This window comes from Cervus elaphus, chromosome X, assembly GCF_910594005.1.
Source record: "Cervus elaphus chromosome X, mCerEla1.1, whole genome shotgun sequence".
Classification (NCBI taxonomy): domain Eukaryota; kingdom Metazoa; phylum Chordata; class Mammalia; order Artiodactyla; family Cervidae; genus Cervus; species Cervus elaphus.
The window spans coordinates 69,610,621-69,754,799 of NC_057848.1; positions in this window are offsets into that span (position 1 = coordinate 69,610,621).

The following is a 144,179-nucleotide window of genomic DNA, read 5'->3' on the forward strand; positions in this document are numbered from 1 at the left end:
TAATGCAGTGTCTATGGCTATACTGTTTTGTGGTAGTAATTACCGACTTGAAATATGGTTGCTGCAGTGTCAACAATATGTACCAAAAGCATTTATTTAATAAAAGCAAAAATAAACAAGTGGGACCTAATTAAACTTAAAAGCTTTTGTACAATGAAGGAAACTATAAGTAAGGTGAAAAGACAGCCTTCAGAATGGGAGAAAGTAATAGCAAATGAAGCAACTGACAAAGAATTAATCTCAAAAACATACAAGCCACTCCTGCAGCTCAATTCCAGAAAAAATAAGCGTCCCAATCAAAAAATGGGCCAAAGAACTAAACAGACATTTCTCCAAAGAAGACATACAGATGGCTAACAAACGCATGAAAAGATGCTCAACATCCCTCATTATCAGAGAAATGCAAATGAAAACCACAATGAGGTACTATCTCACGCCAGTCAGAATGGCTGCTATCCAAAAGTCTACAAACAATAAATGCTGGAGCAGGTGCAGAGAAAAAGGAACCCTTTTATGCTGTTGGTGGGAATGCAAACTAGTACAGCCACTATGGAGAACAGTGTGGAGATTCCTTAAAAAACTGGAAATAGAACTGCCATACGGCCCAGCAATCCCACTGCTGGGCGTACACACTGAGGAAACCAGAATTGAAGGAGACACGTGTATCCCAAAATTCACCACAGCACTGTTTACAACAGCCAGGACAAGAAGCAACCTAGATGTCCATTGGCAGACAAATGGACAATGGAATATTACTCAGCTATTAAAAAGAATGCATTTGAATCAGTTCTAATGAAGTGGCTGAAACTGGAGCCTATGATACAGAGTGAAGTAAGTCAGAAAGTAAAACACCAATACAGTATATTAACCCATATATGTGGAGTTTAGAAAGATGGTAACGATGACCCTATATGCGAGACAGCAAAAGAGACACAGATATAAAGAACAGACTGTTGGACTCTGTCAGAGAAGGCAAGGGTGGGGTGATTTGAGAGAATAGCATTGAAACATATATATTATCATATGTGAAATAGATCACCAGTCCAGGTTTGATGCATGAGGCAGGGTGCTCAAGGCTGGTGCACTGGAATGACCCTGAGGGATGGGATAGGGAAGGAGGTGGGAGGGAGGGTCAGGATGGTTAACACATGTACACCCATGACTGATTCATGTGAATGTATGGCAAAAACCACCACAATATTGTAATGTAATTAGCCTCCAATTAAAATTAAAAAAATAAAAATAAAACATGCTGCACCCTTTGACCCAATAATTCCATCTCTAGGGATCAATCTTAAGGAAGTAATCAGACACAGAATAACTAGATAGGTAATTAGTACATAAAATACATATTAATAATAGTGAAAGATTAGAAAAGCAGAAGTATTCAATAACAGAATAATTATAATATGTTCATTTAGTGACGTGATGAAATACATATGATACAAAGTTAAGTGAAAAAGCAAGAAATAAAAGTGCATATGCATTAGTATCCCAAATATGTAAAGGGTATGTACACACACATACACAGAAATAAAAGACTAAATGGAAATGCACAGGCATATTAATTGTGTCCTCTAGGTTTAAAAATTATCAATTATTTTTTGTCATTTTGTACATGTATTTGCAAAGTTTTAAGAATAAGCATATCTTTGTTTTAATTAAAAATTAAATTGTATTTTTGAAAAAAGTCTTGTGTTCCAGTTTATTCAAACTGACACAAATCACAACTAGCCATTATAGTAAGGAAATTTCTAACTAGCAACGAAACACTTAATGAGAAGCCATATGTTTTCTTGGGGAATATTTTGAAAAGTGAAAGTGTTAGTTGCTCAGTTGTGTCTGACTCTTTGCGACCCCATGGACTGTAGCCTGCCAAGCTCCTCTGTCCATGGAATTCTCCAGGCAAGAATACTGGAGTTGGTTGCCATTTCCTTCTCCAGGGGATCTTCCTGCTCCAGGGATTGAACCCAGATCTTCTGCATTGCAGGCAGATTCTTTACCATTTGAATCATCAAGGGAATATCTTGATTGTGTTTAAATGACCAACCAAAAGTAGCTTAGGATATTCAGTGGGGTCAGCTTTCATCATGAAAGTCAAGCTGTACTAACTAACCTTTTACTAAAGTAATGCTCAAAATTCTCCAAGCCAGGCTTCAGCAATATGTGAACCGTGAACTTCCAGATGTTCAAGCTGGTTTTAGAAAAGGCAGAGGAACCAGAGATCAAATTGTCAACATCCACTGGATCATCGAAAAAGCAAGAGAGTTCCAGAAAAACATCTATTTCTGCTTTATTGACTGTGCCAAGGCCTTGGACTCCGTGGATCACAATAAACTGTGGAAAATTCTGAAAGAGATGGGAATACCAGACCACCTGACCTGCCTCTTGAGAAACCTGTATGCAGGTCAGGAAGCAACAGTTAGAACTGGACATGGAACAACCGACTGGTTCCCAATAGGAAAAGGAGTACGTCAAGGCTGTATATTGTCACCCTGCTTATTTAACTTATATGCAGAGTACATCATGAGAAACGCTGGTCTGGAAGAAGCACAAGCTGGAATTAAGATTGCTGGGAGAAATATCAATAACCTCAGATATGCAGATGACACCACCCTTATGGCAGAAAGTGAAGAGGAACTAAAAAGCCTCTTGATGAAAGTGAAAGAGGAGAGTGAAAAAGTTGGCTTAAAGCTTAACATTCAGAAAACTAAGATCATGGCATCTGGTCCCATCACTTCATGGGAAATAGATGGGGAGACAATGGAAACAGTGGATGACTTTAATTTTGGGGGCTCTCAAATCACTGCAGATGGTGATCGCAGCCATGAAATTAAAAGACGCTTACTCCTTGGAAGGAAAGTTATGACCAACCTAGACAGCATATTAAAAAGCAGAGACATTATTTTGCCAACAAAGGTCTGTCTGGTCAAGGTTATGGTTTTTCCAGTGGTCATGTATGGATATGAGAGTTGGACTGTGAAGAAAGCTGAGTGCTGAAAAATTGACGCTTTTTAACTATGGTGTTGGAGAAGACTCTTGAGAGTCCCTTGGACTGCAAGGAGATCCAACCAGTTCATGGTAAAGGAGATCAGTCCTGGGTGTTCATTGGAAGGACTAATGCTGAAGCTGAAACTCCAGTACTTTGGCCACCTCATGCTAACAGATGACTCATTGGAAAAGACCCTGATGCTGGGACAGATTGGGGGCAGGAGGAGAAGCGGACGACAGAGGATGAGATGGTTGGATGGCATCACCGACTCGACGGACATGGGTTTGAGTAAACTCTGGGAGTTGGTGATGGACAGGGAGGCCTGACGTGCTGCGATTCATGGGGTCGCAAAGAGTCGGACACGACTGAGTGACTGAACTGACTGACTGAGGTATTGTTTGCCTGCTACTTGTTGGGTTAGGAACTTAACAAGCAAAGGAGACCAGGCCCAGAGAGCAGATGACTAACAGGTGCAACAGGAATGAATTTTAATATCTTCCCACCCTATTATTCAACATAAAGTGTTTTAAATGCCCACATGGTATTTAGCTGTAGAAATAACTAGCCTCACTTTCCACTCTGATTCATAATTAGTTAACTAAACATTTCAATTCATAACTGCTAGAGCTCTGCATCTCACTAGCTACTATTTGAAACAATATCTGTAATAACTGTTTGCAGTCAAAAGCATCTTCATTTTAACATTCAAAACTGAGCATCATGCAACACTAATTTTGCACTTGTAAATAGAAAAAAGCCACTCTACAAACTCAGGGTGGATTCACTGATATAACATTACAAGCCTTGAGGAATCTTTCTTACCTGGAATTTTGCCCTGATACTGTTTGTGAAAACAAGCATTAGAGAGGCCAAGTATAGGAAATATATGATTTCCTACTCTCACCTTATGCAAGAAAAAGTAAATTGTATACCGAAAAGAGAACTGGGCTGGCAATCATTCTCTGAGCTGCAGTTTCCTCATCTCTTCAGTTCTGACAATCCATGATTGCACTTCCATTAGAAGGCACTCTTGAAAATTAGAATCATATTGCCCTGAATTTCTTTCTGTCAATAAACCACTGAGGTGATATATACTACCTAACCATACTCATAAATAATATTGCTTTTAATGAAATTATGTCTTCTTTGAAATAGTTTATACTATCTGCCCCTCTTGTTACTTCCCTAATTAGTCCAAAAAACCTACTACATAATTAACCTTTACAAATCTGACTGTACCTCTCTTCAGATTCTCTTGCCCTCTCAAACCATCTTGAAATAGCCAGTTTACTGAAAATACTCTGTGTATATATGTATGTGTGTGTATATATATATATATATGTATATATGACACGATACTGGGTAGTGAATGCAGTCATCATATAATTCCAGGTCAGGTGTAACCCAACACAGAGCCTTCCTCTCAGATTTGATCAGATTTCCCTTTATGAAATTAGTATTCTCTGTGTACTAAAAAAATTAACTTATGAATTTAATTAGGGAAATTATTAGTCACTCAACATAAACCAAAGTTATGCTGGTAAAAATCTGATATTCAAATTTCATATTCTCATTCCCATTTAAAACACTTACATTTGCTTTTCAACAAAATTGTCTCAAACCAGGAGTTTGCTTTTCAATGCACAAAACAGTGACCAAGTATAACCTAACCATGTAAAAAATATTAGCCCTGTTTTGCACACATGAATTTACCACTGGCTCATATCTTAATAGTTGGATTTTACCAGACTGCCACAATTTTTTTAATTAATTAATTTATTTATTTTACTTTACAACATTGTATTGGTTTTGCCATACATTGACTTGAATCCACCATGGGTGTACATGTGTTCCCCATCCTGAACCCCCCTCCCACCTCCCTCCCCATCCCATCCCTCTGGGTCATCCCAGCGCACCAGCCCTGAGCACCCTGCCTCATGCATCGAACCTGGACTGGCGATTCATTTCACATATGACAATTTACATGTTTCAATGCCATTCTCCCGTATCATTCTGCCCTCGCCCTCTCCCACAGAGTCCAAAAGACTGTTCAATACATCTGTGTCTCTCTTGCTTTCTCGCATGCAGGGTTATTGTTACCATCTTTCTAAATTCCATATGTATGCGTTAGTATACTGTATTGGTTTTTTCTTTCTGGCTTACTTCACTCTGTATAATAGGCTCCAGTTTCATCCACATCATTAGAACTGATTCAAATGTATTATTTTTAATAGCTGAGTAATACTCCATTGTGTATATGTACCACAGCGTTCTTATCCATTCATCTGCTGATGGACATCTAGGTTGTTTCCATGTCCTGGCTATTGTAAATAGTGTAAACAGCGCTGCGATGAACACTGGGGTACACATGTCTCTTTCAGTTCTGGTTTCCTCAGTGTGCATGCCCAGCAGCAGGATTGCTGGGTCATATGGCAGTTCTATTTCCAGTTTTTTAAGGAATCTCCACACTGCTCTCCATAGTGGCTGTACTAGTTTGCATTCCCACCAACAGTGTAAGAGGGTTCCCTTTTCTCCACACCCTCTCCAGCATTTATTGCTTGTAGACTTTTGGATAGCAGCCATTCTGACTGGCATGTAATGGTACCTCATTGTGGTTTTGATTTGCATTTCTCTGATAATGCCACTATTTTTAACCATTAGTCTTTTAAATAGTTCTAAAGTACATTTTTCAAAAGTGTCATGTCTATATAATTCATTTCCTACAAATATTGTCTCAGTAAAAATTGTCTTTCCTAGCAGAAGAAATTCAAAATATCATGTGAACTACACACAACTACATGACTCAACTTATTTTAAAACAGACATCATAGTATAGTGACATGCATACCAGGTTTATTATCCGATAGGCTGGGGTTCTCAGGCCAGCTCCACTACATACAATTTGTCTGTCCTAACTCAGTCTGGGTTCCCCTGTCTTCCAAATAAGGGTAATAGAACCTATCTGGAGGTAGTAACAAAGAGCAAAGGATTGCTAACATTAAATGGATATTTAGGACTTTTCCTTTACAACAGGCAAAATAAATAATTGAGCCATCTCTACCACTGAGGATAAGAAAAATGTAAAAATATTAAGAACATCTTTTTAAAGCACTGAAAAACTAATAATATAGTGAGAAATGGCCAGCAGCCAAAATCACGGGGACAAATAGAACCTGGAGAAGAATGCAAAGCCATCTTAGCTCTAAGGGTATATACCTATCTCTTAGCTTTAAGGGTATATGCTGCGCTGTGTGAAAGTCACTCAGTCGTGTCCAACTCTTTGCGACCCCATGGACTATACAGTCCATGGAATTCTCTAGGCCAGAATACTGGAGTAGGTAGCCTTTCCCTTCTCCAAGGGATCTTCCCAACCGAGGGGTCAAACCCAGGTCTCCCACATTGCAGGGCAGATTCGTTACCAACTGAGTCACCAGGGAAGCCCAAGAATACTAGAGTGGGTAGCCTATCCCTGCTCCAGTGGATCTTTCCAACCCAGGAATTGAACTGGGGTTTCCTGCATTAGAGGCAGATTCTTTACCAACTGAGCCATCAGAGGTGGCTGATTTGATGGACACTGGAGTGGGTTACCACTACTGAATACTGCAGTGAGTTACCATTTCCTTCTCCAGGGGATCTTCCCAACCCAGGGATAGAACATGGGTCTCCTGCACTGAAGGCAGGCTCTTTACTGCCTGAGCCACCAGGGAAGCCCTCTAAGGGTATATACCTATCTCTTAGCTCTAAGAGTATATACCTCTCTAGGAGGAAAAACTGAGGAATTCAGCTGCACTTTTGGTGATTTTGCAAGCCTAGAGAAACCAAAATCAAAACCCAGGGGCTCCCAAAATCAGAAACTCTGATAAATCATTCCTTTAAGGCTAAAACCCCAAAAGACTTCACTTCCAAAATTAAAGTGAAACAAAAACAAACAATCTTTAACATTGAATTGCAACCCAGTTTTGCAACATCTGGGATGCCCACGGAAACTCAACTTCAAGAATAGAAATAGAATGCATTTTTGAAACCAGTTGAGGGGGAAAAATGGAATGAGATGATCAGTCCAGTTGAAGTCAAGAAAAACTTTCAAAGCTATGGTTTTTCCAGTAGTCATGAATGGATCTGAGAGTTGGACTATAAAGAAAGTTGAGCACTGAAGAATTGATGCTGTTGAGCTGTGGTGTTGGACAGACTCTTGAGAGTCCCTTGGACTGCAAGGAGATCCAAACCAGTCAATCCTAAAGGAAATGAGTCTTGAATATTCATTGGAAGGACTGATGCTGAAGCTGAACCCTAAACTCCAATACTTTGGCCACCTGATGCAAAGAACTGACTCATTGGAAAAGACGCTGATGCCGGGAAAGACTGAAGGCAGGAGGAGAAGGGGATGACAGAGGATGAGATGGTTGGATGGCATCACCGACTCGACGGACATGAGTTTGAGCAGGCTCCAGGAGTTGGTGATGGACAGGGAAGCCTGGTGTGCTGGAGTCCATGGGGCCACAGAGTTGGACACGACTGAGTGACTGAACTGAACTGAAATCAAGAAAGAAAGAAAAATACAAAATACAGAACAGGCAAGACAACAAGATCAAAATAAAACAATGGTAGTTACCATCAGTAAAAATGGACAAACTGCTCCAGTTACAAGAAGGGTGATTATAAGACCGGATTTTTAAAAAATATCAGCACAGGCTATTTACAAGAAACAAATATAAATCATAATGATCTAAAAGTTGGAAATACAAGGATAGAGAAATATATTAAACACTAACAAAAGAAAGCTGGTATAGCTTTATTAATATCAGAAAAATTTTTCTTTAATGCAAAATCATTAGAGATAAAGAGGATCACTACTCAATGATACAAGGTTTAAATAATCAGTAAGCATAAACAGTTCTAAATTTGTATAGAACTACTAACATAAACTAAAAATTTGTTGTTGTTTAGTCACTAAGTTGTGTCTGACTCTTTTCCGACCCCATGGACTATATAGCCGACCTGGCTCCTCTGTCCACAGGCTTTCCCAGGCATGAATACTGGAGTGGGTTGCCATTTCCTTCTCCAGGGGATCTTCCCAACTCAGGGACTGAACCTTTGTCTCCTATATTGGCAGACAGATTCTTTACCACTGAGCCACCAGGGAAGCACCAAAACTAAAAATACATAAACCAAAATTGAATATAAGGAAAACTAGACAGATGTACCATCATACCAGAATATTTTAATGTATAACTGTGTTATTGACAGAATGATCCTCAACAATACATGGAAAAATATTAACAACCTCATAAACGAAACTGAACTAGTAAAAATATTTAATTATTGTATAAAACAATTGGAAAATATATTTTCCAGTAAAATTGAAAATACATTCACTTCAAGACCATATAGAATCTTTATCAAAAATACTATATACCATGGACCATAAAGTAAGTGTCAGTAGATTTTAGAGCAATGAAACCTTATAGAGTATGTTCTCTGACCATAGGACAATTAAGTGAGAAATTAAAGCAACAGAAAAATCCCTGAGTATTAAGAAATACTCTTCTAAATAATCCATAGTCAAAGGATAAGAAATGATAATTTTTTAATTTTTTGAACTAAGCTGTAATAAAAATACTACATATCAAAACTAATGATATACAGCTAAATCAGAACTTAAAGAGAATTATATAGCCTTGATAGCATGTGTTAGAAAAAGGATAATTTTTTTTAAATGAGGCTTAAATTAAGAGTAAAATAAATTCCCCCAAGACAATAGAGGTGATGATATAAGAAAAGAGAAAACAGAAATAAAGAAGATCAAAAACAAAAAAAAATTGGTTATTTATAAAACAATCAAAATGTATAGTCTTATGGTGAGAATGATTACAAGATAAAACATTAAATCTAAGAAATGAAAAGGGGACATGACTACAAATAGGACATGAGAAACAAGACTTTATTAAGAATAACTCTTCCAATAAGTCTGAAAATGTAAACAAAAAATGGGGAAGCTCCTAAAAAAATTTCAACTTATCAAAATGGCTTCAAGAAGAAACAGAACATATGAACATCTGTGTAACTATTACATGTGCACACACACACACATACATACACACACACAGTGATACAGATGAACTTCACTGTCAGTTTTCAAGTTCTGTCACTCATTGGGAGAAGAAAACTTTCAGTCTTTAACAAATATTCCAGAATATGTAAAAAGAGAGTACACCTCCAACTCATTTTATGAAGTTAACATAACTTGAATACCTAAACTTGAAAAGATGACGTTAAAAAGGAAAATTATAAGCCAGTCTCACTAATGGGTATAGATATAAAGTCCTAAACAAAATAGCAGCAAACCAAATCCAAAAATAAATTAAGAGGATTATCCATTTTGCTCGAGTCAGATTTATTTCAGGAATTCAAGGTCTAAATATTTATATACATGGAAGGAGTACATGAACAGAAGGGTCTCTCAGGGCATATAGGTACTGGCAATATTCTTATTTATTTGATTGTTAGTTACACATGTATTTGATTTACAAATATTTATAAATATTCAAATTTTTATATACTTATGTTACTGGTTGTAAGTTTTATATTTCATAAAAAGATTTTTAAAATAACCAAACTATATTGATAGTCAATTATTTCTATAGCATTTTCTAGCAAAAGTAGATAGGATGGTAAATCATCCTTAGTTTCACCTATAACAGGCATTTGCATTAAGTAGGTATTGAAAGTATCATTGTTCTAAACCACTAATGCTATAGAAAGCTATTTTCAATAATTTTTCAATGAAAAACTTTATTCCTATTCAAGTTCAAGTCACCTGTGTTTTCACCGGGATTTCCTTCCCGGAGTAAGAATGTGAGTTTGTAATCTAGCTCTACCTCCTAGCTTTGGGATCACTGGCTGGACAAGTTACTTAGCCTCTTTGAACTTGTTTCCCCTTCCTTCTGCAGGTAATAATTGTTTTCTGATGCTGGAGAAGATTAAATCAGATACCTCATGCAGAGTGCTAGCATGCAGTAAACACTTAATACTTGGTAATTACAATTGTTGTTTTTATTATTATATAATTATAATACTCTTATTCTGCAGTCAATTTAGGTAAGAGCAGTCAGCGGGTCCTGCTTTGCATTCTAGCGTCCACTACTTCACAGTTGGTGAACTTAAACGAGTTCTTAAACCTCTCAGAGTCTCAATTTCATCACATGTAAAATGAGGATTAGTATACCTCTTTGGGGCTTCCCAGGTGGGGCTAGTGGTAAAGAACCCATCTGCCTAATGCAGGAGATATAAGGGATGTGGGTTCAATCTGTGGGTCAGGAAGGTCCCCTGGAGTTGGCATAGCAACTCACTCCAGTATTCTTGCCTGGAGAATCCCATGGACAGAAGAGCCTGGCGGGCTACAGTCCACAGCATTGCAATTAGTCGGACACTACTGAAGCAACTTGGCACACACACACATACCTCTTTAGTTGTAGGACTCAAATGACGAAAAAGTACAGCAAATCTCAGTTGTCTGAAACATACCCCAAGGCACAGTTCTATCACTGCTAAGGAGGCCCCCGTGGGGCCACACAGAAGCTCAGAGAGCAAGTTATCATCTCAGACTTCCTAAATGGTTTCCCATTGAACCCTTGTTCCTTGAGCATTCTCAAGATGTCACAGCTACAGCTGTTCATCTATTTCTCATCAAATATCATGTCACTATTCCCCAGTCCAAGCTTTCATTTTGTTGATGGATGTTAGTATGCTAATAGAAATTATAGAAAATTGTACACATTCTGAAAATTAATCTAATTATAATCTGTGAACAGTCATCTGTCACTTGACTCAGACTCTGATATTAATTCTATGACCTTGATAAGTTATTAGCTATGTGACATTCAGCAAGTTACCTTTCTGGCCCTGTTTCCACATCTGTGAAAGAGAGGTAGCGATAATGAAAATTTATTGAGGTCTACTAATACCAGGCACTGAAGTGGGTGCTTAACATATATTAGCACTTTTAATACACATACATCATAAAAGGTTAGTAGTAGTATTGCTGTTGTTTCCATTTTACATATGAGAAAATTGAAACTCAGAGAGGTTAATTGCCTAAGGTTATGTTGTAGAAACATCAAGATTCAAGTCCAGGTCTCTCTATTGCCAAAACCCAATCTACTACACCTCATTGCTTCTCAATTAATGGAATATCTTCCATGTGATAGGCAATCTACATTCATCATCCTTATAAACTTGAAGATCAAAGGAGCTATTCCTTATAAAATGCCTGGCACAGGGCCTAACACAGACACACACAAAAAAGTAAAAAGCCTATAGCCTTCCAACTTTCTTCTAGTGCTTTCAAAAAACAAAACAAACAAACAAGACACTATTCTTTTGACTGAATAATAGGAGCTGTTTTTCCCACATATCTAACATTAGGTGCTATACAGCAATATATGTAGTGATATTGTTACAAAAATATCTTGGAATGTGAGTAGAAACACATTTTCCATGGAAAAGGATTCAAATGAACTCATTTTTTATTTATTTTTTTCATTTATTTTTATTAGTTGGAGGCTAATTACTTTACAATATTGTAGTGGTTTTTGCCATACATTGACATGAATCAGCCATGGATTTACATGTATTCCCCATCCCGATCCCCCCTCCCACCTCCCTCCCCATCCCATCCCTCTGGGTCTTCCCAGTGCACCAGCCCTGAGCACTTGTCTCATGCATCCAACCTGGGCTGGTGATCTGTTTCACCCTTGATATTATACTTGTTTCAATGTTATTCTCTCAGAACATCCCACCCTCTCCTTCTCCCACAGAGTCCAAAAGTCTATTCTGTACATGTGTCTCTTTTTCTGTTTTGCATATAAGGTTATCGTTACCATCTTTTTAAATTCCATATATATTCCATATAGTTTACTGTATTGGTGTTTTTCTTTCTGGCTTACTTCACTCTGTATAATGGGCTCCAGTTTCATCCACCTCATTAGAACTGATTCAAATGCATTCTTTTTAATGGCTGAGTAATATTCCATTGTGTATATGTACCACAACTTCCTTATCCATTCGTCTGCTGCTGGGCATCTAGGTTGCTTCCATGTCCTGGCTATTATAAACAGTGCTGCGATGAACATTGGGGTGCACGTGTCTCTTTCCGATCTGGTTTCCTCAGTGTGTATGCCCAGAAGTGGGATTGCTGGGTCATATAGCAGTTCTATTTCCAGTTTTTTAAGGAATCTCCACACTGTTCTCCATAGTGGCTGTACTAGTTTGCATTCCTACCAACAGTGTAAGAGGGTTCCCTTTTCTCCACACCCTCTCCAGCATTTATTGCTTGTAGACTTTCGGATAGTCGCCATCCTGACTGGCGTGCAATGGTACCTCATTGAGGTTTTGAATTGCATTTCTCTGATAATGTGTGATGTTGAGCATCTTTTCATGTGTTTTTTTTAGCCATCTGTATGTCTTCTTTGGAGAAATGTCTGTTTAGTTCTTTGGCCCATTTTTTGATTGGGTCAGTTATTTTTCTGGAATTGAGGTGCAGGAGTTGCTTGTATATTTTTGAGATTATTCCTTTGTTGGTTGCTTCGTTTGCTATTATTTTCTCCCATTCTGAAGGCTGTCTTTTCACCTTGCGTATAGTTTCCTTTGTTGTGCAAAAGTTTTTAAATTTAATTAGGTCCCATTTGTTTATTTTTGCTTTTATTTCCAATATTCTTGGAGGTGGGTCATAGAGGAGCCTGCTGTGATTTATGTCGGATAGTGTTTTGCCTATGTTCTCCTCTAGGAGTTTTACAGTTTCTGGTCTTACATTTAGATCTTTAATCCATCAAATGGACTCATTTTTTAAGCTGAGCAAAAAATGATACTCAGTGTTTTTATGTCATAGCAAAATTTAATGAACTCATAAGGACAGTCATTGTGGGTGCTTCAGAGGATCCCTGAAATTGTATGCAGAGTGTGTATGTTTGATCACCAACTCTTTTCTGGAAATAGGATCCTTAACTTTCATATCTGTACATCTTAGGATCCCAAATGCTTCAGCAAAACCATCATAAAATATCTTCAGTGTTTCTGAAGCCTAGGTATTTTCAAGTGCCTGCTCTTCACCCATTGATGATGAAGTGATCCCTGCCCTAGGGTCAACCATGTGATGCTGGACACTGGAAACATGAAATCTAGAGCATTTTATCAGTCACTTTACTTACAGCCCAGGAGAGGAGGATATTGCCTGCCAGGCAGGACCACACAAGGTTTGTACTTGTCAACACAAGGAATGTGCAATGGTTGTGGAAAGCAGGATTTGCAGCATCAAAAGGGTAGGTTGCCCTTGGTCACCATGGGAGGATGCAATTGGCTTGTTTGAATGATTCCACAGGTTGGCAGGGAACTGAAACCCATACTGAGGAATAAGCAGTAATTGAATTTAGTCCCTGTGATAAGGAAGGTTTTAACTTATTCACAGGAGCAGACTGGACAGGGGAACTTGCAGTTAGGCCAGTCAAGGCCCTCCTGATTTTATCAGATATCATGTCCAACTCTTTGTGACCCCATGTGTTGTAGCCTGCCAAGCTCCTCTGTCCATGGGATTCTCCAGGCAAGAATACTGGAGTGGGTTGCCGAATGCTTCTCAGAGGGATCTTCTCGACCCAGGGATCGAACCCCCATCTCTTACATCTTCTGCATTGGCAGGTGGGTCCTTTCACCACTAGCACCACCTTGGAAGTCCCATCAGATGTCAAGGCAAAACAAAAACTTGATCCTTAATTTTAAGTCTTAAACCACAACAGGGTGGCTCAGTGGTAAAGAATCCGCCTGCCAATGCAGGAAACAGGGGTTCAATTCCTGGGTCAGGAAGATTCCCTGGAGAAGGAAATGGCAACCCACTCCAGTATTTTTTCCTGGGAAATCCCATGGCCAGAAGAGCCTGGCGGGCTACAGTCCATGGGGTTGCAAAGAGTCGGACACTGTATCTGAGAAAATAGCCCATGGGATCACAAAGAGTCAGACATGACTTAGCGAATAAACAACCACCACAACAGGTTGATATGATTTATAAAAAGTCTTAAAAATACACATCATCTTTTACCTTGTAGCTCCTCCTTTAAAAGTTTATTCTCATGGAAATAATCATAATTGCGCAAAACAAGATTGTTTCTAAGAGAAAAAATTTAGAAATAATGTAAACATCTTTCAAAGGGAAATCAATAGATATTACCTCAGACCTGCTGGAATGGTTATCATCAAGAAATCAAGAGATCACAAGCATTGGCAAGGATGTGGAGAAAAGGGAACCCTTGTGCACTGTTAGTGGGGATGTAAATAGATGCAATAACTATATAGAAAACAGTATGGAGGGCTCCTTAAAAATCTAAAAATAGAACTACCATCTGGTCCAGCTATGCTACTTCTGGCTATATCCAAAGGAAATGAAAACAGCATGCTGAAAACTTATCTACACTCTCACATTTATTGCAGCATTATTCACTATAGCCAAGACATGAAAACAGCCTGTGTCCATCAACAGATAAATGAATAAAGAGGATGGCACATGCACAGACACACATCCAAATGGAATATGTATCATTCAGGCATGGAAGAACAAATCCTGTCATGTGCAACAACACAGATCAACCTTGAGGGCATTAATTATGCTAGTGAGGTAAGTCAAACAGAGAAAAGTACTGTATGATCTCACTTGAGGTTGGGAAAACTGGGGAGATGTTGGTCAAAGGGTACAAATTTGCAGTTAGCAAACGAACATGTTCTAGAGATCTAATGCACAGCACAGTCAACAATACTGCATTATACAGTTCAAAGTTGCTGAAGGAGTAAATCTTAAATGCTCACACCACAAAAATGAAATGTTAATTATATGAGATGACAGAAGTGTTAGCTAACACTACAGTTATATATTTATTGTAACATATTAGTGTGTCAAATGAACACATTGTACACCTTGAAAGTGAAAGTGTTAATCGCTCAGTCATGTAAGGCTCCTTGAACACCTTAAACTTGCACAATGTTATAGGTCAACTAGATCTCAACAACAAAAATGAATTCTGAACTGGTCATCAACTGTTGAATTGGGCCTGTGAGATATAAGCTATGCTGAGCTTAATAGAAGTCTACAGGCCTACCATTACAGTTCATTTTCATCTAACAACTTCTATTCTGGCTCTACTTGTCACCTATTATGTATTTCAGCAATGCTCCTTCTGCCAGAGAGATGCAAAATCACTGGCTTTAAAGATGAACAAAGGGGCCATGAGTCAAAGAATCTAAGTGGCCTCTAGAAGCTGGAAAAGGCAAGGAAATGAACTCTTTCCCAGAGCCTCCAGAAAAAAATACAGCAGTCTGGACACCTGAAATTTAGCCCAGTGAGACCCATTTCAGATTTTTAACTTACAGAACTATACTATAAATGTGTCTGTTTAAGATGCTAAGTTTGTGGTAATTCGTTACAGCAGCAGTAGAAAACTAAAACAGTGAAGAATTCTATCACTTTCCCAACACTCTCCCTCCTCCAACCCCCCTTTCCCTGCCTCAATGATTCATAACCTCATTTAAATGTTGGTAACTTAGGGAGGCAGATAAGGGGATGGCAAACGTCACAGCTTCTGTTTTAATAGATTTCCTCTGTGAAGATGCAAGGACTAAGAAAACATATTTTTAATCTTTTGCTCACTTAAAATTAACTAGAAAAATATTGTGACAGATGGTGTCCTTCATGCTGCCTTAGCATTTTGGCATGTTCCATTTAATACATCTCTTATGTTCCCAAGTCAGAGAAGAAAATCCAGTTACTGCAAGGGCATTCTAGTGTTTTTGACAACTTCACTTTGGTACATTTTAGCTGAAATGCAAGTAAATATAGTGACCAGTTACAGGTGAGAACCAGGAGAGCTAGAAGGTGATGTACTTTCAGCAAATAGAATAGACAATTCATGTCGAAGGCTGTGAACCATTGCTGAAAAGAGGGAGGTAAGAAGAGGGTAGCAGTGCATATATTTGAGTTCCCAGGCTTCAGCAGACTCATTTCCCCAGAGCATATCCCACAAACTGTAACAAGTATGTGAATTCTGCAGCAGGTTAACATTCCTAGGACACGTCAAACAATCAATTATGTCACTGCAGTTGTCTTTTCCAATGTCTGGCTTTGTAGTGACCCGCTTTGGAAGCAGGACAGGAGATTATCACTTGCTTGTTAAAAAATTCAAAAGACATTTAAGAAATCCTTCTACAAGAACTACAAAACAGTTTTCTGCTTTGATCTGAATTGGCGAGTCATTATTGAGATCTGTTTGGTCAAAATGTACAACCCAAGAATGTCGGAGCTACTAGAGAGCTTACAGATCATTTGTCCAAACTCTCTCTTCTCCCTGGGTGAGGAAATTGAGAGGAATCTTGCCAAAGATCACTCAGCTAGAAAAAAGGTAGAACTGGGACTTGAGCCGGGACCTATCAATTGCTGACTTTTCTCTCCCTGTTTAGGAAAAATATAATCATCCTTTTAAAGTTCCCTAAGAAAAAAAAAATAATAAAGTTCCCTAAGAAGGGAGAAAGCTTTCCTTAATCTCTCCATCTAATGCAACTATAGGATTTTTATTTTTTATATTATATTCTATAAACAAATTTTACATAATTGTAACTGCAATGTACAGGGGAATTCAGGAAAATGTTTGTGTCAAAATGCACATTCAAAAATCAATAGCTTACCCATAAAAATATACAAAAAAATGAAATCAGAAAAAATCATTCAAAGGAAATATGGGTGAATAGCTATGTCATATTGGAAGGAAAGGCTTCTTTCTAAGCATGACAGCAAGTGTAAAAAATCATGAAGGAGAATAGCATTAGATTTTACTATATAAACATATAATTTACTTATTTAAGGGTAAGTACAAAAATAAAGCTAGTTCAATAAATATAAAAACACAAAACTAAGATTACAAATGATAACTGTATCAGCCTGATATATAGTATATTTTATTTTGAATTTTAAGGAATCAGAAAAGCCTTAATTCACAAGGGTAAGTACTAGTGACATAAATTAACAACTTTTTGTTGTTGTTTTACAGCCTTCTTTGCCAATCTAGGATATTTTTTTATTAAACTGACCCAAAAGCTAGACTAAAGAGTGGTAGACAAGTTTTTGAAGATGACTCATTGGTAATACCCAATAATAACTCATTATTTCCAATTGCTTATAGTTTACTTTGAAGGAAGTCAATGAATAGGTCTTCAGTCTACATTTTCATTGTTAAGAGAAAACAGAAAAGAGTTTTTTCAATAACCTTAGACTTTCAAAAACGTCATTAAATTTCACATTCCTCAGTGGTTGTCTTTATCAAGTAGTTCGTCAAAGTTTAAAAATAACTGAATATATTTGGATTTTTGCATATTGAATAAAAATTGCCATCACTTTCAACACTGACACTTCATTTGCAGTTATAAACACAGTAATTCTTCAATCCTACCTTGCTAAATTGAAGTTGTTCTGCTCATTTAGAAGTTTCACAAAAAAATACAGGCTGGAACAACCATTTCATATTTGACAGATTCAGCTAATGGAGTTACTTGTCAGAGGGGCAGAGTTTGGGTTTTCCTGCTTGGGGTTTTTATTTGTTTGCACCTAATATGAAATATTCATATCTTTGACTCAATACGGTCAACAAACTTCAGTGTGAAAATAAACTCTGGAACCCACCTATTAGAAGTAACTGACAGTCCATGGAGGCCATCAGAAGGACTTTGGCTTTTAGTCTCAATGACAATGGGAACTGTTGGAAATTTCTGAGCAGAGGAGTTATTTGATTTAAATTAACCAGGAATGTTCTATTGTGTTGATAATAGGGAAAGGGAATGAAGGGGAGAAACAGGTAGATACATCAAAGATCAGTTTCATTAATTTAGGTGAGAGAGGACAGTGACTTTGACTATGGCTTTAACAAAAGGGGTGATGAGAAGTGGGTGAAGCCTAGAGACAATTTAAATTACAGTCAACAGAATTTGTTTATGGACTGGATGTGGAATGGGAGCATGAGGAGTCAAGTATGGAGTCTCCATCAATACAGATGGAAAAGACTATGGAAGGAGGAAGTTTGAGAAGGGGTTATGAGGCTTTCTGCCTGGCAGGTTAAATTGGAGATGTCTGAGTAGGGAAGCCAACTTAAGTGTTTGGGAGAGATCCAGGCTGGAGATAGAAATTTGGAAGTTATGATTGTTATAGATGGTACTTAATGTTATGAAACTGGATAGACTCACTAAGGGAATTTAGATAGGTAAGAGAAGGTGACCAAGAACTGAACCCTAGGGCACTCAACATTAATAGACCAGTCAACAAAATTCTTTAAAGCAATTATCCTTCAATTAAAAAGTAAACAAATTTTTAAAAAGGAGACCAGTCAGGAGCCAGCAAAGTATGCTGAGAAAGAGCAACCAGTGAAGCTAGCAGAATCTTGGTGACCCAGAAGGCAAAACAAGAAAATATCCCATGTGTGTCCAACCATGTCCGATACTGCAGCTAAGACAAACATGAGAATTGAACGTTTGACCATGGTTTTCACAACACTGGTGATCTTGACAGGAGCAATTTCAATGACGGTAACAGTTGGAGTGAAGTGAAGTGAAAGTGAAGTCGCTCAGTCGTGTCCAACTCTTTGAGACCCCATAGACTGTAGCCTACTAGGCTCCTCTGTCCAAGGGATTTTCCAGGCAAGAATGCTGGAGTGGGTTGCCATTTCCTTCTCCAAGCAGTCAGAGTACAAGGGATTTAAAAGAAAATGTGAAGAGAGGAATTAGAAATAATATAGAAAACTGCTCTGAGGAGTTTCTCTCGAAATGGTGGCAAGGAAATGTCCTGGTCGCTGAAGGGTGAGATGGAGTCAGAAAAGGCATCTTTCCCATCTACTCTGAGGGAATGTTCTCTAAGTGGTGCTTGACACCAGAGGTCAGAAAACTGCCTGTATAGAGCTTCCCAAGTAGTGCAGTGGTAAAGGATCTGCCTGCGATGCAGGAGACACAGAAGATGGGGGTTCGATTCCTCCTGAGTCAGGAAGAGCCCCTGGAGAAGGAAATGGCAACCCACCCCAGTATTCTTGCCAAGAGAATCCCATGGACAGAGGAGCCTGGTGGCCTACAGCCCATAGGGTCACAAAGACCCTCGGACACGACCAAGCTAGTAAGCATGACATAGAGCCAGAGAAAAACTATTTTCAGCTGGGTCAGCCATATTCTCTGTGTCATGACTGCTCAGCCCGGCAATGCACATAGAAGTGAAGGCACATGCCTGTGTACAAATAAAACTTTTTTTGAGAAATCAGCTAGCAGGCCATATTTGGCCCATGAGCTACATCTTGCTGTCCCCTTCTTCCACAATCTAGCTCCAGCAATTGTTTATAGTGACCAATTTGCAAATATGTATTAAATGACTACCACACAGCAGGCACTTTTCTAATTATTATGAATATGGTGGTGAATAAGAAAGAGGCTCTGCTTCCAAGAACTTCCACCCACCCTAGGTCCAAGGGTCCAGGGTCAGGCGTCAGCCCTCACCTTCTAAGCCCCCTCCTTAATCCTCCAGTTCCCTGCTCCCAGGGCACAGCCAAACTGAGGCATGTGGGCCCATTCAGAGGCTACTTTTACCTCTGCCAGGCTCCTTTCCCTTTCATGTTCCCCTTTCCTAAAAGAAGCAATTTCCAATCTTCACAAAGCAGCAACTCTGATGTGACAATGCTGCAACATCCTCTGCATTTTTAAGGAAATTATGAAAATGTGGCATTTGTCTGCCTCTTCCAGCTTCAAAGATCCCCCTCACGTGGTATGGGCACTGGCATCTGTCACTGTACAAATGTGACAGTCCAGCTCATCGTCTCTTCTGGCTGACCTGCCAGAGCACCTCATTTATCTCCCATGGCAGCAGGTGCGGCTGTCGATGAAATCTGGGTGCTTTGTGTACTCTGGGAGCAGTCTTCCTGAAATGTCTCTGTGAGGTCACTCCACATGGGCAGGAGTAAAAAGGTGAGGTTCCTTCCAGAATCAGTTTAAACTGGACAGTGCAGGTTGCAGGACCAGTTGCCACTGGTCCCTCATCCCATCTTCCATAATCTGTGAGTTCCCAGTTATGTGCCCTGAGAGCAAACGAAGCTATGGATGCAAAAGCTCTCTGAAAACAGCTGAGTTCCTTATAAGGTCAAGGTCAGAATCGAGAATATAGCTACACATTTTTTAGAGAAAATTATTCTAATCTACAAACAACAACAAAAGAGCAGGTTGTCACACAATGGAGAGAAATGTGAAGTTGGATCTCAGCTCTGATCACTGTGTGAGCATGGGCAAATTCCTTGGACCTTGATTCTCCAATTCTTCACTTGTCAAAATGGGGACAGAATTGCCTCCACTAAATAAGGTAACCTTTGCCAATTGCCAGGCCCCTATAAAGACAATCAGGAGATGTTCGTAGTATCTGACAAACAGCCAAGGAGAGTCTGGTGTATCAGCTGGCTCATGTGACAGCCACCTGCTGAAACAAGTCACTACTCCAGCTGCTGGTTCCAGAACCATGCCAGCATTGCTCCAGTTCTCACCTCACACGCTCCTGTCTCCCCTTTACCTCAGTTCCAAGTTCAAGTTTCATGTGAGTACATCTGATTGGCCAAGTTGGCTGACAGTTGAGAGTCTGCCTACAGTGTGGGAGACCCAGGTTCAATCCCTGGGTTGGGAAGATCCCCTGGAAAAGGAAATGGTAACCCACTCCAGTATTCTTGCCTGGAGATCCCATGGATGGAGGAGCCTGGCAGGCTACAGTCCATGGGGTAGCAGAGAGTCAGACATGACTGAGCAACTTCACTTTCTTTCTTTCAAATCACATCCAGAAGCTGAGCCACAGGACAGGATCCAGCCTCTGCAGTACAGGAAAACATATGCCAAGGAGGCTGGAATGACTGAGAAATGAGCCAGTCCACAATTCCTGCACATTCTATGAGGTAAGCTAAATTTTGGCCCTCATGGCATTTGCCCTTGTGTCATGCCTGTGAATATGTCAGTTATATTACAAGGCCAAAAGGACTTTTCAGATGACCTCAAGGTGGAGACATTGTCCTAGATTGTTTAGGTGGGCCCAAGGTAATGCTTAAAAGCAGAAGAGGAAGTAGAAAGATATGACAGAGAGATTTAAAGTATAAGAAGAGCTCGAGTCATCCCCATTGTCACTGACTGGAAGATGGAGGAGACCAGGCAGAAAGAGTAAGAAGGAACCGACTTCTTGCCAACAACGTGGATGAGCTTCAAAGCTGTTTCTCCCTACCCAAGAGTCTCAACTAAGAGCTCAGGCCAGTCACCAAATTGATTTTGCCCTGTGATACCCAGAACAGAAGGCCTAGATGGGACTACCTAGGCTTCTGAACCTATAGAATTGTGAATAGTGAATGGATGTTGCTTTAAGCTGCAAACTTTGCTGTAATTTGTTATGGCAATAATAGAAAACTGATACATTTTCCATTCCATTACCAAGTTTGACCTCTTAGTATCACCTTCTGCTTCTCTTTCTTCATCACCTTCACATGATAAATTCACCATTAAGTTATTTTAATGCTCCCAGAGAATGGGTCTCACATTCATCCTTTCCTATAGCCATTCCTATTGCCCTGAGTCAAAAACTTTGCTTGGGGTATCAGCACAGCCTCTTAACTGCTTATCCTCTACCTGACCCTCCTGATACTTGTCAAACTGCTCCACATCCACCCATAGTAAAAAAAAAAAAAAAAAAGTATTGATGTTGCACATTTCTGAATTATTTCTATATTTACAACAAAAACTTCTTTCTTTTTTAATGAAAAGAAATAAGATAACATCACCATTAGGAAAAAATCAAAACAAAACAAAAATGTGTCCATTTATTCACTCAGCAAACATTTACTGTGTCTATTAAGTGATAGGCACTAGAAAAACCATGAGAGAGACTGGCAAGATCTTCCTTAAATCTGTTTCCTCTAATCCTAGGCACACAGACTGCATTTGGCATCTTCCCTTGTAGTTCAGTGTGGCTATGTGACTGCATTCCAGACAGTGGAATGTGAGCAGAAGAGCCATGTGTCACTTCCAGGCTGGCCCTCGATATCTATCTTTACTCAAGCTAATTTCCTTGCTCTTTCTCCTTTGGCCACGTTGATAGAGAAGAGCACAGAAATGCTGAAGGCATGTGTTAAAGATCATGGGATAACAAGAAACAACAAACGTGAGTTCTTAAATCAACATTTGGAGTGAAGTCACCCCTCAACCAGAACTACAAATTTGGGTTGTGTGTGAGCAAAAAATAAACTTCTTGTTAACTTCTTGTACATGAACAGACAGAACAGGTCCTTTTCTAATCTCATGCATTTGTGCATATTGTTCTAGTCCCCTAGAAATTTATTCCTTACCTTTCTATCCTGGATGATTCCTACTAATCATTCAAAATCTGGTTCCAACATTACCTCTTAACTGGTATCTTTCTTTTACTTTCCCAAGTAGTTAACTTGGTCTGATTGTACCCATCTTTCTAGTAGCTCATGCATGTTGCACTATATGCCATAATGTGTTATATAATATAGTGGTCATCTCAGAACTATGTTTTCTTCCTCAATGAATATCAGTTCCTGGTATATATATATTAGGTGATCAATAAATCCTTGTTAACTGAATTTACTGTAAGTCCTTATGTATGATGTGTGCCATTAATCACCATGTTTCATATAACCAACTCCTTCCTATTCCATATAGTATATTAGATGCATTAACAGCATATCTAGTACCGTGACACTGTGTGCATGCTTAGTTGCTAAGTCGTATCCCACTTGTTGTGACCCCATGGACTACAGTCAGTCAGGTTCCTCTGTCCATGGAATTTTCCAGGCAAGAAAACTGGAGTGGGTTGCCATTTCTTTCTCCAAGGGATCTTCCAAACCCTGGGATTGAACCCACGTGTCTTGCATCTCCTGCATTGCAGGTGGATGCTTTACCACTTCCCACTGTGACTCTACATCTCTCCAAGTGTGCAACCTAATTTAATCTCTACATATCAGTTCAACCTTACCCCTGACTCTGGGACAAATCCTGGTCCAGGCATAAAGGTCTAAGAGTGCCTGTTCATTCAGCTGCTGGTTCCACTGTGACCTTGATGCTCCAACCTCTCATCATCTAGATTCTTTGCCTCATAACAATGTCTCCCAAAGACTAGGCATTCTGACTTTACCCTGAACCTCAGTAGATAAAATGTATGCCTTATACCCCAGTCCTCTTGTAATTAAGTGTCTGATATTTGCCATAGCTCTATAAAAAATTGTTTCAAATTGGACTTCCACCAATTTCCTGCCACATTTTTTCCTTGTATAGATAACCCATGTACAGACTTCCATTTGAGCCCTACCAAAGAATACTAGTGCTCCATCTGTCTTTTCCCACTTGGAAAGATCTTCCATAATTAAGATCTGTTTTCCAGATGTCTGTAGGTACAGGCAAGTCATATATAAATGAGGCAGGTACATTATGCGACAATAGGAATTGGTGGGAATTTATTCAATCATGCCATTGCTTGACTGTTCATTGGATCCAAGCAGGTTGCCTGTTACAGTGAATGAATAATTAGTGATTTATAAGATTCTTCAAGATAGTCTGCACTTGAATAGTATTAATATTTTTAATAGTACAATATTTTTCTATTTGATTTTCATATGAATTGGTTACTATTTGTATTATGATACTCCCCATTAGCAGACTTTCAAAAGTAAGATAGTCAGCCCATATCCACACAGACACAAAGGGACAACTGTTCTGAACTGTTCTGTACCATTTTATATAAGGGACTTGAGCATCCATGGATTTTGGTATCTGTAGGGGTCCTGGAACAAATTCCCCATAGATACCAAGGGAAAACTGTAATTCTTTTCTGGTGTGTTTTTTATAAAAGCTAGTAATGCCCAATAAATATCTAATGAAGAAATAAATGACAAAATAACTGAATTTGTTGGATGGAGCAGATGTGGCAAGGTTTTGATTTCCAAAAGAAATCTTTTGGCCTCTTAGGGGCCTCTAGGCAATATGAAGAACAATCATTGATTACAAAGTATTTGTATTTCTTATCCTCAAATGCATTTTAAACACAAACACACACACACACACTCCTCAGGCACAAGAGGTGTGAATACATGAATGAGTAGTTCTTAACCATTGATGGTTTTTTTTTCACTGGAAGATTTTGTGTGTTAGCACTAGCTGGGAACCCATCAGTATGAAGTTATGCAATATTAAGCCAGGAGGCCTGGAAAGTTAAGTCATGGGATTAATAAATATGAATAGAATACTACTTTCCTAGCCTGACCTTTGTCCTGGTCAAAAATAGACTAGGAGAAGTACTGATAATGGAGACAGAAACAGAGAGACCAATAAAATGAAGAGGAGGGAGATTAGAAAAATCTTTATGAAACCCAAGAAAGAAAAGAGAAAATCAGTTGTGTAGGGCTTTGGATCCTGAGGACAAAGTCAAAGCTATCAAAAAAGATTTCATGCCCAAATGATATCTTAAAAGCAATGATGGGTTTTAAAGTCCCTTTGTAAATATTTAATATAAAGTTGCCATGATTATGATGATTACCTGAATAAACACCATAGGATCACAGATTTTAAGAACTAGTAAGCTTCTTAGAGATTACATAAAATTGAAACCCTTACCACCCCCACCTCTGCCAGCACTCCAAAAAACCTTCACCTGATGCTACTGTTTTCTCTTTTCCCTGGGATGTAACACCTTCTAATATAATATAAATATTCATTATGTTTATTATTTGTTGTTTACCTTCCCACTTGTGATGAGAATGGACATCCCATGAGAACAGAGATCTTGGCCTGTTTTTGTCCCCCAAGATGGCCCATGCACCCACAACAGTATCTGACACAGAGAAGCTACTAAATAAATATTTGTTGAGTAAATCAACTAACAGCCTCCCCCCATCTACAGCTAAGGAAACCAAGTTTCCAACAACCTCATTGCCTTTCTTGAAGTCACAGAACTTGTCAGCAACAGAAGTATGGCTAGAGGCCAAGTCTACTTTGCTTTGACACTTTGGTTCTAAATAAAGGGCGAAAATCAGTGTAAGTGACCCCCATGTTTCCCCTTCTTATTCCCCTCCCAGACTAATTTTACCATTGACAGGTGATAGAACTCAAAGGCTGCTTTCCTCCTCAGCAGCCCCTATACATCATGAAGCCTTAGATAGTACTACCATGCATCAAATAAGAAAAATGCATTTATATGGTGCAAACTGGAAAGCCTCCTAAATGACATTTTCAGAAAAATGTACTCTTTCCCTTTGAAGTACCCCAAGTAGCGTGTCATTATGCAAGCTGCCTTATCCAGTTACAGTCAGTCCCTGTCTCCTGGGTCTGGTAGCAAAGCAACTTGATGGCCGGGAAACTTTCTAAATATATTTGTTTGCTTTGCTGAGCTGCACTCAGATCCCCTAAAGAATCTGCGGCTTTATTTCAAGGTGAAGAACAAAGGAGTTTGTTTGACATTTTTGCTACTGATTTGTAGAAAAGTATCCCGTAAACCACAGAGCTGGGAACATCCCCTAATCCAATTGTCAACAGGGATAATATCACAAATTCTCTTTGGTAAACCAATTTCCTGACTTTTCCTAGTATAATTAGCTCTGGGTCTTCTATCGGGGTTGAGCTTTCTAATTGTAGCAATTCTAAATACATCAAAATGCACTCACACCTGGGGTTTATTGCCCTACCTGAGTTGCTTTTGCATCTGTTATACAGATATCAAGCCACATATTTCCTGCACACATTAGGCAAAAAGGAAGTGATATTTTTAGAATAGAGGCAATAGAAATAATTCAGCTCTGATTTCTCCTTTGCATCTGAGTTAGCAGTGTAATCTCTGGGCACAAGAAGTAATCACATCTTCCAAAATCCTGCTATTAGTGTGTGTTTGGGAAGGGTGGTTTGGGGAATTGGGGAAGGAGAAAGAACACACAAGAGAAGCTCTAAGAAATGACAGAGTGTGGCACAGGCAAAACCCTTTCTGATGGCCTCAACCCAGAAGCTCGTTCCAGAATATATGTGACATTGGCATGTGTTTTTAATGCTACCAGGTGACAGAAAACACCCACCCTTGAAACCACACTGGCTATGTGCCTGCCAGTGAGTAAAGGGAGAACAAATGCTATTCCAATATGTGAACACCATCTTAGGGAAATTAGATTTTAATTATGCCAGATTCCCTTTGAAAATGGGAGAGAAAGGACTTTCCCCCATGCTGATGTGCCTGAGCTAGTGGGCTAGGCCTGACCACAGACAATCTGACACAACAGCTTCATGAATGGCCTAAGAAAGCCCCATCTGCAGCCTTGGCAATGCAAGCTTTCACCTTCCCTCAGAATTCTCAGGCCCTATTCATCCTCCTAACCAAAATAGTCCAGACCTGACAATCATCACCCACCTGTGTATGGTGCTTAACAGCTGACAAGCTCATGCATACACAATTAGTTCAGTGCAATTCAGTTCAGTCACTCACTCGTGTCCGACTCTTTGCGACCCCATGGACTGCAGCATGCCAGGTTTCCCTGTCCAGCACCAACTCTGAAAGCTTGCTCAAACTCATGTCTATCAAGACGGGGATGCCATCCAATCATCTCATCCTCTGCCCTCCCCTTCTCCTCCTGCCTTCAATCTTTCCTAGCATCAGGGTCTTTTCCAATGAGTCAGTTCTTCACATCAGGTGGCCAAAGTATTGGAGTTTCAGCTACAGCATCAGTCCTTCCAATGAGTATTCAGGACTGATTTCCTTTAGGGTTGACTGGTTTGATCTCCCTGCAGTCCAAGGAACTCTTAAGAGTCTTCTCCAACACCACAATTCAAAAGTGAACTAACACCATTAGTTCACTTGATCCATAAAAATCATCTTCAAAATACTCCAAATCTGATCACATCCACTCCTGCTACGTGGTCCAGGTCACCATGATCTCCCCCTTTAATTATTGTAAGAGCATCCTAATGAGTTTCCAAACATCTGCCCCTGCCCCTTAGATTGTGTCACTCTTCTACTCAAAACCATCCTATGGCTTCCCATTTCACTGTGACCCACAAAGCCTATGTGATCATCCTCATTCACACCCCAGTACTCCTTGACTTCATCTCCAATTCCTGTCCATCTCATGCCCTTCACTCCAATGATCTGCTGTCTTTTGATCATGCAAGATATGTTCCTCCTTTTAAACCTCTGTTCTATTGTTTGTGGTATAAATGATTGATTCTATTCCTGGGTGAGAAATCCTACAACTTCCTCCTCAACTTCAATGATTCACTAGACAGAATCACAATTCAAGAGCAGGTTATGGCTAAGATTTATCATGGAAGATACAGAGCAAAAGCAGCAGGAAAAATATATGCATTAACAGAGTCCAGAGGGGTCCAGCATAGACTTCTGATGTCCTTCCTCATCCAAGGCCACAGAATGGGTTTTTTCCTCTGGCAGAAAACTGCAAGGACAAGTGTGGACTGTCTCTGCCAAAGGAAACCTATTTGAGTCTCAGGATCTGAGGCTTTCGTAGGAGGTTGGCCATGTAGGCACATCTCGCTAGCAATCAGTCATGGCAACTGAAACTTAGGGCCAAAACAATGCAACCAGGTGTACATCATCAATCTTATTGTTTGTGCAAGCAATCCTGACAAGCTATTACGGAATGGTCTATTTCTCCCAGGTGTACACAACAAAATAATCAATCCATCAGTGATATAAAAACATTCTGAGAGCTATGTTCCCAGGGGTTGGGCAAGAGTAAATCCAAGACTCTTAGAGATATTCAAGGAGTGAGCAACCAGACCTGCTGTGTTAATGCTTCCTTCACACTCTAATCTTGCCATGCTTCCCTGTACTGAAATATATTTCCCTGCCCCTGATAAGCTTAAATACCATAATTAAGTTTAGAGAGAAGAAAGTATTTCAAGAATTATGAGAATAACTATTGGCCACATAACATGAACAAAAAGTAAATGTTTGTGCTTGTCAGAGACTGATATATTAGGGCTGCTTGTTGCTGCAGCAGAAACTGACTAATACATCACTCCTTCTGTACGGAATGTTCTTTCTCCAGATATGCCTTGGCTTATTCCCTCATCTTCTTCATCTTTATTCAAATCTCATATTCTCCATAAGGCCTAAGACTGATCACATTGTTTAATATTATAATCAGCACCCAACCCACTCTTGCAAATTTCTGATTGCTTTTCACCTGTTCTATTTTTCCCTTAGCACTTATCTCCTAGTATACCATATAATTTACCCAATCATTATGTCTCCTCTCCCCACCACCTTCTTCCTGCCACTCCCACCCTCACTAAGCTCCAAAAAGGCAGGAGTATTTGTATGCTTTGTTCATTAATTTATTCAAAGAACCAAGAATAGTGCCTAGGACATAGTAGGTGCTCAATAAATACTTAATATTTATTGAACAAGGTAGGTAGAGCATGTCAGGGATTATTATCTTCATTTTTTTCTTCTAATTTTACTGAAAAATAGTTGACATAGAGGACTGGATAGGTTCAAGTTATACAGCATACTAATCTGACTTACATACATCATGAAACGGTGACTATAATAAGTTTACTGAACATCCATCATCTCATATAGACACACAATTAAATACAAAACAAAATGTTTGCTTGTAACAGGAACATTCTCTTAACAATTTTCATATATAACATACAGCTATCTTAACTATCTGTATCTTGTTGTACATTACATCCCTAGTACTTATTTATCTTATAACTGGAAGTGTGTATCTATTAACTGCCATCATCCAACTTCTCCTCTCCCTACCCCACCTCTTGTAACCACAAATCTGATCTCTTTTTCTATGAGTTTGTTTTTGAAGTATAATTGACCTACAATTCTATGTTAGTTGCTAGTATGCAACATAATGATGCAGTACTCCCATACATTTCAAAACAATCATCACAGTAAGTCTAGTTACCATCTGTCATCACACAAAGATATTCCATAGTTATTGACTATATTCCCCACACTGTACATTTCATACCCATGACATTTATTTAGCAACTGGAAGTTTGTACCTCTTAATCTCCCTCACCTATTTCTCTCCTTCTCCACTCTCTCCCCTCTGGCAACCAGCTGTTAGTTCTCTGTTTCTATGACTCTCTCTGTTTAGTTATGTTTGATCATTTATTTTGTTTATTAGGTTCCACATATAAATGAAATCATACAGTATTTGTCTTTCTCTATCTGATTTATTTCCCTTAGCATAATACCTTCTAGATTCATTCATGTTGTCACAAATGACATCATTTCATCCTTGTTTATGGCTGTGTAGTAGTCCATCGTGTATATGTCTGTGTGTGTTTATAACATCATCTTTATCTATTTATCCCCAATTTTAAGATAAGTTAATTGAGACATGGAGAAGTCAAATAACTCAAGCAAGTCATTTATTAAGTGTATAGAGCTGAGGCTAAAATTATCCAGTAAAATAAATAAACTGTGACAACAAAAAGGACAAATTCAAAGTAACATATTAAATTGGATATAATTTTAACATCTAAGGAAATTATATGGTTCTATAATTATGAAAGATAGCAAGATTCTATCAAGTTCAAAAATCTTTAAATGAAAAAGACATTTATATCTTAGTAATACCTTCAGTTTAGAGATCTTTAGAGCTAGAAGGAAAATACATGTAATGATAATAATGTTAATACTTATAGAACATATACTATGAGCCAGGGACTATTCAAAGAATTTTAGATATATTAGAACATTTAATCCTCATGACAAACCTATAATATAATTTCTGGTATTATCTGTATTTTACAGATTAGGAAACTGAGGCACCAAGACATGAAGATCCTTGTCCAAGATTACACAGCTAATAAGTAGTAGAACCAGAATGTGAAGCTAGGTAATCTGATGCCAGCATCCATGCTTAGGTACTAAGCACTATAACAAGTCTTAAGAAGCACAGAAGTGTAAGTGATCAATTTTGGTGGGCAGTGATGAATTTCTTTGAAAAACCAAAAATGAGGTAATGTGATTTAGGAGACCTAGTCCCTTTTAAGTATACTCATTTGAGGCCTAAATGAACTAAGAATGATAGCAAGGGTGGTCCAAAGACCTGCAGCTCCAGTTCTCATACCTGGCTAACACCTCTGCTTGTCAGTAACCATAGGAATTTGGAAGCATCACTATTTTCTTCAGTGAGTACAGATCTTTTAAATGTGAGAAGATTTAGAATGAAGAAAATAAAGGTTTGGGAGAATCAAATTATGTAATATTTTTGTACCTATTTGGTATGTATGTACTTGCTATTTTTAAGAGAATTTAGCCTTGTAAATTCAATATACAATGTGGAATTGAATAACTGATTATACTTATGATTTTAATTGAAATTTCACTGCATTCTTTAATAACATTGGAACATTCTAAGGGAACTTTTGGTTCACAATATATATAAATTCAACTTATTATGAATTATTTAATACTCGAGAGGTTTTGTTTATCAGACTATTAAAAGATTTAAGAAAGGAAAATGGATATGATATACTAAACATATAAATGCAGTTTAAAAATATCTGAAGGTGTTTAATTAACTAAGTTGGCAAATGGTACTATACATTATTTTAAAGTCTTATGAAGGACTATTAAAATCTATTAGATTTATAAAGAAAATAAGATTTGTATGCAGAACTCAAAAATGAGGAAATAATTAGCTTTGGAAATTTATAACTTTAATCAATTAAATATCAATATTTAAAACCCAAGTGAAAATCTATGAATAGTTTGCCTCAAGAAGACCAAAACTCCCTTCCAAACACCTAAGCTCTCTGAACTGGGTCCAATGTCCTCAAGCCATCACCAGGTTCTCAAAAATCACACATCACAGCTGTACAGTTTTATGAGATAGGGAAGGAAAACTTTCTTTTCTCCCCAAGCTATTTCCTTACAAAATTAAAATGGATGAAATTTCCCCCACCAGGAAAACTGATTGTAACTAGTCTGTTCTTCAATACCAGGCCAGACTGAGCAGATTTATCCTATGAAATAAGTTGGCATTTTTAGGACAATCTCTGAGATGTTTCTAGCAACTTCTATGAAATGCAAGAAGCTTCAAGGCTAAGGAAGATATATTTATGTTTCTCTCTGCATCCTTTGCTGACCCCATCTACGTTGCCAATACATTATCTTCATGATTTAGCTAAATGAAACATTTGCAAATGGTATAATAGATCCCATTTTTGTGGTGCATTTTCCTCTAGGTCTGAAGTTATTCAAACAGTGTTCCTTGGCTATGGTAATTTGTATCTTCAACAATCAGCACTTTGGACCTCAGGGGTACTGATTTGTTTGAATCTTTGGATTGTTTTTAATGCCACAACCCCAGGAGGGTGGTTTGTGGCAGAGAAACCTACTTCCATTAAAACTAGGTGTCAATTCACTAAAATAATTTTCTTTTAGGCTGCCATTGAAGGAAAAGTTTTTCTAAGTCTTTCCTAATTGAATCATATATCTGAAGAACAACCTTCTGAAGGCCATGAAGGATGCTCCCGAAGTAAAGGATATGCCATCCTTCAACCATGAATCTTATAAATCAGCATATACCAGGATATCTAATGTATAATGGATGTGGAAATTCAGAAAGGTATAACTATGTTGCACACATCATAAGATAAATTTATTGTGAATCTGTACATGAGGGCACAGAATTTGATATATAATAGAATTTGTAACTCAATTTGAAGCCAAAAGTATATGTTTGGTGTGAGATGAAATTCAACAACTAAAGAAAACTGAAAGATGGGGCACTGAAAGACCCAGTCCTGAAACTCTGTCTTTAACTCCTCTTAGATAAGTCATTTACCTCTTTGAGTTTCAGATTCTCCATCTAGAAAAAGGATGCATGTGTGCTAAGTCGCTTTAGTCGTGTCCAATGCTGTGTGACCCTATGGACTGTAGCCTACCAGGCTCCTCTGTCCATGGGATTCTCCAAGCAAGAATACTGGAGTGCGTTGCCATGCCCTTCTCCAAGGGATCTTCCCAACCAGGGATCAAACTCGTTTCTCTTACGTCTCCTGCATTGGCAGGCAGGTTCTTTACTACTAGTACCACCGTGGAAGCCAGAAAAAGGGTGCAGGGTTCTCTAATCTGCCTACCTCCCAAGGCCACATTCTCTCTGCACTTTATACATAAATTATGGCTTTCCCTTCTATGTAAAATATTGTGCAGTGTTGATGGAGTTGTTCATATAAAGCCAAAGCAGGCTAACTGGCCAAATGCATGATATACACATCATTAATGTTTCCAGTGATAGTGTTTGAGTCTGTCAAGAACTTATTGGCCCTAACCTAACTTCCTTCAGTGATTCTGTTGTCCAGGGGCATTAAGTCCATTGTGATGGATTAAATCTTCCACTGACTAATCTGGTATTAGATCACAGAATGACAACAGGATGAAAAATAGTAGATTATGTACAGGATTCCATTATCACTTTTCTAGACAATGGAAATGAAACTTCTCAGTTTTCAGTTCTATTCTTACCTCACCTGTCTTCTTTAAACTATCTTTCTGAACTGCTCTGGATAGGAGAGAAAGGTATCAATAATATTCAGATATGATATAGCCCACAATTTTGCAGGACTCAAAAAGATTTGCTAGCACACAAAAACTAATTACATAGGGTTTATAAAAATGTCTCAGTCTTCATTAAAGACACTACTATTATTATTTCCCCTGTTACTTTCTAATTGCACACTTTAGTATTGTTGACAAATTCAGAAACTTCAGACTCAATTATGGAGAATGCTTATTGACTGCAATTCTGTCCTTATTAACTGTTCCTATTATAAAGAATTAACAAAACTATCAGGTTCTCCCTCTAATTCATGAGGAATGGTTCTAGATGAATTAGAATTTGAACTATTGGATTATTGTCCTCTTGGAAATACATTCTCTTAAAATGATTTTCAAGTCATAAACTGGCATTCTTCCCGTATTCTGAATTACAACCAATGTAATTCTTTTACTTTTGTATCTGACTTCTAGCACTGTGATTGAATTGAAGGTTGGTTATGACTTGTATATATTGTCAGACAGTCTGTTGGGCCAAAAAGTAGAGAATCAATAAAAATTGGTTTACATTGTATGTCCTTAAATTTTTGTTTCCACATGTGTGAAATATCACTGTGAAATGATTGAAAGGGACAAAGGAATAGTAAGAGGAGTAATGCAGAAGTCTTAATGGACTATGTGCTGGAGCAGGAAACAAGGTCACAACTCCTGAGACTTGCACTTGTTTTCACATCTCACCTTTACCATGAACTTCCACTTGGACATCCTAACCTTGGTTCCTTCTTCTATTCATTGAGAAGTTCATATTACAAAGGCCCCTCTAGTTCTGTAAGTTTGTGGTTATATACATTTTCATAAAAGCAATGGTGATATTGCTACAAGAAAGTGTTCTTTGTCCTTTGTATTCCAAGTTTCTAGTTTGTAGCTTCTCTCTAGAACAGATCTATGTCTTGCAGTCAATATTTCTTTAAAAATTTATCAATTTCTCCCAAGGTCACCAAAGGATCTCTATCAAACATTCTGGAAGAGTGAGTTCAGTTTAATAATAATCAAAAATCAGAACCACATTAGACTAAAGCCCCCATTAGGGCATCCAGTTTTTCCTCTTGTACCTTTAAACTAAGATCATGGCATCTGGTCCCATCACTTCATGGCAAATAGATGGGGAAACAGTGGAAACAGTGGCTAACTTTATTTTTCTCTCCAAAATCACTGCAGATGGTGATTGCAGCCATGAAATTAAAAGACACTTACTCCTTGGAAGAAAAGTTATGACCAACATAGATAGTGTATTAAAAAGCAGAGACATTACTTTGTCAACAAAGGTCTGTCTAGTCAAGGCTATGGTTTTTCCAGTAGTCATGTATGGATGTGAGAATTAGACTATAAAGAAAGCTGAGCACAGAAGATTTGATGCTTTTGAACTGTGGTGTTGGAGAAGACTCTTGAGAGTCCCTTGGTCTGCAAGGAGATCCAACCAGTCCATCCTAAAGGAGATCAGTCCTGGGTATTCATTGGTAGGACTGATGTTGAAGATGAAGCTCCAATACTTTGGCCACCTGATGCGAAAAGCTGACTCATTTGAAAAGACCCTGATGCTGAGAAAGATTGAGGGCAGGAGGAGAAGGGGACGACAGAGGATGAGATGGCTAGATGGCATCACCGACTCAATGGACATGAGTTTGGGTAAACTCCGGGAGTTGGAGATGGACAGGGAGGCCTGGCGTGTTGCGGTTCATGGGGTTGCAAAGTCGGACACGACTGAGCGACTGAACTGAACTGAATGCTGGCATATATAAATCATACCAATAGTTCTTATAGAAGAGAGAGAATTTCTCTTTCTCACCTCACACAACATAGAAAATGGAGAGTTATTAAGTTCCCTCATACACATACATACACACTCACATCTCTTGCTCTAATTACCCAGATATTTAGAGAGACAATGTGAGCAGAACAGATCCAGTTATGTTAAACGTGCTGTCACAGACCAGAAAAATGTTGGAGAGGAGATTCAAATACTTAGGTGAGAAGAGGACTAAACTGCAAAGTCTCAGACAGAAGTGAACAGCACAGTGGATGAAGAACCAGAAATCTAGTTCAAGTCCTAGGTCTGCCTCTTACTTAGTATGCGAAGCTCTTCACCACACTGAGTCTGAGTTTAAAAAGAAGCTGGTAATTCTGTCACATTCACAGAATCATTCTCACAGACTGAATGAAATAAATGTCTGTGAGAGCACTATGGACTGTCAAAGTGTCACACAGTATGAATCCAACCCTGAAAATCTAAGAGCCTATGAAAAGTCCTATGTTTCTCAACGACAGAATAGCTAGACTTTCCTCCCCTTAACACTGAGCAGTGTGGCTCATTGTAGAAGACCTCAATTCTATGTCCCAAATCATTCCTCACTATGTTTCCTTAGATGTCCTAAATCTGAAACCAGAAGCCTGGCAACACTTCCATTCCACTTCTCCCTTAACCACTAAGAGAAATCCAGAACCAAACCAGAAACCCAGCTAGAAGAAATAGAATAGCTAAAGTGAATTCTAAGCCATCACTTTAAAGGCATGTGAATCAAATCTATGAAATCATAAGTTTAAGTGAGCAACCTTTTTAGATGTGCCCAGAGTCTGCTGAAACAGACTTGATTTTTAAAGTTAGATCAGCAGAAGCACAGGGAAGGCTGACGTAAGTGTCCTTCTAAGAGGGAGGCCAAGGGAGTTTCAAATAACAGAAGAGAAAGTAGGAGATGTGACTATGCAAGTGAGAGGTTCAAGTGATACGAGAAAGGGACCAAGAATGCAGACACCTCCTAGAATGTGAAAAAGGCAAGGAAATAGATTTATCTCTACAGCTTACAGAGCCTTGCCAACACTGTGCTTTTAGCCCAGTGAAACCCATGTTAGACTTCTGACCTCCAGAACCGTTAAAATACTCCCATGTGGTTTTAAGCCTGGAAGTTTATGGTAATTTGTTATAACTGCAGTAGGAAACCAGCAATTCAGTCTGACTACATCCTTTTCACTCTTGAGTCCTGAACGCTGGCTTTTCATTACTGATTCCTTTGCCCACAATCTTCCCAAAGCCCTGGAGCAAAGAAGGCCAACTGCAATACACACACACTTCTGCCCAGCTAGATCTGCTTACTACTGAGGCTACTCAGTTGTCTTTGGAAATACCAGAGGTTGGGAACTGGAAACAAAGACACCTTTTATCTTTCTGACACTGTGAGAATAATTTCACTCAAAATATTTGAAATACACCCTAGTAAATTGTTTTAACAGGTATAAATAACTGCAAGAACTGAAATTCAATATATTCTATTCTGTTGGTTTTATGAAGGGTGCTGTCTGCCTTGAGTTCACATGTGAGAGCAGCTGACTCATGGAACATTTCTTAGTAATAATCATGATGCCATCTTACAGCTATTACACAGTTTAAATGTGTACAGCAATCTACAGTTTATAAAGATATTTCTTCATCCTCACTATATCCTAGCTGGAGGGAAACATCATTACTCCTATTTTATAGACAAGGAAACAGAGGCTCAAAGTTTCCCAATATCTCAAATCCTAAGGAAGTCACAGAGCATGGACTCCAAACCTGGTCTTCTAACTACATCATGCATGAGAATCACAATCCAAAAAGACAAGTGGGCTGTTCCCAGTGTTTCTACTGGCAGAATTAATAAAAACAACCTTGCTTCTTTATCAAAGTTATAACATTTTATCAATAAACACACACTTTCCTCTTTGTTGTCTTCACAACTCAGAATTACTTCATTTGAGAGGCACTGTGATGTCCTTGAGACCTGACCATGCCTCTTTTCTTCTGAACAATCATAAGACATCCAAAAGGTAACTTTGTGCGTAGGTTTCAGTTTTCTAAAAGGACTGTAATGTGTGGATAATCAATCCCACTTTCAGATGAAGAAATAACTCAAGAGGTTACTTCCCTAAGTCCACACAGCTAGTAACAAGAATATATAAGACATAAAAGCAGATCTTTTGAATTTATGTATGCATTCACTGAACAAATGGTTATTAAGTGTCTTTATCAAGGCTAGGTCCTGAAAATACAAAGATTAAAAGGACAAAGATGAAAAGCTCCTGGTAGAGCTTATAGTCTGATGAAAAGAGACATAGAGGTACACAGGTAATTATAATGGTGTGTGATAAGTGACATGGGCAAGGTGCTACCTGGGAGGTTTCTCAGAAATGACATATAAATTGAGGTATGAAGAATAAGTAGGAATTTTCCAGGCAAAGTGGGAGGGGGTAGGGAGAGTCTTCCTGACAGATGTATGTACCTTGCATGCAAAGCCTCAACATGCTGCACTATGCATAGCCATGTCTCTGAGCACTGTACCTTCTGGCCTTGTAACTTACACAAGTGTTCCTAGCCACAGTTTACTATGGCAACCAAGCTATTCCCATGAGCCCATGACTTTCAAAAATGGCTAAATTTGTATAGCATACAGATCAGTTCGCTGACTCTAAAGGTTATGTACTGTATTCCTTAAATATTGTTGTTTTGGGAAGAGGGATGCTAGCTGACTTTCACATTTTAAAGAGACACTACATTTAAAAACCACCACCAAGTATTATTTTTGACATCAAGGCAGACCATGAGAGTTCATACCAACAGAAAGCAGCTCCTGACATGCTCAACAGGAAAGGCAATTGAGACCGCTATTCAAGACCACCTGAGCTATTTGATACCAAACAAGATATAATTTATAAAGGTATCTGGACAAGTTAAAAGATAGAACTCAATAATTTCCATTTTTCACATGAAGAACACATTTCTCTGCTTTAGACACTTTCCCATCAGGTCCAAGACAAAGAATAAATCAATGAAAATACTTTTTTGAAAGGTTTAATGTATCATTCTAGTAGAGGCCTTTCACTGTGATAAGATTATCCTATTTTCAGATGGTACACACGCCCCCAAATTTCTGCACTATATCTCTGAATTACAGAAGTATTTTTACTTCCTATGTAACTGACTTTATTGGAAAACAGCAAATTTTACATTCCACAGTAACAACAACCAAAAAATGCCCACCAGAATTATAGCCAAGCAGCAATGATGTGTTCACTTACTTATTCAATCTAATTTCTTGAAAATGAAATGAATTTTTGATTAAAATATCCTTTTCCATCAATGAACCCTTTAACAGGCTATATTTGACTTTAGAACACATGTGATCTGAATTGAATATTGAACATCTGTTTAATCTTAGATCAACTGCGAAGTCTTCAAAGCCACTCTTCTGTGTCTCCTTTTCTGAATACAAAGTAAAATGATCTTTTCTAGATCTTTTCTTCCCTGTATCTTTCCTGGGTTTATGTGTACAGGCTGACAGTACAATCCCACATTTACCAAGTGCCAGGACAATCCTCTGGGCTTCACAGGTGGTGCTAGTAGTAAAGAACCCATCTGCCAATGCAGGAGATGTGGGTTGGATCCCTGGGTCAGAAGACTCCCTGGAGAAGTGAATGGCAACAGACTCTAGTATTCTTGCCCGGAGAATTCCACGGACAGAGGAGCTTGGTGGGCTACAGTTCATGGGCTGCAGAGTGGGACACAACTGAGTGACTAACACTAACTTTCTACAACTCAAGTTGATTTCTACTTTGAAACTTCCTTTTCCCCAGTTAGTAGAAATTTAATCTCAGTCAGTTCATGGATCCATCTCATTTTTCCCCCTGTCATATCTAAAATTTGTAGGGACTTCTATTTCCCTTCTGCCATAGTGGGGAATCCTGCTAGATTTACAAATATGATCCCCTAAACATTCTGTTTGTTCCAGGAATCTTCTATTCCTGTAAGAATCAGCCTTTTGGAAACCAGAGCCAGGGAGCTTCCTTTGTTAGTGTAATCCACCAACCATGTAAAATCCTTCCCCTGGGGCAGCTGATTCATTCATTCACCAAATATTTACTAAGGTTCCACTATATTCCAAGCACCATTCCAGCAGTGAACAAAACAGAAGGAAAAAAAAAATCCCTGCTCTTTCAAGGACAGACAGAAACTATGCATGTGACACTAAGTAAACGGCAGTTTTTCAGTTGCAGATAGGTGACAATCAAGCAGAGGATGGAGTAGGAAAGAATGGTTTGATTTTGGACTTTTAGATGAGCTGGAAGTCTTTGCTCTCAAAAGGACATTACAATAGGAATCTTAAGGAAGTGAAGGGGTATGCCTATGTAAATGACTGGTGGAAGTGTGTTCCAGGCTCAGCAAGCAGCAAAGTCAAGCTCCTATGACAGGAATAACAAGAAGGAGAAGAGTAAATGATGTCAGGAACGTAGCAGAGGGCCAGATGGGGGCAGCCAGCAACACAGAGCGGGAGCCAGATAGGAAATGATGAATATTCTCGTGGCCACCATTTTTGAAAAAAGGAAAAAAATGGGTGAAACTAATTTTAATAATCTATTTTATTTGATCTACTATATTCAAAATATTTCAACATATAAGCAATATAAAATTATGGAAGAGCTTTTTATAGTAAAACTTTAAAATCCATGGTGTATTTCATACTTAAGGCACAACTGAACTTGGACCAGCCGTATTTCAAGTGCCTAATAGCTACATATGGCTTGCAACTACCATATTGGACAGCGTACTTCTAGTCACTAGAATGAGGGAAAGGGCAACAAGGAGAACTACCAGGAAAATATCAATTAATATATCATTGACATCATCCTGTCATACACACTACTTTCTATTTCCTATAATGACATTCCTTTATAACACTAGTTTAGGGGAACAGAAGTACTATTGATATGTTAGAGGGAGTATTTCCTTAAAGCCTTTCCTTTTCTGATTACAAAAGCCACTGTTGTTGTTTAGTCGCTAAGTCATGTCCGACTCTGTGACCCCATGGACTGTAGCCCACCAGGCTCCTCTGTCCATGGGATTTCCCAGGCAAGAATACTGGAGTGGGTTGCCATTCCCTTGTCTAGGAGATCTTCCCTACCTAAGGATTGAATCAGCATCTCCTGTACTGGCAGGCAGATTCTTTACTGCTGAGCCACCTGGGAAGCACCATAAAAGTCATGCATACCACTAAAAATTCAATACAGAAGTGAACAGTGGAAAGTGAATATTCCTCAAACTAGGTGAGGGTTACAGATCGAATGAGGGTCAGGTAACCTATGGCACATATTATGTGCTCCAGCTGTTTGACATGTTGATGTGCTGCTTTAGTGTGACTATTCCAATTCACTTTTTCTAAAGTAAAATTTGAGAGTGCCCAGGATCTATGAACAGCCTTTGGGATTGTATAAACTGCCATTATCAAGAGATATCTACCTATATAACTTCAAACTGGTATGGCAGAGTATTACCTAGAGATTGAGGCTGTATTTGTTTCTTCCCTATTGAACGTCTAATACACTCAGCACAGTTCAGGCAATAGATGCTTAGGGTAGCCATGCTGAGAGACAGGAGGTACATAGGATGCTCGGGGTATTTTACCTTGGAGCCATATTGCCCAGAGAGCACCCTGGATCTGAAACTGACAATCAAATGCCAGTATAATCCCATCTTTTTCCTTTATGTGTGTATGTGACAGTCACTCAGTCATGTCCGACTCTTTGCAACCCCATAGACTATAGCCCACCAAGCTCCTTTGTCCATGAAATTCTCCAGGCTAGAGCACTGGAGTAGGTAGCTGTTCCCTTCTTCAGGGGACCTTCCCAATCCAGGGACAGAACCCACGTCTCCTGCATTGCAGGCAGATTCTTTACCATCTGAGCCACCAGGGAAACCCAAGAATACTGGGGTGAGTAGTTTATCCCTTCTCCAGATCTTCCTGACCCAGGAATCAAACCGGGGTTTCCTGCATTGCAGGCAGATGTAACCTTCTTCTATTAATAGCTCCTCAAAACTTCCACAGCCATTCTTCCACACTCAATCTTAGTTTCACTAGAATTTCAATTTCACAGGACAGGGATCTTTATTTGTTTTATTCTCTGTTGTAACCCCAAAGCTTAGGGCAGTGCCTCAAACGTAGCTGGTGCTGAAAAAAAATATATTGAGTGAATGCATGAGGCAGGTAGCATTAGACTTGAATTCCATCATTTTCCCACTTCCAAACCTGCAAACCTCTGCACACTGCATCCTTTTCTTTTCATCAATGTTTCATATTTATCTTCAAAAAGACAGCTCTTGGCTTCATCAATATTCTCAATTGTTTTTTTTTAATCTCTATTTTATTTATCTCCTGTCTGAATTTTATTATTTCCTTTCTTTTGCTGACTTTGGGCTTTGTTTGTTCTTTTTCTAATTCCTTTAGGTGGTGAGTTAGGCTGTTTCCTGAGATTTTTCCTGTTTCTGGAGGAAGGCCTAGAGCTATAAAAATTCCCTCTTAGAACTGTTTTTGCTGCATCTCGTAGATTTTGGAGTGTTGGGTTTTCACTTTCAATTATCTTAAGGTATTTTCTGATTTCCTCTTTGATTTCTTCATTGACTTACTTGTTTTTCTAGTAGCATCTTGTTTAGTCCTTTTCATATTTTTCTTCCTATAGTTGATTTCTACTTTCATACCATTGTGGTTGGAAAAAATGCTTGCTATAATTTCTATCCTCTTAAATTTGTTGAGACTTTTTAAATCAGTGGCTTTTTATTATCAATGTTTTGAATTCTTTACTGATAAACTGTTTAGTTCTTTTCCATTATTTTTTTTCAGGGATTTTCTCTTGCTCTTTCAATTGAGAGTAGTTCCTCTGCTTTTTCATCTCGCTTAATTTGCTCTGCCTTTATGAATTCAGGGTAAATATTATCTTTTGTGCTCTTGGAGAGGGTGTTCTTATGTGGCCGTGTCCCTATGCAGACTGCCTGTGCCCATTTTCTTTCACAGAATGGCTGGTTTGACATGGATGCCAGTCACATTTCTCCCCATGGTATGCTGCAGCTCTCACCTTGGCGGGGGGGGGGGGGGGGGGGCTGGAGAAGGAGAAGCTGGAGTGGGCACAGTGGGTGAGGTGGGATGTCCTCTCTGCTCAGTGGCTGTCACCACCCTATCGGGACAGGGTCTGATCCCAAGTTGCTGGAGGGGGAAGAATTGGACTCCAGCTGGCTCTATTGCGTTTAAGTGTCTGTTTCTCCCTCTCCATGCCCTGGGACTTTTGCCCAGAGGAAGGGAGTGCTGAAGCAAGCAGACCCTTATGCAGACAGAGGTCCAGAGCGCTCCCTGGGTAGGCTCCTGCATCTCAGCTCAGATGCAGCCTTGGTGGTGAGCCCCCTTTGTCTCTCAGGGCTTATCACTGCTGCCGCCTCCACTTCCCGCACCATCATGGAACCACTAGCAGGGATGATGGAGACCTGTATGGACTCTTGGCTTGTGTTGTGAGATTAGCTGTGGTGGAGAGGCCACCATCAGGGATCTGAGGGGGCTTGTGGGGCACTGCCTGTGTATGTGCCAACAATGGATACCCAGCCTGGGCTCCTGTTAGTCACAGCGTTTTTCCACCCAGCCAAGGGGGGCTTGTCCCCTCCATGCAGAACCATGGGACTGGGGGGCCCGGGTGCTGACCTGACCGGCTCACTCCCCAGAGTGGGCATTTACCTGTGTTACCTCCCTCTGCCTTTGAGTCACCTACCAGGGGCACTGATCCCAAGTGATGGCTTTTCTACCTTCCTACTCAATGACATGCATCTTTCTTACAGCCTCGGTTGTTCAGGACTCCTTCTTCCAGTCTCAAGTTAATTTTCAGTGAGAAGTATTTCATACGGAGATATATTTTTTATGTGCTCTCATGGGGAAGTGAGCTCTGTGTCTTCTTACATTACTCCACCATCTTGATAACAACCCCCTCACTCTTAGTGTTCATCTGTGTTGCTTCTACTCCCTTAATGCATATTCTGCAACTAAATAGTAGCATACTCTGACCTTGATATTTGTAAACTGGAGTTAATAATAGCAACCAAATTTGTGAGAAATTGCTGACAGAATTCATGCAAAACAATTACACAATATGGGTACATACAAGTGCTCAATAAAGATTTGTAATTTTGACTATTAGTAATGGTAATAGATATATCATTGGAACCTTTCTTACAGTATGAAATGCATCTAGATGATACATGTCACTAACCTAACACCTAGCACTTAGTAAGTGCTCAAAAGATATCACTAATATTATTTTATTATTATATTATTCTCTCAACAGATGCATGAAGTAGGTAGGGGTAGGTAATGCCATCTTAGAGAAGTGGAACCTGAGACTTAAAAAGGTAAAGTGACTTGCCAAAGGTCATACAGGTAGTAGGTGATAGAGCCTGGATATATGCCCAGATCTTAAGACTTCTGGGTCAATGCCATTATGATTACTGAGTGTGTGACTGTGTCATAGGTTATATCAGGCCAGCTTTTTTTTTTGTAAATAGTTTTGTTGGAACATAGCTATTCCCATTTGTTTACATTTTGGCTACAACAGCACTGCTGAGTAATTGTGACAGAGACCCTATGGCTCAGAAAGTCTGAAATAGTTACCATCTGGCTCTTTACAGAGATAGGGTAGACCTTTGGCATAGTCCAAAGGCTATTTAATGATATGAGGACTAATATTCTATTGGAAGTATTGATGCCAAAGCTGAAACTCCAATACTTGGGCCACCTGATACAAAGAACTGACTCATTGGAAAAGCCCCTGATGCTAGGAAAGATTGAAGGCAGGAGGAGAAGGGGGGCAACAGAGGATGAGATGGTTGGATGGCATCACCGACTTGATGGACATGAGTTTGAGCAAGCTCCGGGAGTTGGTGATGAACAGGGAAGCCTGGCAGTCTGCAGTCGATGGGTCGCAAAGCATATGACACAAATGAGCAACTGAACTGGTTCTCTCTATACATATTAGTTTTATAAATTACCAATTACAAAATGAAGCATTAGAAACAGATTGTCACCTAAATTCAGTCTCTTCCCAAAAGCAGAGGTGTCAGAACATGCCTTGTGGCCAGTGCTCCTTGCTGCTGAGCAGAAAGGGCTGAAATGTAAAAGGCAGCAGCTCTTAGGAGAGATTTTACTGCCATGGACCTCTTAAGCATTCGACTACCAGGTGACTTCAGGTGCCCTCTGACCACAGGCAAAAGAGCCACCTGCCATCAACCTTCTCAGACACACCTTCAGACTAAAAGCTACACCACTTTCCCCCTTTTCCTTTTATTCCCCTTTAAAGCTATAGTAGTTATCAGTCCAATTTGCTTGATCTCAGGAACCTGGGGAAATTTGAGTCTGTGTAACCTCAGCTGGCACCACTAATCACCTGGCCCCAGCAACAGGGCATGAAACAAATGGTACTGTAGTTTATGGTAACGATGCTGATTGCTCAGTCCTATTTTTGATTACCAGCCTAGAGCTGTGTTCCATCTGGAAGTCAAGACGTTATAATTTCATTAAACATTTTGAACCCCAAATGACCACACTGTTCCCATCAAAGAAGAGTCTTCCTTAATTAGTTTATACCAGAGTTGGTCCTTTCTTTTAAACAGGTGGTATGGAGACAGCATTTCATCAATCAAATCTTTTCCTGGTAACTTCATCAGCATCCCTAGACAGCAACTTATGATGAGTTATCTGCCATGTAAGTTACTGAGAACTGTAACAAACATTATTTTGATAAACTGACTCTGAACACCCAGATTTGAGTGTTTGAAGTTTTAACATGTCATCAATGACCCCCCACCCCCCGGCCCCGCCTGGTGCTAGAGAAGGTTGAATAGCATAATCCTTGTCACTGTTATCAAACTTTTAGTTTGGGCAAGTTCCTGTGATTGTGCTGTGCACAAGGCTATCTTTATCACTCTAACACAGAAAGTAGATTATATAAGGAATATATGAGGGGGTGTCTCTCCTAAATATATCACTATAAAGGGAAGTTACTTAATTGGTAGTAGAGATGAGGAGGCCAGTTACTACTAAGTGAAGGGACATATTGATGTTTAAATGCAATTGAAATCGAAACGTTTACACTGGGTTACACTCTATGTAGGGATTGGAACACTAGGTTGGAGAGATACAGACCAAATTCTATAGAAAGGTCATTTCTAAAAACATAAGAAAAAGAAATTCAGCCCTAAGGAAAGGATGATATCTAGTCCTCAAAGGAATCATCTTTAAAGAATGTAATACACTAAGGTATTTTATCTCTGAAATATTATTTATAACCCAGACATTGCAACACAGAGGAAATAACTGAAGTGTATTTTATGCTTCTTACCCTAGCAATATTCAAGCCTTTATCATATTTATTTTATCATATTTCTTGGGGGTTAAATCCTGCTTCTTTCTACCTAATTGAGGTCAAACCAGAATAGCATTCAAGAGTTCATCCATAGTCTCTTTAACCAACTCAAATCAAGCACCCTCTCGTTTTTCTTATGTGTACACAAAGATTAACTGAAGAAGCAGTAGTAGTGTGCTTTCTTTGGCAAGGATGTGTGCTAAGAGAGTTGATGTTTTAGTCACAATTAAAGGAATTTTTTGGAAGAAAATACACAACCCACTTAAAGAAACCTACATGTCACTAGGGAAGCTGTGTGGAAATGCAACAGGCATTTGGTGTTGTTTCTAGCAGTCCAGGATAGGAACCCCTTCCAATGTATGGAATCCTTACCTCATAAATTTTGATGCGAGGTAGGGTCCATGTCTCCCTTGTTGTTTAGTTGCTCAGTCTTGTCCAGCTCTTTGCAACCCCATATACTAGAGCCTGCCAGGCTCCTTTGTCCATGGTATTCTCCAGGCAAGAATACTGGAGTGGGTTGCCATTTCCTTCTCCAGGGGATCTGCCTGACTTAGGGATCAAACCCACACCTTCCGTATTGGCAGGCGGAACCTTTACTACTGAGCCACCAGGGAAGCCCCACTTCTCCCCGACAGATGCTGAAAATCCCAGGTACTTGCTGCTAGAGTACTGACTTCCGCTCTAGAAGAATATTTTTCTAACTCCCCTGATAAAAATCACCTGAGGTTCCTCTTAACAGCTACATGAGCTCTTCTCGGGGAGCTTCTGACTAAGCAGCTCTGGGATTAAGCCAGGCCCTTAACAAGTACTCAGGTGATTCTTCCTATCAAGGAAGCCTGGTAATCAAAACTTGGCCTGGAAGTAGCCCGGCAATTGAATCAAAAATCATCTCTGGGGTTGAGAGAGAAAGAAAGGGCAAGAGAGAGGGAGAAAAGGGAGGGACAGAGGAATGGAGTGAATAGCTTCATAGGGAATTCCATTATATAGTGAAGCTTTAAAAACCCGTATTTTAGGCCAAAACTTCAATAAAGATGTTGGAACTTTGATATATGAATGATGGAAGGAGAGGGCAACTATGACCAGGAGTCTGTGGTCACTGCAGCACAATCCAGTGGCTCAAGTAGCCTGACAGTGGTGCTGGCGAGAGCATCCACCACCCAGTGACCTGTCCTCCAAAGGACAGAATCCAGTAAAACAGTGCCTCGTTCAGCCGATTCTTTGGTCTGAGTGTGAGCACTGCTTCCATTGCATAGTTCTGAGACTAATTTTCCATCATTCCTAGTAATTAATTCCCTTCTCTATTTAAACTAGCCAGAAGTGCTTTCTTTTGCTTGCAAATGACAATACAAAATACTACTAATACAGAGCAGTGGGGGGTAGATCCTGACTTTGCAGTTACATTTGAATCCTATGTGACCTCTCTGAATCTCTGTGTCTTCATCTGTAAAATGGGGATGTCATCTAGTTTTTCACAGCAGTTGTGATGAATTAAATAGTAACTCGAAGTACTCTTGGCAGGCTCCAGAGTATCCCTCTAAGAGGGGATGAGGGACAGCAGGGTGCAAAAGTGAGAAAGGATGTGTCTTGAAGTATTATCTGCATAGCAAACATAGCACAGACTTTGATCATATAATTAAATGTGGTGACTTTGAGGGAGATTGGTGCCCAAAGCCACTCCTGGGAACTGCCACTAGAAAAGGCTTGGCTGGCACAGGGCATTAAATGTTATTTTCCTTCTTTCATTCCTTAATATTTAATGTGCAAATCTAGTTGAAGAACTAGATCCTAGGAGAATAGGATTTCAGAGCTTGTAGGAAACTATTGTTCATTAGTGACCTAGTCTACTGAATAAATAATCTTGAGTTAGAAAAATTCCAGTGTATTTAAAGAACACAATGTACATACTCCACATATTTTTCTCTGATATGCTTAATGATGATACAAGTCCTATTTATAGCACTTATTTATGAAATTAATATGTGGTCAACATCTTCCAATCAGAAGGCTGTCTTTTCAAGTATCATCCAATGTAAACTCATTCAGTAAGGTCCTGCCATTAGTTGGCTGTTGCTATAGCAAAATGGAAATTAAAACTTGAGAATTCTAAATCCGTTATCTGCCAGACGGGTAGGATGCAGACAAAATATCTTTCCATTATGATGATGATTTTTTTTATAACTTGGCTCTCCATTTCTCTTCCTCTCCCCCTCACTCCATGTGACTCCCAGCCCCACTCCACTCCTCACAGTGAGATGATCCACTTTAAACACCCCAAATTCAATCATCCATATTTTCTCACCCTCATGGTTCTATACAGACACATATGTGCATATATCTCATACACAGGATTTTTTTTCTGTTGGATATGTTTTACAAAGATAAGATTGTGTTATACATCATCTTCAGCATCTTGCTATTTTAATTTTGTGTGGAAATCCCTTCAATTTTTTTTCTTAATGGCTGCATTATATTCTCTGATTTAGATATACCAAATTTTATTCAGCCATCTGCCTATTGAAAGATATCTATTTTTATTCCACTTTTTTACATGATCAAAAAATTCAAAATAAGTACATGTATTAAAGTGAAAATAAGTACATATCTACATATAATATTTTGCTGTTCAGTGGCTCAGTTGTGTCTTTGCGACCCCATGGACTGCAGCATGACAAGCTTCCCTGTCTTTCACTCTCTCCCAGAGATTGCTCAGACTCATGTCCATTGAGTCAATGATGCCATCCAACCATCTCATCCTCTGTTGCCCCCTTCTCCACCTGCCCCCAATCTTTCAATATACATGTACAATATACAGTGTATACACACACACACACACACACATATATATATATGCATAGATAAGGACCTTTCCATTAAACATAAAAAGGCAGCTGTTTTGGGAGCTTCATGCATCCCAGTTCCATGGGGACAGAAGCTCCTATGCTAGAGATCATTCTGGACCTCACCTTATGTACCTCTTCATCTGACTATTCATCTGTATCCTTTACAATAAACTGGTAAACAGCTCTGGAAGAGTGCAGAAATGTGAGATAGCAGATACCACTGATAGCAGGGTGTAGATGTTTCTAAAATACAGAAGGATTGGTTGAAAGTTTGAGTGAGAAGCCCTTACTCTGCTGACAAGAGGTACACTGTGTAGAAGCTGATCCACAGAAACTCTGCATTTAGAAAGACCAGTCAGAGCTAAGGGTGAAAACATTGAAACAAGAGGAGATTAAGGAAAAGATAGCATCCTGAGCAGAGATACCCACAATGGCTCTCCATGAACAACTAACACTGTATACATGAGGAACAACTCATATGGGAAAGAATCAGTCAAAGAGAAAAACACATGGAAAAGGAAGAGGAAAAAAAAACAGAAAATATAGGAAACAATATAAAATTATACAACAAGAACAAAATTAGGATACTATAAGAGCTATCTAAAATAGCCTTAGAAAATTAAAATATGGTAGCAGAAAGTTTAAAAATTAATAAAAATATTTCAAGATAAATTTGAAGAAATCTACCAATGTATAAAACAATAAAGAAGAGTGATACACATAGGCATTTTTCGCAAATGTGAGATTGCAGAAGTTTATTCCCTTCAATATTTGGGGGAGGGGGGCAGTCCTAAGATGGCAAAGGAATAGGATGGGGAGACCACTTTCTGCCCCACAAATTCATCAAAAGATCATTTGAATGCTGAGCAACTGCCACAGAACAACTTCTGAATGCTGGCAGAGGACACCAGGCACCCAGAAAGACAGCCCATTCTCTTCGAGAGGAGGTAAGACAAAATATGAAAGACAAAACGAGAGACAAAAGAGTTAGGGATGGATAACCATCCCGGGAAGGGAGTCATGAAGGAGAAGTTTCCAGACACCAGGAAACCCTCTCAACCGGTGGGTCTGTGGAGAGTTTTGGAATCTCAGAGGGCAATATAACCAGGAGGTGGGGCGGGGGGGGGGGGGGACGACACAGAATACACACCTAACTACAACTCCCAACGGAGAAGTAGCCCAGACACTCGCATCCGCCACCAGTGAGCTGAGGTTGAACAGGGAGGCACGGGTTGCATGATGAGGTAAGGACTGGGCCTTAATGCCCTGAGGACAATCTGAGGGAGCTAACAGGAGATAGCAACCCAAACTGTGGGACAGCCAGAGAGAGAGAAAAAAAAGAGAGAACTTTCCCGTGAAAAGCTCTAACTGGAGGCACAGCCTGGCCTGCTCACAGAACAAAGGATTGAGCGAATACCAAAAGAGAGCCAGCCAGCTGTGGACTGGCCCCTCCCCCTGCCAGAGGCAGAGAAGCAGGCAGGCAACAGCTAGAGCCAGAAGGCACGGGGCAATCTCGGCCCCAAAGACAGCATCCTCCACCAAACTGAGGAGGCTCCCAGTTGCTAACCAAGTCTTCTTGGGATCCTAGACGGTTGACATCTGCCAGGAGGGTCTCAGCCAGAGATTAGCTCCCCAGAGGAGACACATGGCACAACTGAGAAGGCGCTCTCGCTGCGCACCCAGGAAACTGAGCGACTGGGATCAGGGAGGTGATTAAGACACACCGTACACCTGGACAGTGCGCTCGCCAAGCACATGGTCACCTGAGCTGCTTGTACCTGGGAAGGGCACAAAACACACGCCCAACCGAGTCTGTGCCTTTGCGGAGTACCCGGAAATCTGAACCTGAGCAGCTTAGACCTGGGAAGTGCACAAAATCCAGGGCATGTTTTGGACAGTTACCCTGCAGAACAACCTGGAGCCTGAGCAGTGTAGACCAGGAAAGCACATAGGCCATGAGTGGGGGCAAACACAGTGTGGTCCATACACTGAGAGCATGCCCCACACACGCCAGTGATATCTGTTTGCAGTGTTCCTCCCTCGCCACAACACAACTAAACAAGTGAGCCGAAATAAATAACCACCTTGGCCCCCTGTCAGGGTGGAAATTAGACACTAAAGAGACTTGCCAACAGAGGAAGCTGGAAAAAAAAAAAAGAGGGAATCACTCTGGAAGAGACAAGTACAACAGATTAAAACCCTGTAGTTAGCATTGACTAAGCATTGGAAGAGGCCTATGGACCTTGAAAAGAAATATAAGCAGGGACAAGGAATTATCTGAAACTGAACTGATGCCATACTGCCCTCAAAAGCTCCAGAGAAATTCCTAGATATATTTTCACTATAATCATTTTTTAATTTTAAATTTTTTATTTTAAGTTCTTCATTACTCCTTTAATTTTCATTTTTATAATGTACTATTACCTTGCAAAAAAAAGACCCTATTTTCATTTATATATTTTTTACAATTTTTGTGATTGATTTTGTTTTGTATTTTTATTATTGTATTTTTCAGAGTCTAACCTCTACTCTAGATTTTTAATCTTTGCTTTTTGGTATTTGTTATCAATTTTGTACCTTTAAGAATCTAATCTTCAGTACTCATTTGTGCTTAGGGGTGTGATTACTAGCTTGATTTCTCTCTCCCCTTTTGATTCTCCCTTTAATCCCCCCGGTCACCTCTATCTCCTCCCTCCCCCTTCTCTTCTCTACTTAACTTTGTACATCTCTCTGGGTGTTCTGGGCTGTGGAGAACACTTAGGGAACTGATTACTGGCTAGATTGGTCTCTCCCCTTCTGACTCCCCCTCTTCTTCTCTTGGTCACCTCTATCTCCCTCCTCCCTCTTCTCTTCTCCATGTAACTGTGAACCGCTCTGGGTATCCCTCACTGTGGAGAATCTTTTCACCATTAACCTAGATGTTTTATCATCAGTGCTATATGGATGGAGAAGCCTTGAGGCTACTGCAAGAATAAGGCTGAAAGCCAGAGGCAGAAGGTTTAAATCCAAAACGTGAGAACACCAGAAAACTCCTGACTCCAGGGAACATTAATGACTAGAGCTCATCCAAAAACTTCCATACCTACACTGAAACCAAATTCTGCCCAAGAGCCAGCAAGTTCCAGAGCAAAACATACCACACTAATTTTCCAGCAATGCAAGGACATAGCCCAGGGCATTAAAATACAGGCTGCTCAAAGTCACACCAAACCTATAGACACCTCAAAACCCACCACTGGACACTTCATTGCACTCCAGAGAGAAGAGATCCAATTCCACCCACCAGAACACAAACACAAGTTTCCCTAACCAGGAAACCTTGACAAACCACTAGTCCAACCCCACCCACAGGGAGCAACCTCCACAATAAAGTGGAACCACGAACTTCCAGCATACAGAAAGGCCACCCCAAACAGCAATCTAAACAAAATGAAAAGGCAGAGAAATATTTAACAGGTAAAGGAACATGATAAATGCCAACCAAACCAAACAAAAGAGGAGGAGATAGGGAGTCTACCTGAGAAAGAATTCAGAATAATGATAGTAAAGATGATCCAAATTCTGGAAAACAAAACGCAGTCACAGATAAATAGCCTGGAGACAAGGATTAAGAAGATGCAAGAAATGTTTAACAAGGACCTAGAAGAAATAAAAAAAGAGTCAATCAATAATGAATAATGCAATAAATGAGATCAAAAGCACTCTGGAGGGAACCAACAGTAGAATAACTGAGGCAGAAGATAGGATAAGTGAGGTGGAAGATAGAATGGTGGAAATAAATGAAGCCAAGAGGAAAAAAGAAAAAAGAATTAAAAGAAATGAGGACAACCTCACAGACCTCTGGGACATTGTCAAACACCCCAAATTTGAATCACAGGAGTCCCAGAAGAAAAAGACAAAAAGAAAGGCCATGAGAAAATACATGAGGAGGTAATAGTTGAAACTTCCCTAAAATGGGGAAGGAAATAGCCACCCAAGTCCAAGACACCCAGACAGTCCCAAACAGGATAAACCCAAGGGAAACTCCCAAGACACATATTAATCAAATTAACAAAGATCAAAAACAAACAGCAAATATTAAAAGCAGCAAGGTAAAAGCAACAAATAACACATAAGGGGATTCCCATAAGGATAACAGCTGATCTTTCAATAGAAACTCTTCAAGCTAGAAGGGAATGGCAGGCATACTTAAAGTCAATGAAAGAGAAATACCTATAACCCAGATTACTATACCCAGCAAGGATCTCATTCAAATATGAAGGAGAAATCAAAAGCTTTACAGATAAGCAAAAGCTGAGAGAATTCAGCAACAGCAAACCAGCTCTTTAACAAATACTAATGGATCTTCTCTAGACAGGAAACACAGAAAAGGTTTACAACTCGAACCCAAAACAACATGGCAAAAACTTTCATTGTGTGGATCACAATAAACTGGAAAATTCTGAAAGAGATGGAATATCAGACGACCTGACCTGCCTCTTGAGAAACTTATATGCAGGTCAGGAAGCAACAGTTAGAAATGGGCATGGAGCAACAGACTGGTTCCAAATAGGAATAGGAGTATGTCAACACGGTATATTGTCACCCTGCTTATTTAACTTATACGCAGAGTACATCATGAGAAATGCTGATCTGGATGAAGCACAAGCAAGAATCAAGATTGCCAGGAGAAATAACAATAACCTCAGATATGCAGATGACACCACCCTTATGGCAGAAAGTGAAGAAGAACTAAAGAGCCTCTTGATGAAAGAGAAAGAGGAGAGTAAAAAAGTTGGCTTAAAGCTCAACATTCAGAAAACTAAGATCATGCCATCTGGTCTGATCACTTCGTGGCAAATAGATGGGGAACAGTGGAAACAGTGGATGACTTTATTTTTCTGGGCTCCAAAATCACTGCAGATGGTGATTGCAGCAATGAAATTAAAAGACGCTTACTCCTTGGAAGGAAAGTTAGGACCAACCTAGACAGCATATTAAAAAGCAGAGACATTACTTTGTCAACAAAGGTCCACCTAATCAAGGCTATGCTTTTTCCAGTAGTCATGTATGGATGTGAGAGTTGGACTATAAAGAAAGCTGAGCGCAGAAGAATTGATGCTTTTGAACTATGGTGTTAGAGAAGACTCTTGAGAGTCCTTTGGACTGCAAGGATTTCCAACCAGCCCATCCTAAAGGAGATCAGTCCTGGGTGTTCATTGGAAGGACTGATGTTAAAGCTGAAACTCAAATACTGTGGCCACCTGATGCAAAGAGCTGACTCATCTGAAAAGACCCTGATGCTGGGAAAGTTTCAAGGCAGGAGAAGAAGGGGACGACAGAGGATGAGATTGTTGGATGGCATCACCGACTCAATGGACATCAGTTTGGGTAAATTCTGGGAGTTGGAGATGGACAGGGAGGCCTGGTGTGCTACGGTTCATGGGGTTGCAAAGAGTCAGACAGGACTGAGTTACTGAACTGAACTTAACAAAACAACAAAGTCAATGGCAATGGGATCATACTTACCAATAATAACCTTAAATGCAAATGGGTTGAATGCCCCAACCAAAAAACAAAGACTGGTTGAATGGATACAAAAACAAGACCCCTATATATGCTGTCTACAAGAGGCCCACCTCAAAACAAGGGACACATACAGACTGAAAGTGAAGGGCTGGAAAAAGATATTTCACAAAAATGGAGACCAAAAGAAAGCAGGACTAGCGATACTCATATCAGATAAAACAGTCGGAAATAAAGGCTGTGAAAAGAGGCAAAGAAGGACACTACATAATGATCAAAGGATCAATCCAAGAAGAAGATATAACAATTATAAATATATATGCACCCAACATGGGAGCACCACAATATGTAAGGTAAATGCTACCAAGTGTGAAAGGGGAAGTTAACAGTAAAATAATAATAGTGGGAGACTTTAATAGCCCACTCACACCTATGGATAGATCAACTAACCAGAAAATTAGCAAGGAAACACTAACTTTAAATGATACAATGAGCCAGTTAGACCTAATTGATATCTATAGGATATTTCACCCCAAAACAATGAATTTCAACTTTTTCTCTAGTGTACACAGAACCTTCTCCAAGATAGATCACATCCTGGGCCATAAGTCTAGCCTTGGTAAATTCAAAAAAATTGAAATCATTCCAAGCATGTTTTCTGATCACAATGAAGTAAGATTAGATGTCAACTACAGGGAAAAAAGTTATTAAAAATACAAACATATGGAGGCTAAAAAACACGCTTCTGAATAACCAACAAGTCAAAGAAGAAATAAAAAAGAAATAAAAATATGCATAGAAACAAATGAAAATGAAAACACAACAACCCAAAACCTATGTGATTCAGTAAAAACAGTGCTAAGGGAAAGGTTCGTAGTAATACAAGCTTACCTCAAGAAACAAGAGAAAAATCAAATAAATAACCTAACTCGACACCTAAAGCAACTAGAAAAAGAAGAAATGAAGAACCCCAGGGTTAATAGAAGGAAAAAAATTATAAAAATTAGGGCAGAAATAATTGAGAGAAACAAAGGAGACTATAGCAAAAACAAAAAAACTAAAAGCTGGTCCTTTGAGAAGATAAATAAAATAGAGAAACCATTCGCCAGACTCATCAAGAAAAAAAGGGAGAAGAATCAAATCAACGAAATTAGAAATGAAAATGGAGAAATCACAATAGACAACACAGAAATACAAAGGATCAATCATAAGAGACTACTATCAACAACTATATGCCAAAAAAAATGGACAACTTGGAAGAAATGGACAAATTCTTAGAAAAGTATAACCTTCCAAAACTGAACCAGGAAGAAATAGAAAATCTTAACAGGTCCATGACAAGCACAGAAATCAAAACTGTAATCAGAAATCTTCCAGCAAAAAAAAAAAAAAAAAAAAAGCCCAGGACCAGATGGCTTCACAGCTGAATTCTACCAAAAATTTAGAGAAGGGTTAACACCTATCCTACTCAAACTCTACCAGAAAATTGAAGAGGAAGATAAACTTACAAACTCATTCTATGAGGCCACCATCACCCTAATACCAAAATCAGACAAAGATGCCACAAAAAAAGAAAACTATGGGCCAATATCACTGATGAACATAGATGCAAAAATCCTCAAGAAAATTCTAGCAAACAGAATCCAACAACATATTAAAAAGATCATATACATCATGACCAAGTGGGCTTTATCCCAGGGATGCACGGATTCTTCAATATTCACAAATCATTGTGATACACCACATTAACAAATTGAAAGACAAAAAACATATGATTATCTCAATAGATTCAGAGAAAGCTTTTGACAAAATTCAACATCCATTTATGATAAAAACCCTCCAGAAAGCAGGCATAGAAGGATCATACCTCAACATAATAAAAGCCACATATGATAAACCCACAACAAACATTATCCTCAATGGTGAAAAAATGAAAGCATTTCTCCCAAAGTCAGGAACAAAATAAGGGTGCCCACTCTCACCACTACAATTCAACATAGTTTTCAAAGTTTTAGCCACAGCAATCAGAGAAGAAAAAGGAATAAAAGGAATGCAGATTGGACAAGAAGCAGTAAAACTCACTATTTGAAGATGACATGATCCTCTACATAGAAAACCCTAAAGACACCACCAGAAAATTATTAGAGCTAATCAATGAATATAGTAAAGTTGCAGGATATAAAATTAACACAAAGTCCTTGCATTCCTATACACTAACAAAGAGAAAACAGAAAGAGAAATTAAGGAAACAATTCCATTCACTATTGCAATGAAAAGAATAAAATACTTAGGAATAAATCTACCTAAAGAAACAAAAGACCTATATATAGAAAACTATAAAAGACTGATGAAAGACATCAAAGATGACACAAATAGATGGAAAAACATACCATGGTCATGGATCAGAAGAATTAATATAGTGAAAATGAGTATACTACGCAAAGCAATCTATAGATTCATGCAATCCCTATCAAGCTATAAATGGTATTTTTCTGAGAACTAGAACAAATAATTTCACAATGTGTATGGAAATACAAAACCTCAAATAGCCAAAGCAATACTGATAAAGAAGAATGGACCTGGAGGAATCAACATGCCTGACTTCAGGCTCTACTACAAAGCTACAGTCATCAAGACAGTATGGTACTGGCACAAAGACAGAAATATAGATCAATGGAACAAAATAGAAAGCCAAGAAATAAATGCACACACGTATGGATCCCTTAGCTTTGACAAAGGAGGCAAGAATATACAATGGAGAAATGACAATCTCTTTAACAAGTGGTGCTGGGAAAACTGGTCAACGACTTGTAAAAGAATGAAACTAGGACACTTTCTAACACCATACACAAAAATAAACTCAAAATGGATTAAAGATCTAAATGTAAGACCAGAAGCTATAAAACTCCTAGAGGAAAACATAGGCAAAACACTCTCTGACATAAATCACAGGAGGACCCTCTATGACCCACCTCCCAGAGTAATGGAAATAAAAGCAAAAATAAACAAATGGGACCTAACTTAAAGGCTTCTGCACAACAAAGGAAACTATAAGCAAGGTGAAAAGACAGCCCTCAGAATGGGAGAAAATAATAGCAAATGAAGCAACTGACAAAGAATTAATCTCAAAAATATACAAGCATCTCATGCAGCTCGATACCATAAAAATGAACGACCCAATGAAAAAAATGGGCCAAAGAACTAAACAGACATTTCTCCAAAGAAGACATACAGATGGCTAACAAACACATGAAAAGATGCTCAACATCACTTATTATCAGAGAAATGCAAATCAAAACCACAGTGAGGTACCATCTCACGCCAGTCAGAATGGGTGCTATCAAAAAGTCTATAAACAAGAAATGCTGGACTGGGCATAGAGAAAAGCCAACCCTCTTACACTGTTGGTGGGAATGCAATTTAGTACAGCCACCATGGAGAACAGTGTGGAGATTCCTTAAACCTCGAAATAGAACTGCCATATGACCCAGCAATCCCACTGCTGGGCATACACACCGAGGAAACCAGAATTAAAAGAGACACGTACACCCCAATGTTCATTGCAGCACTGTTTACAATAGCTAGGACATGGATGCAACCTAGATGTCCATTGGCAGATGACTGGATAAGAAAGCTGTGGTACATATACACAATGAAATATTACTCAGCTATTAAAAAGAATGCATTTGAATCAGTTCTAATGAGGTGGATGAAACTGGAGCCTATTTTACAGAATAATGTAAGTCAGAAAGAAAAACACCAAGACAGTATCATAATGCATATATAATGGAATTTAGAAATATGATGTAAAGAACAGACTTTTGGACTCTGTGGGAGAAGGGGAGGGTGGGATGATGTGAGAGAATAGCATTGAAACATGTATATTATCATATGTGAAATAAATCGCCAGTCCAAGTTCAATGCATGAGACAGGGCCCTCAGGGTCGGTGCACTGGGACAACCCTGAGGGATGGTATGGGGAGAGAAGTGGGAGGAGGGTTCAGAATGGGGGACACATGTACACCTGTGGCTGATCCATGTGAATATATGACAAAAACCCCCACAATATTGTAAAAGAATTAGCCTCCAAATAAAATAAATAAATTAATTTACAAAAAAAATATTTGGGGGATAGCTACTGAGAGAAGACACATCTGTCTGTTAAGAGAATATGATGATGCAATAGTGATAGGGACCATAAGCAGTAAGAGAAAAACGATAATTATGAGGATCAGAGAGTCACCTAAGGAAGGACATATAACATACTACATTATTTAGTCATTAAAATTTCTATGATAATAGTGGGATTCCCCAGGTGGCATTATAGTTCCCACATGCCAATGCAGGTGATATAAGAGATTCAGGTTCAGTCCCTGGGTCTGGAAGATCCCCTGGATGAAGACATGACAACCCATTCCAGTATTCTTGCCTGGAGAATCCTGTGGACAGAGGATCTTGGAGGGCTATGATCCAAAGGGTCACAAAGAGTCAGACATGACTGAAGCAACTTAGCACACAGCACACACATGATAATAGTAATAATATAAAGAGTGAATATGGAATTAAATTGTAGTATAACCATATAGGAGGGATGGGATCAGAGCTAGGAAGTTTGCAAGCTATGTAAGAAAGCCTAGCTCTCTTTGTTAATATTTGGAAGTGATATATATGAAAATAATTATAAAGAAATAGGGATATTACATGTTATTTATAATATATGGAGGTACATAAAATGAGAAACAGTTAAAAGGAGTTTAACTGCATCTAGGAAATGGCAATGGAGACTGGGAAACACAGGATAGTTGATTGCTATTTTTATGGAATTTATAGAGCTATTTAATTTTTAGACTATAAATATATATTATATAGAAATATTATACAATATAGAATTCACTTACTATATATTTATATATTCATATAATATAAATACATTATTTATTAATTTATTATTAATATTTAATTAATACATTTAAAATATATTAATATATAATTATTATATTTTGTTACCATTTTATTTACTCATATATTATAAATTAATATATTTATATTATATAAATGCATGTATTATATGTGTGTGCTCAGTCACTCAGTTTGACTCTTTGTGACCCCATGGGCTGTAGCCCACAAGGCTCCTCTGTTCATGGGATTTCACAGGCAAGAATACTGGAGTGGATTGCCATTTCCTCCTCCAGGGGATCTTCTCAACTCAGGGATTGAATCCACATGTCCTGCATTGCAGGCAGTTTCTTTACCACAGAGTCACCAGGGAAGTCCCATGTATTATATACACACACACATATATATATATTCTACAAAATTATTATAAAAATAAAAGTAAAATTTCAAAATGATTTTGAAAAACAAAACCAAAATTTTAGCAGTAGGTATACCCATATGGTGAGATTAAGTGTTTTTCCATTTTCTTCATTATGCTTCTCCAGATTATGAATTTTTTCTTCAGTTAATCTGAATTACTATTATAAACAGATTGTTTAAAAATACTGAGAAAAATCCCTGAGGAAACTCACCAATTATGATTAAGATTATGACCAAGATGTGTATTCTCTAAAAATAAAGAAATATCTTCAATGTGTGAGTTTTTTTTGGCTGCAAGTAACAAAATTCTAACCAACAATGGCTTATCCCAGGAAGATATGTACTGTTTACTGAATAAGAAATCTAATGAAAGCCAGTCCCAGGGTCTCTTTGAGTGCTCAAAGACATGATCCATAAATCAAGCACTTTGTACCATTCTCTTCCGCCATCCTCAACCTTGTTGCCTCTTGGACACAATATATCTCCTGCAGCTCCAGACAGTCACATGACAAGATTCAAAGCAAAACAGGAGGGAAGAGGTGGAAGGGATCCTTTTCTAAGGTCTCCATAAATTATGGGAAAAAAATCTTCACACATGGCCCCTCATAATCTAGATGGCCAAAAATTGTGTCACATGTAACCTAACACTAGACCAGTCCAGTGGGAATGGTATTCCATAATTAATTTCGACTGGTTATGTTGTCCAGGTTACTATTAGCAAAGAAAAAAAATGAATAAAATGACTATTGGAAAGGCAGTCAGGAGTGTCTGCCACAAGAAGTTATGGAATTGATTAATATACTACTTTAGACATTCTCACTATAATATGTAGCCAATGTATATCCAAAAGAAACTTATGATTCCATTGTACCAAAAGACACATAGCAATATTTTAGTACAGTATGTTCTGTAGAAATAACTGAATATTTAAAAAGCATTGACTAAATAATTGGTAACTATAAAGCATTGTGCTAGGCACTTCAGTGGGCATAAAGACAAATAAGAATTGTCCTATACAATACAGCCACTCCAGAAGAGACACAAGAGATCCAGTGATGGTTCTGAACCCTGGCTGCACATTAGAATCATTTGGGAAGCCGGGAAAATGCTGATTCCAGGGCCATACCCTGGCCAAATCAAATCAAATCTCTGTGGGCAAAGCTCGGCAAAGGCAAAAAATCCAGGGAAATTCTAATATACAGCTAAGATTGAGAACAGCCCTTGACCAGTAAAGAAGCAAAACTGTCTACCTAGTTTATACCTTTTTCCTCCTCTTGATCTATCTCTTCATTAGGGGTCATCACATACAACTCAGAAGCTCTACCAATATAAATATCCCAATATTTGTCCACTGTCCTTTTTCTAGACTTTCAAATGCCTTTTATCAAAATGACCTACCCTATGGCCATGTCCTGCCACATGTGACATCATCACAGTAACCAATCCGCTTCATTAACTCACACTTTGCATTATATGATTTTCCACCAGCCTTCTGGAAACCTTAGCTTAATGGTAGGGCTTGGGGCTACTACTTTCTTGAGGAAAAGAGTTATGGGAACTGACTTACAGCATTTATTGTAAAAAGATTCTGCCTGCTCTGTCGATGGATCTGTCCTCTCTGGCTTTTCTCCACTTGGCAAAATTGTGCCCATCTTTTGAGGTATTGTTCAGATAAACTGTGTGCTTCCTTCTTGAACCCCAGGCATGATTTCCCATACCTTCCTCTCTGCTGCCCTAGCAGTAAATTCCCACCACTCACAGTGCACAACTGTAACCACTACATTATTTGTTTCTACCCACAGTGAGTTTTGTAGAGCAAGGATCTTCTCTTCTTGCTCCTTGACCATCACTCCAGTACTCTTGACCAAATCTCTTTTGAAATCTAACTTACTTTTAAATCTCACCCTCCACAAACTCAGATTTGAAATCAGCTCTCCAACTTGCCTAAATGCTATTGTACTTTAGAATTCTCTGCTGATATAACAAATTTCTTTCCTCCCTCAAATTTTATTTGGGATTCTCTTATTTCTTTTATAGTTTTATTCCTAATCCTCAGATTTTAATACTCCAGCTTGCTTGCACAACATAAAAGGCAATGGGGAAAGAGGAGGAAGTAAATTTTGCAAAGTTTTGATAATTTTTTAATCTGAGTAATGAATACCTGAGGCTCACAACATATAACATTGTTATTTGTCTATAAATTTATGTGTATAAACATATATAATGGTATAATATTCAAGTATATCATGAATAATATATAAATTGAAAACTATAAATATGCAACAATATAAATCTATAACATAAAATATATTTTAAAATAAAATTATATATAGCATTCTAAATAGTAAAAACAATTTTTGTTCCTAGACACTTACAATTGTTTTCTAGTGCATTAATACAATTTATTTTATCAGTATATACAATGTCATGTGACTTTGTTTTAATAACTATACTATCCTTAATTATTTCCTGCTAACTGAGTAAGGCTTAGAGGAATTCTTATTTTTGCTGGATTTTAGAGGTTTTTTTTCCTTCTTGGTGTCTTATTACCTCTAAATTACTTCTCTCATAAGACATTATAAACATACTTTCTCTGTCATTGTTTTTCATAATATTGAGTAGATACAAAACTTTCATGAAACTTACATAAAATGCTTTTGCACAACGAAGGAAACTATAAGCAAGGTGGAAAGATAGCCTTCAGAATGGGAGAAAATAATAGCAAATGAAGCAACTGACAAAGAATTAATATCAAAAATATACAAGCAGCTCAATACTAGAAAAATAAATGACCCAATGAAAAAAATGGGCCAAAGAACTAAACAGACATTTCTCCAAAGAAGACATAGAGATGGCTAACAAACACATGAAAAGATGCTCAACATCACTCATTATCAGAGAAATGCAAATCAAAACCACAAATGAGGTACCATCTCACGCCAGTCAGAATGGCAGCTATCAAAAAGTCTACAAACAATAAATGCTGGAGAGGGTGTGGAGAAAAGGGAACTCTCTTACACTGTTGGTGGGAATGCAAACTAGTACAGCCACTATTACAGACTATTGGAGAAGGAAATGGCAACCCACTCCAGTATTCTTGCCCGGAAAATCCCATGGACAGAGGAGCATGGTAGGCTATAGTCCATGGGGTCACAAAGAGTCGGACATGACTGAGCAACATCACTTTCTTTCACTTCCACTATGGAGAACAGTGTGGAGATCCCTTAAAAAACTGGAAATAGAATTGTCACACGAACGAGCAATCCCACTGCTGGGCATACACACCGAGGAAACCAGAATTGAAAGAGACACGTGTGCCCCAGTGTTCATCGCAGCACTGTTCACAATAGCTAGGACATGGAAGCAATCTAGATGTCCATCAGCAGATGAATGGATAAGGAAGCTGTGGTATACATACATAATGGAATATTACTCAGCCATTGAAAAGAATGCATTTGAATCAGTTCAAATGAGGTGAATGAAACTGGAGCCTCTTATACAGAGTGAGGTAAGCCAGAAAGAAAAACACCAGTATAGTATATTAACACATATATGGAATTTTAAAAGATAGTAACGACAACCCTATATGCAAGACAGCAAAAGAGACACAGATATAAAGAACAGACTTTTAGACTCTGTGCGAGAAGGCAAGGGTGGGATGATTTGAGGGAATAGCATTGAAACTTGTATATTACCATATGTGAAATAGATGACCAGTCCAAGTTCGATGGATGAAACAGGGTACTCGAAGCCCGTGCACTGGGACAACCCAGCAGGATGGGATGGGGAGGGTGGTGGGAGAGGGATTCGGGATGGGGGGACACATGTACACCAGTGGCTGATTCATGTCAATGTTTGGCAAAAAACACCACAATATTGTAAAGTAATTAGCCTCCAATTAAAATAAATTAATTAAATTTTTAAAAAAAAAACAGAAAACTTAACTGGTAAGCGCAAAAAAAAAAAAAAAAGAATAATGATTCAATCAACACTACTCACACCACCTGCTTTAAGTATCACTGATACTGATGTTCCCTGCTCTTATCTCCCTCCTCTGGCCAAAGATTGCCCCACCCTGAATGTTATGTTCATCATTCTGTGAACTTCTCTATTGATTAGCCATGTTTGTCTCCTAAACAATATGCTGTTTAATTTTATATGTTTTAAATTTGCTATGAATAGATCTATACTATATGCACTCTTCAACAACTTGCCTTTCTTGCTTAAATGATGCTATTGCTAAGTGTGTACCTTTACTTATTCAATGCACACACTCCATAATAAAGTTCTCATGCATCTCAATTTTATATAAATATGTATACACACACAAATGCAAAATGTTATTATTATTGTTATTATACTTGCTTTAAAAATGTTCATTTAGATTTACCCACATTTTCTACTTTATCATTCCTTATTCATTCATGTATTTCCACATATCCATTGGGGATTACTTTTCTTTTGTGTGAATTTTACCCTGTATTGTAAATATGCACATAGAGAGTTTCCTGTTTTTATTACTCTGAAACCTTTAATTTGCCTTTATTCTATTTATATGCTTTGAAAATTTCTCAGCTATTAGCTCTTCAAATACTATCCTGTTATCAGTCTTTGACATTAATTTTAAATATATTCAAGCTTCTCATTGTATCCTCTATCTCCGACCATCTGTTCTGCATTTTCCGTCCTTTTTGTGTATTTCACTTTGGATTATTTATTTTTAATTACTCTCTACTTCACTCACAAATTCTCTCTTAAGCTGTCAAACCCCTACTTTTTAGAACCTGATTTCACTTGCTGTGCTTTTTTCTATTCTAGGCTTTCTATTTGGTTCTCTTTCAAACCTACGTCACTTTTTATTTTGATACTTTCTAGTCCTCTTCAGAGATTTTTAATTTGGTCTCATCTGGAAGATCCCCTGGAGAAGGAAATGGCAACAACCCACTCCAGTATTCTTGCCTGGGAAATCCCATGGACAGAGAAGCCTGGTGGGCAACAGTCCATGGGGTCACAAAGAGTCAGACACAACTGAGCAACAAATACTTTCACTAAGTTCTAATCATATGAATCTATGTAGTGAAAACCCATCTTGAAATGTAAGACAGGAATTCTATTTATATTTTTTGTTCTTTCTGCTGTTTCATGTTATCATCTTGTTTCCTACTGTGTGTAGTTATATTTCATTGAGTATTGAACACTTTATTTCAAAAATTATAAGTAGATCTTAATTTCTTTAGGAAATAATAACTTCCTCTAGAGAAGTTTTTTGTTTCTGCCAGGTGCCTTCCATTGCTTGTAAACCTGGGATCACCTTAACCCAATTTGAGATTTGGGGGGCTACCCAGGTGACACAGAACTGACTGCCATCTGTGCAAGGGTCCTTCTCCTTCCCGTTTACCATTACTTATAGAATGCTTCTTTCCATGTTCTCAGTCTAAAGAAGGGGTGATCAAACTACAGCCCACAGGTCAAACATGGCTGACAAGCCAATTCCAATGCAAAGCCTGCTTTTGCATGATCCATGGTGAAGAGCATTTTTCACATTTTGGAAGGGTTATAAAAAACAATCAAAGGACAAGATGAATTGGAGACCATGGCCTGCAAAGATAAAATTATCTGGCTCTCTGCAGAGAAAGTTTGCCAACTCTGGTCTAATGCACCCTTTGTTAGATTCTGTACCCCAAACCTTTCCCCCAGACCTGGAAGGCTTTTAAAGAGAGACCTAGCATCTTAGTTACCTATTCCAAATCACTTGCAAACTCTCCCAGTGAGAAAGGTGGTCTTGAATGACAGGACACTTCCCTGTTTCCCTGTCTTCCTCCATATCTTTGCCAGGTAATTATTATGATTTTAAACTCCTTTATGCTTTTAAAAAGATAATTTTAAAAGGCAGATTAAATGTAAACATTGTGTTGGAAAAAAAAAGGTAGGTATGAATTACCCAGTTCACCATTACCCAAAAGGAAAGGCGATAATTTTTTCAGCTCTATCTTCCAATTTGTTAATTAACTATATTAATTTAATTTTACAGGTAATCATTAAGTGTATTGAGTTTTAAACTTCAATTGTACCTTTATTACTATAAATTATTTCATTGTTTTTCAAAGCTTCTTGATAACCCTTATAATCTTATGCTCATATTTTTAAACTTTTATCTAATATATTTGAATATAAGAAACATGCTTTTAAGTTTGGTATCTGATAATTCCAACATCTAAAGTTTTTTTTTGTTTCTGAATCTTCTGACATTTCAGGTGAGTTTTGTTCATAGTTCCTTAATTTTTAGCATGTTTTGAGTATTTTTTCTGTGAACTCACATTTCTTTGAACTTTAATCTATGTGAATACTTTGAATACTAGCAATATGGTAGAATATATGCCCCAAATGACCCTTCCACTGAAAGTAACTAATAATGCTGGATGGATTTTATATATACATATGTGTGTGTGTGTGTATAATGTACACATATATACATATACTATATATAATATACACATATATGTATACATATATACATATTTTATATATGTGTGTGTATGTATATAGATTTTTTATGTATTTAAATGTATTAGTTATGTATTTAAATGACTTCCCTATAGCTCAAACGGTAAAGAATCTGCCTGCAATGCAGGAGACCAGGGTTCGGTCCCTGTGTCAGGAAGATCCTCTGGAGAAGGGAATGGCAATCCACTCCAGTATTCTTGCCTGGAGAATCCCATGGACAGAGAAGCCTGGAGGGCGACAGTCCATGGGGTCGCAAAAAGTAGGACACAACTGAGCGACTAACACACACATAAATGTATCAGTGGGCAGGAAAGTAAGTAAAGAATATACAAAGTGAGAATGAGACCTTAGAAAGGTAAATCTATATGAAAGTCAATCGGCGAACACTTAGTTATTCATTGCTCAATCTACATAAATGTGGCAGCCCTAGATAAAAAGGTAAGATGTCCTGTCACTAGTCATGTGAATACAATATTGAAATCTTAGTTTCAGTCTTGAAGTTCAGTCAAGTCTTCAAAGAACAATTGCAACAATAATAAAAATTATGCACATATTTTACAAGAGGCTAAATATTGCCATTAATCATCAAAGAATAAGTGACAGTTAATGACTGCCCCATAATAGCATAGCCTATGTGGATAAGATTGATGAAGTCCACTCAAATCCAGTTCTTTTTCCCAGGTGTGTAGAAAAATGCTTTTCTCATTTATCTTATATTAAGGGGGGGACATGTGAACTAGTTTTAGTGAATGAAATATGAGAAGTGATGTGTGTCATTTCAGGGCTCAAGCATTTAAAAGCCTCTGCACAATCCTCCAGCTCTCTACTTCTGCCTCATTTTGGAGGACATATTGAAGTGACAGAGCCAGAAAATGGTCAGCTTGATTGTTAAGTCACTTCATGGAGTAGAGCTACCCAGGAGAGTCATCTGACTTACATTATACTGCACGTGCAAGAAATAAAGCTGTTGATGTGAAATCATTATGTTTTCAGGGCTAATTTGTTACTGTAGCATAGCCTAGCATTTTCTCAATGGATTCCACCCTCCAAAAGCCAAAACCACAGATATTTACCCTGGAACATTACAGGCATTATGTTAATAACAGCAGCAGAAGCAGCGGTTACAACTAGCTTTTGTTTTTGCCAAACCTCATGCCAAGCACTTTGCTTACTCCGCTTCTTCCATCTCCGCCACCACCCTATGACATAGGTACTATTAATATCCCTCTTTAAACTTATGAGGAACTTAGATCTTAGACAAAAGGAACTTCTCCACAGTCCCAGAGCGTAGAAGTTGTTCTGGACAACCACAAATCCCATGCTTATTCTTTGACACTGCCTCTAACACTTCTTTCATCCAAGAAGTATTTATTCAGGTCTTACCCAATGCTGGGCACTTGACCACAGCATCTATTGAGCCTAGGAAATGAGACAGATACTCCCACTTACCTCACAGAGGACCCTGTGTAATTGCATACAGCACCTAAAATCACACACAAATGCTCACATACACACAAGCACATGTTTTCACACATAGTAACACACAGGTTGTTTCTTGATTCACCTCACATATGCACAGACCAAAGATACAACTATTCTTCTGCACTCATCAGACAAGTGCCAGGCACTGGGAATACAAAGTCAAGAGTCATGGTCCCAGTTCTTAAAAGAGATTAGAAAAAAAAAATCAATCAAATCATCTTCCTCCGGGAAGAATGGTTAAGTGGGGGCTATGAAAAAATCCAGAGGACAAGATGGCTGGATGTAATCACTGATTCCATGAACATGAGTTTGAGCAAGCTCTGGGAGATGGTAAAGGACAGGGAAGCCTGGCGTGCAGCAGTCCACGGGGTCACAAAGAGTCGGAAATGACTGAGTGACTGAACAACAACAACACTGAAAAAATCAACAAGATGAACTCAAATTTTTATTACACTTATAAGTGTCACCTCAAACTTTGCCCAACATATACTTAAGACTCATATACCCTCTGTGAAATCAATGGAATTCTGGATATTTTAATAAACCCTAATAAATCCAAACCAACAGTTATAACTCATTCCTCCTAGAATGGAGATATTCTCACCCTTAGACAACTTCCTCAGTGTTTGCAAGGAATCTCAGGCCCAGGTCATAAAAATGCTATTACTACTAACCATGATGTGCTAAGCAATTAATAATAATAACAATGTGCTAAGCAATTAAATAAACAATGTACATTAATAAAGATACATAATATAATAACAATGGTAATAATGTACTGGGTTTCCCTGGTGGTACAGTGGTAAAGAATCCACCTGTCAATGCAGGAGATGCAGATTTGATTCCTGGGCTGGGAAGTTCCCCTGGAGTAGAAAATGGCAGTATTCTTGTATGGAAAATCCCATGGACAGAGGAGTCCGGTGGGCTACACTCCATGGGGTTGAAAAGGGTCTGACACAACTGAGCAACTGAGCACACACAATAATTTACTAAGCAACTAATTAAGATACAGATCACACACTCATATGTATACTCATTTCATTCTCATATCAATCCTATGAGGGAACTGTTGCAATTATTCCTTATTTTAGAGATGAGGAAACTAAAGTAACAGAGGTTAAATGATTTTTCAGAGATGACACAGCTTGTATCCCCAATATCCATATACACCTGCTTTTGTCCCAATCTTTATAGTTTAAAAAAAAAAAAACCAGACATGTAAATAAATGGGAGTTAAATCATTTAAACTGGCCTGGAAATTCAGATCATATTTTAAAATATTATCAGGCAATACATTAAGCCCATCTTCTTTCAAAGAATCCAGTCTCTTCCACAACCTAATAAATATATGATCTTCATCCTACCTAATGATAATATAGGAGACAGGGATCAAAACAATCCCCAAGAAAAATAAATACAAAAAACACAAATGGCCATCTAAGGAGACCTTACAAATAGCTATGAATAGAAAAGAAGACAAAAGCAAAGGAGAAAAGGAAAGATATACCCATTTGAATGCAAAGTTTCAAAGAATAGCAAGGAGAGATAAGAAAGCCTTCCTCAACGATCAATGCAAAGAAATAGAGGAAAACAATAGAATAGGAAAAACTAGCGATCTCTTCAAGAAAATTAGAGATACCAAGGGAACATTTCATGCAAAGATGGGCTCAATAAAGGACAGAAATGTTATGGACCTAACAAAAGCAGAAGATATTAAGAAGTGGTGGCAAGAATACACAGAAGAACTATACAAAAAAGATCTTCATGAGCCAGATAATCATGATGGTGTGATCACTCACCAAGAGCCAGACATCCTGGAATGTGAAGTCAAGTGGGCCTTAGGAAGCATCACTATGAACAAAGCTAGTGGAGGTGATGGAATTCCAGTTGAGCTATTTCAAATCCTAAAAGATGATGCTGTGAAAGTGCTATACTCAATATGTCAGCAAATCTGGAAAACTCAGCAGTGGACACAGGACTGGAAAATGTCAGTTTTCATTCCAATGCCAAAGAAAGGCAATGCCAAAGAATGCTCAAACTACTGCACAGTTACACTCATCTCACATGCTAGTAAAATAACGTTCAAAATTCTCCAAGCCAGGCTTCAGCAATACATGAACCATGAACTTCCAGATGTTCAAGCTCGTTTTAGAAAAGGCAGAGGAACCAGAGATCAAATTGCCAATATCTGCTGGATCATCGAAAAAGCAAGAGATTTCCAGAAAAACATCTATTTCTGCTTTATTAACTATGCAAAGGCTTTGACTGTGTGGATCACAATAAACTGTGGAAAATTCTTCAAGAGATGGGAATACCAGACCACCTGACCTGCCTCTTAAGAAATCTGTATGCAGGTCAGGAAGCAACAATTAGAACTGGATAGGCAAAAACAGACTGGTTCCAAATAGGAAAAGGAGTACATCAAGGCTGTATTGGAGAAGGCAACAACACCCCCACTCCAGTACTCTTGTTGGAAAATCCCATGGAGGGAGGAGCCTGGTGGGCTGCAGTCCATGGAGTCACTAAGAGTCAGACGCAACTAAGCGACTTCACTTTCACTTTTCACTTTCATGCATTGGAGAAGGAAATGGCAACCCACTCCAGTGTTCTTGCCTGGAGAATGAATCCCAGGGACGGGGGAGCCTGGTGGGCTGCTGTCTATGGGGTCGCATAGAGTCAGACACTACTGAAGCGACTTAGCAGCAGCAGCAAGGCTGTATATTGTCACCCTGCTTATTTAACTTATATGCAGAGTACATCATGAGAAACGCTGGGCTGGATGAAGCACAACCTGGAATCAAGTTTGCCGGGAGAAATAATAACCTCAGATACACAGATGACACTACCCTAATGGCAGAAAGTGAAGAAGAACTAAAGAATCTCTTGATAAAAGTGAAAGAAGAGAGTAAAAAAGTTGGCTTAAAGCTCAACATTCAGAAAACTAAGATCATGCCCTCTGGTTCCATCACTTCATGGCAAATAGATGGGGAAACAGTGGAAACAGTGGATGACTTTATTTTGGGGGGCTCCGAAATCACGGAAGATGGTGATTGCAGCCATGAAATTAAAAGATGCTTACTCCTTGGAAGGAAAGTTATGACCAACCTAGACAGCATATTAAAAAGCAGAGACATTACTTTGTCAACAAATGTCTGTCTAGTCAAGGCTATGGTTTTTCCAGTAGTCATGTATGGATGTGAGAGTTGGACTCTAAAGAAAGCTGAGCACTGAAGAATTGATGTTTTTGAACTGTGGTGTTAGAGAAGACTCTTGAGAGTCCCTTGGACTGCAAGGAGATCCAAGCAGTCCATCCTAAAGGAGATCAGTCCTGGGTGTTCATTGGAAGGACTGATGTTGAAGCTGAAACTCCAATACTTTGGCCACCTGATGCAAAAAGCTGAGTGATTTGAAAAGACCCTGATGCTGGGAAAGATTGAGGGCAGGAGGAGAAGGGAATAACAGAGGATGAGATGGTTGGATGGCATCACTGACTCAATGGACATGAGTTTGGGTGAACTCCAGGAGTTGGTGATGGACAGGGAGGCCTGGTGTGCTGTGGTTCATGGGGTCGCAAAGAGTCGGACGTGACTGAGAGACTGAACTGAACTGAACTGGATTCTTTTTGCCAGGAGTTTATCTTTTAATACACCTACAGTGTCTGACATCCTTTATGCAACTCTTCAGCGGTTTTCATATCAATTCACAGTGTATTAGCAGCAATTTATCACAAATATTGACTATAAATAAAAGGAAAACATTAGTTGTGACCATGAATTAATGGGAAAGTTCTTTATCAACAATGGCATCTGTTGCATTTCCTCTGTGAGTTAAATTGTTGAAATTTTTATGATGTTCATTTTAGTGTCACAATAAAGTAGGAATACAGCTTCGGTTTTTGGTATCCTTATGCTTAGCATGACAACAAGTATCAATTGCCCTTCATCAAGTACTACATTTATATATTTCTAGGGTAGTAATAGGCTGTGGTAGCAAATATACTTCAAAATTTCAGGAGCTTATCAAAACACAAATGTATTTTTTGTTCATATAATAGTGCAAAGTTGTTGTATCTGTTTTAGTAGCAGCTTTCCTTCATGCAATCATGCAAGGACCCAGGTTCCTTTTAATCTGTGGCTCTGTCATCCTCTAAGATCTTACTACTTGTATCCAGTCAATGAGATAGAGAAAGAGGAAAGAAATGGCACAGTTGTTTCATAAAACCTTGATCCCTGAGTGATATATATCATTTTCACTCCCATTCCACTGAAAGAATTAGTCAGTGGCCACAACTAGAGGCAATGTAGTTTGGAAAATATAGTCTTAGGCTGGCCAGTCATGGCCCAGCAACACCAGAGGGGACATGAATTATGTTGTCTGGTATGGCAGTTAATCTCCAGAGAAAGCTCAAAATGAACCATGCCTCACACTATTCATGCCTTTGACTAGCCCCCTCCCACACTGAACTTGAGTTGCCCTGTGTCTTGCTTTAATCAACAGAACACAGCAGAAGTGACCCTTGGCCTTTTCTGGAACAAAACCTTAAGAAGGCCTTGTAGCTTCTGCTTCTGTGCCCCTTGATGTGCTGAACCACCAGGTAAAATACCAAGAAACTCTGATAACCAGACCATGTGGAAAGGCCACCTGAAACAGGAATAAGCCAGGTGTCCCATCATCCTCTGCAAGCCCAGCCTGCAGCCATCTCCCTCAAGGAGTCAAACTGTGTAAGTGAAGATCTCTTGTATGTTTTAGCCCCAATCATCATCTGACTGTGGATGTGTGACAGATCCCAAGAAAGTCAAACAGAAGAATCACCAGGCAGAGCCAATCAATCTATAGAATCATGAGAGATAATAAGATGGCTGCTATGTGAAGCCACTAAGTTCGGGGTGGTTTGCTATCCAGTGATAGATAACTGAAGACACAGCTAGCCCTCCTTGCTAAAGTTTCCAAACAAATGACCATCTCTTACTTTAAAGGTTTTTCCTGACAAAGATCAGAAACCTGAATTTTCACAGAAGGGAAAAAAAATTTTTTTAAGACTAAAACTGTAATACCAACAGGGCACTAAAATGTCCACAGTATCAAAAAAAAGGCAGAGATATCACTTTGCTGACAAAGGTTTGTACAGTCAAAGCTATGGTCTTTTCAGTAGTCATGTACAGATGTGAGAGTTGGACCATAAAGAAAGCTGAGCGCCGAAGAATGGATGCTTTTGAACTGTGGTGCTGGAGAAGACTCTTGAGGGTCCCTTGGACTGCCAGGAGATCAAGCCAGTCAATCCTAAAGGAAATCAGTCCTGAATAGTCATTGGAAGGACTGATGCTGAAGCTGAAGCTCCAATACTTTGGCCATCTTATGTGAACTGACTCATTGGAAAAGACTCTGATGCTGGGAAAGATTGAGAGCAGGAAGAGAAGGGGACAACAGAGGATGATATGGTTGGATGGCATCACCGACTCAATGGACATGAGTTTGAGCAAGCTCCGGGAGTTGATGAAGGACAAGGAAGCCTGGTGTGCTGCAGTCCATGGGATTGCAAAGAGTCAAATATGACTTAGCAGCTGAACAACAACAACAATTTAAATGGCTGCATGACAATGTTCTTTGCAGAGTCAAGCAATTTTCTTTGAGAGTGGAGGGACTTGCTGGCTTTGTTCTAATGCTACTTCATAAGTATCTACTTAGACTTCTTTTTTTTTTTTTCTTCTTTTTTACAGTTTATTATTCCATTGTTTTTTTTTTGTTTTGTTTTTTTTTTTTTTTTTAATTTTTTTATTAGTTGGAGGCTAATTACTTCACAACATTTCAGTGGGTTTTGTCATACATTGATATGAATCAGCCATAGATTTACACTTATTCCCCATCCCGATCCCCCCTCCCACCTCCCTCTTCACCCGACTCCTCTGGGTCTTCCCAGTGCACCAGGCCCGAGCACTTGTCTCATGCATCCCACCTGGGCTGGTGATCTGTTTCACCATAGATAGTATACATGCTGTTCTTTTGAAACATCCCACCCTCACATTCTCCCACAGAGTTCAAAAGTCTGTTCTGTATTTCTGTGTCTCTTTTTCTGTTTTGCATATAGGGTTATCATTACCATCTTTCTAAATTCCATATATATGTGTTAGTATGCTGTAATGTTCTTTATCTTTCTGGCTTACTTCACTCTGTATAATGGGCTCCAGTTTCATCCATCTCATTAGGACTGATTCAAATGAATTCTTTTTGACAGCTGAGTAATATTACATGGTGTATATGTACCACAGCTTCCTTATCCATTCATCTGCTGATGGGCATCTAGGTTGCTTCCATGTCCTGGCTATTATAAACAGTGCTGCAATGAACATTGGGGTGCACGTGTCTCTTTCAGATCTGGTTTCCTCAGTGTGTATGCCCAAAAGTGGGATTGCTGGGTCATATGGCAGTCCTATTTCCAGTTTTTTAAGGAATCTCCACACTGTTTTCCATAGTGGCTGTACTAGTTTGCATTCCCACCAACAGTGTAAGAGGGTTCCCTTTTCTCCACACCCTCTCCAGCATTTATTGCTTGTAGTCTTTTGGATAGCAGCCATCCTGACTGGCGTGTAATGGTACCTCATTGTGGTTTTGATTTGCATTTCTCTAATAATGAGTGATGTTGAGCACCTTTTCATGTGTTTGTTAGCCATCTGTATGTCTTCTTTACTTAGACTTCTTACTTGTAAGCTCAGCTAAGGGTAAAAGCAGGAGGGAAGAAAAAGGAAAGAGAAAAATAGGATAAGAAGAAGAAAAGGGGAGATGGAAAGGAGAGAGTTAATGAGTTGCCAAGCAAACCTCATGAGGAAGAAATGTAAAAAAGAAAACCACAGAAGAAAAAATGTCCTATCAAATAATGATCAAAGAAATTTAATGGCATAGAATATAGTTCAAAATGGGAGAGTGAAAGAAAGAGGACTAGTGTATTTATCTTAGGGTGGTCTAATTTATAATAATATGAACTGAGTATACTTATTTCACTGCAATGTGGAATAATTTCCCATAATAATAGTCAATTTTGAAAGAATTTTCCCTTGAAACTCTTCCAGATCTATTTAGCATTTCTCTGTACCATACTGCATGTTTGGCATAAAGTTGAAACAGTAGCAGCCTCAGTTCAAGTTCAAGGATTGACATATTCCATGTATTGAAATCCCACATACCAGGGTGAACCCTATATGAAGAGTCCTAACAGAATAACATTATCTTGATGAATTATCAAGGTAGGTCAAATGTCTGAACTTTAATTTTGTAGGCTCTGAAATCTGATTTTATCTTTTATTAGCCCATTTGAAATGGAATGAGTTCATCTCTGAAGGGCAAAGTCACATTAAACAAATTTGCAGATACTTATAAAACCAGAGGTCAGTGTATTAATTTGTAATGACTCATATATTTATCAATAGAACATCTTTTGTTAAGCGTCTACCACTAACAACACAAACAGCCCTTGTAAGAACACATTCTTTTGTTGATGTCTTACTATGAGGCTACATTCAAGTCCTTCCAACCCATGAATTACTGTTTTATCTTAAGGTGACTTTGCATGCCATATCTCCTTTATTTAAAGACACCTATCATTGAAATGTACTATCGATTTAATAAGAGCATAAGGGAAAGAAAAGAAATGCTCTGTTGAATGTACACTTTGACTTGATTGCATGTGGCATGCAGGTGTTAAGGGTACATTATTTGTACTTCACCCTGGGTAGAGAATCATGGGTTACATTTCCTAAGTACACACTATGCACCAAACATTTTGCTAGGCTCCAAGGTGGCTCAGACGGTAAAGCGCCTGTCTACAATGCAGGAGACCCGGGTTCGATCCCTGAGTCTGGAAGATCCCCTGGAGAAGGAAATGGCAACCCACTCCAGTACTCTTGCCTGGAGAATCCCATGGATGGAGGAGCCTGGTGAGCTACAGTCCTTGGGGTTGCAAAGAGTTGAACACGACTGAGCGACTTCACTTCACTTCACAAGGCTACAATAGTGAGCAAAAACATGTATGATGTCTGCCCTCATGGAGCTTGTATTCTAGTGGGGGAGTTAGATATCACATCAGTTACAATACAGAATGAGAAACTGTAGTAAATGCCATGAAGGAAGCCAATGGGGTGTTATGAAAAACAAATTGAATAGATCTTAGAATGGACAAACAAGTTAAGCTATGGCCTAGAAGTTAGGTAAAAGCCAGCAGATAATGAACTTTCCCAAAAGATGGGCTTCACAAAACCCCAGAGACAGGAAATAATTTGTTGTGTTGAAGGAACTAAGAGGCAGTCAGTCTCAATGGAGCCAAATGGACACCAGGGAGTGGTGTAGGAGATAAATGGGTTTTGGAGAAACTTCGGCTTTTAGGGCCATGAGTGAGATCAGCCGCCATCAGAGAATTTTGAGAAGTATGGGAAAAGGATCTGACTGAAGTTGTTGAAGGATCCCTTTGGCTACTATATGCAGGACAGACTGAAGGGGAGCAGGCGGGGAAAAGGGAGTTTGGTGAGTGGGCTCTGATAGCAACCATGCATGACAGGATGATGGCTCAGACAAGACGGCAAAGGAAAGGTTGGGATGTGGGATGGAGGTCAGACACTTTTAGGAAATAGCATTGACAAGCCAATATCCACTCAGTTGATGCTACTGATCAATACCTTCTCAAATGTATCAACTAGTGGCTTCAGTCCACATGCTTTCAGCTTTAAAAATAGCAGGCATTCAAGAAATATGTATTGAGTTGAATGTCTTAAACCTTAGGATCTACCCTTGAATCCGTACCACATGTAGTGAAAGAAATAGCAACAGGCCTTCCTCACACATCTAGGATTAGTGCTTGGGTCCAAAGGTAGAGGGTGGTGAGAAGAGAAGGCCCTGGAGTAGAGAGAGGGGCCTGTCTGGAGTCCCTCCTCCTAGTCATGTCCTGATTTTGTGTTCTGATTTGAGCAGCAGAAAGGCAGCACTGCCTCAGCAGTGCCCCTTTCCAAAGAGCCAAACACACCCTTCTGAGCACAGACTGTGTTCCTCAGGGCATCATCACACTGGGATGCCAAGTAGATTTTTTTAGAGGTCTCAAGTTGTCAAACTCTTTCATCCTCACCATGTATTTGTTTGCAGCCAGCAATTAGCAAGACTTTCAACCCCACCCCACCCCCACTCCTCTTTATCATTTTCCCAGGAAGCCCACATCAGGAGAAGTTAATTGGGTTAACCCAGCCCCCCAGAGAGCCCCAAGAGAGTTAGAACCTGTGAAAACCAACTATCAGTGCCTGTGGCTTGTTGGGGACCTTTGTGGGGGACACCTGTGGGGATCCTCTGTCTACCTTCCTTAGGGCACAGAGCTCAAATCACTTCCTTTCCTGTTTGAAATCTTTTCCTATTATTTTAGACTTTTCCCTCCTAAACCAATTGTATTGCTTATGGTCTTTATGTTCTGAGCTTCCACATTTTTTCTGCCTCTTCCAGTTCTCCTTTTAATTTCTCAAATATCTCCAGTAAGTGGGCATGAAAATGACAAACATACCTTCCCTAAAAATGCAATAATAGAGGCAGGCAGTTGAATCAAAAGTACTTTGGAAACTAAGCCCTACACAAACATATGGGGTGGTAGTGATGATGACAATGATGGCAATGTGGTTCTGATATCAATGCTATTTTGAAAAATCTTTTTATTTTATATTGCTATTGATCAAATAAATTACCATGGCTGATGGCAAAGCCTCAACTTTCCTTTCTGCAATGCCCATTACCTCCTTATTAAGGCTTTGAGAACAAACAAAACAATACAACCACTGAGCCAACAATTCCTTAAGCAAATCAGGGGAAATATAGTGCTAGTGCTATATGCCACTCAAGCTGCTTCCAATCACATGGTTACGGTACAGTCTGTCAGCTGCATCTGAATCTGAGAACTGAGGATGCTTGACTCTTGCAACTGACCTTGACAAATTCCATCCACTCCTAGGAACAATGTTCTCTACAAGCCACAAGTGAATAGAATTATTGAGCGGAACTACTAAATCATATGTCTACATCAAACCAGGTTGAGAGGGCATTCATTTGTTTCATAACATGCTTTCTATTTCAACTAAAAAGGCACTTTCTTAATAGCCCTCTCTTCGACGTGTTATCAAAGTGAAGGCTTTTCCAAGAAGCCATGTCCAAGAAGGAGAGAGGTGAAGTGCACATTCCAGGGAGGCTGTTAGATCCCCTGTGCTGCCCTCCTCACAGGAGCACCTCAGCAAATCTGAGCCTCTCCTCTTGATGAAAAACCATCAAGTACTCTCTGTTTTCTATAAGATCATTTGAAGGAATGCAAAATTGGAGTGGTATTTGTTCTTCAAGGATGAGAACATTTCCTTTGTGGTTTCAGTGAATGCAATGCCAAGTGTGAATCAGGCAAGATCTAGGAGAGCCATAAGACTTTGATAAATGTGTTGAAATAACGTAAAGGAATCTCACAGAAACATATTTATGGTTCATTTTCTGGACAGGAAAAACTGGACCATTTGACATTCCAATTCAAAATCATTTAGTGAACCCCAGGCTAGGTGCCATGCACTCCACTGGGCCCAGGATTCTGCTCTAATTTGCAGAGCCCAAGGCAAAATGAAAATACAGGGTCTCTCGTTCAAAAATCATTATGAGTTCTAAGAGGGTGACAGTAGAGCATTAAACCAAATGAGAGACTCCTCTAAGCGTAGGGCCCTGTGTGATTGCAGAGTTGCATTCCCTGGTTGGGGCTCCTTAATAACACAGGAAGAAAGTGATGACAACTGACCTGGCTCTACCTAGGGGTGTCAGGGAAAGCTGCACAGCAAAGGTGATAACTGGGCAGGGTCTTGAGAAGGCAGCTTCCTCTACACAAAGAAAAGGAGGACCCTGGAAACAGAAAGCCATTCTATAAAGAGGAAACAGTATTCACTTATTTACCAGATAATGAGCTCCTAACTTGTTCTAGACACTGTTAGGACACAAAGATGAAAAAGACACTGCTCTTTCCCTCTAGGAATTTAGAGTTTAGTAGAGCAGACAAAGAATAAACAGGAGACTATATGGACGCTACTATAGACTGAATATTTGTCTCCCCCTCAAAGACATATGTTGAAACCTAACCCCAATGTGATGGTATTTGGAGGTGGGGCTTTTGAGAAGCAATGAGGTCATGAGGGTAGACTTCATCTGAACTGGATTAGTGTCCTTACAAAAGAGACTCCTGAGAGCTCCCTTGTCCCTTCTTATATGTGAAGACACAGCAAGAAGACAGCCATCAATGAACAAGAAAGAGGGCCCTCACCAAGCCATGGTATCTGCCATCACCTTGACCTTGTACTTCCCAGCCTTTATAACTGTAAGAAATAAATGTTTATTGGTTAATCCACAAAGTCTATGGTATTTTTGTTATAGCAGCCGAAATTAACCTAGACAGAGGCATTCATTCATTCATTCAACAAACATTTATTAAGCATCTACTATGTACCAAGTATTGGGATAGGTGCCTGGGATATAATCATAATTATCTAGATTTGGTCCTACAGTTCACTGAGAAAATTTAGCAAGCACTCATAATGAAGTGTGGGATTAGCTATGATTGGAGCACTCAGAAAGAATATCTAATCCAGTGAGGATAGGAGTCAGATAGGAAATTAAGGAAAGCTTCCTGCAAGGTTTGGGGAGGGGAGTTGTAAGACATGTTTTTCAACTTAGACTTTATTCCAAGGACAATGGAAAGACATTGAAATTTCCCAATAGAGGTGGGACATAATGATTGTAAAACCACTCTGGCTATTGGAGGCAAGGAAAAGCACAGTTTATTTGAGGACTAATACTATGTAAAAAAAATGTACATTTATGTCTTCCTGTTAATGTTTAATGAGCAAAAGTGGCCTTACTTATCTGCTAAGGAAAGAAGCAACACCTAAGGTTTAATTTGTTTTGTTGTAAGCCAAACTTGGCCACAAATAATGGAAATAAGTGTGTGTATGTGTGTGTGTGTACATGCATATATGATAAACCTTAAGATATTATCAAAACTCATCATTAACTCTTCCAAAACATGCATTTTGACAGATTTTTAAGTATTACAATGCACATATTGAAATAAACATAGTACCCAGATAGGTTGTAGACTAAATCAAGTCATTTTTCGGCCAGGGAGCAGATTTCTTATTTTTGATTTCACTGGTACACTCTTTGCAGATAATAGATGTTCAATAAATGCTTGGTAACCAATATTCATCTGCTTGGTATTTCAGAGCATTGCTCCATATGATTTAACATAAGACCACATGGTCATGCTCACAAGCTGTTAGTTATCTGACATAGTCAAAGAATGTTTGCTATAATATCTGAATGTTTTAAAAGAAGTTCTTGATGGGAATCTCCTTTTCAATCAGTGACAGATCTGCTTTGGGCCATATTATATATTAATAGCCTGTCTGAAGAGATACATGGTTTGCAACGTGACTAGTCCAGACTGGGATGGGGTGAAGTGACAGTGGTAGTCGCTCAGTCATGTCTGACTCTTTGCGACCCCATGGGTTGTAGCCTGTCAAGCTCTTCCTCTGCCCATGGGATTTTCCATGGGCAAGAATACTGGAGTGGGTTGCCATTTCCTTCTCCAGGGGATCTTCCTGACCCAGGGATTGAACTCGGGTCTCCCGCATTGGAGGCAGACTCTACCATCTGAGCCACCAGGTAAGCCTGAGGGAGTACAGTAACATATCTCTAAGAACTTGGACATGGGGAAACTAAGGTTCCCCTCTGAGAGTTCAACTTTAAAATCAATACAGAGTGAATCATAGCAGGGATATGCTGTCACCTTTAAGACACAGAAAGTCTCCCAAGCCTGCAAGACTAGACAATAAACAGGTTGAACCCCTTGATATGACTAAAGAGAGGACATGTCCTTTAGAAAATGGCTTGGTTCCCTACAGAAGCAGAAGACATTAAAGAGTAGCTGAGACAAACATTAGCAGCATCATCCAAACTCTGCCATAAGCCAAGTTTTTAACCCCATTCTTAGAGTGAAGATGAATGCCTGAAAGTATAATATATTTATAATCTATATTATAACATAAATATAATATATATTAAGGTTATATATTTAATGGTGAAGGACCCGCCTGCCAATGCAGGAGACACAAGAGACTCAAGTTTGATCCCTGGGTCAGGAAGATCCCCTGGAGGAGGAAATGGCAACCGACTCCAGTATTCCTACCTGGAAAATTCCATAGATAGAGAAGCCTGGTGGGCTACAGTCCATGGAGTCGCAAAGAGTCGGACATGACTGAGCATTCACACACACACACACACACACACACGTAACTCATTCACTAGGTTTTGGTTCAATTCTCACAATATAACCTTCTTATTATGGTTTTGCTTCCCATGAAGACCAACCTTTAGGCACCATTCTCAACCTTGGTTGTACATTGGAATAAGCTAGGGAACATTTAAAAAAACACACAGATGCCTGAGTTCTACCTCAAAGATTCTAATTTAATTGTTCTGCAAAATGGTCTGGGCATAAAGATTTTAAAAGCTCCTCAGGGAACTCTAATATGCAACAAGTGTGTGAATCACTGATTTATTGGAAGAGACTATGTAGTTTATATTCTTAGACTTACAGCACTCTAGGTCCTGTCAAAGTGGAAGGTATGTGTTCCAATCCACAAACTCAAGTTTGGTAAAAAACTAATTACCTCTGTTTCTTCCATATCTATAATTAATTGCTTTTTTGAGTCCCAGGTGGTGGAAATTTAAACTTGCACCCCTCCCTTTCTCCTGAGTTGTCAAAATTGGTGAGAAGACATTGTTATGATCACACCCTCTCCTTGGTCTCATTTTGCCTCACTAACAGCCACTGAGCTGTCTTCATTTTTATCCAGTCTTTGGTCATCTGTCCACACAGGTCGCTAACCACATCTTCCTGCCAAGCCCTGACCACAGGACTTCTCCAGGTTTACCAGTTCTCTATGCCATGTCTGTGTAGCCCTCAGGTACTTAAGAAGAATCCTGCTGCTGCTGTACTTCCTAGGATATTCTGAGGCTTTCTCAAGCTTGTGCACTTACCTCACCATTCAGACACTTCTACCTGGAGGCCCTTCTGCTTCACTGGACTCGATCTGGGAAAGAGAAGCAGGAAGCACATGTCTTGTCTGTTCTCCAACTCCCCAAAACTGTTGAAAATTATGACTGTGCTTATCCACCACTGGAACTCAACTAAAGAGGCAGGCAGAAGACCACCCACTAAAACCCAAGCTGTCTTTGATTCCCCATTGACTTCCTCTCCCTCAGTCTGAAGACTCCTCAGCCAGAGCAGACAGTTTCTGCTCTCATCAAAGGGAAATCAAGCACTCAGTGTTCCTGCTCCGGCTCTTTTTTCCCACCCACCACCACTCCCAGAGCTCGGCTTTTGAAACTCAACAGCCAAGAACTGACTTCTCCAATTTAGTCTGTCACCTTTCTCCTCAGGCAAAGAATGGCACAGCTGTAGCAGATGAACTGAAGAGGAGAGGGGTTGTTAAAAAAAAGAAGAGGTTAATTTTTCAAAAATATTACCTTGCCATAACATTAATGGTTCTCATTTTAAAGTAGGAAATTGGGATTTAAATCACAAATTGGATTTTCACATCAGTGTACCTCCAGTGATTCTTAGTCTTCTTTGCATCATTCCTGGGGCTCTTCAGGAATCTATGGCAACTATAGACATTCCTCCAAGAAAAATACAGTAGACATATTTGCATATAATTTTCAGGTGCCCTGAGGTCATGTGAATCCTGAGACTCCAAATTAAGAAGTCCTGACCTAAGGCAAAAGAACATGTTGGCCATGCCAGTGCACATCATCACCCCTGTGGAAGCGATTTCTCGGTGTACATTTATAACTGCTCATTGTGCCTTTATATAGCAGTCCTATGAACTTGACCACTATGAATCCAACACTGAGACCTCAAACTGCTCTCAGTGGGCTAGCCAAGCATGCCCCTGTGTTTGCAAGATTGACAGATGGCACTGGGCTGAAGCCAAACCCTGGGAGGCCTCCTTTGTTAAAGCAACAGGCTTGCCTCCAGCACACAGATTTCCCCTCTCACTTAAATGTTTTCATGAATAAGGCATCTTATCCACACAGCAAAACAACCTATCAGTAAGAATGTATAGGGCACTGCTGTGTGCAAAGGGCTTCCTCGACGGCTCAGCAGGTAAAGAATCCGCCTGCAATGCAGGAGATGCGGGTTCAATCCCTGGGTTGGGAAGATTTCTGGAGGAGGGCATGGCAACTCACTCCAGTATTCTTGCCTGGAGAACTCCATGGACAGAGGAGCCCAGAGGGCTAAAGTCCACAGGGTTGCAAAGAGTCAGACATGACTGAAGTGCCTGAGCACGTACACACACATGTGCCAAAGACCCTGCGGGAGAAAGCAATAGTCATGACCCTCTAGGAAGTTAAAATCTAGTACAGTAGAAAAAAATAAAGTACAGACCAGCTAGGACAGAGCTTGGCAAACTACAGTCCACAGGCTATATATGGCCCAACACTGCCTGTTTTTGTAATAAAGTTTTATTGACACACAGCTATACGCATTCATTTCTATAGTGTCTGTGACTGCCTTTGTGCTATAATGGCAGAGCTGAATAGCTGCAACAGAGATTCTATAAACCTACAAAGCCTCAAATATTTGCTCTCTGGCCTTTTAAAGAAAAAGGATGCTGACCTTGGCTCTAGGGTCAGGCTTCTCCATGTTTCATGTGCCTATGAATCACCTGGGCATCTTGCTGAAATGCAGATTCTGACTTGCTGAGTCTGGGGTTGGAACCAGAGATTGTGCCTTTCTGATAGGCTCTCAGGTGATGCCAATGCAGCTGGCCCAGGGACCACCCCTTAGGTAGTGAGGGTCTAGAATTCTGAACTGCTGGGTTTATTCACTGAGTGTTCCTCTGTGTCTCAGGAAGGTTCTAAAAGGTATTTTTCTCATCTTTACAATAGGGCAACACATTGCTCTTGCATGCTTGTTAATATACACAGTGTTTATTTAGAACCTCATACAGTGCCTGGTGCACAGTTCTCTTCACAAATGGTAGCTAGTGCAGTAGAAAGCTCTGCTGCTTCTACCTTTTCCTAGTGGAAAAGATCCCAGAAAACTCTCACATTTGAAAGAACAAATTGCTGCAGAAATATTAAGTAATTCTATTCTTTTTCATAGGTCCGGGCTCTCTCGGGGTGGGGGGGGGGGGGGGGTGATTAAGTTCTATTGTCTAGTATTCTAGACTTTTCCCTAAAGGGTTGAGGGTCTTACAGATCTATATTAAGCTTTCCACTGCAAGCTCAACTCAGGCCTGATTCATGGAAGAGAAAAATGTTATTCCTAGATTAGGTTTTCCTTTTCAATCCCCCTTTCCATTCCTTGAGAATACAATAAAGAATCCTATAGCCCATATATAGCCTATATCATACAAGGCACTGATACTTGTAGAATACTGTATTCTGAACAGTCATGCCAAAACATACATTGCACCCTGGGTTCAGTGTCTTACACTCTTTTCTCTCAAATGTTTACAGCAACACAGGACAAAGAAAAAAATCGCCTTCATATATTCTGAGAGGTTTTTCAGTTGAAATGATGCCTCAAGTCATCTTTGTGGTTTCTGATACTTTTAAGAGTTTAAAAGCATGAATGGGGACAAAAAATACCTGAAAGTGTTAAGTTATTTAAATGACATGACCCTCCAATGGACCTTGAAGGAATATACCTTTAAGATATTGGACTCTCTGGGGAAGGCATGTCTGAAGCTGTCTTTGGATAAATGTTAGTTCCAAATACCTCAGAAAAATGTGTTGGACATACAGAGTTCCAGTGTACAGCAACTGCAGGCCTCAAAATGATACTGGTCTTATCCCCCAGCTACAGTGAATTAAAGCCTTCCTCAATTCACAGAATTAAAAAAATAATTATGAAAAACTAACCCAGACTAGCCAAGCCATTTCCTGACTGTACTGGTTACTTCCTGACTTTCTACCACCTCCACAACAACCTTTTTCTACTCTATTCTATGGTTCTCTGGCTGGGACTCTGCACACATTTTCAAGACTCTCATGACAGCTGTCTCCCTAATGGTTTTGCTGAAGGGTGGATAGATAGAAGGAGACTAGAAGTCAGGAGGAGGGGAAGACAGACTCCCTTAGTGCTTGTGCTTACCCTTGGCATGGCTTCAGCATTGGAGATCAGCTTTGTTTTGCTCTAGCATCCTGCTCCTTTGAGAACTCCAGCATCTCCATTATCAGATTGTTATATTAAATCCCTGCTATTTGAAACACTCAGAATGGACTGGTTTTCCTGATTAGACCTAACTCAAAGTTATCAGGTCCAAGATCAGTAAACCAATAAAGAAAGAAGCCCCTGCAAGCAGCAGGATTCTCAGCCACCTTAGCCTCTCTCTGACTTCTTCAGAGTGGGAGAGGGGTCTGTGATCAAATGTTAAGCTAGTTATAGCATGCTGTATATAGGCTTATGTTCTAACACTTAATGACTCTATCAAGTCCTCCATGGTAGAGTTTGCAGATATCAAATTTGCAAGTCTGGATGGGTTGCTGTATGATCAGGCCACCCAAGATGGCTGTTCTCTTGCTCTCTGTACATCCCCTGCTGGACCAGCCCCTGCTTCACCTACAACCCACTCCCATGACAGACCTTCCCTCTTAGTCATAGAGGCTGATCAGTAAATGCCTATGTTCTCGCTACTGGCCCCAGCTAGTGATTGATCTAATCTTTTGATCAGAACTATCTCCACTATGATGATTTATCAAAGTGGCAGTGAGGGGTGCACCCTTCTACTGCTTTCCCTGGCAACCAATAAGCACCAACCTGACATCAATTCCCCCAATAACAGGTAACCTCCCTCCCCACCCCATCCCTAAGGAAGTGTCCTCCTGCCCACCTCTGCTGCCCTTGGTGGGTTGTCACTCCAGGACCTTGCTTCAGACAAGTAAGATGATCTCTATTCATGAAACCATTGATGTCTCTGTCACTGACTCCAGGCTCTTTGGTTTAGAGGCTGGCAAACACAAAGCTTACAGGACAGACCTGTGGGGTACAACCCAACAGTTACTCAGCCACTAAGATAAAGGGAAAGACGCTGAAAGCCACTCACTTGTGAGAAATACTTGTCAGCTGGGGTACAGAAATTCAAGATAACTATTTACCACACCCACAAAATCTCCAAAGCACAATGTTTGTTTCTGTTTTAACCTACAAACTTGGTGGCCACAATTTCAGCAAAAAGAAATCAATATGACATTCTGAGTATATGTCTGTGATGCCACCAGGAATGACAGCACAGTATTTACCTCCAATTTCTCCTTGATAGAAGCATGGTGCATCTTCTTGCATCTGTAGCTGCTGATTGATTCTGTAAGCAGAGAGGGTAGAGAGTAAGGGACTCTCTGTAAGGAGAGAGTCCTCAGAGAAAGAGAACCAGGCATGGCTCTCTCAACAGAAAAGAAGACATTTTGGGCCTGACCATTTTGTGATCTGCGCTTGGCCACCACAATGCTTGCCCTTGAACAAGTTTCAGGAATAATGATTTTAAGAGAACAGAAGGAGGAACTCATCCGGCAAGAGAAGTAACAATAGCAAACATAACAAATCAGTTGTCAAGACTCCCAGTTCTATTTTAGGGGTAAAGACTAGCCTAAAGCAATGTCTGGAGCTGTCTTGAAGAATTTAAATACCCCCCTGGTGCTCAGCCACCAGATTAAGTGGAATCTAAGGAATGAACATGGTGACCTTTTCTTACCCTCTGATTTCAGTCAACTAAAGCTTGGACTCTGCCTGCTGGCCAACTCCCTTCATGCATATGCATGTACCCATAACTTAAGACTTGCCCAATTTTGCTGTTTGGGGAGACACTGCTTTGGGAAAGATTCCCGGTGCTCTCCTTAGCTGCTGCAAGTAATAACAAATCTTTCTTTCTCCCTTTGACTTGGGTGTGTCTTGTGCCTCAAGAGGTGAACTCAGTTTGGGGTTAACCATTTCTCTGGAATGAGTGTGGAGAGATCACCCTTGGTAAGCATAGAACCTTCAAGACTAATTAGAGTAACCATGCTGGCCACCTTCTGGAGGAACGCATTGTCTCTGGGCAGGAAGACTCAGGATATTTCCTGTACTCAGTAGTGAAGAGTGAGCAGAAAGGTGAAGGCTGGCTACAGATGTTACTTCTTGCTCCAAGGAGAACTAGAAGGGGAAATCGCTCCCATATATGATGAATTAGAGTCAGTCAGGGAAGAATCTGTGTGCAGTTTCCCAAGCAGAACTTGAAGGTATGCGAGGGAAAGGAGTGAAACTTGTGAGACAGAGTAAGGAGATGAGTGCAGGAAGACTACTTTAACATTACAGGACACATCAAGAGGTGGGTTAAGAACCATATAAATTAAAATTCTGGCTCTAAGTGGCAAAGAGAGCAAGAAAATTAAATAGCCTTCAGGCTCAGCTGCACAGCATTTGGGAAGCCTGGGGAGAATACCACCCACACGCCAGAGCACTGTTTTGTGTGTGGGAATTTCCATCCTAAGGCTCTGGATGAAAAACAGAACCAGAAAGACCTTGGGAAAATGCTTTCCATTCCATTCACTAAAGACAAACTACGAAGGGGTATGGATATAAAAAGATTTTTAATCTCGGCTTCAGTGACAAGGGCCTTGGTCTTATCTCAAATCATGTAGAAGCAAACGAAGGGATAGGCAGAGAAGAGAATGTGCCCTGTCCTTCTTCCTCCACTCAAACAGGTTGAACATGTGGCTCCCTAGAGTTCTTTTAAGAAGATATAATAGGATTCTGAGGAAACAATGCAGGGTGTTGCTCAGCTCAATAAATGATGAATGCTTTGAGTGCCTTTGGCCCTGTGCCACAGACCCAGAGGCCCAGGAGGAGCTAGGATGGGGGGGTGGGCAGGCACTATACTGATTCGTGAGCAATGATCAGTCCGGGTTACAGCCCACCCAGGCGTCTACCACTTTTATGATTCTCAGCTTCTCAATTGCTATGGGATGTGAAACTAGCTCATCACCCCAGTCACTACCTCAGTCACATCTCACCTCCCCTTTTCTGTACTTGGGCGTTGGCACTTCTTACTTTCCTTAGTTGTTCTGTGTGCTGAGGGCCGGAGCTTACATTCAACACTCTAGGGATGGACTGGAAAACACGGGCACACTCAAAGCTGGGGAGACAAAGGGATGGCCGTCCTCATTACACCATCCCCGCAGCGACCTGGCCCATACAGACTCTGCAAGCGCTGTTCCTTAGGGTAGCCTCAGGAGTTATTTACATTTAAATACAATGAATTAAAATTAAAACTCAGTTAACTAAGCTGCACCAGCAACATTTCTGCTGTTCAAAAGTCACACATGCCTCTGTGTGTGTGTGTGTGTGTGTGTGTGTGTGTGTGTGTGTGTGTGTGTGTGTGTGTGTGTGTGTGTGTGTGTGTGTGTGTGTGTGTGTGTGTGTGTGTGTGTGTGTGTGTGTGTGTGTGTGTGTGTGTGTGTGTGTGTGTGTGTGTGTGTGTGTGCGCGCGCTCAGTTGTGCCCAATTCTTTTTGCAACCACCTGGACTGTAGCCCTCCAGGCTCCTCTGTCAATGGAATTCTCCAGGCAAGGATACTGGAGTGGGTTGCCATGCCTTTCTCCAGGGGATTTTCCCAATCCAGGGATCCAATGGGTGTCTCCTGCAGAGGTAGGTGGGTTCTTTACCCGCTGAGCCACCTGGGAAGACCCACATGTGCCTAATCCCTACCATGTGGGACAACACAGGCAGAAGATGTCCATCACTGCAGAAAGTTCTTTTGCAATTTCAAATCCCAGCCCCGCCACTTCCTAATTGTGTGTCTTTGGGCAAATTAGTTGAGCTCTCTGAGCCTCAGTCTTCTTGTCTGTGAAGTGGGATGCTTGGATAATGTACCTCACAGATAAGGGCCCAGTGAGGTCATGAAGGTGAAGTGCTCAGCAGAATATCTCGCACATAATCATTATGATGGCTTCCTCTGCAGCTCAGTCAGTAAAGAATCTGCCTGCAGTGCAGGAGACCCGGGTTCGATCCCTGGGCTGGGAAGATGCCCTGGAGAAGGAAATGGCAACCCACTCCAGTATCCTTGCCTGGAAAATCTCATGGACAGAGGAGCCTGGTGGGCTGCAGTCTATGGGGTCACAAAGAGTCAGGCATGACTGAGCGACTAACACTTACTTACTTACTTAATCATTATGATTAGTCTTTTGTCCAAGTCAACAACAACAACAAAATAATCCTGTCTGCCTCACTGACATGATCTTTAGAGTCCTGCACAGGGGGAAAATGAGCCAGTGGTTACAGAATGCGCTGCTGGACCAGACAGCTGGGGGAGAAATGGAACTGCCCTTTTCTAACTGTACCCCAGCAGAGCAGATTGTCTCCCATGTTTCTTTTTTCCCAGAGAAAGAATTGTAGAGGCTTCTGGTGAGCTGACTTTCACTTTGAGAAATGCCAGATTATTCCAATTTCATAAAAATGAGCTTTGAAACCATGAGCAGAGCAGAAAACTAGCCAGGTTTAAGATAAGCTTGGGAATTCTTAAGTAACAGATAAATTACCTCAGATAAAAACTAGCCAGGGAAAGAGGTAATCTCCTGGGAATGATGAGCTTAGAAGCATTTGTATTCAGGCACTGACATTTTCCCAAATGCTTTTAATTATCATTATTCCCAGGGTATTTGCAAGAGAAAGCCTAAAGCAGATTTTCTGAGCTGACAGCAGTCATGATTGGCAATCAGCTGGGGTTGGAGTCCCTCAACTATGACTGGTCACATTCTGTGATACTGGCTTCAAGTTCTGTTGAGTTCCCTGACCCTCTCCTCACTCTAACTAGGTCCCTAAGGTTCCTCCCACTGCTAGCCCTAGCCCATCATTCAGATTATGGCACCCACTGTCCCTGAGGCCACATCTCTCTTCAATCCCAGCCCCATTTCTCTGCTCCCCTTAACAGCACAGCCTTTTCTCTTCAGTTCAGTTCAGTTGCTCAGTCATGTCCGACTCTTTGCAACCCCATTGAATGCAGCAGGCCAGGCTTCCCTGTCTATCACTAACTCCCAGAGCTTACTCAAACTCATGTCCATCGAGTTGGTGATGCCATCCAACCATCTCATCCTCTATTGTCCTCTTCTCCTCCCACCATCAATCTTTCCTAGCATCAGGGCCTTTTCCAATGAGTCAGTTCTTCACATCAGGTAGCCAAAGTATTGAAGTTTCAGCTTCAGCATCAGTCTTTCCTTCAACCCACTTCAATCAGGCTTCTGTCCCCATCTCTCCACCAAGACCATTCCTGGGGCAGTGATTTTCTTCCATATTGCCAAGTCAAACACCAATTTCTGATTCTCACTGTACTTAATCCTGAAATCAAGCAGGCCCCTATGGGGCTCACAGGCACGGAGGCCTTTTTGTCCTCCATTTCTTGTAGGCAAGACTCCAATCTCCGTGACGTTCCCTGAGTTCCAAAGGGCAGACTTGAACAGTTGCTCATCAAAGGAAGAGCAGGATTAAAGGGACCAGAGTAGCTCAGGAAGAAGATTAACTGAGACCACATTAGAGGAGGGCAGGCCCTGCACACACCCTAATCTTGTCAGAGACCCCATCTTTGAACCTTGCCATAAAACTCCTCACCAAATCCTCCCGGGTGGGGACACAAAGTTTTTCAAGGCAGAAGTCTGGTGTCTCCCCCTTTGCCTGGCAAAGTAATACAGCTATCCTTTCCTACTTTACCCAAAACTCTGTCTCCAAGATTTGATTCAGCTACCATACACAGAGGCTGAGCTTTCACCATCAACCCCTCATCGACTGTCAACACAGTTAGCCACAAGCATCTTTTTGATCCTGTTTTGGTGACTTCTTCAACTGGAGCTCCTGGCTTCCCTGCAACCTCCCTGGCTCACCTCCATTTGTCACATGCTGGTCAGCAGAAATTTGGCTCAAAGTTAGCTTAAATTATGTTACCCCCACTCCCACCTCCACCCACCCCCTGCTTGAAGCCTTCACAAATCTTTCTCCTCCACTTAGAATGCAACCCAATCTCCTTACCTAGGCTTGCAGGGCCCTCTGTGATGGATCCCTATTTCCCTTCCCAATTTTCTGATACCACTTTCTTCCTTGTCTGATCACTTTCAGCCACATTGGCCTTTCCTTCGTTCCACAAGTGCCAAGCTCATTCCCACATCACAACTTGTGTCCTAACTTTACTCCCTCTCTGGAGAGCTCTTCCCCCTGACCTTTACATGGCCAGGTCCATCTTGTCATTCATTTTGTTGGCTAAAATACCCCTTATCCCAAAAAGCAAAAATTTGACCTGATCTGACTATGCTATTTTTAGTATCTACTGCACTCATTGTGAATGTTCATAGCTTTTGTTGCAGAAATATTAACGTATCTGATTACAGGATGCTGTCCTTAACGTTGATGAAGGCATTACACAACATACATGACCTTTCTAGTATTCTGAAAATTTTCGAATTCTCACTCACATCTGGACTCAAGAGTTCTGGGTAAGGGGTTACAGATCTGTTTAACTTCCTATTTTATACTTGAAGAAATCTGTTCCAGAAAAGAAATGAATTGTCCAAGGTATCATAGCTAGGTGGAGAAGTCAGATCTCCTATTTCCTATATCGATGCTATTTCCACTATACTATGTTACCATGATATAGATACTAGCACATACCTGGGATTTCTTACAAGGGAAATTTGTCTTGCACCATTTGACAAACAGAAAAGCAGGCCCACAGTAGGCCTTAATCCCCACAGTTCCCTTAACATACTGAAACAGTGTAGAGTAAAGTTAGAGTTCCAAGTGCTGTTTCAGAGATGGAGAAGGGGGGGGGATCAGGGTGTAGAGAAAATACTATTCTTCTCTCTCTTTATCCTATTGAGATCTATATTGGTGTGGGTGGATCAGAATGTTAAAAAAAATCATAAATTGTGTAATGGGAACAAAGAGGGGCAGTGCCACTCATTCTCCCTTGATGATAGACAGTGTCACCCACAAACCTGTCTGGAACAGTATTCAAGAATTAGGTGGATTTTAGCACCACCATGAGTAGAGTCATCCTTTCCTAGCTGGCTGGCTGTCTGTATCAGTTGCTCACTGAGCAGAAGACACTACCTAGCCTTTCCTCTCCTTATCCCACTGCTTTTCTTCTCTAAATTTAAGTTCATACCTCATCCTTAAGAAGCTTCCATATCTGGACCTATTGTGCCTTGTTCAGCAATCAAGAAAGAGAACCATGGGCCAACAATGGTCAGGGATGAAACAGACTGGAGCCATGGACAGCAAAAATATTCTTCCCAACAATGGCCACACTGTAGAGACTTCTGAGCAAAGAATGGATTCAAAGGTACAAAGATACAGCACAAGATTTTGTCATGGGATGGGATGGGCAACAGAATCAATTAAGGCATTCTACTGATGATAATAACAATGACAGCTACTGTTGACTGAGCATCTATTTGATGCCAGTGGGGTCCCATGGTGAACACTTTACACATAGCACATAATTTCACCCTTCCAACCAAGGTATCAGAGCTTTTCAGGAAAACAGAGCTACTCTGCATTTTAAATGGGAAGGTTGAATACAGAGAAATAGAAGCTTTGCAGTCTTTGGAAGGGCCAGGGGAATGAGCAGTGAAGAAGGCTACTTTCCAGAAATTCAAAAGCGCAGAGATAGTAAGGAGAGTGCTGTGATGATCTCAGCTGCTACAGCACTTGGGTGGGAGAGTCTCAGGAGGACCCCAAATCCAAGGGAAGCAGTTGGTAATCCAGCTTCTCTTTCTCTTTTGCTTTTAAAATGCACTCAAGTCCCTCTCACACAATGGCTGTAACCCAGGCTGATGCTGGAAACGGATTCTATGACATGTTGCTCCGAGTTTAAACTTTGTGAGTCAGGGAAACTTTAGAAAGAGCTGAAGATGATGCTAGTTGATAACAAATAATCCATCCCACCTATAATATAGGCTTCCTGACCCTTAATGACAGATGGGAAAACTGAGTAAATTTCAAAGGTCACACACATAGAAAGAAATAGAGCTAAGACCAGGCTACTCCAACTTTCTCAAGCTGTCTTTTCCAAAGGAAAAAAATCGTCAGTGAATCATGTTTCCTAATAAATAACTGGATGTGAGAGGCTAAGGGGACCCCAAAGGGAAACAAATTTTAATTCACACTCTCAAGGATCTTGGAGTTTGTGGAAGAAGAAGACTGAAAAGGCAAAGCAGGATGCAAGTTTAAAGGAGTAACAGATTATCTGTGAACGTGTGGGTTTTCCTAAACTGAGGCAAACACAGGGTCCCAAATGCCTGAGACAGTCCTGGCACATACCTACTGTCCCATAATCCCATTAAGTTTGGCATTTATCCTGGTAATTTTTTAATGAGGCATTAATATTAATGGTTGCATTGAAATCAGCTAGGGTGTGTTTGGTACCTTGTTCTCTGAGGATCCAACTTCTGCCATGTTTTCCCGTAGAAGAGTGAGAGAGGCCTGTGTAGGGCACAGAGTGCTCACCTTAACACACTGCTGAATCTAAAAGGTACCGACAAAGAAGACCATCTCTGCTGAGGCATGACACACACTTTCCTTTCAAGGACATACTGAAGCACAATCACTGCTGAAATCAAGTGCTCTTTGACATGAAGAGCTAGCAATAGTTGCCTCCTCTGGCTTCAGGTAGAAGAGAGGATTATTTGTCTCTGTTGCCCTAGTTATATATTGATACTTGATGTACCAGCCAATTGAGCTGTGACCAAGGCCTTGACTTGCAAGTTACACAAAGCAGGATATGTTCGATGTACGTAAATAGGCAACAGAGACAGCAGCCTGGTTGCAGAGTATGGGGCATAGTTTGATTGTCCTTGCTACAGTGATTCTGCTATTTATTGTAGAGGATAAATGTACAGCTAGTTATTTTATTGTTAGGCAATACTTTTTTATTTTAGAAGAACCCTTTGGGGTGACAATAAACTCAAAATATTTAAGTGCATATTTAATGAAAAATTAAGTACTCAATTTCCATTTTTTAAGAATATTGACAATGAATGGGAAACTTGCACAAAATATTTGCCAGCATTTACTCTCCACCATGGGAGCCAAAGTGGTATCACTGTGCCCACAAGACAACCAGAAGAAACAAATATGCTGAAGAAACGTTCAAAGCTCCTTCAAAAGTGAGTATTTTAAAAAGAATCTGTACAAAGAAAACATGCAGCTGCAGAAGGCAGGCTTAGATATCACTCTGCGAAATGTGATTTTCATTTAGATCAAATGACTACTCTTAATTAATTTAACTCATTTTCCATGACACATTTCCTAATACTTTGAGGAAAAGGAAAGCTACAACTGTTAATATATTAGTTCCATTATCAGGAGAATTTGCCAAAGAGTTAAAAGATGCTAGCTGCATCTGGGCCATCAGATGCTTCAAACAGAATATTCACTAACTATCTGATTTCTTTTTTCCAATTCATGGAGTCAAAGTAAAGCTATGGAAGTTAATTCTGGGGAAACACCTGACTCTGTTTTGAATTGGATTGTAAATTCAATTAAAAGCTTCAACAATAAAGAGAAAATATTTGGTTTTGAGTGGGAATACAAATAACAGTGGTGAGGCACAGTGTCACTCACTGTAAAAATGTTATTTTTACTAATTTAAGAAGAAACCTATGGGGCAGAAGTGTACTATGATTTATTTGTGGTGCACACATAATTCCTATCTACACTCAAAGTTGTCAAAATAGAAGCTACAGTTGTCAGAAGGTACAAATATTTTTACACATACACAGGTACAGAAGGCAACTACAACACTGTCATCAAGAAGCTAATTTAAACCTAGATGGAAAGAGAATTTGAAAAAGCACAAATAGATGTATTGGAATGGCCAAAAAGTTCATTAGGGTTTTTCTGTATGATGTTATGGAAAAACCTGAACAAACTTTTTCACTAACCCAGCATATGAATCATTTTGCTGTACATCTGAAACTAACACAGTGTTGTAAGTCAGCCAAACTCAAATAATTTTTTTAAAAAAGAAGCTAATTTGAATCCTCCAATTTACCCTATTATATTGGTACATGCTTTCTCACCTTGATGACCATCAACTATTGAATTTTAGACATTTTTGAGTCTTGGAAGAACTACATTTTAAATCAACCTCAGTATTCTATAAAATTGAACTTGTAAATTAGTTATGTAAATTTTGGTTCCATTTTGTTCAAAATCACTTAATAATCTTAACTGGGCCTTTAATGAGTAGACTGATAAAAATGTTACCTCTTGAAGCTTTTTAGTAATTTCTATGTATTGAAAATGAAATTTGAAAGAGACACTAAAATATATTTCTACAAAGGCAAGTAAGTGACTAAAACAAATCAATGACAGAGCATATGGTGTGCAAAATTTTTATTTCTATATTCTATAATTGTGTTTTGGATTATTCCTATTTGTGAAAAGAGACTTTCAAGGAGTTCCTTTTATAATTGGACAAATATACATTCTGTACCATGATGGAATGAAATTGAGAAGGCCTATGATTTTGCACCATTTAGAATTGGCAAAGATTTGTTAAAATCATAAATTCAGACAATATATTTGACACGTTTTATCTCATAAAGTATTTGTTGAGGAAAGCATCTCCAGAGAAAACAAAGTCAGTACCTGTGAAAATTTCAGATTAAAATATTTGCACAATTAAATATGAAAAAATTAGTATTGAGATTATCTTCCATTAGGCAGAATCTGGTCTGAATTTACTAGATACCCGAGTACTCATGGACATTGACTTTTCTCAGTTAAAAATATTATGGCTCACAAGAAAAGAGGCCTGCAGGACCTTTCCTCCATTCCCTGCCTCTGGCCTTCTTTGCTCATCTGATTCAGTCTTCTCTCCCTACAACTCTTTTTCATAAGTCAAAAAAAACCTGGCAACAAATGTTCCTACATTTTACATCTTATAGCTTCAACCAATAGGTGGCTGTCTAACTTCTAAATCCAAGAGAATGGATTCTTTGGTGAAGATTTGGTCTGGTGTTTTGGACCACTAGACAGAGGACGTCATTGTGCAGCCATGTGGAGGGCTAGGAGAGAGGGGTCCCAGCACAGATGTGCTGGACAAGCAGTTCTCAGGTGTCCGCTATGTTGCAAACTATGGCACCATTCTCAGATATAGGGAAAGCAGAAGGAGGAGATGGTTTGGGACTAATAAGGAGATTATGTACTTTTTGCCCAATTGTTTATTATTAAATTTTTCAAATATACAAAAAAGTTTCATAATGGTACAGTGAGCACCTCTGTATAGCAACCATCTAGATTCAACAACTATTATCATTTTGTCATATTTGCTTTTTTGTCTCTATGCATATTTTGAGTGCATGTATGTGAATTTTTTCTAAACTATTTAAAAGTAAGTCACAGATATTATGATGCTTTCCCCCTCAATACATCAGTATAGCTCTTCTAAGAGTAAGGTTGTTTTCTTATGAATTCATAATGCTAGTATCATACATTAAAAATTAATAATAATCCCCTAATATCATATTTAATCCACATCCAAATTTACCCAATTTTACAAAAGTCTTGTATAGCTGGTTCTTTAAACCAGGATCCAATCAAGTATGAATTTATTTTTAGATACATACTTTAAAATTTCTGTTCAGAGTACTAGATGTTCAGCATACAGTTCAAAGTACAAGTCTGAAGCTCAAAAGGCAGTCTATAGTTAGAAAGAACATTAGAGAATGATAAGGTTCTATAAGAAATAGGAAAGAAGAGATGAGAAGCTTCCAAATGGAGTATCAGTGAATCAAAGGAAGAAAAGAAGTGGATCGGATCTGAGGAAAAACCCACTAACGTGACAAGCCAAATCCTTAGAAGAGCCGTTCTGCCAACAAAGGAAGTCAGATTATAAAGGGTTAAATGTAAGTGAGTTATGAAGAATTGGAAGTACAAGTATAGTTCTCTCTCCAGAAGTTTCAAGTTGAAAGGAAGTAAAGAGGATAAATGAACCAAAAGTTCCCATTTTCTTCATCACCATGAGCCTTTTTCATTTTTCTCTTCCATAACCAGCATCACTATCTTAGAGGCAATGTTTTGAAAGTTACTGTTTATCAAATCTTGTTTAATGATAATTAGAGTCATAGTTTTTCTTAATCTAGGCTTGTTGACCATTAGAGCATCTCATAATCACAGATCAGAGCTCCCTTGAAGGGACAGAGCTGGTAGACTGTGTAGTGAGCATTGCCAAAAGTGAAGGGCCATCTTTATCTCCAGGACACAAGGCAAAGAAGAGATGGACAATGCAGTGTTGAGGTAGAGAGGGTGCTTCGGGAGACATGTGTCGTAAGCTGTAAGCAGGAGGAAAAAGAATTTGAGAGAACACTTCTTGGAAGACCTCAAGCTAAGTTATGTAAAGAGGGTGAGGAAGGAAGGAGTACACTGGAGACTTGAAATATATGGAAAAGAATTGTAACAGCTGCTGTGCTGACCATGAGAGAGTACAAGTACAGCTTAGCAAGGTTGCCCATTCCAGTTCAACCAGTATTCAGTGAGCATTCAATATACTGCAAGCGCACTCACAGGCAGTGGGGTGACAAAGACACACAACCCAGATTTCACCTCCTTTCTAACAAGAATTATTACCCTCTTAACTTGGTTTTCATGACAACAGACTGCTGCTTTTCCTCCTGCCTCTTACCCTCCTCAATCCCCTTTCAGGGCCACTTTCTTCTGTAACTCCCTTAAAATTTAGGGCTTAAACATTGCTGGATATTAGATTTCCATCCTAAGTCACCTTCTCTTCTCAATTTACAAGTCATCTTCAGGTGATCACATGCACTCTCCCTGCTTCAAGCAAAAGCTGCCTATTGTTAACTGCCAAACCTCTACCTTCAGCCTACTTTCAAGAGCCAGACTCATATTATGAAGGGAAACAAATGGGTATTTAAAATCAAAACTAACTATGGTGATGTTCCATCTAGGGGATATCATTCAAATCAGTGGTGAAAACAGTCATATTCCTTCCCCTCCACACAAAGATGGAGTGGGTGGGGAGGGGGATGAGGAGGGCTGGGGAGAACCTGGAAGATACATACCACTGTGGAAAGAGCACATTATGAATCTTTGAATATGTAAAGATGTCTTGAAGAAAGGAACTATAAAGAAATTTTGCATAATATAATGGGAGGCTTGTTTTGTTTGGGTTTGGTTAGTTTGCTTCTGTTGCTAGGAGGCACTGAGACAGGGAAAGTAGAGAAGGCAAAGTAACTTAGGAGAAGGTTGCAGCTCAGGTTGGCAGGCTGGCCAAGGGCTTCTGAAGAACAAGGATGATAGTTATTCATTTTTAAACTGTACAGCACTGCTTCTATCCAAACCCCTGGCACCTCTGCAAATTGTGAGCCCAACCTGCTGCATACCCAGTGGCCTTGTGTGACTGGGCTTTTGGTTGGGGTTTTGTGAAAATTAAGAAAAGTAGCTTAGTTCAACAGCTGGGAAAGTGTGGCACAGAACCAGGATAGGAGGATAGATGACCCGTCAACTGAACTAATTCAGCAGAGATCAGAATTGAGGTCTAGAGGCAATGAGGAACAACATTAATCACCCCCTCTAGACTCTGTAGAGACTTTAGGAAGGAGGCAAAGTGTCCACTGCATGTGGAGGGGGTGGGGCGTGTTGAATCATTTGCATGTAAATTTCAAAGGCCAGTCTGTCTCAGCAGACTGTGGTTAGACGCAAATCCAACTGACTGCAGGACCTCCCTACTTAGACTGCCATGGGACACCAGCTGTGGCATGGCCACAACCCATCCAGGATCACACATACCCTGCCACATACCCACACACACACGTACACACACTTACAGTCTGCTCCACCTGAAGCTTTAGTGAACAACAGATAGCTCCATTTACTCAAGTTCCCATGTCACTCTTCTTACCCCTCTCCCCCGACATCCCATCAATCACTAAGTCTTACTGTTTTGACTTCCTAAATATCTATCACATTCTGCCTCCTTCCCCCAACTCCCTTGGTTCAGGCCCCCTGGGTCTCCAGCCAAGGCCACACTGAGCTCATGGCTCCCATTCTCAGCCTCCCACAGCCCTGTCTCCATGCAGTAGCCTAACTGATCATTCCATAACATTATCAACAGTCACTCATAGTCCTTGGGATAAAAAGTCCATCTTGCATAGGTCCTCTGTGATCTGGTCCCTCCTGGTCTCTCTACCTTCACGTGCTCCCTCTTTCACTTGGACTCCCCACTGCAGCCACACAGAACTACTTTCAGTTCCAAGACTGCTTCATGCTCCCTCCTTTCACCCCTTAGGTTTTGCACATTTTTTTTTTTGGTCTACTCATTAATTTTATAATTTTTTCCATTTATTTTTATTAGTTGGAGGCTAATTACTTTACAATATTGTAGTGGTTTTTGCCATACATTGACATGAATCACATTTTTTAATTAATTTATTTATTTTAACTGGAGGCTAATTACTTTACAATATTGTGGTGATTTCTGCCATACATTGACATGAATCAGCCACGGGTGTACATGTATCCCCCATCCAGAACCTCCCTCCCACCTCCCTCCCCATCCCATCACTTAGGGTCATCCCAGTGCACCAGCCCCAAGCACCCTGTCCCATGCATTGAACCTGGACTGGCGATATATTTCACATATAATAATATACATGCTTCAATGCTATTCTCTCAAATCATCCCACCCTCGCCTTCTCCCACAGAGTCCAAAAGTCTGTTCTTTACATCTGTGTCTCTTTAGCTGTCTCACACATAGGGTCATCATTACTATCTTTCTAAATTCCACATATATGTGTTAATATATCGGTGTTTTTCTTTCTGACTTACTTCACTCTGTATAATAGGCTCCAGTTTCATCCACCTCATTAGAACTGATTCAAATGCTTTCTTCTTAATAGTTGAGTAATATTCCATTGTGTATGTGTACCACAGCTTTCTTATCCATTTGTCTGCCAACAGACATCTAGGTTGCTTCCATGTCCTAGCTATTGTGAACAGTGCTGCGATGAACACTGGGGTACACATGTCTCTTTCAATTCTGATTTCCTCAGTGTGTATGCCCAGCAGTGGAATTTCTGGGTCGTATGGCAGTTCTAGTTCCAGATTTTAAGGAATCTCCACACTGTTCTCCATAGTGGCTGTACTAGTTTGCATTCCCACCAACAGTGTAAGAGGGTTCCCTTTTCTCCACACCCTCGCCAGCATTTATTGTTTGTAGACTTTTAGATAGCAGCCTTTTGACCAGTGTGAGATGGTACCTCATTGTGGTTTTGATTTGCATTTCTCTGATAATGAGTGATGTTGAGCATCTTTCCATGTGTTTGTTAGCCATCTGTATGTCTTCTTTGGAGAAATGTCTGTTTAGTTCTTTGGCCCATTTTTTGATTGGGTCATTTATTTTTCTGGTATTGAGCTATATGAGCTGCTTATATATTTTTGAGTTTAATTCTTTGTCAGTTGCTCCATTTGCACATTTTGATTCCTCTTTCTGGAGCACTTTTCCCACGCAGTCCACTCCTTCAGCTGGCTAACTCCAAATCAAATGTGTAGGTTTCAGCCTAGATGCCACTTCTTCCAAGAAGACTTCTCTGACTATCCCCTTCAGCTAATCTGGGTTCTGTGACTGTCCTATAGGTTTTCTTAGCAACAGGTGCTTCCCCATCATATCCCTTACTGTTCCCTACGTTAATCGCCTATTTGTCTGCCTGTCTCTCCCCACCAGCTTCTAAGTTCCGAAAGGGCTTGGATCACATCTGCCCATCTGGTTCACAACTATACCCCTACCATCTAGTACAAAGCTTGCCTTAAGAAAGCCAGTAAACAAATAATGAATGAATGTGTAACATGCATGAAACACTTTGAAGTTTATGAAGTACTTTATCTCATTTAATTTTCACCACCATGTTAGAAAGTTATAGTCAAGTTTGACATAGACTATATCTGTGAATATTTCATTTCATTTATTCAGTATTTCATTTTATTTATTTGATTTATATAATAACTGATATACTAACCAATCAAATTTTTAGACAATTCTAGAGGAAATGTGACTTATATAAGCCTTTTAAAAGTAGTGTAATAATAAGTAACTGCTAACAAAGTGTCCAAAAGGAGAGGATACCCGTTAGATGCCCTTTAGTGAATATAGGACAGTCTGCTGTGCATAGCAGAATATTTTTGCATTCATAAATGTTTCACTAAAGTCCCAGAAAACACTTAATACTCTTAAGTGGATTAAACCTGCCTCCTGTGATCTGATTTATACAGTAAATGTGCCAAGTAAAACCTTTCTCTGCAGAGAGATCAGATTGTAAACTTCAGTTGAACTCTGATAAAATTATCATAAATTCTAAACTATTGGAGCTCAAATTAATGAGATTTTCCTTTAAGCTCTTCTCATGAAACGGCCAGCCAATCTTTGTTGAACATTTTCAATGTATCAAAAATGTTCTAAAATTCATGCTGTTTACTATAGTAGTCACTAGACACAAGTGCAGACCACTTGAAATGTAGGTAGGGTGAATGAGAAATTGACATTTAAATTTTACATCATTTTAAGCAATTTAAATTTAAAAGCCAAAGCAATATAATTTTTATGTTGATAATAGGTTAAAATGAAAATATTTTGGATATGTTGGGTTAAATAAAATTATTAAATTATTCTTGCCTATTTATTTTTACTTTTTAATGTAGCTACTACAACATTTTAAATTTCATATGTAATTCACATTATATTTCTATTGGATTTCACAGTTTTAAAGCACACACTCTCTAGTTCAACTCAGACAGGAAAAAGAAATGCACAATTTATGTAAAATGATACTTGCGATTTTAAAATGTTATGCTTCTTATCCCTGATAGTGAGTTAAACTCTTTGGACTAGATGATTTCCAAATGCCTAGAGAATGTTAAATGCCTTCCCAGCTCATGATAACACCAGGTTATAAAGCATATTCTAGGAGGGGATAACTAACACTTAGCTAATTATACTATCACATAACTTATCCAGATTTGTCCTTTTTTAAAGGAACAAAAGTTGTTTTATTTTTGTAGATGTTACTTTGAATTTTTTTTTTTTTTTTTGGTCATCTTGTGTGTCTGTTAATGAAATCTTAGCTTCGGTGCATGAGATGATGTAAAGGAATACTACTCTGGTTGGTTAGAATGGAGGCAGAGTGCAATCACTGGTCCCCGTGTGACACAATCTATGACCCTAACACTGCAATCACGCCTCTACACCTACACCTATACTTACACCTACAGACACCTCTCAGCCACCTCTGGCTTCTCTTCCTAGGCCCCTGTGATAATAAAGAGTGTGAACATCACCGATCTAGGACACAGCCTAGAATTGGGAGGGAAACAAAAAGAACCCCTGAGAACTCAAACAACATGTGTCAACATTCAGACGCTCTGTTCCCACGCTTCCCTCCTATTCGTGCTCTCTATGACCTTATGCAATCTGTTCATTCCCTCTGCTGGTACACACAGCTCTAATGTGCTCAGTCATAGTTTCCCAGTGCACAGTATATCAGCTATAGGAAACTAAGAAAGGGGTCTGTGGGGCTGGGGAGATGGGGAGTGCAGAGGGATTCTGCAGGCAAAGAGAAGATGAAGGAAGGAAGAGATGATTGCAACTGGTAGCTCCGAGTAATGAAAACAAGATAGAGAGAGAACTTCCCAAAGCAGGGACCAGGATTAATACAGTGTGACAGGCTGGGGTAATGAGTAAAGCGATGAGCGGTTCCATACGCCTTACTAGTTCCTGAGGACAGCACTGGGTCAGGACACAATGAAATCACTGATGCTCATTTTCACCCTTACGCTTTAAAGAAAAGACTAATATGGCTTATTCTGTTCAGTGTAGAAGGCAGAGGACCATCCAGTTCATTTAAGCAATCTATCCAAAAGACCAGCTAAAATAAACCAAGCTTTGGTAATTAAAGGGTAGCATCCAGCCACCTGAATAATTCACATATGTGAAACAGCTCATCTCCCACCAAACTTTGACAAATGAGGTGTTTGAGGAAGGAAAGAAGCCTCCGTGAATTACCACATATAACTAATATACATCTCCAAACAGTCAACACATTCTTGAAGATACTCTGCACCTATGGACTGTAAACTTGGCACATGAACAGAAGGCTCATTCCTGTAATTCATTCATCCCATATGGTTATAAGCCGAGTCTGTGTTCTGACAAGTGTTTCCTGAATCAAAGCAGCTGTCTGGGATCTAGATCCAGGCCGCTGTATCACTGTGGAATTCTGTAATACAACAGACACCTTTCAAGGCTAATGGGGGTACTGGTGGAGAGGGAAGGCGAGGGGGCAATCACAGGAGGCCCAAGAGGGACACCATTTGGGAACAGAAAAGTGCACCCAGGAAAAGTAGCAGCAGCTTCTTTGCCAAGAAGAAATCATCATGGGTCCTTGCCTTCAGCCCTGGACATTGCCAGACCATCACAACTGTTGGTGTAGAAGGAATGTGTTCAAGAAACATAATATCCTTCTGACAGTGCTTATCATTCTTTCCTAGTGGGAGTGTGCTGAACATGTAGGCGATCATTATGTGAACCCTGATATGACCCAGATCAGAAGTGACTAGTAAGAGACCTTGGCACTTCTCTTTTGATGAAGTTCTACTTCAGAACCTCTCAGGTGGTGTGATAGGAACAGAAAATAATGCATCTGGTAGAAGAGTACTGGCGCATAAGGAGCCGCAACAATTGGTCTCGCTCGTCAAGCTCCTCTCCCTTTGGTTATGACCAGCACACACAGTAGCCTCAGAAAAGTGCTATTATATGACCACAGTGGTTGCAATTATTCTCCTTGCATATTGATTTTCCTCACATCTATTAACATACAGTGAAATAACTCTTGTGGTATGTTTTAGGAATACATACAAGAGTCAAGGTGAACCATTTCTTATGGTAGGCAAATCATTAGACTAAGAAATAGGAGATGTGTTGTGCATCTTCGGGTGAGTCAGTTTGCCAGTAATCCTCTTCAAGAAAATGAGGAGAATGAATCTAAGTATCACATTTATGGCGCTGAGAACACCTGAGATGTGGTGCACAGAATCTCTCAAGACAAGCATTGGGCAGAAAATGTGTGCCATCATCTCGATCATGCAGTCTTAGCCTCTAACACTACCATGTTCCTACATGGCCTTGGCTAAGGGTGTCTAGGATACAATGTCCTTTCTGACTGATGGCAGCAGGCTCTCTGGATGTCTAGATGCAGCTGGTAACATGCCAACTTTTAATGGACTGTCCAATTGTTCTCGTGAATTTTATGAAAATATTAAGAATACCTTGTTGTAATACCTTCTGCATTCTCCTTCCCTGGGAGCCCCCTCAGTTACCTCATTTAGGGACAGTCTTACTTCCCTGTGACTCACATTGTAACCATTAATTCAGACGAGGCAAGGACAAACTGCTGTGGGGATCTTTTGCCTCCATCCTTGGTTCATCCTCAAATGGTCATCATATGCTTATTTATATCCAAATATCCTGAACATGAAAGAAAAACACCAATATAGTATACTAACGCATATATATGGAATTTAGAAACATGGTAATGATAACCCTGTATGCGAGACAGCAAGAGAGACACAGATGTATTGAACAGTCTTTTGGACTCTGTGGGAGAGGGTGAGGGCGGGATGATATGGGAGAATGGCATTGAAACATGTGAATTATCATATGTGAAGCGAATCGCCAGTCCAGGTTCGATGCATGATACAGGATGCTCGGGGCTGGTACACTGGGATGACCCAGAGGGATGAGATGGGGAGGGAGGTAGGAGGGGGGTTCAGGATAGGGAACACATGTACACCCACGGCGGATTCAAGTCAATGTATGGCAAAACCAATATAACGTTGTAAAGTAAAATTAATTAATTAATTAATTTAAAAAATCCAAATATCCTGAACATAATAGATATGTATGGTATGTGTGCTGTACTGTGCTAAGTCACTTCAGTCATGTCTGACTCTGCCACCCTATGGATTGTAGCCCACCACACTCCTTCGTCCATGGGTTCTCCAGGCAAGAATACTGGAGTGGGTTGCCAGGCCCTCCTCCAGGGGACCTTTCCCACTCAGGGATCAAACCTTTGTCTCCTGCATTGGCAGGTAGATTTTTTACCAGTAGCACTACCTTGGAAGTCCCAAGTATGGTGTAGTTGGCATTAATCAAATAACAAATGAGAATCTCATACTGAATAAATGAGCTCCCAGGAGGGGATTCATTATTTGAGTAATCCCCTAAACCATTTCACTCCACTAAGTTTCTATGTCATAATTATTAATGTTAAATTAATTGTTAATGTGCATGCATGCATGCCAAGTTGCTTTACTCGTGTCCAACTCTTTGTGACCCTATGGACTGTAGCCTGCCAGGCTCCTCTGTCCATGGGATTCTCCAGGCAAGAATATTGGAGTGGGTTGTCATGCCCTCCTCCAGGGGATCTTCCTTGCCCAGGGATTGAACCCATGTCTGTTAGGTCTCCTGCATTGGCAGGCAGGCTGTTTACCACTAGAGCCATCTGGGAAGCCCTAATTATTAATACATATATTTAAAGGTTTCATAATTTACAAAATTTATTCCCATTTTAAAGAGGAAACCAAGGTACAGAGAATCAGCAAGTAATGTCTCCCATTTGTTAATTTTTTCTAATATGCTTTACACCTAAAGCAGTGCTCACTGCTATTGTCAGTAACTTAGTATCCCACAGCATGGAGTGACATCAGTCCATTTTAGATTCTTGTTTAATTTCAAAACAACCTGCTGATAGAAGGAAAAGAGAAGAGATTTTCAGTTCCTCACCCACCATAGTCAATTAATAAGCCTTACTGGAATATGAATCTCTTTATCATATTAATAATAAAACTTAAAAAAGCTCGCTTTGTAATGTTACTAATATTAATATAGTAATAATAACCAAATACCGCATTGGTATGAATTGTGCAACTCCACAGCAATGTTCCTATAATGTTGTATTGCTGTGTCTTCACACAGTGAAGCTATTTCCTCCTGTAGCTTCTCTTTCCAAACAACAGAAAGCATACACGAGCAGTCCTTAGTAGAAGTGTGATGACATTGGCAAGGCTCTGCATCACCACTAAGTGACAACCTTCCTTGTCTTGAGGTAACCCGTAATTCCTATTCTGAACCATCTTTCCATCAAAGTGGAACAGGATATGATATTAGTCATTTTAGGGGAGAGTAGGGACACTCCTTGCGCTCTTGCAGCTTAGTTAGTAAAGAATCAGCCTGCAATGCAGGAGACCCGTGCTTGATTCCTGGGTTGTGAAAATTCCCTGGAGAAGGAAATGGCAACCCACTCCAGTATTCTTGCCTGGAGAATCCCATGGACAGAGGAGCCTGGCAGACTAAGTCCATTCAGTCACAAGGGTCAGACTCGACTTAGCGACTAAAGCACCACCAGGGACACCCCAGTCTTCCCAGGTGGTGCTAGTGGTATAGAACCCACCTGCCAATGCAGGAGACATAAGAGACGTGGGTTCGATCCCTGGGTTGGGAAGATCTCCTGGAGAAGGAAATGGCAACCCACTCCAGTATTCTTTCCCAGAGCATCCCATGGACAGAGGAGCCTGGTGGGCTACAGTCCATGGGGGCACAAAGAGTCAGACATGACAAGCAACTGAGCATGCACATCCACACACAGGGACACTCCAGAAAGACCCTTTCACCAACTGGCTTATGGGGTGAAAGGGCATTTTCACACTCCCCCAGTGCAGGTATAAGCTAGAATTCATGGCATTCTGGCCAGCTCCCTAAAAATGTTACCACTGTTAACATTTCTCTGTAACGGGCTAAGGAAAGGGAAAGTAAAAATTAGCATATCATCTATTTTCCTGCCTCTGGTCTGTGCATGCTTGGATGCTTCACTGACCTAAATTTTGCTTATCAGTCAATGCTATGCTCCTCTCAGGGCAAAATATAGCCACAGGAATTTTCATAGGAAGAGGTTCAGAGTAAAGATAGAAATTTAGAGCTAGAAAGAATCTTAAAGAGGTTCTAGTTCAATCCCTTGGCTTTAGAGATGAGAAAATGTGAGGCTCCAAGATGGAGGGTAGTTTGCCCAGGTGCAGCAGACAATGGACAGCACTAAGGTGTCTCAGATCTGCTCTTCTACCCTACCTATCTGACTAATGTCTCAGCTCAGAGTTTCCCTGGAGCTTCATCACTAATGGGCCCTCAGGGAAATGCTGCACATCTATCCAAAGGGCAAACTGGGAAGTCAGCCCCAGTCTAAAAATACCACTACTAACTAACAGAGCCCGACTCACCTGTCTGAACCCAGTGACCAAGAAAGTCAGGGTTACTGGTGCCTGAGCACATACATCCAGGACACTGTCACCCTCTTTTATGAAAGTCTTAGATTTCCCTCCAGTTTAGGTGACAGGATACTGCAATTTACTCATTTCTAACTCCCTTTTTTCTGACAAATGGTCTCATCTATCTCTTGAATCCAACTTCTTCACTTCTACCAAAACAATATTTATGTTTTCCAGTACCTTTTTCTGATGAATTCTGTTGTATTGTCATCCCCAAATCTACCTTTCCTAATGTCCTCAACTGCATTTCTATGCCTTCCATGGGATTTTTTTCATTTTGTTTGGAAAAAAAAAAAAATGTGTCCATTATTAAGCAAGAAAATGGAAAATACAGAGAAGCAAAAACAAAAATAATCCCACCGCCTCTAGAATCATCACTGCTAACATTTGCAAAGTTTCAGAGGATAATTTGAATCATTGTAAGGCTTTCTTCCAGTTAACAATGGCAGAGCCATTAGATCAATGTATCCTATTCTACTGAAAAATTATACTTTTTTTTCCATTTATTTTTATTAGTTGGAGGCTAATTCCTTTACAATATTCTAGTGGTTTTTGTCATACATTGACATGAATCAGTCATGGATTTACATGTATTCCCCATCCCGATCCCCCCTCCCACCTTCCTCTCCACCTGATTCCTCTGGGTCTTCCCAGTGCACCAGGCCCGAGCAGTTGTCTCATGCATCCAGCCTGGGCTGGTGATCTGTTTCACCCTAGATAATATACATGTTTCGATGCTGTTCTCTCAAAACATCCCATCCTCGCCTTAACCAATCATCTTTCTGACACCTGACAGCACCAAGTCTATTTCTACCTCAGGACCTTTGCACCAACTGTCCCCTCTGCCTGGAATACATTTCCAAAGCCTTCTCATACAGGTTCCTTGTTATTTCAGGTTTCTGCTCCTTCAGAGGAGCCTTCGTTACCAACTTTCTCACACTATAACTGTCATTTTCAATCAGATCATCCTCTTCTATTCTCAGTATAACACTTATCACCACCTGATATTTTCTTTTTTAAAATTTTTATTTATTTAGTTATATTTTATTTTTGGCTGTGCTGAGTCATCATTGCTTTGTGCAGGCTTTCTTGAGTTGCTCTGTGCAGGCCTCTCATTGCAGTGGCTACTCTTATTGTGGAGCACAGGCTCTAGGTACGTGGGCTTCAGTAGTTGTGGTGCAAGGGCTCAGTAGTTGTGGTGTGCGGGCTCCAGGACGTGCAGGCTTCAGTAGTTGCAGCACACAAGCGCAGTAGCTGTGGCTCCTAGGCTCTAGAGCATGGGCTCGGTAGTTGTGGTATACAGTCATAGTTGCTCTGTGGAATGTGGAATGTGGCATGTAGAATCTTCCCGGGCCAGGGATTGAATCATGTCTCCTGCATTGGCAGGTGGATTCCAATCTACTGTGCCACCAGGGAAGTCCTCTTCTTTATTTCATTACTTCTTTATTGTCTGTCTACTTAACTAAGCTCCATGAAGATACAAATGGTGTCTGTCTTGTTTACCATTAGATACCTCAGCACCTAGCATACTACCTGACACATATTAGGTAGTCATAATGGTTTGAAAAAATAAATGAGTCATAAGAAGACAAGTACTTTTGGTGGCACTGAGTGATCCATGCTTTCTTAGGTTCTCTCTCATAACTGGTAGCACTGGAGTGCCTGTGAACTCCCTGGCACTGAAAAGTGATAACAGGCCTATGCAGGGTTAAGCTTAAGACTTAGGAGCATTATCAGTGAGAATGTCATTGGTTCACTCTCTTACTTTAAATTAGTCATAGCATTAAAAACACCTTAAATTCACTGAATACCACACAATATAGGTAACTTGAATAAACACAAATAGTGAAGTTTGCCTTTAGAAGTATGTCTATGTTTAACTGAGGCTCTTTGAATAAGCAATGTTTCTCATAAGTAGTTACCATTTCTATACCTTTTAACCAAGACTTAACTATGATAGTATGATGTCAACATGAAACTCTACTCCTACAAATCTACTACAAGCCTAAATATTAGTGGCCAAACCAATCCTGATCTCTAGCACATTAGATACTTGAACAGTCTCTCTTTCCAGAAAGCAGGACCTTTTGATACACAAAGTTGACTTGTCTAATTCCTATCTAATTTGAGGGAAAGACTAATTCAACCTTTGAGGCCTTTATTCATTTTACCTTTGAGGCCAATATTCAAATTGATTGTAAATATGCAAAAAGTAATAAAAATCAGAACTTTCCTTGAAGGAAACAAAGTGCTATACCCATTGTGGGGGTATTTGGTAGTCATGTCTATTCTAACTTTTAGGGGAGAAATGGCCAGTGTTGATAGGTGATCACTGAAGGCATTGATTTTACAGGCAAGAGTCCTGGGTCACATCTAAGATTCACCACTTACTAGGTAAACTTGGGCATAAGGTTTAACCTCTTTAAAACTCAGAGTGCTCATCTGTAAAATAGGTAATAATAGTGCCTACCTCTGAAATGGGTTATAAAGATTAACCAATATACACTGCACTTTGGAATGTACCTACTACATAGCACACATTCAACAAAGAATAGCTAATATGACTCCCTCTATATATATATATGTGTGTGTGTGTGTATAAATTTAATTTCTTTACCAAATGCAAGTGCTTATAAGACATAGTTAGTATGAAATGGAGCTTCCCAGGTGGCACTAGTGGTAAAGAACCCACCTACCAATTCAGGAGATGCAAGAGATGCAGGTTTAAACCCTGGGTCAGAAAGATCCCCTGGAGAAGGGAATGGCAACCCACTCCTGTATTCATGCCTGGAGAATTCATGGACAGAGGATCTGGCAAGCTACATACAGTCCATGGGGTTGCAGAGAGTCTGACATGACCAAAGCGACTGAACACACAGACATACGTATGACTGAGTCTCTTCACTGTTTGCCTGAAATTAGTATGAAATAGCTGGGAATCATCTAAGACACAGGACAAATCAGCCATGGTGACATTTTTCAAGGAGTTCAAAGCTGGGTACAAGGGATGAACTGCAAACACAAATAACTAGAATCCAGGAAATTTATAGTTAAATGCTCCAAGAACTGAAATTGTAAAGGTCAGGTTCTGCCAATTGAAGGTGACAAAAACTCAAACCAGACCAGCTTAAGCATAAGGGTGATACATTTGTTCTCAGAATCAAAAATGAGTCTTGGGGACTTGGACTGCCATTGATCACTCACTTTTGCTTGATTCCATTCGATTTTAATACAAGAAGAATCCTTCCTTGTTGTAGGAATTATGGCTACAATTGATCTCCAGTTTTAATCCTTCCAATTTACCTCTGGACCAATCAAGGTGACCAGGAGGATGGAGTATTATGATTGGCTTGGTTTCAATTATCAACCCACCTGTAAACTGCAATGAGTAGAAAAAATATTTCCCAAAGGAAGGTGGAACATGATACTGGAAAAATATAAAGAACAGATTTCCAAAAAGGAGACAAGTGAGGAAGTGGAGAAATTATATGCCAAATGGTGCAGCTGCTACAGAAAACAATACAAAGTTTCCTTAAAAAGAATTAAAAATGGAACTACCAAAAAAACCTACTCCTGGGTATTTAGCCAAAAGAATTGAAATCAGGATCTCAAAGAGACACATGCACTCCTATGTGCATGGTAGTTCTATTCACAACAGCCAAGATGTAAAAGCATCGAAACAAATGTCCATCAACAGAGAAATGGGTAAAGAATACTTGGCATATGCATATAGAAAATTATTCAGCCTTTAAAAAGGATGACCCTTCAGAATATCTTACTAAGTGAAATAAGCCAGTCATAGAAAGACAATGTTATATGGTTCTACTTCCATGAGGTATCTACCTTTTTTATTTATTTTTTTTTATTGAAGTATAATTGCTTTATAGAATTTTATTGTTTTCTGTCAAACCTATGAGGTATCTTCTATGAGGTGAACAAATATCGACTAAAACAGTCATCTGATAATACTATCATATTCAGTTCAGTTCAGTCGCTCAGTCATGTCCGACTCTTTGCAACCCCATGGACTACAGCACACCAGGCCGCCCTGACCATCACCAACTCCCAGAATTACTCAAACTCACGTCCATTGAGTCAGTGATGCCATCCAACCGTCTCATCCTCTGTCATCCCCTTCTCCTCCTGCCTTCAATATTCAGGGTCTTTTCAATGAGTCAGTACTTCCACATCAGGTGGCCAAAGTATTGGAGTTTCAGCTTCAGCATTAGTCCTTCCAATGAATATTCAGGACTGATTTCCTTCAGAATGGACAGGTTGGATCTCCTTGCAGTCCAAAGGACTCTCAAGAGTCTTCTCCAACACCACAGTTCAAAGGCATCAATTCTTCAGCACTCAGCTTTCTTTATAGTCCAACTCTCACATCCATACATGACTACTGTTTCCCCATCTATTTGCCATGAAGTGATGGGACCAGATGCCATGATCTTAGTTTTCTGAATGTTGAGTTTTAAGCCAATTTTTTTACTCTCCTCTCTCACTTTCATCAAGGGGCTCTTTAGTTCTTCCCTTTCTGCCATAAGGGTGGTGTCATCTGCATATCTGAGGTTATTGATACTTCTCCCAGCAATCTTCATTCCAGCTTGTGCTCCATCCAGCCCAGCATTTCTCATGATGTACTCTGCATATAAGTTAAATAAGCAGGGTGACAATATACAGCCTTGATGTACTCCTTTTCCTATTTGGAACCAGTCCGTTGTTCCATGTCCAGTTCTAACTGTTACATCCTGACCTGCATACAGATTTCTCAAGAGGCAGGTCAGGTGGTCTGGTATTCCCATCTCTTGAAGAATTTTCCACAGTTTGTTGTGGTCCACGCGGTCAAAGGCTTCGGCATAGTCAATAAAGCAGAAGTAGATGTTTTTCTGGAACTCTCTTGCTTTTTTGATGATCCAACAGATATTGTCAATTTGATCTCTGGTTCCCCTGCCTTTTCTAAATTCGGCTTGAACATCTGGAAGTTCACGGTTCATATACTGTTGAAGCCTGGCTTGGGGAATTTTGAGCATTACTTTACTAGTGTGTGAGATGAGTGCAATTGTGCAGTAGTTTGAGCATTCTCTGGCATTGCCTTTCTTTGGGATTGGAATGAAAACTGACCTTATCCAGTCCTGTGGCCACTGCTGAGTTTTCCAAATTTGCTGGCATACATCATGCCAAATAACCCTGAATTTTATTAGGTACATATTTTAAATTATGAAATCATTGGGAAAATTCTTTTTTTTTTTTTTTTTTGAAATCATTGGGAAAATTCTTAATATAAAACAAGGTCTATTTCTTTTTCTAGCTTTCTTGTCTGTTCTTTATCTGGCAGGAAATGGAGAGAAAGTCAGAATTTTTTAAAATATCCTGGTTATAATGGACTCAGTCTCTATCAGATTCTTAGTGACTCAGAAGTCCTAAGTAGTCAATGGGTTAATTTTAAAATGTAGAAATAGATTACATTTTTCTCAAGAAACAGAATCAAAATCAGAATAAGCAGTTAATTCTCTCCAAAATCTGTCATGATCTTGCCAGCTGATCATGAAAACTATTATTGAGAAATACATAAGTCCAGAAGGTGGAACAAACTTCACAAGTCCATGAAATAGGAAAAGTCCCATAATGCCAGAGGCACTGCTGGAATTTGATAGAATTCACTATAGATCTGACAAAGGTCAATGGAATCATCCAATAATGATGACATGAAAAAACATTCACATTTGGATAAGGGAGGGAAAGGACTGTTTGCATTCCCAATATCCATTGTCCCTTTCTTCTTAAGACCCCAATTTTTCAGCTGCTCAAGTAAGAAAACTACATTCCCAAGACCTCTTAGCAGTTTGAATTGGTGGAGTTCAAGACAAGTATAAGTCTGGTATGATACTTCCAAGAACAATGGAGGTGACAGCCTTCTTGCTCCCTATTCCCCTTGTCTGGCACAGGGACTCTGGATGCAATGGATGAGTCTGGGTCTCTTGGCTGAGCAACAAAGTAAGAGAAGCTTGGGCCCCTGACACCATGGAGCTGCCATCCTAGCCTTGAACTCCTCTCCAGACTGAAATAAATCAATGTCTTATTGAAGGCACTAATTTTTACGTATTTGTTACTCACAGCCAAGCCTAATCATAATTGATACAAAAGATGTCCTTAATCATTGCACCTTATTTCATTTGAATTAAGAATGCTAATGGCCTTTTCTCTGTGAATACATCGCCTGGTATCATACTAAAACCAGAGACAAATGCCTTTGACCCATTAAACATTTTTCCTAAGTTAAATGCTACCTTTGCATGAATCATAAACCTAAATTAATATAAATGTTTTCATGAAGAATGTTTTAATTTTTCTTTTAATGAGAAAAATACAAAGACAAATATAAAAATGAACCTAATATTTTATGTCAGTTCTTTATAGATTCATTGTATAACTGAATAGTTTAACACTCTTGAGAGTTCCTTGGACAGCAAGGAGATCCAGTCAATCCTAAAGAAAATAAACCCTGAATATTCATTGGAAGAACCGATGCTGAAGCTCCAATACTTTGGCCACCTGATGCAAAGAGCCGACTCATTGGAAAAGACCCTAATGCTGGGAAAGATGGAAGGCAGGAGAAGGAAATAACAGAGGATGAGAATGTTGGGTGACATCACCAACTCAATGGACATGAGTTTGAACAAACTCTGGGAGATGGTGAAGGACAGGGAAGCCTGGTATGCTGCAGTCTATGGGGTTGCAAAGAGTTAGACATGACTGAGCAACTGAACAATGATTCTAGATGAGTCAGCTCCCAAAAAGCTAGCTTTAAGAGGTGAGTCAATCTAACTGTTCTGTCAACGTTTGTACATTTTATGTTAATGTTGGAAGGGTCTCAATGGAAATGCCTGTGTGCATGCTCACTTGCTCAGTTGTGTCCGACTCTTTGTGACCCCATGGACTGTAGCCCACCAGGCTCCTCTGTCCATGGGACTAGCCTGGCAAAAATACTGGAGTGGGCTGTCATTTCCTCCTCCAGGGGATCTTCCTGACCCAGGGATCAAACCCACATCTCCTGTGGCTCCTGCACTGCAGGCATATTCTTTACCACTGAGCATCAAGGAAGTCTCATGTCATATTTTAAATTATACATATAAGCAATATCATATGATATTTGTCTTTTTCTGACTTCACTTAATAGATAATCTCTAGGTACACCCATGTTGCAGCATATGGCATTATTTCATTCTTTTTTATGCCTCTGTAATATTCCATTGTACATATATACAACATCTTCTTTATCCATTCCTCTGTTGATGGGCACTTAGGTTGCTTCCATGTCTGGACTATTAGAAATAATGTTGTAATGAACACTGAGGTGCATGCATCTTTTTGAATCAGAGTTTTCATCTTTTCTGGATATATGCCCAGGAATGGGATTGCTGCATCATATGGCCACTCTATCTTTAGTTTTTTATTTTTTAATTTATTTATTTTAATTGGAGGCTAATTACTTTACCGTATTGTGGTGGTTTTTGCCATACATCAGCATGAATCACCCACGGGTGCACATGTGTCCCCCCATCCTGAACCCCCCTGCCACCTCCCTCCCCACTCTGTCCCTCTGGGTTGTCTCAGAGCACTGGCTTTGAGTGCCCTACTTCATACATCAAACTTGCACTGGTCATATATTTTACATATGGTTATGTACATGTTTCAAGGCTATTCACTCAAATCATCCCATCCTCACTTTCTCCCACATACACATAGTCCAAAAGTCTGTTCTTTACATCTCTGTCTCTTTTGCTGTCTCACGTATAGGGTCATTGTTACCATCTTTCTGAATTCCATATACATGCATTAACATACTGTATTGGTGTTTCTCTTTCTGACTTACTTCACTCTGTATAATAGGCTCCAGTTTCATCCACCTCATTAGAACTGACTTAAATGCATTCTTTTTAATAGCTGAGTAATATTCCATTGTGTACATGTACCACAACTTCCTAATCCATTTGTCTGTCAATGGACATCTAGATTGCTTCCATGCCCTAACTATTGTAAACAGTGCTACAGGGAAAACTGGGGTACACGTGTCTCTTTCAATTCTGGTTTCCTCGGTGTGTATGCCCAGCAGTGGGATTGCTGGGTCATATGGCAGTTCTATTTCCAGTTTTTTAAGGAATCTCCACACTGTTCCCCACAGTGGCTGTACTAGTTTGCATTCCCACCAACAGTGTAAGAGGGTTCCCTTTCTTCCAACCCTATCCAGCATTTATTGCTTGTAGACTTTTGGATAGCAGCCATCCTGACTGGCGTGTAATGGTACCTCATTGTGGTTTTGATTTGCATTTCTCTGATAATGAGTGATGTTGAGCATCTTTTCATGTGTTTATTAGCCATCTGTTTGTCTTCTTTCTCCATACTGTTTTCCATAGTTGTTGCGCCAATTTACATTTCTGTCAACAATGTAAAGAGGGTTGCCTTTTCTCCACACCCTCTCCAGCATTTCTTATTTAGAGACTTTTTAAGAATAGCCATTCTGACCAGTGTCAGGTGGTACCTCACTGTAGCTTTGATTTTCATTTCTCTAATAGTTAGCTATGTGGAGCATCTTTTCATGAACTTGTGGGCCATCCAGATGTCTTCTTTGGAGAAATGTCTGTTTAGTTAGATCTTCTGCCCATTTTTTGATTGGGTTATTTGTGTTTCTATTATTGAGTTGTATGAGTGAACAGGCTCAGATTTTTAAAGGACCATTCTGGCAATAACATTAGGATAAATTGAATAATAGGGGAAAAGCAGAGAGACCAGTAATAGTCTATTGTAGTCATCCAGGAAGAAAACAATGGCGGCTTGAACCAGGGTAGTAGAAGTGGAGGTGGTAAAAAATAGTGAGATTCTGTATACACATATTGAAGGTAGAGTCAATAGAATTTTTTGAATGATTGGATTTGGCATATGAGAGAGAGAGAGAATTCAAGAAATAATCCTTAAGTTTTAGGCTTGAGTGACTGGAAAGATGGAGTTGCTCTCAGTGGAGAAAAGGAAGGCTATTGGAAGAACTGGAAATAGTCATTTCAGGTCTGGACAAGTTGAATTTCAGATTTCTACTATTCAACCATTCGGAAATATTAAATAGAAAAATGAGTCTGGAGTTTAAGAGCTGCAGGCATTCCTTCAGCCAATGCATTTTGTTATGGCAGCCCTAGCAAACTAATCCTGCAGACTACCTGTCTATTGGGGCTGGTGCACTGGGATGACCCAGAGGGATGGGATGGGGAGGGAGGTGGGAGGGGGGTTCAGGATGGGGAACACATGTATACCCGTGGCAGATTCATGTCAATGTATGGCAAAACCAATACAATATTGTAAAGTAATTAGCCTCCAATTAAAATAAATAAATTTATATTAAAAAATAAGTAAATAAATAATTTTAAAAATTTATTACTTTTTTATCATCTGTGTCTATCCCTCCCGTTGGAGATACTGGCTCATCTGATGTTTTCAAGCTTACTAGAAAATTCTGTTACTAAATTAGGGGGTCAGTAAATTCTGGATCAAGGTTGCCTTCTGCTATTCAGTGGAGAAGAAGTGGGATGCTGAGATCCAAAGAACCAGTCTGTGTTTTTCTTACTAATTTTCTCCTACTTTTTCAAGTGTCCATTGGTTATCTGTTTCATTATTTCTATAGTTGTGCTTGGCAGAGAGGAGCAGGAAGAAACCATCTTGTCCAGAATAAAATCCAATCATTTACTTAGCAAAATAACATGTTCACAGAAAAATTTTTAGCATATGTATGTCACAAATATTGCATGGAACATACTTTACTAAAACCTAATTTACTTAAAATTCAAATCTAACTGGGCATCTTGTGTTTTTATTTGTTAAAACTGAAACTCTATCTGGGGCTACAAAACTAGAGCTCCTGTCTGCTTAATAACATTGTTATTCAAATGTGTTATTTTCTTCAATTTTTAATGTGAGATCTTATTTATTCCAAATGGCAAGAGGAAACTAATTTCCATACAAGTAGATTTTTTAAAAATGTTTTCATTTTCCTTTTTAAAAAAAAATGAAACCTGAAAAATAGAAAACTGCTTGTGTCCTTTAAGGTATCCATCAGTGAGTTCAGTGTGGGTAACAGGATAAGCAGATATACATATGGCTTCCAACTGAAAACTGAAAATAAATGAAAGAATATGAAGGGTGAAACTTGCCATCACCATGTAATTACCTTGTAAAGAGATGTTCTATATAATTAGTCAGTTAATTTCATTTAATAAAGCAATCTTATTGATTATAGGATCAGTTGGGGTATACTAATGAATGTCACCTTGTCACTAAAAAGCTAGATGTGCACATATTTGGGACAAAACAAACTAAACTTATAGTTCAGATTCCAACCTGGAAAGAGATCAAGACCTGTAGAATTTTCCCAAAGACAATGGCCCATGAGGTTATGACATAATGACTCATCAAAAATGCCTGAAAATATCATCCTTCTCTTTTATAAATGTCAGAGAGCACTTGACAGAAAAAGCATTTTACTTTTGTTAAATGAAGAATTATCATTTAAAAATTCATCCTTTATCTAGAGTTAGAGAGCAATTCACCTTTAAAACAGATTTCCTTTCTTAGGAAAAAAAAATCTTGCAATAGCCCCTTTAAATTATGCAAATATAAAGCAAGCACTCCATCACTGTTCTTAAATAAGGACTGAAGATTGCCATAGAGTGGTGGAGGTGGTCTTGACAATGGCTTAGGGTTTCCATAGTCTCACTGAGTGATGGTATTAATAGATACTAGCCCTCTTATTTCCATGCATATTGATTTGTACCCATAAGTTTATGTAGGAACCAAGGATCATTATGGCAGAAGGTGGAGTAGAATTTCTACTACCCACCACCTTGCAGTTCAAAAACAGTAAAACCAATATGATGTCTGAGGTGGCCCCAACTGAGGCCAGATGGCAGAAGACAAAACGGATTCCTGGGAGAGAAAAGAAAGTCTGAACTAGTGACCCAAATGTGATACTGGAAGCCAAGCTAGTTCTGGTTGGGTGGTGGTTGACATATCAGTGCTTACTGACTTAACTTTATTAGTGTTAAAATTGTACATTAGGAAAAAAAACTGAGGAGTGTGTGTATATGTCCATGAGAGATTCCCACAAGTTTTCTCTCTTGAGGCACATACCAGTTAAGATTACAACACCCAAGGGTGATCTTAAGACCAGGAGAAGGAGCATAGTATCTTGTATTCTGGGGTTCCAATGGTGTGGTAGAGACAACAGCAGCGACAGTGGTGGGAACCAGGGCTGAGTTTCTGTAGAGATCCTAGGCCTTCAGTGTGGAAGAATAGTGGCTATCAGAGCATTTCACAGTTCCTTTGCTTAATCTCCAGCAACAAATAAGGATATTCAGAATTAACCCTTTAAACTTAGAACCCCTGGGAACCTAGGGACTTGCCAGGGGGACAAGCCCCAGGGAAGGGTGTAGAAAGATCAGACTGCTTGAGTGTTTATATGGTTAGGAATTGAGGGTCATTATAATCTCAGGACAAAATAGAAAAGTACACTTAGCTGGGAGCCACAGATAGGTGAGGTCTGGGCTCTATGATTGTTCTGGATATCTTACTTTTTTGGAGGATAGGACCCTTTATTCCATGGCCCTCTCCATTACATTCTCCCACCTGGCATATTACGCATGCTAGGTCACTTTACTCATGTCCAGCTCTTGCGACCCCATGAACTGTAGCCAGTCAGGCTCCTCTGTCCATCCGATTCTCCAGGCAAGAACACTGGAGTGGGTTGCCATGCCCTCATCCAGGGGATCTTCCCAACCCAGGGATTGAACCCACATCTCTTACATCTCCTGCATTTACCACTAGTGCAACCTGGGAAGCTGGACAGTGCTTATTTCCCTCATGAAGATATCCTATACTTGGTTTTGCTACACAAAAGGGTAATTTAAATGATAAAAATAATCTTAGAGGAAGGTTGACATATGAAAAGAGATGCAAATATATTCAGATTCTTTGTATAAAAGGGAGAAGATTGAGAAGGGGCAGGTCCAAAATCTATAAAACTGCAATATGGATAGAGTAAGCCTAGACTGGTGAACAAAATCACAGAATAGCAGAATTACAGGACAACATTATGCTCCCCACCTTCATTCCATCCTAAAACTTCAAAGTGGCAATTTTAGAAAGCACAGAGTTTCCTCTGTTTAGCAAGTAGTACATCCAGCAGAGAGTGGCAATTCTGCATTGTGGTGTTTTGTTTTGTTTTTTAATTCCAGTTGATGACATAACTCTATCCCAAAAGAGATTCCCTTAATTGGTAGGTTCCTTCCAAGCTTAGTAGGAGTTTGGTGATTGATTAGTGGTGACTTCTACAGTTGGGCATCAGCATGAACAGCAGTAATGGTACCAATTTTCACCATCCTTGACCAAAGTCTTAGGTGAGATTCAGCATGGAATTTCTCAAGTTCTTAGGAATCTGTATAAATTCAAATGTGTTTGTTTCATATATGATCATTTTTAAATATACTGGGATTACATTTAATGAACCATTGAAGGGGACTAAAAAGATGTTGGAACAAAAGATTTACAAGGAAAATTTTGCCTATACAGAGCTACTTTAAAATAATTTTAAAAATACCTTCCTCAGAGATTTTTTTAAAAAGAAACAAAAAGCAAAGTTTGTTTTTTTTCTCGACACTCCACTGAAGAAATCTCCTAAGGAGTTCCCTGGGATATAAAAATCAGAAGACTAAGTAGGAGAACGTGTCATGCAAAGATGGGCACGATAAAGGACGTAAATTGTATGGACCTAACAGAAGCAGGAGATATTAAGAAAAGATGGCAAGAATACACAGAAGAACGATACAAAAAATATCTTAATGACTCAGATAACCATGATGGTATGACCACTCACCTAGAGCTAGACATCCTACAGTCTGAAATCAAGTGGGCCTTAGGAAGCATCACTACAAAGAAAGCTAGTAGAGGTGATGGAATTTCAGCTGAGCTATTTCAAGTCTTAAAAGATGATGCTGTAAAAGTGCTGCACTCAATATGCCAGCAAATTTGGAAAACTCAGCAGTGGCCACAGGACTGGAAAAGGTCAGTTTTCATTCCAATCCCAAAGAAAGGCAATGCCAAAGAATGTTCAAACTACTGCATAACTGCACTCATCTCACATGCTAGCAAAGTAATACTCAAAATTCTCAAAGCAAAGCTTCAAGAATACATGAACCAAGAACTTCCAGATGTTCAAGCTGGATTGAGAAACAGGAGAGGAACCAGAGATCAAGTTGCCAACATCTATTGTATCATCAAAAAGGCAAGAGAGTTCCAGAAAAACATCTACTTCTGCTTTATTGACTATGCAAAAGCCTTTGACTGTGTGAATCACAACAAACTGTGGAAAATTCTTAAAGAGATGGGAATACCAGACCACCTGACCTGCCTCCTGAGAAATCTGTATGCAGATCAAGAAGTAACAGTTAGAACTGGACATGGAATAACAGACTGGTTCTAAATTGGGAAAGGAGTACGTCAACGCTGTATATTGTCACTCTGCTTATTTAACTTATAGGCAGAGTACATCATGAGAAATGCTGGGTTGGATGGAGCACGAGCTGGAATGAAGATTGCTGGGAGAAATATCAATAACCTCAGATATGTAGATAACACCACCCTTATTGCAGAAAGGGAAGAGGAACTAAAGAGCTTCTTGATGAAAGTAAAAGAGGAGAGTGAAAAAGTTGGCTTAAAACTCAACATTCATGGCATCTGGTCCCATCACTTCATGGCCAATAGATGGGAAAACAATGGAAACAATGACAGACGCTATTTTTTGTGGCTCCAAAATCACCGCAGATGGTGACTGCAGCCATGAAATTAAAAGATGCTTGCTCCTTGGAATAAACGCTATGACCAACCTAGACAGCATATTAAAAAGCAGAGACATTACTTTGCCCACAAAGGTCTGTCTAGTCAAAGCTATGGTTTTTCCAGTAGTCATGTATGGATGGGAGAGTTGAACTATAAAGAAAGCTGAGTGATGAAGAATTGATGCTTTTGACCTGTTGTTGTTGGAGATGACTTTTGAGAGTTCCTTGGACTGCAAGGAGATCCAACCAGTCCATCCTAAAGGAAATCAGTCCTGAATATTCATTGGAAGGACTAATGCTGAAGCTGAAACTCCAATACTTTGGCTACCTGATGCAAAGAACTGACTCATTGGAAAAGACTCTGATGCTGAGAAAGATTGAAGGAAGGAGGAGAAGGGGACATCAGAGGATGAGATGGTTGGATGGCATCACTGACTCAATGGACATGAGTTTGAGCAAGCTCCACAAAGTAGTGATGGACAGGGAGGCCTGGCGCACTGCAATGCATGGAGTCACAAAGAGACAAAGAGTTGGACACGACTGAGCAACTGAAATGAACTGAAGTAAGAGAAAGTGGCTCATGATGGTGATGCTAATGTTGCATTGAAAAGTTACTCTCTGATGAGTCCACAGGTCTGTATGTGGGACTTAAAATAAGTCTCATTTTCATAGGTGAGGAAAGAGGCTTCATTCATAGATCCATTACAGTGCTGGGCAAACAGGGGTCATTCTAGGTTCACAGTCTTTAATCAGCAAGCTTTTTTTTTTTTTTTTTTCTGGTTAGAACCAGTTGTCATAAAAGCCAGAATTTTGTTTTGATCATGATGCAGTAAGATCCTGTCCTGTTCCTTTCCAAAGCACCCATTTGGTGAGATAAACCTGTCTCTTCTCCATCAAATACAAACAGGCTCATTGTGACAAGATTTTTTCCAACACAAAGTGCTGTCTAATGCAAAGCAAAGTACAGGACTCCTTTGATGCTCTTTCAATTTGAGTCAAATAGCTTTGAGTGCAGAGTGTGTGGGTGAAGTAGTATCCATGAGACTGACTCCTGTCCAAGATAAGTTGGTTCAATGCCTGGGTTCCCTGAGCTAGCTACAGCCATGAGGATTTGCCTAGCCAAATTCACCCTACCCAAAAGTCAGAAATAATTTTTTTCCTCTTATTCCTCAATAAGTGTCTTTCCCTTGAAATACTTTGCATTCCTTTCTGTATGGCAGCAGGAATAGAGTGGATCTCACCTAAGGAAACTCCAAACTATTAGAACAAAGTCATGTCCCCTGCAGTCAGGACAGGAACTCTGAGAACTATATTCCTAGAAAGAGTGGTTAAGGTAAGTCTAATGGAAGGAAGACAGGAAGTCCAGGAGGAATTCTTGGTACAGGAGGACTGAGGACAAGGTGTGGTAGACTGGATAAGTAGTTCCCAAGGACCTACCCTTCTCTTCCCCTTAAAAGGACATGAGTTTGAGCAAACTCTGAGAGACAGTAGATGAAACAGGAGCCTGGCATGCTGCAGCCCATGGGGTCACAAAGAGTTGGATACAACTTAGTAACTGAACAACAACAACAATATCAGCCACCAAGAGTTTGGAGTTGTTTGTTACCACAACAGAGCTGACTAATGCACAAGGTACACCTCAGCTGTGTCCAGAGAGGCAAGGTGGGAGGACAGAGGAGAGGATGTGGGAGATGAGTATGTTGCAATTGTTTTGCTTTTTTTTCCCTCAAATCCCAGGATCTACTCAGGGAAATTCTATGTCCTTGTATCATGAAAAGGCATAAAATCTTTCATTGCCACAGAACCTATGTCTTTGGGGGATCTAGTATTCATTCCTTGGGGGTCATTCCCTGTTCCATGGTTCCCTAGATAGGGAAATTCATGCCAGTAGAGCTCTACAAGAATGGATTTTTTTTCCCCTCCTCCTCGTCCTATCTTCACTGCAATTACAGAAGATCAGAGCCTGAGTTGTTTTAGCAGGAGTTCTCAAGAAAATGATGCTGTTACCCAGCATAATATCTCTAGTGATTTATTAAAGTTCATTTAAATATTTATGGCCTCACATCACTTCCTTGCCTCACTTATCACTAGAACATGCTACATATATATATATATTTTTTTTCTTTAATTCTCAGCAGTAGAAGCAGGTGAGCAGATGTTCTCAAGCTGTTACCAACAACCAGCGGCCAATCAGTGTACTACAAGTCAGCTAAATTTCACCATATGCAAAAGTAGCTTCACACATGAGCAAAGACCCTTTTCCTTTCTATTAAATATCTCCTCTCCCCTCCATTGCTCATTCGGATGCTTCCACATATGAAGCTATCACAAACTACCAATTGTATGCCAGGCAATTTATGTATGTGATCTCTAATCTTTACAACAACCCTTCAAGGTAGGCAGTTGTTATTCCCAATTTATAGACAGTAATGCACTGTATAAGCTTCCCACTGCTGCTGTAACAAATCACCACAAATTGAACAGCTTAAAACAATACTCATTTGTTATCTCACAGTTCTGCAAATGAGAACCCAGGTGTGGCATGGCTGAACTGAGTCCTCCATTTAGGGTCTCACAGGCTGAAATCAGTGCATGGGGCAAGACTGGGCTCTTTTCTGGAGGCTCTATGGGGGAATAAATTTTCAAGCTCCTTTGGGTTGTTGGCAGGATTCAGTTCCTTGAGGCTGTAGGTCTGAAATTCCCATTTCCTTGCTGGTTGTTAGTCAGGAACCTCTCTCAGTTCCTTAAGGTTCCCGCATTCCCCATCACATTGCACCTCCATCTTCAAACCAGCAAACTCGAATCCAGTCCCTCTCACGCTTTGAATCTCTCAGACTTCCTATTCTGCCAAGGCTCTCCTGCCTCCCACTTCCCTGCATCTGAGTTCAGCTGGAAAAGATTTCTGCTTTTAAGGGTTCCTGTGATTAGTTTGGACCCACCTGCGCAGCCAGGACTGTTCCCCATCTCAAAGTCCCTAACCTTAATCACATTTACAAAGTCAAGTTTACCATGTAAGGTAGGATTCACAGGTAAGGATGTGGGCACCTTGGGGGTAGGGGCATTATTCTGCAACCAGATTACCCCAGATCACGTGTTTAGCAAGTGACAGAGGTCAACGTGAACCAGGTCTATTTGGCATTAAACCCAACTTCTTCCCATGAGGCCACCCTGCCTTTCTAATACATCTAATACGTTAGAGCATATAATAAATGAAAAAAAAGGAGGGGGGAAGTGTCTTAAGCAAAGCAGAAATCTACTTAGTAAATAAAGTCTCCTTCTAATTTTCAACATGATTTATACCTTTGGAATAAAGAACTCAAAATAATCAAAGCTGCAAATAAATCAATGTTGTTTCACTCTATATTCCAAAGGAGCAATAAGAGTGTGTATTAAATATACATATACTTTTCACAATAAATAGAGATGAAAATTGCCAAAATCGTTTCACTAATTCATCCAAGACTGAGTATACATTTTCCTGGCAGAATTGAAAGTACATGAAACACAAAGTACTCTCTTAGACCCACTGTCACTAAAAGGAAGCACAGGGTTTCAACCCACTAGGCACACGTTGCCCCCAATCATCAGGGGTAACCCAGGCCCACAATACTTCCCAGAAAGGGACACCATGACTTCCTGGCCAGAGCAGAGTTTGATTTCCTCTTACCATATGCTTGAATGTAGCACCCACACTTATCTAGATCCAGGTATCAGCAGAGTTTTGTCAGAGTTAAAAGCTGTAATGTAGAACAGAAAGATGACAATTCACTTTTGGAGTTGAATCTGCCTGTCACTAAAGCCCCAGCACAGACAACAGGGACCTAAAGTAGATGCTTCAGAAATGCTTGCTTACAATCTCACCAGTGAATTCCCATCTCCAAGCATGATTTTTCCACTTATTTATTCAACATTTATATTAGGTATTTTGATCTGGCCATCACTGAGCAAGGCATTGAAGATACAAGCAATGTTTCCAATGGCCTTTGTTCTCAAAAAGCTCATGGTATAGCTGCAGAATTATAAGCCATATAAAAAGAAAAGAATGACTTGCCCAAAAAGGGATTAGTCGATATCTTTTGAATAAATAATAAAGGTTAGGATCGTATTGAAAATGTGTGAAAAGATGCTTGACATTATTAGTCTTAGAGAAATGCAAATCAAAACCACAGTGAGATACTACTTAACACCCACAAAGATGGCTATAATCTCAAAAAATAGAAAATAACAAGTGTTAGCAAGAAAATGGAGAAACAGTAATCTTCCAACATTGCTGGTGGGATTGTAAAATGATGCAGCCACTTTGAAATACTGTTTACCTGTCCCTTGAAGGATTAAACATCGAGTTACCAAATGACCTAACAATTTCAGGAATTGTTAAAGTTCACTTAACAGAATATGCAAATTGTGGAGCATTTGGAATAATGGAGTATATATACTCCTAGGTTCATATATACCCAAAAGAAACAAAGAGAGGCATTCAAACAAAAACTTGTACATGAATGTTCATAGCAGCATTATTCACGATAGCCAAAAAATAGAAACAACCCAAATGTCTATCAACTGATGAATGCATAAACAAAGGTACTATAGAGCCACAGAGGGCTTCCCTGGTAGCTCACATGGTAAAGAGTCTGCCTTCAGTGTGGGAGACCTGAGTTCGATCCCTGGGTAGGGAAGATCCCCTGGAGAAGGGAATGAGTACCCACTCCAGTATTCTTGCCTGGAGAATTCCATGGACAGAGGAGCCTGGCGGGCTACAGTCCATGGGGTTGCAAAGAATTGGACATGACTGAGTGACTAACACTTTCCCTTTCACTTCATAGCCATAGAAGGAATTGTGATTCTGCAATAAAAAAGGGATGAAGTACTGACACATGCTACAACACAGATGAACCTTGAAAATATTATGCTAAGAGAAATAAGTCTGACAAAAAATATAAGTATTGTATGATTCTGTTTGCATGAAACATCCACAATAAGAAAATCTACAGACTCGAAGTAGATTAGTGGCTGCCTAGGGCTGGAGACGTTGGGGGAATTGGAGGGTGATAATTATTTGGGGTGATGAAAATATTCTAAAATTATGTCAGGTAATGGTTGCACAGCTCTGTGAATATACTTAAAAACCACTGACATGTACATTTTAAAAGGGTGAATTCTGTGGTATGTGAATTACATCTCAAGTAAAGCTACTGTTTAAAATATCTTATTGAACTTTTATGGTCCAGGAACTTTGCTGAATTACTTACATGTGTTATTTCATTTAAGTCTGACTATAACTTTATAAGGAAGTGCCATGTTTCATCCTATTTTACAGTTAGGAAAGCTGCAGCTTAGAATGAGTCCCATATCACCCAGCTAATCAGCAGGGGAGTTTGAATTCAAACCCAGGTAGCCTGGCACTAGACCTGTCTCTTCTCCTCTGTGCTGGACTGAATGAACTCTCATGGTCAGAGAGGTGACTTGGTGATACGATCTGGGGGCTGGGTCCAGGCACAGATGGGGAGATCTCCTAGAAGGCACTGGAGAAGAAATGGAAGGGGCCATGTAATCTGGCTCAACATCTGTGCTTGGCATCAGCTCCTGCCTCCACCTAAGGCCACATGACCTATGGGTACCAAAGACTTATACCCTCTCTGATTCCACAAAGGGAATACAAATATTCAGAACCCCTCTTGCCTCTCTCTCAGAGTTGTTAACAGCAGCCAAGAAGATAATAAGTGTTGCCGCTCTTGGAACCTGAAAGACGCTGTGCATATCTTGGGAATTATTATATTCACTGCTTCAAATACAAAAGTCTGGAACCGTGTGCATAAAAACTTATGTATCAAAATAGTCACCAAAGCATTGTTAGTAATGGCAAAACATGTGGACACGACCCGAGTGCCTATCAACAGGGGAATGATTAAATAAATTTCATGATGTATCTACACTATGGAATGCTGTGTTCACTGAGGTGGTAGTTTGTATGTACTGACATGATAAAATTAGTGATAAAGTAAAACTGCAAAGGCACATGCATGCTACTATCCTATTTCAGTGTTTTAAAAACTATACAAATGATTTCTGTCTTGATCTAGCTAGTGGTTACGTGTGTATGCCGTGTGCTGAATCGCTTCAGTCGTGTCTGACTCTGCGACCCCATGGACTGTAGCCCTCCAGGCTCCTCTGTCCATGGAATTCTCCAGGCAAGAATACTGGAGTGGGTTGTCATGCCCTTCTTCAGGGGAATCTCTTCCCAACCCAGGGATCAAACCGACATCTTTTACGTCGCCTGCATTGGCAGGCGGGTTCTTTACCACTAGTGCCACCTGGGAAGCCCAGTGATTACACAGGTATATACGAATGTTTTTAAAAAGCAACATATTTAATACTTGTATACTTTTCTTTATATGTAAAATTTTTAAAGTATATTCTCAAACTGTCAACAGAGGTTACTCTTATGGAGTTACATTTGGGAGGGGGAGGAATGAAAAGGGATTTTCCTTTTTTCATATAATTGTATATGCTTCTTACAGGGTTTTGATTTTTTTCAAACTAGACACATTTTTGGCATTATTTTAAAAAACAAAGATCTTTAAGAATAGCCAGGAATCTAAATCCTGAATTCTATTTGAGCATAACTTAAAGAGCATCTGCCCTCAAACACTTTTCCCAAAGGGCACAATCCTTAGCTAGATTTAGGAGATGCATGTGTTTATAAAGCGGCTAAAGGAGCCACTCACTCTGATGGCTACTGGGCACACTTAATGGTGGTCTCTGACGTCAAAGTGCCCATTTTCAAAGGGCCTCCATTTTCAAAGGGCCTCTGTTCACAAGTTCTGTGGTGCTACCTTCAAGTACTTGCCACTCCTAAGTACTCAAATGAGTAGTTACATCTGCCAAGAGGAAAACACAGTTCAGATCCAGATCTCCAGTGGGTTGATGAAACTCTTAAGAGACCAGGCATCTTTCAAGTCAGTGGTCAGCTGGGGTATGGCCAAGGGCTACAGAACGAACAAGGCATCAGAGTGACTTCTGTCCAGTGGGAACCATTAATGAAGCACCTTTTGGGGAGGCCATCCTCTCTCCCTCTAGGACTGCAAAAGAGTATTGGCTTCATTTGAGTGCTTGACAAATAACCACTAGTAGGGCTCTGAGAGGATTTGCATTTTACCAAATATTTACATCTGTTCAAACAATGAGGGTAGATGATTCCTGAAAATTTCTCCTTTCTTTGCCCTTAACATACATTGTTTATGTGGTAAAATCAACCCTGGACTACAGTCAGCCTTTGGGGTGAGTCTGGGCTCTGCTATGTTTCAGTTGTATACTTTGGGCAACTCCCTCATCTGTCTGAGCGTCAGCTTCCTCGGGTGCTTAGTGGAGGAGAAGCCATAAGGGGCTGCTGAGGAGCACAAATGATCTTTGTGAGTGTGTTTTACACTGGAAAGACATTCACTATAACAGAAATTTTTTCTGCATGATATAATTTTTTTTCATTATGTTAATCTATACTTTCCAGATTTCTACAGAAAGCTAGAGGGATAAAATAGCATGTTATAAATTACAATGCAAATAGTAGAAGTTGCTTCTATTTAATGAATTGGATTGGAGAATCCAATGACATCGTCTTGAGGTGGGGCTGGTTTGGGTATATCAGAGAGAGCAGGCATGAGTAGGGAAGACCCACTAGTAATACAACCTTGAATGAATCAGTTAAGCTCACTTTTCCTCAGTTTTATCATCTGTAAAACAGTGATAATAAACATGATATAAAAATATTTTGTGATGATTAAATGCATATGAAAGCAGCTAGCATAAGACCTGACCCATAGTAGGTGGTCAATATGTCTGTTCTCTATACTTAGAAGGAAGGGAGGGAGGGAGGAAGGGAGGAAGGAAGGGAAGGACTTGAGCTTCATAAATTCAACCAAGCTAACTTAGTGTAAGTACTTTTTAATTAATAGAGAGGGCTCTAATTGAGAAAGTGTAAAGCATTCTAAATCTCTCAGATAAAAATACATGCCATCTATTTCATGCCTCTAGGAAAAAATAAAATCAATACATGAATTAATGGGAGAAATTAAATGGCTGCAGAAATAGTTTTTGAATTTAACAAGTTTCAATGAGAAAGTAGTTGGTAAATGATGATACCGACAGCAACAGAATGCTTGCCTTTAAAACATTCTTCACAAAAATTCAGAAAGAAAAATCAATCAGTCTATTGCCTAGTAGGAACACTGGCAGATTAGCAAAGTTAATAGACCTGGGGTACACCCAGGCACTATTACTCACCAAAAAGTCAAGTCATCTAAGGAAATGTGATTTTTTAAAGAAAAATTTTAACAGGTTAGCAGTTCAGTTACTGAGCTGACTAAGTTTAGTCTCTGTGGCTGGGTAGTACACAAAATCCTAGATAGTCATCACTGAACAAGCCCACAGAGAAGGAGTCCGTGAACCATCTCATGTTATTTTAGAGATGAAGGAATGAGACCCAAAGGAAGGAAAATGGCATACTTGAGGTCCTTGAGCTAGTCACAAGCATTGGGACACCAGCCCGGAACTCCAGACCCACAGTTCGCTCTTTTTTAACAACTGTTATTTGGAGATTTATGTCCATCCAACACCAAAGCATGAAGAGAGCACATGCCTTCAATTATTCTCAAAGTTCTGGAAAAAAAGATGACTTCACTACTGCTGCCCTCCACAGGCTCCTGCCATGTACTTCACGGAAGCCTCCCCAGGGCTGAGCCCTGTCTCGAAACAATGCTCCCAGACACTTACTCATTCAACACATACTGTGACCACCTACTCCCCTTAACAGTTTGCTTTTGTAGAGCCTCTCAACCCACAAGCCCAAGGGCAAAACAAAGGCAGAAATGGAAAACCACTTGCAAAGTCAACAGGCCAAGAAGATTAGGAGCAGGATAAAATTCAGGGAATTGAGGAAGTGGTTCAGAACTAAGCCTTGGGATGTGGTGGTGGTGGTGTGTGTGGTCTGAAACAGTGCTCATACACAGTGGTTAGTGTATGCCTTAGTGCAGATGGTGGAGCTTAAAGGAGGCAAGAGGGCCAGATATCATGTCTCCCTCATGAGCTGCTGTGGATTTGTGCATTGCACAGGTGTGTGGATCTAAGGGTAACTTTGGAAAATGAGAAATTCACAGTAGCTAATTTATCATCTTGTTCTAATTTCAGTATTGTTAGACATGAGACACTTCTTAAAATTGTATTTGTGTTTATTTCACTCTGATAATGGGGAAAATAAGTCATACCAACCATATGTTGGTTTAAAATGTTCTGGTCAGTGAGCTCTGGCTACCAAAGCTTGGCTTCTTCATATTACTTAACTTTGTCTCTCTATGCAAGATAAAGAGACTGAGCTCACAATTAGATGCCCACTCCTCTGTGCAGGTCTCAGGCATAAATACACCAATGAGAAATAGACCCCTGACTCTTAACTATCTCAGGTGACGTGGACCAGCGTGAAGTAGGAGTGTGGCCCTGTCAGAGATCTGAATCATAACTGTCAAGTGATAAGTAGTTTTCCTCAAGAAGGAGGGTTTTAAGCAGACTGAATAACAGATATCCTCTACACTCTTGCCACTGGGTAGTAGCATGAAACTGAAGCTTTGGAAAGTAGAGTCTGACGGGACTTTACCTTCAATGAGACAGTGCTTCCAGCAGCTAGGCTGGGACTCAGGGTGCCTTGGAAAGCCAAACTTGCTCCTCTTCTCTGGGTGCTCCCTACACTTCCTGTAAGATTTGGGATCCTTTGGGAAATGAATCAGGACCTTCACCTAAACTTATTCTGAACAAAAGTAGTTACTTGATCTTTTCCCAAACTCCACGGCCCTCCTAAAAATGTTGTCATCTTGTCTGATTCATCCAACAATACTCTGGTGGTATTATCACACCCATTTTTCAGATAAGTAAGCTGAGTCTTTATTAACAGTAAGGAGGTTTCCCAAGGTTACAGAGCTATTAGGAGTCTCAGTAAAGATTTAACCCAGCTTTACCCCAGAATCTGAATCAATTGATGCAGTTTTATTCAATCTTTGCTTTTTTCAGAGATATAAAAAAGAAGTTTGAATTACATTAAGGATCTGAGATCTTGGGTGTTTTTTTTTTTATTTTAATGAGAAAAGAGAGGATTGCAACAAGATTTGCCTCATGAAGGCTACACTTGAAAAGAAAACTGATCGAAATATTAGATTCCACCCACCACCCCCTCCTTGCCAAAAAATTGAATCTTGGAATATTAGAGGAGGAAGGCCCTCCAGGGTCACTTAGTCCACCTTCAATTTATAAACAGGGAAACAAGCCCAGAGAAGGGGGAATCATCCTGCCTGGTTAATAAACCCCCATGCCCAGCACAGTGCTCTTTCTATGCAAACTCTCCATGTGCAATCCACAAGGCAAGTCACCACTATATTCCAATTGCATGCTTAAACAACAATTCCTGGAATAGTGTGTCCGAGGAGTCTGAAAGCTCTTCCATATGTTGAGCTGAAATTCTGCTTCCCTCTAACTCCCTCCCCATCATTCTGGGTTTGACTCTCTGGAGACATATTCAGACATTCTTCAGACATTCCATTTTAAAGCCAGGAAAATATCTGAGTTTGGGATATAAATTTAGTTGTCTTAAGCCTCCCATGTGCTCATTTCATCATAACTTCTGCAACTTGAATTTATGCTGCATAATGACAGTTTATGCTATCTGCTTGTCCATGGCCCAGCTGATGTTTTCTTGGTTTCCAGTGACCAGCATAAGGCAATCTAACCCAGTTGGCCCGTGAGCAAGGCACATCAGAAAATCAGTTCCTTCCAGCAGGTACAATACACAAGTGGAGCCCCCAAGGAACATTTTTCGAGGCTGCAAAGTGAACAAAGTTCTAGGTCCACAAAATGCAGGAGTTATTGGGAAAGAGAGGGATGCTTGCAGGGACTGGTTCTCTTTTGTACAAGTTCATTTTCTACTGCCTTCTGCACTTGATCTGTATAGAAAAAGCCTCTTAAGGTAGCTTATCAAACTGAGGTTTCTGCCTCAAGGCGCATACACATATGGAGCTTCTGAGGTCTGCCATCGTGCTCTAAGTGTGCCTTTTTGGCATTCAAGCCAACTGCACGCTTCCCAAACGAACATGCCATTCATTCTACCTCCACTTACTTCGAAACTTCTAGAAGAGTGGCTTCTGCCCCCTACCCTTTTTCCAAGGGTCTTCGAAGTCTACCAATGAACTCCTAAATACAAAATCCAAAGTTACTTTCCTGTTTCTCAATAGCCCATTCGCTTATGCAGCTCTGACACTGCTGACAGTGGTCTCTTTCTTGAATCTCTTTTTTTAGCTTCTGGAACAATCCATACTTTTGCTTTTCTTTTCATCTCCCAGGGCCACTTCCCTGTATTTTCCTTGTTTCCTCATTCCGTCTAAGGGCTAATGTGGCTGGACTCTAACATTCTCTCAGTGCACTCAATTTCTCCGTGGCTTCCCAAATTCCTTCCATGTGGAGAAATGTTTAGAATTCCTAATCTCCAGGCCAGATCTCTTTTTTGGACTCTGAACCCAATACCTATTAGAGATTTCTACCTGAATATCACACAGACATTATCAACATGTCAAAATCCATACTTGTTTTAGCTTTACCTCTGAAATCGGACAGTCCCATCATGTTACTGATCTCAGTTCGGGATATTAATATCATTTAGTCACTCAGGAATAAAACCCCAATCACCTAACTCTACTTATTTCATCTCTTACTTTGCAACTGTTCTCAAATAGAGTTGGTTCTACCTGCTCAATGTTTCTCACATCTGTCTCTTCCATTGTATCATTACCACCACCTTAGTTTTTAAGATTCAGATTATACTTCAAAAGCCTAATTAATCTTTCAGTTTCAATCTCCCACTCATGACTTTTAGAATAATTGTCTTGAGTTACCACTTTGATCTTGTCATTCCTTTGCTCAAATGCTTTCAAATCCTCATTGCTGAGATTAAGTATCCATAAAGTTTTTCTGTAAAGAGCCAGAGAGCAAATATTTTTGGCTCTGTGGGCCATATGGCCTCTGTTGCTACCACTCCAACTATGTTGTTGTAACATGAAAGCAGCCACAGGCAATTTGTAAACAAAGGAAAGTAGGAAGTGCCATACCCAGCACTAAATTCCCCAATGATTACATGAATCCTATGAAAAGTAACAGGCACAGCAGAGATGTTTTGGCTTCTTTTCTGTTTTGTGCATTCATTTTTTTTCTATCTGCTTATTTTTCCAATGTGCTTTCTTTTACATATGAATCTATTTTTCCTTATTCTAGGAGAACCACAAATGTACAGAAACTATGCAAAGATTATTGTGAATTACAAAAATAAAAGGCAATTTTTACATCTTTACATACTTTCATGTATAATTTCATCATTTTTACCTGTAAACAACGGCAAATTTACCTCCCCAGGCCTGCCAGAGGCTAACCAAACTCAGTGTGAAACTCTAGTATTACTCACAGAATAGAAGATCCATTCATGATATACTAATTCAAAAAGGTTTCCAGCTCCATATAATCTTTGTATTTGGAAAGCAAATCCACATGTGGCACACACTAGAAGTTCTCAAGAGGTCAAGTTCAGAAAGCGACTCTTAGCACTGGGTTCTCTGGGTGTTTAACTCTTTATCAAATTAGAAAGAACTGCCATAGTTCTTAGTATCTCATTCTCAAGGGAAAGGTAAATATCAATATTAAGTATTTGTTTGATTCTAATAATCACTTGCACCCCACAGAAAGACATATCCCTTGGGACAATCCTGTAGAACACAAAATAGATTTTTATTTTAAGCATTCCAGTGACTGTTTTTAAGTCTGCATAACAAATACCAGAGTGAACCCAATTCTCTTAACTAATCTGAATGGCACAACAAAGAAAATATGGTGTCTGTTAAACTGATTCAAATTATGTAAAATCCAGGAGAACATCAGCAAGACGTTCTTTCTCAGGATAAACAAAAAGAAACAAGGAAAGAAGTTAGGTATGAGGCCTAGAGCCAAAACCATTACGAACAAACTTTGGGAGAGAGTGCAGGACTGTCTGGCAACAAAACAGCACTGCTACCTGGAGGGGTCTCTGATCCATTTTTTTCCAATTAATGCTCCATGTGTAACCTTTAGGGAGGAAGAATAGAATGGCTGGCCTAGAAATTAGGGTAGGAAATCCATGAGACCTTTATCAAGTATCCACACATTAAAATAAGCTATTTCACAGACTATTTGGCCAAAGGTGCTTCCCTGGTGGCTCAGTGGGTAAAGAGTCTGCCTGCAGTGTGGGAGAGCTGTGTTCGATCCCTGGCTTGGGAAGATACCCTGGAGAAGGAAATGGCAACCTACTCCAGTATTCTTGCTTGGAGAATCCATGGACAGAGGAGCCTGGTGGGCTACAGTCCATGGGATCACAAGAGTGGGACATGACTGAGTGACTAACACTTTCACTTTCACTTTCTTTCACCTCAAAGTCTGCTGCTATATATTAAAAACTCTAAAGGATATGACCTAGCAACATTACTCGTAGAGTGACATTCTGTTGAGCTGCCACCAGCTTAGGCTTCCATCCAAGTCCTAAGTTTGACACCATACTGCAGTGATTAGGAAATTGTGTGTATAGTACTCTGCTTTCACAGGCAAACGTTGTTATGTCTTGAGCAGGCCTTGGCCATCATTGAATGAAACTGATTTACAGAACCAATAGTATCAGTTTTGCTTCAACCAAGGCAGTGGATGATGCTAAGACAGACATGTTTTTTCTGCATTAAGGTGATTTCTCAATTGGATGCTTTCATTTCGATCTCTGGAGAATTTATCTATATTAGATGCTGTGAGTGACACTCCCTATTTTCTAATGGTAAACAGACCTATGAGAAAAATAATCAAAAGATAAAAGTTTTCAAAGTATTTATTTCACTCCCTTTGAGAAATGAATGTGGGGGCCTTCCCTGGTGGCTCAGTGGTAAAGAATCCGCCTGCCAAAGTAGGGTACATGGGTTCGATCCCTGGTGCAGGAAGATCCCCCTTGCTGTGGGGCAACTAAGCCATGTACCACAACTACTGAAACCCAAGGGCTCTAGAGCCTGTGCTCTGCAACAAGAGAAGCCACAGCAATGAGAAGTTCAATAGATCGTATCTAGAGAGTAGCCCCCACCTGCCACAACTACAGAAAAGCCCTTGCAGCAATGAAGAGCCAGCACAGCCAACAACAGATAGCTAAATAAATAAATAAAATGTAAAAAGAAAAGAAATGCACAAGGAGAAGCTGTTCTTCATTTCCCAGGGATAGGGTAAGACTCACTGTCACGTTGAAACCCCGAGACTTGGGATCTCCCCTCCAGGTGGAAGTCTAGAAACTCCACAGAGGCTGGTAAAGCAAAAATTCCCAGGCACAGTTAAAAGAGCTCTTGCCCAGTCCCATTTCAGCTTCCTTCAGGAGAGGGCACCATGGTCATCCTCAAAGACCTACAACTAAGAAAGGATAAAGCTTGGGAGGAGGTATGGGGGCCCCACCTGGGGTAAAGTGAAGGGCTCTGTCATGCTCTCACCCCCTCCCAATGGAGAGGAGCACAGTGCTGAGTGATTAGATGGAATATTTCCAGGGCAGACTAAAGCAAAAATTAATTAGTATTAACATTTCAAAGGGAGATGTGAAGGGTCTTTTTCCCTCTCCCATTTCTGAGCTCTGTCTGGGGGGGCATCTTCTGAGAGGTACATCTGACTTTGGAGAGCTAAGAAAGAACAAAATATAGCCCAGGTGACATATGGTAGGGGACTGGATCCCCAAACTGGTTATGGGCTCGAATGAAGATGGAGAGGGAAGAGAGACACAAGTCTTCCCCTGAGGTTGCCCATCTCAGCTCATTGGAGAAGAAAAGAAAATGGGGTTTGGGGGACCAAGCAAAACATGGCTCAGGAATGAAAATATGCTGAGCTAGAACATTCTCTGCGTGTGCTCAGTTACCCAGCAGCCTTACATCTGTGAGTGCCAAATGGACAGCCCCATCAACAGAAAGAGGGACCGCTCCCTTCCCAATAGTCCACATGTGCACTTTAGAAACCTTCAACCTCAACTCTACTCTTACGGCCTGAAGAGTCAGTTCATCAACCTGGGCTCAAACCAGGACAAGAATCAGTGCCCAGGAAGAACAGTGCACACTTATTTTGCTGTGACAATTTAATTCCAACACTAATTCAGTATCCCTCTAAACACAGCAATTATAGATTTTGAAAAAGGCACAGGATGGCATTTTCCAAAAGAACACTACTGACTTGTAAAATTGCTATTACTGTTACTATTACCTACAACCCCTGGAATTTGCACCTAGATTTTTTTGTAGCAAGTTTACATTGTGCCTAATATCTCTAAAAACAAAAGGTTATTCTGAGATTACAGAGGCAATTGTTCAGGATTGTTCACCAGCTCAATCTGAGGCCTTGAACAAGTTGCTGAATTTGTCCTTCAACTTCACATTTTTAAGAAACGCAACATAAACTGAAGAGATACTCTCACAAAATGTTGAGGTGGATACATACTAGGGTTCAAGTCTGTTACAGCACTCCCCATAATCTTTTATTTATTTTTATTGCCTGGTGCCTTCCTAAGAACAGTCATAGATACAAGGCTATTGCAAATCATGTTTTCAGTTGCTGTTAAGTACTTCCTATTTTAAAGGAGGAAATGCAACTCCCTCTTTAACAAAAATATTTTTCTCTAAGGAATTGGCAAATACTTGATATTCCACATGTCCCACCGGGGTCCACTTGATGCAGGAAGTTCTAGACCAGCCAGAAAGAAGGGAGGTTTGAAATCTCATTGCCTTCCTTCTATTCCAACAGCTGCTGATGTCTTAGCACTTTCTTCAAAACCATGATTAACATTTCTATACTTGTCAGTTAAGTGTTAGTACCATGAAAGATGCTTGTTATTAATCTTCAAAGAAAATACAAGCACACATATGGGAAGAAGGCAGAAACAGATTATGTGCTGGTTCTCCACCTAGATTCTTAGCCACCTTGCCTGCACAAGACACCATGACTCTCCCTGTCCAGCTTGGTGACAGGGCTTGCATGGCTCCTCTACTCTGAACACACACTGAGATCCACTAGTTGACTGGGGAGAGAGTGTCAAGGTAGCCAAAGATCCCGAGAGGCCACACTTTAGTTGTCTGCTGTCTGCATTCTGACCTTTCACTCCCAGAAACCCAGTGCAATTTTATGCTCCTGTGGGAGTGCTCATCTTCTGACGATGCCTGAATTGGTAACTGATGCAATTAACCACTTGTTCCCCACCTTTTTTTTTTTTTCTGGTACCAAGAATGAGGATGCTCTATTTCCCATCTTCAGACACAGGGCAGTCAGGGAAGGCTTCAATTAGTCTGCGGTTTGGTTATTGTTCATGAATGATTGGTGAGGAAGTTTCTTCCCACAGCAGAGTCCTGGAAAGTCCTTGGACCACACAAGGCTACCAGTGGAGTCCAGAAGACTCTTGCTACACTTCAGCTTCCTTAACCGGCTGACTTCTCCTACCCCATTTACAACAATGCAAAGGGACAGAAAGATTCAAGAGGAAATTCAAGCTTTCAACCACATCCAAAACTTCTGTCTCACAAATGAAGATACAGAGGACAAAAGATTAATGATGTCACGTGGAAACATTAGACCAATACTAGAGATAGGTGTGCTCAGGCTGTGACTGTAGTGCAGGTATGACTCCTAAGGAGGAAGTATCTGCTGCCCTACTCCTCACTGATGAATGGTTTCCCTGCATCTAGAATTAGTGTCTTCGTTGACCTGTTAATGCAATTTCCAGTGGGATCCAAATGCAGTGGAGAAAGACAAAAGCCAGGGCTATAAGTGGATTCCTCTGGAGCAAAGTGAAGATGTAGTCACTTTGCTGGTTGCCAGTTGGCAAGGATTCTCACAAGAACAAATAGATGCCTCTATAGAAACGCCATGAATGGTTAGACTTAAGAATGGATGTAGCTAATGGTATGGTACAGTATGAAGAGCTTGGGCTTCACACTCAGGCTGTTTTATTCTGCCACTTACTAATGCACAGACTTAAAGCTGAGATGGAACTGGCTATTCTTTCTTTCACTCCATTGGGTACCAGGGTAAAAGAGTCAGATCTGACTGGTTAAACATTACCTTCCTCCTTTCCCACCCCATCCACATCCCACCAGAAGCCCTACCAATAGCTCAAAGAAAATAATAATCCCAGACAGTCAATGGTACAAAGTAGCTTTAGATGGCTACTTAACCTCCCTGAACCTTGGTTTCCTGTTTATAAAATGAGAATAATGCTCCACCTGGCAGGCCTGGTATGAAGCTAAAATAAGAGGGTCTTATGTCATGGAGGTACCCTTTGTAGTAAGATTTTATGCTTACCCACATTTCCGGCAGAGCAAAGTGGATTTCCTGGACTCACATTTCCAACAGAGCAAAGTTTTCTACCTCAGATACATGCCACCACACTGACAAGAAGTGCTCTTTCAGAATGCAGTAAACAAAGGGAACTCAGTGGGAAGCTGTTGCTAGTAGGCAAAAAGGCAGTGGTAGCTATAGCTTTTTACATGGGGAGCTACAGGACAAAAAGGCCCACCCACTGAGATTGAAGCTAGTAAAAATCAACATATGGCAGGGGAGATAAGACACAAGGATAAGGAACATCTTGCTTACCTCTTTGGGGATTTCTGAAGCATCCATCAAAAGCCCAGATTATCTCCTGGGAACAAGAATGTAACTAATGGAAAGATATAGTTTATCCAATTGCATGGTGACTGGACTATGTGAAGCGACCACTTGGCAACAATTGGGTGAGGCATACTTGGAGTCAGGCCAAAGGGTCGGACTAAATCTAGAGGTCTGCAGCATTACCCAAGCCCAGCAATTCTGGTCATCAAAAAAATAATTCTCATTTTGCCCTAGTATCGTCAGGATGTGACAGCTAATGACACTGACATGGAGGCCAGCAAGTTTTCTCTACTCTCAGTCCATGCAAACCAAGACATGTCCTACTAGAAGCTTTACTTCCTCTTCTATAGTTTCCTAAAAGGCAGAGGATGGGGTTATATTTCTCAGTTTAAATTACACTGCTGTATTGTGAGCTATAGGGCTTCCCTAGTGGCTCAGAGGGTAAAGCGTCTGCCTGCAATGCGGGAGACCTGGGTTCAATCCCTGGGTCAGGAAGATCCTCTGGAGAAGGAAATGGCAACCCACTCCAGTACCCTTGCTTGGAAAATCCCATGGATGGGGGAGCCCAGTAGGCTACAGTCCATGGGGTCGCAAAGAGTCGGACACGACTGAGTGACTTCACTTTCATTGTGAGCTATACTGGTAGGGTCTCTTCAGCAAGAACAAGATTTCTGTTTTGGGCTCCACAATTAATTCTTGAGGAGAATGACTCAAAGCCAGCCTAATTCTGTTTATTCCATGTTAGTCTCCTGGCCTCTTGCATTTCTTTATCTAGTCAGTTGCCCAATGATGACTATTTGTGATTTGTCCTAAAACACCTTCCCTTCCATGTACTTGCTAAGCAGCTCTAAAATTCCTGGAGTTTGATTTGTTGATGTTCAATAGAGGACATGGGCCCCCGTCAATCACCAAGGTGACTGAGCAAACCCCATTCCTTGGTTCTTCTTAGGCAGAGCCTCACAAGATGCCAAAGCACCCTGAACAAATATCTTTGACTTATTAAACATGAGTGTCATTTTGGAGTTAGGTAGAAAAGAGTTAACACCCAGATACCAATGGTGCTCAAGATGTCATGACATCCACAGAGCTTCTGCAGAGGATGGAAAACCAGGTACTTCTTTTCTTTTCAACTTCCTCTAGACCCCATGAGTTAAGGCTGAGGACTCCATCAGTCTCTTGTGAATGGGGTTAATTGAGTTAGTTCCTGCAGCTTGATTCTCTCTGCATTCATAAGACCTCATCCAAGTCCTGAACTGGTAAGGCCAGGAATCAGACTTAGCACTCTAGTGACCCCACCCAGGAATGCTACCCTATGAGGTTGACTCTCTCTTGAACTTTATTCTTAGGTGCCAGAGGAGGAATTTAGCGGGGGACCCTGGGTTTCCACCAAAGGAAACACTGAGATTTCTATAATACTGAATGTCAATGCTAGAAGGATCTTACGGAACTAGACATCCTATTTCATAGACACAGACTTTGCAGCCAGTACGCAAACTCAGCTCTGCTGGCTTTCCAGTGTGCTTTTCACCTCATCACATTGCCTTCTGTGTCCAGGTAGGTCTGAGTGCCCTAACCCTCAATGTTTTCGAGACAGAGCAAAGGAAGAAGGAACAGTAAGGGCCTGCAAGCCCTACAATTTTTTTCAACCCCTGAAACAGGGCTGGTTGAAGCAGTCCTTTTTGGATGACAGTCTCCTTCAGGTAAATGTTTGCTCTTTCATATTTCTTCCTTAGCCCTTCGACCCCCTTCCTGTTGAGAAGGGGTGGCTTACTTCATGTCAGAGAAGAAAGAGAGCAATGATAACTCAGATCCCCCGAGACCTCTGGACTCTTTCTTTGCTCATTTCAGGGGAATGGCTGCCCTGGTGTGGTCCCTGAAGTGATGACCACTAAGAGGTCCTAATCTGGTGTTAACTGGTTAACACCTAATCTGGGTGTTAACTGATCCTATCTGTTGGCTTTATATACTGCTCACCCCTGGACCCCATTGGTCACAGTCTTAAAGTTCCTACCTATGATCACCTCTCTGACATGATCCCTGACTTGTGTTGACCTCATGTGTGGGACACCTGGAAATGTGGGTCTGCCACACACCTTGTTCAGGCCATGGAGAGCCTGTTTCATGTATCTAGCCACTTCCTCCATTACTGCTGGGCTATCATATCATTTTCCCAGTACCACAAGGGTCTAAACAGGAAGTGAAGAAAAAGTTTATCTGCTCTTAGATTTCTGTGTGTAGTAGCCTCCCAATTCTAGGCACTGCGCCTAGAGAGGGTGGTCAGGACTCATGTGTCTCATGGTAACTTCCTCTACATCAGCCTTCTTGCTCTTCCCAGAATCTGCTTAGACAGATGGGTGGGTTTCTTCCCCTTTCTTTTCTTTTGCAGTGGAGACTTTCCTTATGTCATAGCCAATTCCTTTTTCTGAGGCACTAAGGTAAATAACTGGGCTTCCCTTGTGGCTCAGCTGGTAAAGAATCCACCTTCAATGCAGGAGACCTGGGTTCGATCCCTAGGTTGGGAAGATCCCCTGAAGAAGGGAAAGGCTACCCACTCCAATATTCTGGTCTGGAGAATTTCATGGACTGTACAGTTCATGGGATCACAAAGAGTCAGACGTGACTAAGCAACTTTCACTCAAAGTCAATAACTAAGCCTTACTGGTGGAAGAACAACCTAGACACATGATAGAAGAAACCCCGTGATCTGTGTTGGCCAGGAATGATTTTTGATTCAGAAGCCCTGAGAGGACTAGGAACTACAGCTTAGCAAGAAAGGAAATACATTGGCTTCAGTTACATTGGCAAAATATTGTGTCTATCACACAGATAAAAGCAAAGATGTTCTGGTTAAAACAGGAGAATGGGCTCAGGTGATGGCCTGTCAATACCCTTCTCTCACTGCTGACCCCAAAGTATGTCCAACATTCACTATGACTCGATGGAGTCCAGGTGAAAAAGGACCACACCTAGGTAACCTGGGAAGCCACTTTTCTGCACCTGGATATGTTTCCTCAGCTGCAAAATGAGGAGCATGAACTAAATAATCTGCAAGCTTGTCAAGTGTTCTGGTTAATCATTTAAATATATATATACCTGTAAAAAATCTGCTTAGTACTAAAGCTCTGCAAAGCTGTTTCTTTTCTTATGATTCAGGAGACACGGAGGATCTTCAGTGTCTCTGGGTCATCAATAGGATAACCTCAATAGGAATGTTCCTCAATAGGAACAGCAATCCTCAATCCTGGAGCTACACCAAAATGTGGATTTGTAGGACTCTCCAATTGACTGAACATCAGATAAATCAGCATTTGCAGCAATAACCTTCTATTTACTTTATTCTGGAAATTCGTTACAAAAAACAAATTGACAAGACTTGTAATTTGCAAATTCATTGCTACACTCACAAAGTTCATTTTCATTTTCTTATCCTGGATATTTTTTAAGATTTGCATATCTGATACAGCTACAATAACACAATTAATCTATAATGAACTCTTCTTCTGAGGATGTTACTTGCAAAACCCCTCTGCAGAAGAAAAACAATACTTAAAACTGTCTTTGATTTGAATGTTCAACAAGTAAAATCTTTCCACAATGAACGTCTCATCCTTCATTTTGCTAAGGCAAGATGGAGCTCTAAACTTGACTCAAATGTGTTTGTGGGCTCTTGCAGGGAATAAAATAAAGACACCTGCAGGAAAATAACCACCAAGAGAACCTTTTTCCCTGTAACAGAAGTCACACTTCATTCCAGCCTATAAAGGTCAGGCTTTGTTGGAAACAGTGTGCTCTTATCTACAGTGAGATAGCAGCTCCCCCATGAGGCCTCAGCCAGAACTGAGAGAAACAAACAGAACAGAGAAGCAGAGTTTTTGGTCTCAGTTATTATCACTCTGAGTTTGTCCCTTGAAGCTGGGGGTAGCGGTGAATACAGGGAGGGTGGGGAGCAGAAGGGTGAGGGGATGATCTAACGCTTCTTCGGAAATAGCCCTTTCTCTTTTTTGTTTCCCTACATGCAAATTCTCTAGTGGAAAAGAAAACTGACTTCTGGTGAAATATATCACCTACAGACTTGAACATTTTAAAAACTTTGGCAATCCATTGAGTTCAGCAATGATTTCTAAAGGGAGTTAGAGAGGGAGAGAAGAAGGGAGGGGGAGAAATGGGGAAAGGAGAGAAGAGAGGGCAAGAGAGAGAAGAGGAAGAAGAGGGAGGAGAGAGATTCAGAGCAGGGGCAAAAGAGGAAAGTGAGGGGGGCTGCAAAAAAGTAGGAGGCAGGAGGCAGAGAGAAGGCTGAGGGAGGAGAGAGGAAAACAAGATAAAGAAAGAGATGAGAGAAGGCAAGAGTATGAGGGGGGAGGGCAGGGAAAGCCAGAGGCTGAACCTCATGGGGTCGGCACCTCAGTAGTGATCACACGGGGCACTTCATTTTCTCCAAGTCAATCATCCTCTTGAGAATCTGATTCCAGTTGTGTGCAAGAAATCCCTCTCTGCTCTGTGACTGGCCTGCACGGCACACGAGGCACCAGGGAGCTGGGAAATGTAAGTTTCCGGTGATTTTTTCAGCCTGGAATGAGAGTGAAGGGACTGGCCGAGCTGCTGGGCGGCTGTCTCCAGGCTGGGATAAGGGCTGGCGAAGTCATCACCTCCCCTCCAGTCCCAGCACACTCTGGGAGCTGCACGGTTGTCGGCAAGACACAGAGACTGTCTCCTGGGCCAGGGCTGGCTGCAGACTCGGCCAAATTCCTTCTCTTTAGCTGCTCTCTTTTTCCAGCTGCATTCAGGCCCAACCCTTCTGCCATGACAACACAGCACCACCTGGGAGGTGCTCCAAAGTGTTTCTCTGCCGCAGTCTTGCTGAAGGAAACCTTGGGGGCAAACAGGACTTCATGCCCAGGCCTCTTAGGACAGCTTTCTTGCTCATGGACCCACCTTCCACAACGCAGCTCTTCTTTGGATCATGTGTTTTCCTCGGCAGGGAGTGATGCAAATGTCCCTGGTCCCTCCCTACCTAGTTTTGGGCATTGCATGCCTCTTAACTCAACTGTCCTTAAAGCATCTTAGAGAGTCCAAGGAGTGCTGCCACAGGTTTTACAGTGGAATAGTAGCAGAACCCTAGCCTGGATTTCACAGGGCCATTACATCACCCTGGTATGCACAACAAATTCTGTTGCAGCCTTCCTCTGGCTGTACCCCTTCCCAGCGGGGGAAGAGTCCACAGAGCTAAGAGAATGTGCCTACCTGCAGCCCATGCTAAGACCTTTTAGACACCTGGGACCCAAGAATTCACTTCACAAATGACCTCAGCATGCTTCCAAGTTCAGCTTAGGACTCTTTATGATGTTTGTCCTCTTAGGACCAGTTACACTCACGTGGGCTTCTCAGCAGTAAAGAAACCACCTGTAATGCAGGAACCACAGGAGACACAGGCTCAATCCCTGGGTCAGGAAGATCCCCTGGATGAAGAAATGGCAACCCACTCCATTATTCTTGCCTGGAAAACCCCATAGACAGAGGAGCCTGGTGGGCTACAGTCCATGGGGTTGCAAAGAGTCAGACACAATTGAAGCGACTTAGCATGCACACAAGAACTGTATAAGGACTCTGTCCTGGGCTGAGTGTTTGGAGTACTGTCTTATGGCAGCTCTAACAAATCAATACAGGCTTTTAAAGGAAGACATTCAAAATCTCGCACATGGAGAAAACCTCTCATCCAGACACAGCATCATTTCCTTCCTTTACATTTCTGAAATTTCCAGTCATGCCATTTTCTCTGTATCTAGTTCCCTTCTCTTGGCTTTACCACTACCATCATCCTCTGTGTGTGGGACAGGCATCAGTACACTTTTGAAAGAAAGTGAAAGTGTTAGTCATTCAGTCATGTCCGACTCTTTGCAAAACCATGGACTGAAGTTCACTAGGTTCCCCTGTCCATGGGGATTCTCCAGGCAAGAGTAGCAGAGTGGGTTGCCTCCAGGAGATCTTTCCGACCCAGGAATCGAACCTGGTTCTCCCTCATTGCAGGCGGATTCTTTACCGTCTGAGCCACCAGGAAGTATACCTTTAAGGCCTCCAATTACTTCCTTGAAGACTCCAGTGGTGGCAACTAGTTGGCTGTAAGGTTGATCAACTTCTAGATTCTGTCTTATTGACCTAATCTAAAATGCTTTCCGGAAGGAACACTTGAAGCTCTTCAGATCAGGAAGCCATTTATCACTGGGAATCTTTTTGTAATTTAGGTCAAGAGGAACCCTATTATCAGCTTTATATTATCCTTCCCTCTCTTCTGGCACAGTTTTAAAATTTTAAAACATGTTACTCATCACCAGAAACAAGCTGCTGACCTGACTGGATGTATCTGTGTCTGAATTTTCAGGGACAGAATATCCAAGAGAATTCAGAATTTGCTTCGCTTCTTCGTTGTTCTCTAGCTCAAAGGCAGATTTAGTGCCATGGGTTAAACTTTCACGTGCCATTCTCCCTGCACTATATGACAGTACAATTCCTCATTAATGCTGTAACCATCACCACTTGTCCCTTACTAGCTTCCCTGTCAGATGATCCTCTTTTCTCACACAATCATGCATGCATACACACCCTAAACAAGTGTGTTTAGAAATAGAAG